General features: G+C 45.2%; 4 protein-coding genes, 1 long non-coding RNA gene and 3 pseudogenes across 6 annotated transcripts; 4 read left to right on the forward strand and 4 right to left on the reverse strand.

The window, feature by feature from the left end:
- The window catches only part of LOC136455002 (transcription factor TCP20-like), a 12,432-nt pseudogene extending 256 nt beyond the window's left edge, over positions 1-12,176 (forward strand).
- A 1,647-nt stretch (positions 12,177-13,823) lies between these two features.
- Positions 13,824-17,231, reverse strand: LOC136450317 (putative D-cysteine desulfhydrase 2, mitochondrial). The gene is made up of 6 exons (XM_066450718.1): positions 16,854-17,231; positions 16,734-16,776; positions 16,161-16,208; positions 15,894-16,069; positions 15,038-15,221; positions 13,824-14,247 (listed from the first exon to the last, which is right to left on the reverse strand). The coding sequence occupies exons 1-6, from the start codon at positions 17,173-17,175 to the stop codon at positions 14,019-14,021; spliced, it is 1,002 nt and encodes a 333-aa protein (XP_066306815.1). The 5' UTR covers positions 17,176-17,231; the 3' UTR covers positions 13,824-14,018.
- Positions 17,232-68,767: 51,536 nt separating this feature from the next.
- Positions 68,768-80,785, forward strand: LOC136450321 (ABC transporter B family member 5-like). Its single transcript, XM_066450720.1, has 12 exons — positions 68,768-69,156; positions 74,891-74,945; positions 75,473-75,648; positions 75,781-76,002; positions 76,091-76,329; positions 76,478-77,003; positions 77,083-77,356; positions 77,490-78,123; positions 78,209-78,437; positions 78,667-78,933; positions 79,013-79,276; positions 79,921-80,785. The coding sequence occupies exons 1-12, from the start codon at positions 68,854-68,856 to the stop codon at positions 80,557-80,559; spliced, it is 3,828 nt and encodes a 1,275-aa protein (XP_066306817.1). The 5' UTR covers positions 68,768-68,853; the 3' UTR covers positions 80,560-80,785.
- On the reverse strand, positions 75,483-81,260 carry LOC136450322 (uncharacterized). The gene is made up of 3 exons (XR_010758311.1): positions 81,006-81,260; positions 75,797-75,931; positions 75,483-75,616 (listed from the first exon to the last, which is right to left on the reverse strand). It is a non-coding gene; the product is annotated as an uncharacterized lncRNA (long non-coding RNA).
- A 7,737-nt stretch (positions 81,261-88,997) lies between these two features.
- On the reverse strand, positions 88,998-94,693 carry LOC136450320 (ABC transporter B family member 11-like). 2 transcript variants are annotated; one of them, XM_066450719.1, is made up of 12 exons: positions 94,280-94,693; positions 94,065-94,119; positions 93,514-93,689; positions 93,043-93,264; positions 92,720-92,958; positions 92,010-92,535; positions 91,643-91,916; positions 90,916-91,549; positions 90,607-90,835; positions 90,237-90,503; positions 89,887-90,150; positions 88,998-89,696 (listed from the first exon to the last, which is right to left on the reverse strand). In XM_066450719.1, exons 1-12 carry the CDS (start codon positions 94,670-94,672, stop codon positions 89,052-89,054), a joined length of 3,924 nt encoding a protein of 1,307 aa, XP_066306816.1. In that variant the 5' UTR covers positions 94,673-94,693; the 3' UTR covers positions 88,998-89,051. The 2 variants fall into 2 exon arrangements, 1 of the variants encoding a protein (XP_066306816.1); XR_010758310.1 differs by having other exon boundaries at positions 89,558-89,696; positions 89,887-90,125.
- A 14,631-nt stretch (positions 94,694-109,324) lies between these two features.
- On the forward strand, positions 109,325-110,493 carry LOC136452766 (transcription repressor MYB5-like; annotated as a pseudogene).
- A 2,480-nt stretch (positions 110,494-112,973) lies between these two features.
- LOC136452768 (uncharacterized) lies at positions 112,974-115,450 on the forward strand (annotated as a pseudogene).
- Positions 115,451-115,498: 48 nt separating this feature from the next.
- Positions 115,499-117,362, reverse strand: LOC136452767 (two-pore potassium channel 2-like). Its single transcript, XM_066453367.1, has 2 exons — positions 116,287-117,362; positions 115,499-115,633 (listed from the first exon to the last, which is right to left on the reverse strand). Exons 1-2 carry the CDS (start codon positions 117,360-117,362, stop codon positions 115,525-115,527), a joined length of 1,185 nt encoding a protein of 394 aa, XP_066309464.1. The 3' UTR covers positions 115,499-115,524.
- Positions 117,363-144,179: the final 26,817 nt, after the last annotated feature.

Consider the following 144,179-nt stretch of genomic DNA (forward strand, 5'->3'; position numbering starts at 1 on the left):
TCAACCTTGGCCTGCTCCTCGCCGACGAACAGCCCGGCCACCTCCCTGGTGACCCCCGACCGCGGCCGTCGTTTCCTGCGTCCAGCGTCCAGAGGAAGAAGAAGAGGGAGTAAATCAGAAATAGAAGCTTTTTCATGTGTTCACTTTGCATAAATGCCAGACACATATATTTACAGATATGGGCTTAGTTCGTTTCTGAGGTCTCCAGGGTTCCGAATGCAAAAGTATTTTTCCTTTTTCGTTTTAATCTTTTCTTTTGCAGATTTCTGTGCTGAACTTTGGAAAATCGTAGTAATTAGTAGAAAAATCGTACAATAGTAAATAAGGACATTTTGGAATCCTTATGAAATTGTCCATGCATGAGATCTATAATGTGGCATGTTTTAGTTTAAATATTTTGCTGTAAAAATAGATCTATGCAGCTAGGTTCTTGATACTTGCCATGTCTTGTCTTTTTCATAACTGCAGTTTTTATGCTCAAATAAATGTGAAATTTTTGTGGAGTGCTACTATGGTGATTGTTGTTGTCTGGTAAAAATTTCAGGAGTTTAGGATTTATAGTTTAAGAGTTATAAAAATAACAAATGCCCTGTATTGCTTTGCTTCTACTCTGAACAGTTCTACATGTTTGAATTAATTGGCTCAATTAAGTTATGAATCATGATTTGATGACAATACATGAGTTTTAGTACTTTTCTTAAGCTTTTCAAAAAGATAAATATCATAAATGTTGGTTAAGTAGATCTTGAGTTATAATTTCTTGAATCTCAGTGGCTGTTTCTGCCCAAACCCCGACAGGGTTTCCTTGTTCTTACTGTGGAGCCTTCTTACTAGTAGAATTAGCTTTAGGTGTTTACAACAAAGTTGTTTAGAAATTGACAATCTTTCTAAAAAGTCTAGAACCACATTTATTGGACATATATAACTCCATTTATATCTGTTTAAAGTGGCATGTCAGTTTCTGTCTATGTTTTGGACAGAGATGCAATTATTGGATTAATTGACCCTTCTAAATGTAGAATCATCTTAATATGAGAATAAGAAAGTTGTAGGTAACTTCCTAAGCTTTTCAAAAAGTTATGGTTCATGTTTGTTGGAGGTCTATAACTCTAGTTATGCTTCTCTGAAGCTGCTATCAGTTTTCTATACCACTGCTGTTGGGCTGGATTTGCAGTTTTACTTGTGCAATTATTTTCGTGGTGTAAATGATGTTTGCTATGGTTGTAGTGAATACAAAAGTTGTAGCAAATTTCATAATCTTGCTTGTGTTCAAATTGTAAGACCATAGGCCTGATAGTTTAGGAGTTACATGACTTTTAAGTCTTCTGTCAAGTTTTGATTGTATTCGGAGCAGATCTGAAAGATGCTAGTGTTTGATCTAGTTAGGATTTGAATCACACCTAGATGACATTAAGAAAGTTGTATATAATTCATGTATCTATCTGCTGTTAAAATGTGGTGTCATTTGTCCAAGTAGTTTAAGAGTTACAGTTGTTTAAAGTTGGGTTATACAATTGATTACTCTCTGTCTTGTTTAGACCAGTTTATGTAAATGGGTATATTTGACTTAGTTAACTTGAGAATCATGCTAAGATGATTAAATATGAATTGTCGAAAATTTCATAAGCTTTCCAGAATGTCTTCTTGCAAGTCATTTGGATTTGTTTAACTCTAGTTATAGCTAAATCTTGTAGCTGCTGTTTGCATGTCCAGAAATTGACAGATTCCAATTATAGTTGTTTGCTTGTATATTGCTAAGTGTGGCTCATACCTTTGATGATGGTTGAGTTAGAGTACCTGAGATCTTGGGAAACTTGTGTCATGCTTGGTGTTGTCATCTTCTTTGCTATCGTGGCATTATAAATTGTGCGATATTTAAAGTAAGCAATGCGAAGTGCTTGTGCATGTTAACGTAACCTTGTGCTTGTCTTACTTACTGCATGCGCTGCATTATCTATTGCACTTCCATGTATTCATACACCTGCATCTTGCATCTCATTTAGGTACGCTAGATAAACCACGTGAAGGATGTGATGTGGAGCCGAACTCGAAGATTGGGTTTGGTGGATCTATCCCGAAGATGGAAGGACTAAGCAAGTGCTAGGACCGGAGATGTCACCAAGTCGGTGCAAGCTAACTGAATTGACTTGTGTCGGATCCCAGGCAAGCCTAGGAGCATTTTAAGTCTCCCAGTATTTTACAAATGATTACTTAAGTACTTATGATTGATGCATTAGGTTATAAGAGTTGAATGGAACCACTTGATACATATAAATTCCTTGTCCAGATATTACACCTTTAACCGGTATAGGTCCAGGATCGAATATATGCTTAGCCATGCTTAGACCGGTAGAAGTCGGGTGATATCCTGTCACCTGCGAGATATAGGTGGATACCGGAGCACGGTTGGCTATATTTGCCATCGTGGAAAAGAACCATGGGGTAAAAGTAAATCAAGGCCGGGCGGAGTCTATGTGTAGGTTGACTCATGTGATTCCGTCTGTGTCGATTAAGGACCATACTGTTGTTGGCGCTTCTGACAAGATTGAACGCATGCCTATCACTTAGCTGGCCGGATAACTCGTTCCGACCGCGAAGCTGAGTAGCTCAACTCAGGCCGGGACCCGTTCTGTTGTGCGCTCCTTGCGGGGGGCGATCAGACTGAGCCCAAGGGCAGGCTAGGCCTAAACGTCCTAGCATCTGGTGTCCCAGACTGTGCGGCGCGGTACGGACCCGTGAAATGTGTACCTGAGTTGTACCAAAGGTGACCTAAGGTGACCGTTGATCTGGTCTGCCTGGGTTTGTGTTAGGAATAAATTCCCGGCTGGTTGAAATCAATTCGAATCGTCGTCTCTCCCGGATAGTGAGAAACTTGGCTAGTCCCAACATCGTAGTAATTGTATTATGGAATGTGATGGTTCGGATAAACATGGAATTACTATACCTGCTATGGTTACTATTGTATGCTCTAAAAAGATATACCACATGTTTGGCACAGGATAGTTGCTAATCTAGAGACGGATAGTTCTAATTAACTTGATGACAGAATTATAATTGTATAATTGAGTTAATCGCTTTTTATGCAAAATATTGTCAAGCTACCTCCACTTATAAAGCCTTGCATACTACTTGGAGTCAATTTTATTTCTGGTTATGACGGGTAAGTCTAGCTGAGTACATTCGAGTACTCAGGGTTTATCCCACCATGTTGCAGGTAAGGTTTTGACCTACTGAGGATGGTGGCTAACCACCGGTGGGCTCGGTGACTCTATATTCACTTCTCATCTACATGCTTTTGTCTGAGGATGTCACTTATGCTAGCAATGTATTTGGAACTTATATCAATGTTATCCTTTGAAAGCAAATATTGTTTTCACTAATCGGTTTTGAAACCCAAACTTGTACTTTTAATTGCGAACTCATTGTAATATTATTTCCGCTGCAACTCTGTGTATGTGATGTGTATTTGCTTAATCACGCGATCTTGGTTGTGATGTTGATTTACCGAGGTCCTGCGTGACACTCGGCGGACTACCGGGTTTATATAAGTGAAAGTATGTGTGTGTCAACGTGTTAGCGAGGACAGCCGTACTTGATCTTGTATAAATTGGGCGGTTCTGTCATTATCATATTTTTAGAGCATGGAGTATTTATTTGTGGGTAATGGAAACGTGCTTTAGCGTATTCCCAGTGTAGGAACAACTGTTTATTTATGGCGTGTACATGAGTTTTGATCTTGAGAGCATGAAACATCTCTCAACAGGGGTCACAAAATTCAATTGAACTCAACACAAAGTAAGATGCATATGTGGGAGGTTTTTGTCATGTATGAACACATGTGGCCTTGGTAGGTATTTGTATGTCATTCAAGGAACATGGTATTTGAAATTTTGTTTTGTAAAATACATCTCAAGTACTTTGCAGGAATAGATAAGTGTCATATCATCCTACTATATCTCATTCGTCAATTACTTAGATAAAGTGGGTTCCCTATGATGAGTGTTCACAAGTTTTTGGAATATTAGTAGGGGATAAAAGGTATACAAACTTTTAATCATAGGAAGATTATGGAGATGGAGCATCACTTTTTATTTTAATTTGTTTGAATTTAGTTTTAGAATTCTTATTAACGAGGTGAGAGAGAGAGAGAGAGTTTCACAGACCGTGATTTTTGCGTGTGCTATTTATCTGTGCAAAGTTGGAGGTGATTGTGATGCCTGCCCCACACTTGTACCTTTCTTCATTTCACAAAGGATCCAAGAGACAAGTGTAGACAGATAATTCTAAAGGGAAACTTTATTTCATCATTAAACTAGTAGGCACATCATTCAACAAAATAATTTGGAATGAAAGAATGAATAATTGAAATATGCGCCTAAGAAAACAGAGCATGCGCTTAAAAATAGAACATGCGCCTATTCAAGGACATGTTCTACATGTGCCACTCTTGGCACCTTGGCCAGACTATGCCTGAAGCTAAAGATGCAAACATTTAACTGGTGCTCAAGGCTTGTCGCTCTAATGTTGCTATCATCTAGCTGTCCTTTGAGGATTCGAACGTCCTCGCGTAGGTTTACGATCTTATTTTTCAGCAAGGTGATTTGAGGATTTTTGGGAGGTGCAGGCTCTTCATCCTCCTCAAAGATGGTGCATGATTTTAAGATAAGCGACTTAGTGGTTCTCTTAAACCTGAGGGGTTGAGATGAGGAGCCGGCTGTCTCTTTCGAGATGGATTTTTGGACAGGGGTTGCCGGCCCCTTGCCTCTCCCTGGTTTGCACACCAGCCCCTTTCCACACTTGCCATTGGGCTTTTGAACCCCTACTATAGTGTAGCTATAGCTATAAACGGTGTTTCTCGAAGGCGTTACACGGACGCTTTTTGTAGCACTTTCTGAAGTCTTGCACTTGAGGCTGTCGGCCTCCGAAGCCAACCTTGATGGGGGCGCCTACCTAGGTTGGGCACCAGCCTGTGGCGCCTTGGTCCTAGCCGTGGACCGCATGCTGGTGCCACTGCTTGCCCCGCTACGGAGTGGAGGCATTGTAACAACCCGTGCTTCCTCTCTCACATAGGTGTTTTCAGGTGTTGGGTTGACGGACCGTGGAATCTCCCCTTGGTTGAAGGTGGAGTTAGAGCCGGTGTACAGAGCGAGCTCTCTGTTGGCCATGGCTCACTAGGATGCTTTGGATCAATGCTAAGTGTAGAGGGAAGGAATGCCTTTGGTGTGGAATGGGAAGTGGTTTAGGGTCCTTTATATAGGCTCAAGTACAGCGTGAGATATAGACATTTTGGTGCTAAACCCTAGAGGATCGCTATGTACTCAGTCAGAAGAAGCTATCCTAGCAGACAGCGCCTGAGAGGAGCCAGGAGGGGGACAGCCATTCCCTGGGGTCACCAACCCCCTAAGGGGCGCTGCCCTAACCACGCTTCCTTCTAGACGCTCTAACATGCATGAAAGTCTGATCCGCGTGGTGTTCCATTTTTATCCTAAAGTTTTAAACACATTTGCCAATTTTATATGTTATTTTCTTAAATAAGACATGAGCAAAGTTTTATTTTCACATAGTGTGTGATTGTGAATGAGAAGTGTATGTGAGTAACAATGCAAGAACATATTGGAGATATTTGAATTTTTCATAGATTTGCAATGAATTCATCAAAAGAGATTAAGTTTATTTTATCAATTTCTTGATTTATATCATGAGAAGGTTCTAAGAAAACTTTCAATCTTTGACCCTTAACTTTAAAAGTGTTACCGTCATTGTCTTGAATGGTGACCGTGCCGTGCATTGATGAGTTGACGACGATGAATGGTCCTTCCCATTTGCTACGTAGCTTACCTTTACCGAAGAGCTTGACTTGGGAGTTGAATAACAAGACCTTGTCTCCCTCCTTGAATTCTTTCTGTTGGATTCGGTGGTCATGCCATCTCTTGGTCCTTTCTTTGAAAAGTCTGGCACTATGGTAGGCTTTCTCATGCCATTCTTCTAGCTCAGAGATTTACATTTGTTGGTTCTTGCCAGCTAGCCTTACATCCATGTTCTAGTTGTTGATTGCCTAGTGAGCTCGGTGCTCAAGCTCAACTGATAAGTGGCAGCTCTTTCCATAAACGAGCTGGAATGGTGACATGCTAATGGGGGTTTTATAAGCTGTCCTGTATGCCCAGAGGGCATCAGGAAGCTTGTTCTTCCATCCCTTCCCCATGTCATTGACCATCTTCTGCAGGATATTTTTGATTTGTTTATTTGAAATTTCTTCTTGGCCACTGGTCTTTGGGTGGTACGGGGTGGCCATGTTGTGCTTGGCTCCAAGTTCCCTTAAGAAGGCTCTGAAGGTCTAGTCGATGAAGTGGGACCCCCATCGCTTATTACCATTCTCGATGTTCCAAAGCGAGAGAAGATCACTTCGTGAAACATTCTCCTGGCACTCTTGGCATCGGCAACTCTGCATGGCAAAGCTTCCACCCATTTTGATACGTAGTCGACGGTGACGAGGATGTACTCACAATCTTGGGACTTTTGGAATGACCCCATGAAGTCAATGCCCCTGTAACACCCTAAAATTTGCAAGATTTCAAAATAGGTTAAAATGATTTAATTATGTAATTTGTGAGCATTTAAACTTAGAAAAAAGAAAAAAATAACTTTGTTAAAATTAAAATCCAATATAAGGTCTAGCTACATGTTTATGCATACATGATGCTGCATATTTATTTTGTGATGATTGGGTTTGATCAAAACTTCAAAAGGATTTAAATTTGAATTGAATTTGGAATTGAAAAATGTGTTTAAGAAAATAAAAAGGAATTTCTTTTCCTCTCCTCTCCCTTCCATGTCATTCGGCCCACTCTTTCTTCTTCTCCTGCGGCGGCCAACTTCTTCCCTTCTCCTCCACAGCCTAGCAAGCCACAGTTTCCATTCAGTTCTCTCGTGCCTCCGCTCGTGGGCTGGCCTAGCAAGCCAGCCGAAAGCAGGCCACCCTCTCCTCTCTCTCCTATCGTTGACGACCTGGGCCTGCATGTCAGCCACGCCGTTGTCTTCCTCCTCCCATCTCTGTGTCGGACTCTGCTTGGGAGTCCACCTCCGTGCCGATTTCTCATGGATTGGCGTGCGCCCTATGCCGCTGTCCCATAAATATCGAGCCCCCATACCATGCTGCCCCCCTACCAAGCCCTAGAGCAAGCCGCATCACCTCCACCCGAGTCGACATGCCGTTTGAATCTCACCGTAAAGAGCTCGCCGCTGCCACGCTTGTCTAGTTGCTCCACCGCCACCATATGCTGCTACCAAGCTTCGTGTCAAGCTTTTGAATCCTTCGAGCCCCTTCTTTCTCCTTTTCTCGCTCTAGCTCACTCGTGCCGTGTCGCCGAACGTTCACCAGAGCTCGCCGTCCGCCACTGTCGACCGCAAGAAGGCCCTAGGTGAGTTTGTCGTCTTCTCCTCTTTCTCCCTGTGCTCTCGGCTCGCCAAACCATGACCTCTAGGGCCCTAACCGAGCGCTTTCGTGAGCTTCTCACCACCGATGATGGAGGATCGCCATGCCGGTGTTCAAATCTGGTCACCGGCGTCTCTCTCTTATCCTCCCATATAATCCAAGCCATCCAACTCAGATCCAACGTCCAGATCTCACCGTACCCCTTCGCCTGGTTTATTTGCAAAAGAGCCCCTATAATTTTTTATGTATAAACCCGCAGTCCATAGCGTAATTCCATAATACGTTTTCTTATTCAGAAAGCGTTGTTTCTTTCTAGTAGATTCAAAATACATTTTCTCTATTTACAGATAAAGCCTACCCGAAGCCCCTCGTCGCCGCCGTGGTGACCTCGTCGGAGCTTCGCCACGTGTTCCATCATGGAGCGGATCCACCGTGGACTTTGGTCACTGGCGCCACCTTCTGTAGCCCAACCGTGAGCCCAATTGCAAGAGCGACCGGGCTTTTCACCTCGGCCACGCTCGCATACAGCACTGTCGCGTCCGCCAGGGCTACCGCCGCCGTAGCCGTCGCTACGAAGCCCCATAGCCGCACTTAGCGCCCTAGTCGGGATCACCAAACCTTAGTGATGCCGACAAAGCCCGGTAGAGTATCCCTGATGCCTTAAAAGGCCTTACCATCGATCCTATGCCATCGCCGCTCGATGTAGAGCTACCGTTGGCCGGAGAGAGAGCCCCAAGGTACCACCTTTAACCCCTTGGTGGGTTCGTCTTGAGCCCACGATGTCCATGAGCCCCTTCGTGGCCTCGTGGATCCATCTTGGTGCGTAGCACCATGAGCTCGCCACCAGCAAGGAGACAACCAAGGAAGAGGAGGGAGCCGTCGCACCTCTGCCTCCTAGTTCATGCGCTTGGTCCACCGTGAGCCATAGAAGGAGTGGGCGCGATCCACCGTGGACCTTGCTTGCGGTCTAGGGACCCTAGCCGCACAGTCCACCATGAACCATGTCTATGAACCCAGCCCAGTGGCGGTCCGCACATGCCACATGGATGATCGTGGAGCCGACACATGTCCGGGCCTGGCCCAGCCCAATATCCGGCCCAACCCGGCCTAATATCTAGCCCGCCAGGCCTAGGCCGAGCCTGGTCAACCATTGACCGTTGACCTTGACTGTTGACCTGGTCCCACCTGTCAGTCTCTGCCGAGCCACAAGCCAATCAGGAAGCGCCATGTGTCAGCCTCTGGATTTTCCTATTTTTTCTTTTTCAAAATATGTTTTAAACTTAGAAAATTCATACGACTTCAGAAAAATGTGAAACCAGAGTCCAAATTTTTCTAAAAATGAGCTCTGCGTCATAGGCTTATGTTTGAGTGCATTTGGATCTTTTGAATTTCTGTTGCTTCTTTGTGATCATCTATAGGAGTCGCTTATTGTGGCTATATGTCTCGTTTGACAGGCCTGGAGGAGCCGCAGACTAAGGAGAATGGCCCTGACTACACTGAGGAGCTTGGAGACAAACTGCCAGGTGCCACATCCCACCCAACCTCGTAGAATCCTATTAGACATGCTATAATGTAGATGTTGGTGCTTTACTTTCATGCAAATGATTTGTGATAGGTTGCATGGTAGATTTGCTTGAGCCATTACCTTGTCGCAACCTATACCCCTGCACACCCGCTGTTAGGCTAGACGCTCGCTTACTTACTTGCTACTGCTTCTACTCCACATTATATCTAGGATGTGATGCTTGGTGGAGGATTGTTGTGAGTGGTTAAGGCACTTGGTGCCGATAATGTGGTAACAACCGGGGAGATCTTAGCGTGCGTCTTGGGTGTGTGGTGAGGGTTGAGTCGATCGGGCAGGATCTTATGATGAGTCGTTGGACAAGTCTTGTCAGGGGGGGTGCGACCTGGGCATCCCCTACGAGAGGTACCTATGGCGGGTGTATGTGAGATGAGGAGATCTTGGGTTGGAGTGTCTTTATGGGATGAAGCCCCGGGATGAAGGTGTCATTGAGGCACGTGGTGTTGGTTATCCCCTTTTTGAAGATATCCTATTCGGTCCCCCTAAGGACTGGTATATCGAGAGAACCGGATCATAGGACCCTACGTACACACCACTCGCTCCTGAATGAGCGAGGGATGGTTACCCGACCAACTAGGACGGTGCCATTACTGCTAGGTTGGAAGTGGATAGTGTAGGGAGGTACGGGTGTATGGCCCACACCCTCCTAAGATATCGTAGTGACCTCTGGGGCCCCAGTACTACGTCTCACAGTCTTAGCGTGTCGGTGGACTCCGGGGTGGCCTAGGGCTATGTGGTAAGATGGTTCCATATCGTTGGGAGGTAGTCGATATCAACCTAGGTGGGGCACCACTGATGATGGTGATCTTATGGTTCCAGGTGTACACGCTCTGCAGAGTTGATCGATCTATACGTGAGTGTAGTCCTTTTTTCTCTCCCCTTGGGTTTGTTGGACTTCGGCTGTTAGCCGATAAGGCAAGGTACGAGAGGGAGTCGTCCTTGCCGCTAGAGAGTGTGAGAGTGGTGAGATGTGTGTGATGGGATGGGAGAACGTGTGGATGAGATGGGTTAAAACATGATGAATTATTATTAAAACTTGACATACCCGCATAGGAAACTACAACCACAAATAGGTCTTTTGCTCTACCCTTGCATTCTACTACCACAAAGCAAACGCAAAGCATAGGGTCGAAGCCAGTGGCCAGTACAAATCGTATTGATAATTGTTTGGCAAGTTCTGAGTCTGAGTACGACTTCTAAGGAGACGGATGGGAGGATTAGAGGTCTTGTTCCTGCGCTCAAGTTTGGTTCGAGAAGATGGTGTCGATGCCCGCTGCCTTTCTACTTGATGTTGTTCTGGATGTTGCATGCTCTGAGTGATTCCGCCAAGTGGCGATGTAATAATGAGTAAACCTTGCTATTTGTACTCTCCTTAAGACATGTATTCGATGTATGACTGTGATATTGATTGATATTTGATAATGTGATGGGATGATTGCCTGGGACTATCACGTTATATTTCGAATCTGTGGATTTTCCTTCAAGGAAATCGGGATCGTTTCACCGGGTCCTTCCAAATCGGAGGCGCTGCGCGTCCTTCCCCTCTTGTCGCTCAGGCGACACGTGCCCCGCGTGGAGCGCGAAACGGAGTGCAACACAGGGGCGTTCGAACGCGGGCGTCCGTCCAAACGTCCGAGCGCTAACACTACCGAAGATAAAATCCAAAGGTAAAAAAGAGATCGAAGCAACCTCAAGACCCAATTCTTTTGTACAGAGCCTTCACTTCTCCTACACAAGCAGAGCCTTCACTTCTGCTACACAAGCACAAGCTGGATCTGATTTCCCATAATTTTCCTGTGAATGGCACACAAATATTAAGATAGTGAGTTCTAATTATATGAAGAAAACTTAGCCAATGGGCCTTACGAATAAGAAGTCCTTTTGCTTGTCATCAGCACGCTGAAATGCTTGAACAAATGCCTAATTTCAGGAACACTTGAAGTCTTCAATGTCAGTTCCATGAAACGCAGAGCACTTTGATGGTATTGGTACCATAGTGAAGCGTAGTAACTTGCCTTGCCGATGACATCCGGATCGCCAAAGCAGTCTAGATAATCATCCTCAAAGGAAAATGTAACTACTAACGTTTTATGTGAAAGCGTACCCAGCAAAAAAAAAGGCTGTTCAAGTCTAAAAAGATCAACTGTACTGCTAAGATGCCTACTATACCTGAATTTGGAAGTAAACACCCATTTCAACTAAAATTTGCTTCACTTGAGTTTGAGCATAAGACTGTCTCCAACAGAAACAACCCAAACACAATACTCATTCAATTCAATAGTATATGTTACCTACAGTGAAAGGGTCACGGACCCAAATCTCGCTTCCTCCGACAGACCCCCGAGTAGCCAAACCCCGCCTCCCCGTATGCGCCGCACCACCTGCAAATCCACCAGCAGCAGGACCACCTACAGCCGGCGCAGCACCAGCAGCAGCAGCCGGCGCAGCACCACCTGCAAACCCAAATCCACCAGCCGCCGCAGCAGGACGGGGGCGGCGGAGGGAAGGAGCAACAACAGTAGCTGCACTTGGTGGCGCAGCCCAGGGAGCGGAGGCAGCAGGCGCTCGCGCCCAAGCGGAGCTCCAACAAGGACCGCCACACCAAGGTCGACGGCAGGGGCCGCCAGATCCGGATGCCCGCGCTATGCGCCGCGCGGATCTTCCAGCTCACGCGGGATCTCGGCCACAAGTCTGACAGTGAGACCGTGCAGTGGCTGCTGCAGCAGGCCGAGCCGGTCATCGTCGCCGCCACCGGCACGGGCACCATACCGGCGTCTGCGCTCTCATCCGTCGCACCCTCGCTCCCATCGCCCACCTCTGGGCTTGCCAGGCCGCATCACCACCACCACCCGCACCACATGTGGGCGCCGTCCGCTGCGTCCGCGGGTTTCTCCTCGCCCTCCTTCCTCAATTCTGCCGCCGCAGGCACGGGAGATGCCACTGGTATTGGCGGCATCATGCAACGGATGGGGATCCCTGCCGGCCTCAAGCTGCCGAGAGGGGGCGCCGCTGGGGCCACCCTCGGCGCTGGCGGCCACATCGGCTTTGCGCCCATGTTCACTGGATGATGCTTTTTTGCCTTCCGACTCGGAGCATGTTTTTGAGGCGCAAAACACTGTGCTAGACGTATTTTGCGTTTGGATCGTCCTTTGGCTGCGTTGTTGGAGACAGTCTAATCGTCCAAACTCTGACAGGATAGTAGCAGTGCGCATGCGACCTTGTAACAGTTTAAAAGAATTTTGCTGCTAGTGAATAACCGCTCCAGAGTAAAGTACAAGAAAATGAATAGACAGATTAAATATTCACTAAAACATGCACATAAACGCATTCTACGGATATAAACCCGGCGATGCTTGCTGCCGCAGGTTCTGGTCAAAAGTGGAAAAAAAGAGAGAAAAGAACTGTTGCTACCAGCATCAAGTTCAAGCTTCAGCACTTCACCTCGAGGCTAAGGGCCTGTTTATTCGATTTATTTGAGGTGCATCTTTTAGGCTTCTGACTCAAACTCTCTCTCTCTCTCTCTCTCTGTTATTAGGCCATGTCCATCGCAAGCATATCACCTTAGAAGAGAGAAGATGACATGTATTCTCAAACCACTAATGAGATAGCAATGCTACAATGCAAACCAACATGGGTAGGTAAAGAAAAAGTAAGCAATGCAACAGGTTTTTGGGTCTGTTCGGCTAGTATTAAAGCTGACTGATAAGTCGGCTGAAGCTGTTTTGTTGTGAGAGAAAAATACTGTACATTCTAACTGATAAGCCGGTTGATAAGTTCAAACGAACATGCTATACCACTGCACGTACTACTGGCAACCTGCAAACTACTATTTTTCCTTCTCTTAGCTCCAAGTCAGATCAATTCCTACGTGGCATGATGGATCCACTATCCTAGTTGGTGCGTTGGGCAAGATGTGTGGGCCCGAGCACAACATGTCACTGTGAGCCAGGTTGAACCGCCACGTCAGCAAAACCGATAGCCAAAACCACTAGAAGAGGTTGAATGCCTGGTTTGGTGAAGTTTGGGGTGCTCTATACGTGGTTTCACTGTTCGGTGGATGAAGTAGACGTCAGGCCTTCCCCAATGCCCCACCCACAGTGGATATATGCCCCCAGCATCCACGTAAGCATAGTGCTTCCATGTCATGCGCGGTAGTAGCTTCGCAGATGTACAGAGCAGCCTGCAGAGGCGTCGTTGGCTTGGTCTGGCGCACACGCTTGCCAGGAGAGATACACTCTGAGAAAGGTGGAGAGAGGAGTTGAAAGCGACATGCATGCTGTAGAGAAGAAAAGAGGCAGCGTTCTTCAGCGATGGGAGCCTGTTATCCTCATCTCACGTATGTCTAGGTGGAGAGCACTTTTTTACCCAGGATCACAAACGTATGCCCCCGTTGGGGCTGTCCTCAGCAGCATAGGTTAGAGGGCTAAGTAGATTTTTCCATTTGAATCCACATCTATATAAACGGCCTTTTCATGATCCGCAGCTAAAACAAAATAACCAGCCAACTTGTCTCCCACCGAAGAGCCTTTTCGCCCTAAGTCCTAGCCAGTTGCTGCTTTTCTGAACACATCGAGCGGCAAAGGGACGACAACACTGCCGACCCAGGGTGGCGAACCACTCCTCGAAGCCGACGTGCCAGCGTGTTTGGTTCGCAGCGTGGCCTGGGGTAGCTGCCTGGCCCAGGCAAGCTTTACCAGGTTCAGAACCAAACTAGTGAGCCAATGTAGAAACGATCGCTATGGGTCATCACTCGTCAGCATAAAAGTGGAAGTAGTGGTCATGACTCATGAACCATAAATGTAGTCGCAAAGGCCCACAGCACAAGGCCATTTTCAACGCAAATCGTGATGTTTGCTTCCAAATCAATATCAAGACCAATATCCCTTTTACAAAGGGAGCGCACCCCGCAAGGGAAAAACAGCTCTTTCTACTTTTGATTATTCAAAGTCAAAGATCACATTCCATACCCACAAACCGTAACATTTGCACACCACGTTGGCCTGCTTAAGATTGTTCGCCTGTGGTGAACTGTGGTGAATACCTTTGTGCCAATCCAAAAAGGCCAAGGGTGCCACCCGTATGGATCATCAAGACTTTGGCTGCACTGTCTCCACAGCATAGATCAACAGCTTTCTCCCAGGCAGCCAAGGTGTACATCGGATCCAGCAGGATACCAGTCTGTTGAGCTACCTGGCGGCACATTGCGATTTCACCATCCAGCACCTTGCCAAATCTGAAGGAAAAAGGTGAAAGGTATTGATAGTTCAGTGCAAGAGTAAGTCCAAGTTATTAGTACCAGTGTCTCAAAGTATCAAAATTACTGTTTTGTTCACTGAAATACGTTTGCATTGTATGTTCATTCCTCTGGAGAGAAGGTGGATGGATATCCTTGATCACAATCGGGATACCACTGAAACAAATTTAGTAGATGGATACCCACAAATCACAAGGTTCTGAATATGTTGAATACTGAATGTTATCCTCTGACATTAGAGTTTGGTTCTGAATATGCTGAATCCTGAATGTTATCCACAAATTACAGAACTACCAAGCATGCCATCAGCAAGCAACCTTTATACTGTAAAGCATACAAGTTTGGAGCTTCGGGAAACTTTATTGCAGCAAAAAAGATTCTTTATCAGTTTTCTGAGAAGTTTCACTGATTTTGAACAAAACAGGTACCAAGTAAAAACTCGGCCGGTGGGGTACAGACCACCCCCATGGTATTAGGCGCCTGCCGGACCTGGGCCGTGCGGCACTCAAGGCGCACACACACGGTCCACAGGCCGGACCAGACTTGACAGGAGAAGATTCCCAGTCCCCGACCGAGAAAACCCCCCGAACCCTGACTTCTGCAGTGAGGTTTTTTTTTTTTTTGACCCCAGCCTGAAATTCGCCCCAGCCGGGGTTCGAACTCAAGACCTGGGGGTGCCTTTGGAGTGACTAGACCAACTGGACTAGCATCCTTTGGCAAACAGGTACCAAGTAATGAAATGCAGTATATGCGCTTTAATAAACCATACCTTCTAGGTGAGAAGCGCTCCACCCATTGAACTAGATTGTCATGAGTAGCATCTTCCACTATTCCATGGTAGATTTCTGGGAAAACCTTCTCAAAATCAGATACAAGAGATCTCTCTCGTTGTTTATATCTTTTATCTTTCAAGTGTGTCAGCAAGCATAACACCGGTAACCCTCCACTGGAGTCTGCATGTAGGAGAATTAGATGAGATGTGATAGGTAGCAAAGATGCATATATGGAGAGAATAACACTAACAACATTAGGTGATTTGGTGATGAAAATCATAACTGACAGTTTCAAATTCCCAACGCAACAGAATGGGGCATTTTCAAATTTATGACTGATTGTTTATTTCCGCAACTTTTGTAATTCAGCATGTGCAGGTATTTGTATCAAACGCACCCTAGACATACCGCACCAAGAGCTAACCCCACAGCTGTTGTGCCTGTTCCAGAATCTAGCACGATATGAACTTTCTCATCCTTTCCAAATAATGTCAAACCAGAAAGATACTCCAGTAGCCGCATGACACCTGAAGAGAGAATAAATCATGTGAAAAGCAGCATGATCACTTTCTCTATCAAGCTTCAGTAAAAGTTTTCCTTTTACAAATCTCAGAATAGACATAAGAAATCAACATATTCTGGTGCAAAGTACTTGATGATACTGATCTTAATGCTCGGAATTTAATTTTTCAGTCCTGATGAAACACAGATTCAATATGATGAAGTGAAACCAGTCAAAGATGTATGAATTAGAATATGAGCCTATCAAATTATTTTATTTTATTGGCAGTAGAAAATCATGTGTAACCATGAATGAAAAATGGAAACTAGCCAAAAAGAATCCCTTCTTACCAAGCAGTGCTTGAACACTACCTGCCCCTTCCTTAACAATCATTACTCTTCTTGAACCATTTCGATCAGTGGTGTCCTCATCTACACCCAAATCCTTTCCTATAACTTCATCTGCCCACGTCACTGTGCCACTACATCCTGCAACCTTTATGGCATGCTCATAAAGCATCTCATCTCTTTGGGCATACAAAGACCGAGAGGCATATGTCACATTGCCAAACATCAATGAGATCAGATTATACCCTGTGGTAACATCCAGTTGCTCACCTCTCAGCAGTATATGTGGCCTGATTCCCCATTCGGCACAATGAACCGCTGATACATAAAGAGAAATAGATTGTTAGGGAAACTAAAAAACATACATAAAAAAGCTCATCCAAAAACAAAATTTGGCATTAAACACGTGTACATTACACAAATCTATATCTATATCTATAACAGATGGAGGCCACTAGCAATCATTAATTGCTATAAAGCTCAATCCTCATGAAGCCACATCACCCAAATTAGCCACCATTTATCTCATATTTCTTTATATTCCATCTCATTTAACCACGTCCAATAGCAATCTACTAAAGCTCAATCCTCATGAAGCAACATCATCTCTTACAGCCACCGTGCAGGCATATACACTTTTTATTCATTCATACACCACACAGATTAGCTTGGTTTTAGCCCCTTCTTTCATAGAGAAATCATTTGAACTACATTTTAATTCCCACAGCAATGCGCGCGGGGAGATCACCTAATCTATATTAAATGGTACGAGCGATTCAAGCATACAATTTGCAGGGATACACTGGAATTCAACAAGTAAATTTAGAGAAGCATGGGACTCACCGACGGCTGCGGCATGGGCGCTCTGGCAACCCCCACATGTAACCTGCAATTGGGAGTTTGGGACAGTGAGAATTACCAATATATCACAAAACTAGATGAAAAATGAGGAAAAGGGCTGACGAGATGGACGGACGATGTCAGTAGCGCCGCAGTGGCGGAGGACGGGCAGGAGGGCGTCGAGCTTGCGCGCCTTGTTGCCATTGGCGAGCGGGTGGAGGAGGTCGTCCCGTACTATCTGGAACTTAGAATTGCCAGTCTCTCCCCCGTTGCCGCCGCCATTCCTGAGCGACGTCGTGAGGTTGGAGAAGGTGAACTCGGGACGAGAGGGAAGGACGGAGATGGTGTGGACTTGGGTGGCCGGAGACGGAAGCATCCATTCCGTGGCGGATAGGAAGCTTGCGACCGTGCGTCCGCCGGCGGCGAGCGCCGGACTCGGCCGCATAGGGTTGAGGGAGGCAGCGGCGTCAGTAGCGTAGTAACACACCTCACAGGACACACCTCACAGCCATAGTACTTCCTCCCTTCCTTGCAAAATAATTGCACATTTCGTATCTTAAAAAGTAACTAATTATAATTTAAATTATCAAATTGATATTAGTTTTCTTCTGAGAATGTAAGATATAGATTTATTTTATTTTGGGACAGAGAGTAGTCTAGATTTACCGTACTAAATTTATACTCTAAACGTAACTATCAAATTTGATATTAGTTGAGTCCTGAAAATATAAGATGTATTTATTTAGGATTTAGCTTCGTTCAATAAATCAATTCCTAAAGTTGTCCTAAATCAAACCTTTCAAGTTTGACTAAATTTATAGCAAATAGCACTAAGATTTATGGCACCAAATTAATATCATTAGATACACTATGAAGTATCTCGTAATTTGTTTATTTGGTGTCGTGAATATTGTTATATTTTTCAATAAACTTGATTAAATTTAAAAATGACTTAAAACAAACTTAGAAATTAATTTATTCAGGGACAAAGTAAGTACATCTGTACACACTTACGACTCAAGAAGGTTAGCTCTCACATAACCATCGTCCAAATACGCTCGACTGCTCGAGGTGGAAACTATACTAGGTTTAGTCCTCGTTTGGATGCGCATGTATTCATCTCAATCCACATGTGTTGAGGTGAATTATAGTAGAATTAAACTAAGTTTCATTCCAATCCACTCCAACACATGTGGATTAAAGTAGATACACGTGCATCAAACAAAACCTGAGTGAGTTCAAATGTAGGCATAGACATGCTATAGAAGGAGTTTTCTTTGACTGCACTTTTTTTTTGCATTTTGATTGCACCTTTTTGTTTCTACGAGGATGGTTCGTAGGTGCTATTCCCCCCTTCTAAATTATAAGACGTTTTGTCTTCTCTAGATATATTGTTTCTTATTATATATCTAGACATATTATATATCTAAGTGCATAGCAAGAGCTACGTGTCCAGAAAATCTAAAACGTTTACAATTTGGAATGGAGGAGTATATCTTAAATCCTTCTCTAAAGGCATCTTTAATGGTTAGTTCTAAGCTAGTATTAGATGCTACACGAAGAAAAGAGAGGTTAAAAACCTTTAAGATAGTGAGAAGAGAAGAGCTCAGCTCTTTCTATGTCGATGCTTGTCTATCTCTCTCGATAGAAGAGAGAATATATAAAAAAACACCTTACATGTGAACATACATGATAATTAAGAGATGACATCTAAGATTCTGTATCTAACTTTTATTATTGGAGGTGCCCTAAAAGAAACTCAAAGAGACTCTTAGAAATGAAGGTATCGTAGGTTGTGTTAAAAAATAGCTACATAAAAAGCAGCCCTCCCACATCTGAAGCCCAATAATCCATCTCAAATTTAAAAAAGCCCTATTGCATTGAAAGATATGTGTAATGGCCATCTACATCAGCCTAAAATTATATTAGAATTAGAATATATTTTTCTAAAGGTCCTTGAATTTTGTATACTTTTTCTGGATGTCCATTTCACCTAATGATATCAACATTGAAAGGGCCGGCTGGCCTCAAAAGTAGGGTTTTGAATTGGGATGTACAGTAAATATTTAAAAGCGATAAATCTTAGCTTATACAATTCTATTTCACCCCTCCGTGTGGTTCTAGTCCAAGAACCAAAAAAAAAAACAAAATCAAGTCCTTAGGGACATCACGCTAAACATATCGTTAGCAAAAGAGCACGCTAAATAAGGTCCATAGTTGTGAAAATAAACTTTATAGCTAAGCACACTCTAGCATAAAAGAAATCCTAATTGTCGCACAAATTTCTTTCATGCAAATAAGAGGACAATACTAATCTTATATGACAAGCAAGTAGTGAAAGAATGAAAGAGAGGGCAAGAAACGATTTTTCTTTCTCATGGTAGTGGTTGCCAAAATGTAACTTCTAGTCCATGTTGTATTTTCACTGAGCTATGCTCTCAGTCACCAAGTCTCGTCATGGTGTTGGGATCGTCACACTGACACTACCAACAGAGACAAGTGCCGGGAATCACTTATCACTGTCCCAACCTTCTAGTCACCTTGGCGCCATTTGGACTACCACTGAGAAAAACATCTTTAGAGGCGGGTAAAATAGGTTTTCAGAATAGGTTTGCCCAACCGCTACAATGTCACCAATTGCAAAGATGGGGCGTCTTCAGTGATGGGCTTTAACCGCCCCTGAAAATGTATTTCTAGGGACAGTTCCATTAGAAAATTCGCCCCTAAAAATGGTATTTTCAGGGGCAATTGCAGTAGGAATATCGCCTCTGAAAATGCATTTTTAGGAGCGGTTCCAATACATGAACCGCCCCTAAAAATACATTATCAGGGGCGGCTAAAATACGAGAACTGCCCCTATAAAATCATTTTCAGTGGCGGTTGTTGCAATGCAACCATTCTAGAAAATGTTTTTTCAAGGACGGCTGTTGCAATGCAATTGTCTCTGAAAATGTATTTTTAGGGGCGGTAAACTGAACCGTCTCTTAAAATCAGTTTCAAATTTTTGAATTTAAAATTTCCCGCCATATTTGAAATCACGTTTTCCAACCAAATTTCAGACCTGATTGCAAATAATTCAAATTAACTTCATAAATACACAGTACTGGACTAGTTAACAAATACACACATGATCAACAAAGTATTTGTAGCACAACTTCAAATACATTACAAATTACAAGTCAACATTAATTATGTTGCTGCCCAAAGAATGAAAAGAAGGGATGCAAGTGAAAAAGCGACATGTCGTTCTCCGCCGTCGAGGGAGCACACATGAAACAAGCTGAGAAAAAACACGTGGAGCAGATCCCGAGCTCTCTTCGGACTTAGGAGTGGACACTGGACCGGATGATCATGACCAGGGACGTGCCAGTTAATTTGACCCTGCAATTGACAAGGAAAGAAAGTTGATCAGTAATTTAAGGTGAAACATACTGGTGTTTGTCCAAACAGTTCCAAATATACTGTCAAATGGCCAGCAACATAAGGCTATCGACTAGAGAGTCGATATCCAGTATGTTCATGATGTAATGTAAACAAAACAAGCATATCGGTAATTATTATTTACTCAGTTACATGGATCTAACTTAGCCGATGATCATGAAAACATGCAAGAGGTGTAAAGATAGGCGTGTAAGCGTACATGTAAGAAAACATACTAGCTTTAACTAAGATATAAACAAATAAAAGGATGTAAATAGCCAGTGCATCCTCGACAAATATGGCTTATCGGCTAAAACAACCAATTCCGGTAATCTTGTCATATAACATGCGATCACTCATCCGTTGAGTATAAATAAACCTACAAACAACTAGACTCAATCTATTGTACCATCAACAGATACAGTCGTCTGATGCAGCATTGACAGTAGGATCCTAGATCAGAGACCAGCAATCGATAGATCTATTTACATCATAAAGAAATCATGAAGGCATGTTATACGCATGGAAGCTCAGTCCATCGGCTAAATAGCCGATGAAGACATAACAGGTGGCTTGACGCCATGCTCTTTTTAATAGATAGATCTATTAACCGACAATGTCCAATCTGACATGCTATCAACAGGTCGAGTCAGCTGATGCAGCATTGATAACGGGGTCATACCGGATACTGGCGATCAACGAATCTATCTGTTAATAGAACACGACTTCAAACACCCACCATGTATGATCAAGATCGAGATAGATTAGTCATCAAACAGGATCTAATGTCAAGAATTGAATTCAATTGTGATAATAATCAGCAGACGATAGATCAAAATAATAAGACCAATAAATCTCAATCTAGATCGGGCAGTTGGTGATATTATATTAAACAGTTAACTATTTAACATAATATCAATAACTTTGATCAATACCAATGTTTACAAGAGATCAATCGTCTGTTATAGCCTTGTAAAGGTTGATTCAAATCGATAACTAATCTATACCGCGATTTGTAAGAGATCAGTCGTCTGTTGTAGCCTTATAAATAACAATATAAATCGATAACTAACTTATACCTTTGGTGTCAACACATGCCTCCCAATTTTGGGATAAAATAATTTTATTCTAAAATTACACCTCATGATCGTTGCATGTGCCATACTTCCAACCATCTGCTCCGATCCCATGCTAACTTCTCTAGCCTCCTTGTAGATCTATCTCATTAGCTCTTCTCAATTGAGGATATGACGTTCGGTCACCCGATGGTGATCATCCTTTTGACCTTTTGAGCCATTCTTCTCCCCTCCCGACTCGTGTCTATAGCCGATCTTTTGTTATTCCTTGAGTTTAGCTGATACCTGTTCTCTCTTCAAACTTGGTCCATCAGCTAACCGATTGATCCTTAGTTGATCGACTTCCAAGGCCTGCTCTTGGACGCGCGTAAAAATGTAAAACTGCAACAGATAACATTTCACGTCCGCATCCCGAATTTGAATGAGACTGTAAATAATCTAGATGAATGAAATTTTCAAATCCACTACTTTTGCAACTGCTGCCCTCTCATTAGGCCACACATGGTTTCCTCGATATTCAAGATGGCCCTCTACCTTCCATAAGTCGAATTTATTTTTTCTTGGCTTAAAAGATCCATTAGTATCCCACTCCGACTATAAACACACCCTTGAAGGATAGCCAAGGGATCACATCTATTCCTACCTCTGCTTTTGTCACCGTACAACTTCTTCCTCTCCATATCTAAACTGTCCCTCCTTTTTTCAAAACCATGGCCGATGGTAAGCGTCCTGCCAGCAATATCCTAGAGGAAGAGCTCCCCATGCGTCAACGCCTCTACCGTCAGGGGTAAGTTAGACCTCGTCTACACCTTTGTTCTTTTCAATGATCATCTTAACTGACTTTTTTTTATCTATAGAGCCATATCCCACGCTGGCGCCCGCCGTCATGTGGTAGGGCCTTCTGGTGCCGCCCGAGATACCGAATCAGCGGCACCGGTAGGATCTTTTGATGACTCCTCCGACTCCTATAATGGAGACGACACTCGCCGTTATCTCCACGAGCGGAACACAGCGATGGACCGCTACTCGGAGGCGACTTGTGAGAGTGGTCATCTAGAGATCGCCTTGAGCGCCTCCTAGGCTGCCCTCGCTGCCGTGGAGGGGGAAACTAATGTTGTCCGGGCACAACTAGAGGCGTCTGATGCCAGAGTTGTAGGTAATTTCTTCAAGATAACTCTGTATCTAATTACTATGTTTTCCTAATCCTCTCCTAACACTCCCTTTCTTCTTGTTGTAGCCCTGATGGAGCAACTAGAGGCACTCTAGTTGGTGGCAAACGATGCGGCCAGCGCCTTGAATGCCCAGGGCAGTGTGTTGGAGGCCTATCTCTAGGATGTCCCTATGCATGCCCGGGAGGAGGCTCTCCACTGATGTTCAACATAGAGCCGTCGTTGCCTTGGCGATTGCTCAAGTGCGCTCAGGGCATGATCTCCGCCCTGCTGTAGCCCAACTTCCCAGACGGCGAGGATCCCGACATCTACCAAGAGTGGGTGGACGACTTTGAGGGAGCTGCCAAAGCCGTAGCACACATAACCCTGGCCGAAGGAATCATCAATCGCGTTTTCCTTGACCCTTAGATTGTAAATTGGGTTATGTCAATGAATAAAAATTTCTCTTCGCACTTGTTCTCCGTGCTTTGGCTTTGATTCATTCCTTTTCATCATCATCGATTTCCTTTTAGTTATAGCCTCTGAATTGATAACGGAGATCCCACTAGAGAACTTAGAACTTAGGTTCTTTAGCCAATCCAAAACAGGTCGATTGAACCGGATCGATTAACTTTCTGGTGCCAGACCGTCTGGGGTCAATAGCAAACACAAAAACGCACTAAACAAATCTCTTCTAAACTCGTTGTCTGGAACCTTGAGTAACAATGCAGTTGCAAAAACCGGCACCACTCGCTTAGATGCTCCGAATGTAACTCATGTGGTTTTGGACAAGTGACTTGCAATTCTTATGCATATCTGTTCTGTGACTTTTGGCGCAAACATTCAGCCGATGCATTTTTCTGTCATTGCTTAGCGATCGACTTTTAATGACCCTTTCATGACTTCAAAACTGGCTCTTCATAACCGTCTTCAACTGATTAACCCTTAGAGCTAATCTTTGGACACGGGTTGTAGCATAAAATCGCATCGGATAATTCTTCAAATCTGTAGCCCAGAACCGAACCAAAAATGTAGAAAATCCTAGCAAAATGAAAATTCCTTGCGTCTGTGATCTCTACAACCGCTGCTTTCTCATTTGGCCATGCATGACCTCTTTGATTCTTAGAACAACTTTTTGCCTTCTACTCTTTACTCTGACACGGCTCGACAAACCTACCCGTGTCAACTTTAGTTATAAATATATACTTCTAGGGGATAGCCAAGAGGTCATATCTGCGCTTGCCTTCGTTCTTGCCACCTGCACAACTCCTTCTTCTTCCATAGACCAGAAAAATCAGTCTTCGCCAAGAACGATGGCGGACGACAAGCGTCCTGCTGGCCCCCGTATCCTAGGGTATGTTTGAATTGCATCCCCGATCTTCTGATAACCATCTGAATTTGGGAATTTTTGTTTCACAGGAACATCACCCTGGGCCGGCGTCCAAAACTTGCTGGCGAGGTTCGAGGCCCAGATAGTGGCACCAGCGTCTTCTTCCATTGATTCCATGGACTCATATAATGGAGATGACATATGGCGTTATTTTTATGAACAGGACGAGATGCTGGGTCATCATTGGGAGGTGACCCAGGAAACCGACCGTCTAGAGGCCGGCTTGGTTGCCTCCCAAACTACTCTCACCGCCGTGGAGGGGGAGAGTAGCACTACCCGAGTGAGGTTAGCAGATTTCGCTGCTAGGGTCACAGGTAGGATTCTCAGAAGAAACCCTATCCCTCTATCATTTTGCTCCCTCATGTTCTTTGTGATGATTCTTTCTCTTTTCTTATCATATCCTTGATGGAGGAATTGGAAGCCCTCCAATTGGCGGCAAACAATGCCGTCGGGGCTCTGAATGCCTAGGGCAATTAGATGGAGAACCGCCTCCAGGACTGTCCCCGTGCGTGCTAGGGAGATCACCCTCCATGGCGTTCGCTACGGGGCCGCCTGTTGCCTTGATGATTGCCCTGGTGAACTTCGGGCACAAACTTCGAGGGCTCTAGCCTAGTTTTGCCAGTGGTGATGACCACCATGAGCTAGGTGGAGGCCTTCGCTGGGCACATAGATGTTGTCGTAGAAGCTTCTTCAGCCTGAAGGAATTGTAAACAAAGTTTTATTCGGCCAGTAGTTTGTATCTAGGGATCCAACTATGACTAAAATAGTTGACTTCCCTTATGTTGATCTCCTGTCTGTCTCTGTAAATGTCATCGATGTTTTTCGTGTATGACTTGTATTTTTCTTCTTTATTTTTTGCACTATAGGCGTTGTGTACTGCACCGGACTTTCACCTTCTTTGGTGGAATCAGGATCAGTTAATTTTTTGTTCTAAAGGCGATACTTTGCTAGTACCGACTGTCAATCCTGGTGATGATCCAAAATCGATTAAACTTGAATAATAACCTTAATCACTAGGGTCAAAATCCCATATCGAGCGATGTTTGTGAAGATAGCCAATGATGATTCAAGTATTAAACAAAAATCATCGGTTGTCAAGCTTCTTAAAAATGTTGCACTACTACATCCAAATTCGACTCCTTGAAACAAAACGGCTACATTCTAGGTGAACTAATCTACGAGAGAAACTTTTAGTCGTTCCATAGCAAAGAACTAGGGGAGTCATTCAAAATAAACTCTCAGAGCTGATTGCTTAGATCGGCTGTTGATGTTCACCATTGATCTTGATGATGCCGCCTTCCTAGTTTCTACCAAAGAAGCATTCACAGTCTTCGAATTCCCAATAGGCTAGGTCAACTGTTGCCACACTTACGGATGTGTCAGCCAGAACCACTTCGACATTATCTCCTTGCCACTAGATGAGATATTGGTGCATTATCGATGAAATGCAATAGTTGGCATGGATCCAGTCATGACCCAAGAGCAGACTATATGTCTCCTTGCCATCGAATGACGAAGAAAGTAGTAGGTAGAGTCTTGCTTCTAATCAGTCAATTCGACGCTAACTACCCCCCTGGTCTTAGATGCATTGCCTCCGAAGTCCTTCAACATAATATTAGTTTCAAGCAGATCTTCTAGGCCCTTCCTAAGCTTACGGAAGGTAGTGTATGGCATACGATTGACTACAGTGCCTCCATTGACTAACATCTTAGTCATCGGCTTTCCATTCGACAAATCCTTTCATGTATAAATCCTTTAAGTGCTGCATGCTGAGATGGTTTATCAAATATAGCTTGTTGGGACTGGAGGGCTAGCTAAGCCACTGCTTCTTCTAGATCTTCTTCATCAGATTCTTCTTGCTCACACTTGGAAGGAGCTTTGAATTCAATAGGCAGGATAAAGACCATATCAATACTAGCCGATGGCTTACCCTTGTCTGCTATTTGCTTGACTGCGCCATGTCCGAGGCCTATTGTACTTCTGAGCTTCTAATTCTTTATTTCTTAAGCGTTGAACCCTTCTCTTTTGGCTCCTTGTTAGACCTCCTAGACACCATTGGTCTTCTTGCAAACATATTCTTTCTCTTCATCACGATTGACCCAATTCTGATTATATGCACGCTTATCTAGCCAATCATGAACTCCTTTATTTTTTATGTGTCGATCCATGTTGTTGGATTGATAACTCAAACGTTCATGGATGGACCAGCGGTTGTCTTGAGATTGCCTGAACTCTGCATATTGATTACTACACTCTGGGCAGTTATGTCTTGTAGGCAATTTCAAACCTTCGTTCCAGCAGTATCTAAAGAAAGGACAGCTCCAATGTAGCTTAGCTTGCTCTCTCTCATACCTTTCTTCTTCGCACCGAATGCTCATATTCTTCTTCCTTAAGCCGGCACTAGGTAGTCCTTCTCCTTCTATCATTGCCACTTGTTCAATAAAATTCTAGAAGTCACACGAAGACACATAGCACCTAGCTCTGAACATTTCACCTTGCTCATATCAACTCTTTTGTTGATAGCGTTGCTTCTTAGCTAATTCATACTCATTAGCCAATATTTGAACCTCGGGGTCAACCGACCGATCTTCTCTGGCCTTAGTCAACATCAAAACTTTTGTCTTTCCTTTGGCCAACTAGAACTCCACCACATGCACCCCTAGGAAAGGATGCTTATCTATGTCTATTATTGGTTTCTTAGCTGGCTCAAACTTGATCTTCCCTTGCTCAATAGCCTTCTGAATGTGAAAGCGGAAGATTCTACACTCATTAGTACTATGGTTGGTGACATTGTGGAACTTGCAGTATTTCTTCCCTTTAATTTTTTAGCCAAAGGAATCACATGGTTTGCAGGTAATCTCAGCTGCTTCTTTTCCAGCAGCAAGTCGAAGATCCTGTCGGCTTTCTTGACATCGAAGTCAGTAGGTGTTCTCTGTTTCCTTCACCCATGGACAAGATACAGGAGCCTTGCCCCATGTCTATTCAGTGATCGCAACTTCTAGATCATCTTCATCAGAGTCTGCATCATAGGAGTCAGTCATAGTAGCAGTACACTTCAAATACTTCTTGTTACATAGGGCTCGATGCTGATTCTCAAAGGCAACACTCTCTGAACTAAATTGGCCAAGCTTTCAAACTCCTAGCCATCAAACTTTTCTCTGATTAATGGAGACATCCCTTGAAAGGGCCAATTCAACCAATTGCCATCATGATAGATTCAATGAGTAGCAATGGCTCCTTACTTCTCTGAATCTTTGAATGAACTCAAAGCCTTATTCATTGTTCCTCTGTCTCATGCTTGTCAAGTCTATAATCTTCTTTTCTCCTGTCCCATTGTAGAAATATGCATGGAACTTGTTCTTAAGATCGGCCCACCCAGTGATTGAGTTTGGTTCTAGTGATGAAAACCAACTAAAGGCCGATCCAAATAGGGACAAGGGGAAGAATCTAACTTTATATGCCTCCTCAATAGATGCTTCTCCAAGCTAGATGAGATAGCGACTGATATGTTCCATGGTTGTCATCTCATCTACCCCTAGTGAATTTGGAGAAATCTAGGACACTATAGCATGGTGGGAGTTGCATAATATCATACCAGGCTGAGTATAGGCGCTAGTAAGAGCCAACCTGTCCTTTAGGTTTTAGACCAAACTAGCTTTGCATCATAGCAGTTATTAGGTTGACAAACTTCTTGTCTCAGGTTGTCCTTGAACCTGAGCTTGAGATTCTTGTACTTGAACTTATTGATTCTGAGCTGGAGACATTTGCCCTTGGGCCTAAAGCTACTGAAGTTGCTATGCATATAGCTATAAGGATTCTTATACCCTAGATGTAGCATGAGCTCGTATGTGCTGGCATCATAAACCAGGTGATACCCTTCCGGATAGTCGATCTCAACATTGTGAGTCATGTATCCTTGTAATCGACTATTAAAATAATTAGGATCATCATTCTTGATGATCCTCTACACTGATGGAGCAATTTTATGGTCCGACTATGGCGTTTGATAGGAAGTACTGAATCTTCCCTAAACCGATTGTTGCACTACCTGCTGAGTGGCAGGAGAGGTTGGCTGCTGGACTGAATAAGCTTGATTTTGTCTAGTAGGCCACTGAACTGCCTGTGTGACAAGGGCACTTGGCAATTATTGTGCTGGTGGTTGCCCCCCTATCATCTGAGCTTGCCCCCTACCATCGATAGGGCTTGACCTTGCCCCCCTACGGCTGTTAGAGCTTGATTTTGCCACCCTGCTATTTGTAGGGTTTGATCTTGAGCCTGTCCTCTAGAAGCTATTGTATTGGTGGTTATTGGAACTGCCCACCATTCGGCTACTGACTAGAGCCAGGTATGTTGCTTCCCATAGCCTGAAGGATTAAAGCCATTAGAGTATGCTGGCCCAACTTGATCAACTGGCTGCTCCAAATAAGATTTCTTTCAAAACATTACCAATCATGTTGGCCAACACCTTATTGTGGTTTGTGAAGGCTTCATGAATAGTCTTATGGACTAAATGAGCAGTAGTCCTTACTTCAACATCTTCACTTTGTCCATGCAGGAGGACTGCTTGGTAGGGGAGTCTTCTAAACGACTAAATCACATGTCCTACTGTAAGACAACAGACACTTCTCTTGAATTATTCTGCTGCTTGCTCAATGAGCGCCTTCTAGTCATCAGATAGGTCTTCAAGGTTGACCTTAAGGATCAGTCTGATTATCCATGTCGACTGATTGTGGTCCCACCGGGCATGCCAAGAGACTCTGGAAGCCAAAAAAGCGACGGGTCATTCTTCACCAGTCAAGGGAGCACACATGAAGCAAGCCGAGATAAACCACGTGGAGCAGATCCTGAGCTCTCTCTGGGCTTAAAGGGTGGTACATCGGACCAGATAGTCATGATCGAGGGCTTGCCAATTAATTTAACCCTACAATTGACAAAGAGAGAAAGTTGATCAGTAATTTAAGGTGAAACATGCCAGTGTTTATCCAGATAGTTCCAAATATACGGCCAAATGGCCAGCATGATAAGGCTATCGACTAGAGAGTTGATATCCAGCATGTTCATGATGTAATGTAAACAAAACAAGCATATCGGCAATTATTATTTACTCAGTTATATGGATCTAACTTAGCTGATGATCATGAAAACATGCAAGAGGTCTAAAGATAGGTGTGTAAGCATACATGTAAGAAAACATACTAGCTTTAACTAAGATATAAACAAATAAAAGGATGTAAATAGCTAGTACATACTAGACAAATAGGGCTTATCAGCTAAAACAGCCGATTCTGATAATCTTGTCATATAACATGCGATCACTCATCCATTGAGTATAAATAAACCTACAAACAACTAGACTCAATCTATTGTACCATCAACAGATCGAGTCGTCTGATGCAACATTAACAGTAGGACCCTAGATCAGAGATCAGCAATTGATAGATCTGTTTACATCACAAAGAAATCAGGAAGGCATGTTATACGTGTGGAAGCTCTAGCCATTGGCTAAATAGCCGATGGGTGGCTTGACAGCCATGCTCTTCTTAATAGATATATCTATTAATTGACAATGTCCAATCTGAATGCTATCAATAGGTTGAGTTGGCTGATGCAGCATTGATAACGGGGTCATACCGGATACTAGCGATCAATGAATCTATCTGTTAATAGAACATGACTTCAAACACCCACCATGTATGATCAAGATCGAGATAGATTAGTCATCAAACAGGATCTAACATCAAGAATTGAATTCAACTATGATAATAATCAGCAGACGATAGATCAAAATAATAAGACCAGTAAATCTCAATATAGATCGGGCAATTGGTGATATTATATTAAACAGTAAACTATTTAACACAATATCGATAACTTTGATTAATACTAATATTTACAAGAGATTAGTCATCTGTTGCAGCCTTGCAAAGGTTGATATGAATCGATAACTAATCTATACCGCAATTTGTAAGAGATCAGTCGTCTGTTGCAGCCTTACAAATAACAATATAAATCGATAATTAACTTATACCGTGACTTGCAAGAGATCAGTCGTCTGTTGCAGCCTCTCAAGTAACAAATATAAGTCATGATGGATACTCACAAACAAGCCAGAGGTCAGGTCATCTGATGCAGCCCTTCTTGCCCAAAGAACTCGTCGAAATCTACTCTACTCCTACTCCTAAGGGGTGGCGTGAGCCAAAAAGTAAAGGTATTTGTTTGGTTGATCGATGAGAGATGTCTATTACAATAGTTGGGGTTCACTATTTATACCCGAGACTTGACTACGAGTCCTGGTCGAACAAGACCGGTCATGAAAACTTAGAAAAGAAAACAAAACTTCCTAATTTAAGATAACTTGAACTCCAATCTTTTATTTCTATGGAGCCCGACATATCTCCTGCTTTGAGTCCTGTTATTTTTGTCAATTGGGTCCATTCTCTTGATATGATGATGTCATTTTACTCGGTTGATGATAACTTGGTTAGCCGATCTCGCTGAATATTTTGGCTTTCCTTTGACAAATTTTGACCTCGGCGTCCTTTCGTTTTGAACCAAATTTTGGTGTTAGCAGACTCAAACTTGGGATGTGTTGCATACTCTGAGGCATGATCATAGAATATGCCCTTCGGATTAAGAACCTCCCATATCATGAACTTGTAGAAATCATCTTGAACAAGTTGAACTTCGGATTGGGTAATTACTTTGTTTGGCCTCATCTGTTCATGCTGCACAAAACAAAAGGGGAACAATTAGCTAGATTCATATTAATGAACATATGCATATGATATGGTTCGATAGATCAACTTACGTCTTCAGGGTTATTGTAGTAAATCTCGTAGGTTCTCAGCCATTGACATACAAAGTAGCCACAAAGCATGCTTCCGAGAGGTTGCTTCGGGCACTGCAGGTCGGTGACATGCAAAAAAAATAATTCAGTGAAACACATTGTTCTATATAAGCAATATGAGAAGCTATTTGAGTTACAAAATGGTTGTACCCATTGATGTAGGGAAACATCCATCTTCTCCTTCTTCGCTGGGTCATGCACCCCAACTTCTTTAACAAACCATCTATAGGCATTATTTAATGAACAAAATAATCACTTTTACTATAACAATAATCAGATGAAAAATTAGTGCCACAAGTAATAAACTACAATGCTTATGTCTGTAACATGTTGATGAAATTGGTACGTTTTTTTATCTTTTCTCATAGAGTCATAGATGGTTATCATACCAACTCTCAAATTAATGGTTGCTAAGATGAAGTGATCACTGCATCAGTACAAAAATGATAATAGTGTCAATGTAAACTATCTACCAAATAGCATGAAAAAAGATAGTAGTTGATCTTACTCGAAATTATACGGGGCTTCTATATATTGGAATCTCTAATGAGCTACGAACGCCTTCCCGATATATAATGCAACTTCATTCCTTGCGCCCTTGTGCGTAGCCTTCCTAACTGCATCTCTCACCTTGCCCTTGGCACCCTTAAATGCAGGATGATCATTTTGCCATGATAGAGGTCCAGCATCATTTTCCCTTACTTCTGATGCATCTGTACCTTCCATGTTGCTTGCTTCTGTACGTCTCTCACCATAATGATCCTAAATCTCGTAGTTCTCCATGAAACCCCTTCTTATCAAGTGTGATCTTATCGTATTTGGATTTCGGCATACTATACGGTTCCGACAAGTCAAAACAGGGACAATATATATCCTTTGTCTGCTTAATTAAAGCGTGCCTTTTAGCTGCTTCAATAAAACCATTCACATCTTATATGTATGAAGCTTCATGTCTTCGTTTCGTGTACATCCATGACCTGTCCATATGTGCCCTTCAAAAATAAAAGGTATATTTGCATCAAGGTATTATTCGCATATAAATATTGAAGCAATTGATGTCTATTTCTTATACAAATATTATATTATTCTAGACCTAAAGCTTAAACAATGATAAATTAAATATAGAAATTAACTAGATTTCATGTGAGCCAAAGTAAGTTGGGCAAAAATCAGTCTAAATTGCTAGGAAAAATAAAAAATCTAACATCATACATGTCTCTCTCTAGATCTCTAAGTGAAAGAAATGAACATGTAAAGTTTGGAAAGAGTTTTGGGATGCTACTATCTCACCTCTCAAACCCAACTCCTTCAAAGGTTCAAAGGGTAAAACCTCCCCCTCTATGTTTGCTATTTCTCGCCCTCCAAGTGGAGCTAATGGTGCTCAGCATGGAGACTGTCCCGAGGAGGAAGAAAGGGTATTTAGGGGGGCATTTTTAGAGGTGGTTGACTAAAGAGAACCGCCTTTGTTAATTCATCTGTAGGGGCGGTTCTCTTAAGGAACCATCTTTGAAAATAGGTCACTTTTAGAGACGGTTTTGTAAAGATGACCACCTCTGAAGATCCATTTTCAAGGGCGGTTCTCTTAAAGCAACCGCCCCTGGAAATGGACCAATTTCAGAGGCGGTTTTCTTAATAGAACCGCCCCTGAAGATGGATCTTTAGAGGCAGTCACGGAGCTACAACGCTCACCGGCGCAGTTGGAGGCGGCGTGCTAGTTGAACCGTCTCTGATAGAAAAGGGTGGCATCACTAAAAATGATTTCTGTACTAGTGTACGTCGTTTCTCCATGATGGTTGATATGCCATATTTTCATTTGTTATTAAATACCTTTAAGGATGATATCATGATTCAGAAAGCATGTTTACCTAATGTTTGGCCCCTCTGCATCCATCATATTATGTAACAGGTGCAGATAATAACCCATGCGAGTACTCCTACACTCATGGTGATGATAATAGGTTTAAGCCTTATGAGTACTCCGATACTCATAATGCTGATAATAAGTTATTGTGATGGTTGCCGGTTTTGTGGCCACTTGCGTATATGCTATGGTGTGGTTGGAGGCATATAGAGTGGATAGGTTGGAATGCAGAGGCTGTATCTATAGAGATTACTAGAGTTAGGTAGTTAGTTTAAGGTGGTTGGTTGAGAGGTCAACACTTAGAATCTCTAGAGATTACAGAGTTAGGTAGTTAGTTTAAAGTGGTTGGTTGAGAGGTCAACACTTAGAATCTATTTGGATAACTAGGGCTAAAGGCTAAAAATTAGCTCGAATTAGCTAGAGTTGGCTAACAATTAGTATGGCTAAACAAATTAGTCTATCTATTAACCCTCTTGTTTAGATAATGGTAGGAATAATTTTTAGCTAGCTAATATCAATTAGTTTTTATATCAAACAAACTTCTTATCTTATTAGGCTAATTAATTTGGACGGGTTGTCACACCGTGTTTTTGTCTTAGGCATGGCAACACGTGCAGCAACCCTAATTATTCTCTCTGCGTGCTCCCTTCCGTCCCAAAATAAATCAATTCCTAGAATCTGTGCAAGTCAAATTATCTTAAGTTTGACTAACTTTACATAAAAAAGTAACAACATCTATGACAGAAAATGAGCACACTATGAAAATATATATTCTCTGGTATATTTAATGATACTAATTGGATATCATAAATCTTGACTGGTCTTTTTTAGAAATTTGATCAAAGTTTAAAAAGTTTGACTTAAGACAACTCTATGAATCTATTTATTCAGGAACAGAGGAGTATATTCCAACTTAAAAGTTGTTTTTTTGGAGATGTGGAGAAAAGTGGAACCTATATACTCCCTCCATTCCATTTTATCCGACGCTAACACTAGTATTCCATATACCAAGAATAATTTAGTCTAGCTTTGTTTATATTTAGTGGAGCCGTTATTAATTGCATGTAGCAAAGGGAGGAGAAGCAGGCCACTGGAACTACAGATCAATTATGCATACATGTATGCATGGAGTGGGGAAAGAGAAAAACACTTGGTATTGGTAACTGCTGCATACCATTTAATAGAAGCCCATGTTATGGTGCTACGGACCATTCTTACACCAGATAAAACAGAACGGAGGGAGTATGGCCTGTTTGGTTCGGTGGCTAAATTCTGGCCTAGCTACAATACTAGCCTGGACATCCTTAGCCTGCTCCCACCTAGCCAACATGGGCCTATTTGGTTGCCTGCCTATCTCTGGCTTAGTTCAGCTATGTTTGTGTTTGGTTGGGTGGCCAAGGTCCAGGCTGCACTAGTGGAGCCAAGTATGGTTTTGTTTTATTGGTTGGTAAGAGTGGGGTGCAACTACTATGTTTTGTGCTTTGGTAACGTTACCACCGACGATCGTACTCGGTTATTTATACCGTGTCGCTCTCCCAATCGTTCAGTCTCACCTCTCGATCAGCACTCATGTCCCTCTCATCTTTCCTCTCCTCCCTCGCTTCCATCGTCGTCGAGGAAGTCGGAGGGTCTCCGATGGCAGTTTCCGGTGAGGGTGGTGGCTCGGGTGGTGGGTGCTACCGTGCTTGCCGGTGCGTGGGTGGCGCCCCATGCCCCTATGTCTCCGACTCCGACGGCCTGCCGCGCTCTCCATCTCCGATGCACTCTATAGAACCCTAATTGGTTCTAAGGACTGGCTGTGACAAGACATGCTACGCCACCCAGATCCACAGCAATCATCGACCAAATCCCTAAAGTTGAGCATAAAATCAAACCATCCGTAACAGAACTATGACAAATCCGTAGCAGAAGAAGGAAACAAGAAAACACGAAGGAGATGGGGATTAGGCCACATACCAGTTGCCCAACTCACTTACCAGATGCGCTGATGGGGATTAGGCGGCACTAGCGCCTTGTAATCGTAGCTTTGCTTACTCCCTTGCAAGCCAACGCACAACAACAAGCATTAGCTTTTGTTTTTTTCTTGATTTTCCCTAACCAGCATCAAATCATCCATCTTCTTATTTATTTTGCTTTTCCTAAATCTATACTCATCTCTGTCTTTTGCTGGATGAATAACCTCAACATGAAGAAAAAATTAAGTTAGCTCGCAAGTCAAACGAGCCAGCTCGAGCTGCCAAGCGAGCCGAGCTATCGGTGTTTTCGGACTACCGATGAGTAAATTTGCATTTGCATGTCTGGCTCGGATGGTGTGCTCAGGAGGACACAAGGGTTTATACTGGTTCAAGGTGGAACGTCCCTATGTCCAGTTCGCTGCTGCTCATGTTACTAGCACATGGTTTGTAGTAGGGGTTACAAATAGGCGAGAGAGGGAGAGGATCCTAGGTCTCTGGTGGAAGGAGTGAACGGGTGCTGAGAGCTCGCTTGCCACTCAGCATGTGCTCGTGTCATGCTCTTCTATCTAGACCCCCCTTTCATGGGGCACACTTGCTTCCCTTTTAATAGGCGAAAGGAAAGCTGTGGATTACAGAGGAGGAAAAGAAGAACGAGAGACAGAAGAAGGCTTCCAGGGTTATCGAGTCCTTCTCCTTCATGTGGGTCCTACCGATCCTATAGATGTCAATAGGGATGGCTCCATGTTCGTGGCCCTATTCGTCACTGGCGCCATGCGCAGACGTCATCTACCGGTCATAGCATTCCACTCTATCCCGGTGGACGTCGTGGTGAACTGACACACCTATCAGCGTCCGTACAAGGATTAGGTAGAATAGCACCGGCACGCCCGACCCTGTTCTTGATGTGAATCTATCGATAGAATATCATTGGTAGTCCTCTGAGGGGTATCCCATGAAGGTAGATTGATCGATAGAGAGGCGTGTAATCAAGAACAAGAAGGCAACAGAGACACACGAGTTAGATAGGTTTAGGCCATCAGTATGATGTAATACCCTACTCCTATGGTCTGTTGGTTTGTATTGACTATTGTATGATATTGCATGAGTTTGGAGGGGGTCCCTGCCCACCTTATATAGTCCCGGGGGGCACGGTTACAAGTCGGTTAGATCTAAGAGATAACCGGAAAGTAATAACAGATTACATGAATCTTAGGATCATCAATATCCTAACAGATCTCATACTATCTTTAGGATATCTTCCCGGTGTCTTGCAGGAGGCACCGAGCAGAGTCGTGCCCCACAAGGCTTCATCTTGTGGGCTGGGCCGCCCCTAGGGGAGCAGCCTGTGTGGTCTGCCTTGGGTATCCAGGGTCGTACCCCCCCCACATCTAGTCCTCGAGCGCCTTGTACCCATTTTGCAACGCCGTCTTGAGCTTGTCTGAGCAGGTGCGAACAAAGCCGACCAGTCAAACTCATGGTCCGACCACTATGATGAGTTGCTGAGCAGTTGTGAGCAGTTGTTGAGCAGCGTGAACCATCGCCGAGCAGCGTGAACCGTTGCTGAGCAGCGTGAACCATAGCCGAGTAGCATGAACTATTGCCAAGCAGTGTAACCCAAGTACGGCTTGCCATAAGGGTGTAAGGAGCTCAAGTTTAGAATTGAAAATTTCTTCGCAGTAGACCAAGTGTGCCCACTTAGAGTCCGACCACAAGAAAGGGAGAAAGTCTTCTTTAGCTTCAAGAGGCGCGGAGTCTTCCAGAATAAAGCAAACACACTCACCACGAGGTGAAGTGTGCTCACTTAGTCCCCGAGCCTGACAGTAGATGACGTAATCATGTGGTGCCAGGATCCAAAGTAGAAAAATAGTAGAAGACTAATCGAGCAGGCAGCCAGTCCCCGAGCGTAGCCTCGAAAGGAGAAAAAGCACATTCACCGCAAGGTGAAGTGTGCCTACTTAGTCCCCAAGCCTGACAGTAGGTGACGTGGTCACGTGGTGCCAGGGTCAGAAACAACAGTCAACTGAAGAAAAATCCCAAATGCGGTGAGGAACTAAGATGTAATGCTGATGCAGTCCCCGAGCCACAAGAGGAAACCTTGGAGAAAACATAATTGTAGAAAAATACCAGAGTAATGGTTGTACAATAGTAATTACTGAGCCGTAACGGTTGGCGGAGATGTCGGCGAATATTCGGCGAGCCATAACAAATTGCGGAGATAAATCGGCGATACGGGCCACGTTTGCGCGAAGGCCTAGGTAACAGCCCACCATGCTGATGTGGAGAATTCAAAGAAGCACGAATCATGGGAACGATTTTCCAAAAACCCTCGAATGCGAAAAGGTGGGAGGAGTGCTTTATAACTGCGCCGCCACACCTCGCGCTCCCACTTTTGCCACTCCATCTTCATCCTAAGCCCTCGCATTTTTAGATTCGCATCCACACTTGCTTCCACCACCAAACCCTAACCAGATCTGAGAGATGGCACCAAAGAAAGGAGCTGCAAAACTGAAGAAGACGAGCCCCCTGAAGTTGAGCGCCAAAATCTAACGTGATGAAGAGTGGGTGCCATCGTGAATGGGAGAGGCAGAGCTCAATAGATTGGTGGAGGCGGGCATTCTGCCTGACCGCGTCATGGCAGGATGGCGGCCGGCCCTCGGTGAGCCCCTCCCCATGCCTCATACCGACGAAGTTGTAGTGTTTGAAGATTTTTTCTAGCGCGGGTTGGGATTTCCTGTTCACCCATTCTTGAGGGATTTGTTGGAATTCTAGAGAGTCAGTCTGTGCAACCTCCACCCAAACATAATATTGCACATATCTATCTTCATCCATTTCTGTGAGGCGTTTCTCAGAATCGTTCCCCACTACAACCTCTTCCACTACCTGTTCTGGCTGAAGAAGAGAGGCGACGGTGGTTCCAAGGTGGTCGGCATAGTGTATCTTCAGCTGCACGATGGAATGGTGGGCGAGTACCTTACTGTACCGCTAAACACATCACCGAAGGGGTAGAATGCTAGGTGATTCTATATGAAGCAAATCCACCCTACTGTCCACTGTGATGCCAACCACATCCCGGAGAGCCAGAAGAGCTGGTTGGAGATGCCAAGCAGCGCTGATATGGAGCAAGTGAGGGAGCTCCTTGGCTTAATAAAGGGTGTGAAGACCAACGGTGGACTGGTGGCGGTGAGCTTCTTAGTGCGTCGCGTCTAGCCCTATAAGGAGAGGGCCCACCTCGCCTTTGAGTTCAAGGGGGAGACCGACGATACCTGGGAGAGGTCGGAGATGCTATCGAGGGACGTTGTGCAATAGCAGGCTATAGAGCTATTCGCTCCAGTTTGCCTCATTCAGCAAGTCAAGGGTATACGAAGCCCCTTAACTATAAGAATCTACCTCCTCAGGTAAATGTCTCAGTTGTGTGTTCCTGATGCTTTTTATCATCTATCGTTGCCGAGCAGTGGACTGATTCACTTATGCTAAGATTCATTCATAGGAAAAAGTGGTGTACTTCTCATGCATGCCGAGGGGCGATTGGCCATAGGTGGTAGATGCCCGGCCACCGACGTAGTCTAGGGAGGAAGCCGTCAGCATCTCATCGGATAGTCCATCCCCGGTGTTAGAGAAAATCTAGGGGAAGAGGGCAGCGGCAGATGAGCCGGCCTGGAAGAAGAGAAAGACGGTGGGTACCAGCTCCCCTCAAGCCGGGTGGCATCTCGCTTGGCGGTGACCAGACCACTTAGACGCGGAGTACCACTGATGTCTAAGTGGTTCGGATGACAACGAAGTTCAAGTTGCTCCTCTATCGAGCACAAAGGCGCCTCCGTGCAATACGCATGTGGAGGTACGATCGAAGAGAGGCGAAGAAGTCCTCAAGCAGCAGGCGAGGAGAGTTTTTGAGCAGTAGGTGACGGGAATCCTCGAGCAGCAGGCGACGGGAGTCCCTAAGCAGCAGGCAAAGGGAATCCCAGAGCGGTGGGTGGAGGAAGTCCTAGAGCGGTGGGTGAAGGAAGTCCTAGAGAGGCAGGTGGAGGAAGTCCCAGAGCGGCAGGAGGAGGAGAGGCCGACGGTGGAGAAGGCAGGACCTCCACCCCAGAGCACGGGAGTCGACCCTATGGCCACGCCTGGGGCCTCGAGTAGGCAATGCCAGTTCAAGAAATTGTAACCAAACCGTAAGTATCCTTGTCTTGGAGTTATTTGGTTGTCATTTCCTTATCCTTTTTCGATGAATGACGAGCTAATCTAATGCAGAGCGAGGCATACGGAGGATCCGGCCCCGCCCATCTAGACTGACGAGCAGCCGAAGGCTAGCCTTAGGGCAGAGGAGATGCTGATGGACCCCATCCCAGAGTCTCTGGGTGCTCGGTAGCCCTATGGAGGAGTCAAACGCCGCTACCAGCAGGACTTGGCGATAGTGAATAGTTGGCGGATGGTTTACGACGATGCCCAGGGCAATTGCAAAAACCGCCGGGTCTTCAGCGGCGAATGCATGAGATATCGGTGCCACGCCTAAGTCTAGGGTGGCAAAACCTGGTGGCGCCTGAGGAGCAGCCAGCGCCTCCCTAGGCAACGTAGGGCATGGTCGGACTGGCTATCTAGCCACGGAGCCCCCCGGATGGTGCCTCCAGTCCATGGTAGGAGGAGGACGAGGTGGAAGAGATCAAACACGAGGAATCTCAGACCCTAGGCTATCCGAATCCTCCGCTAGGCGTGTCAACGAGGTGGTGGTCATTGAGGAGGAGGACACCACCAAGGAGCTGAAGAGACTGGAGTCTGCCCTCTCTAGAGTGATGAGACAAATTAAGGTATGTACTGCATCTATAATGTTCATCTTTGATGTTGGAGATTGTTCTTCTTCATGATCTTGGCGTTTTATGCAGGGGATAACTCGGACTACCGAGTAGCGGCGCTAGCTGATAAAGAGGATGGAGCCCCTCGCCGAGGAGAATGAAAAACTCAAAGAGGCAATGAACCTTATGGAGAGAAACATCCAGAGGGCCCAGCACGAGTGAGACCTTGCGGAGTCCAACACGTAGGACCTAGAATACTAGAAGGGCGTCCTATCTGATCAGCTAGCGACCATGTTTGAGCAGCTGTACGGTAAGTCTGAGCAATTATCGAGTGCTTTCGAGCAGCTGGAGTAGAAATTCGAGCAGCTCAAGAACGTATCCTAGCAGAAGACAGGTATGGTGTATCGGCGAATGTGCTTTGTATAGTTGAGTAGCTATATTTTTGGAGATGACTGTTGTGCTTGTAGATTATGATGCGGAGCTCGGCCAGCTATGCCAAGCCATCGAACAACTCTGAGAGAAGGCAAAGGAGATAGAGCAAGCAGACAAACTGGCTGAGGAGCTGAACGGTGAGTACTTCCTGGTTAGAGTTACTGGTGAAGTAGTTTCCTTGCTTGATTCAACCTTGTAATGCTTGTAGACTACCATCGGAGGGTCAAGGCACAATTTGATGTGCTGGTGCAGGAAGCCAGGACCCAAAGGGATAAGTTCAACGCCGTAGTGGCCAGAGTCAAACCGGTGCTCTACTGCGTCGACCTAGGGGCGGCTCCCTAGCCCAACGGTAGGCCGCCACGTTCGAACACCGTCATCGAGAGGTGCAAAGCGGCATGGGAGAACTTCAAGGGCTTCAACCACGATGCCATTGTTACCGCCATTACTCACGCCCTTGCGGTGGTTCAGTCCGACTATCCATCCATTGACCTTCAGGCGATAGGGGCTGGATTCACCGAAGGGATGGGCGAGGCGGAGACCCAGTAGCTGGAGGATGAGGTGGAGGATGCGGCAAAGATGCTAGCCGATGACATAGACCTGTTCGGCGAGACAGACAGCGATGGTGGAGCTCGGTGATCTGCTCGAAGAGTATTATCTGTAACATCTGGAGAGGATAGTTAGAGCGCGCGAGAGTGTAGAAAACATTTATGTATTTGTATAAATGTTATAAAGTGCATGTTTATGTGGCTTGCTGGTATTTGTGGTGAAAATCGTTGTAGTAATAATCCTAATGCAATTATACATAGTATAAGTAGCGTCCGAGCAATTAGTTCGTTACTAAACTCTTTGGCCTTAGCTAGCCCACAGTCCATAACATCGAGCGCGGAGCCCGTGCACGTGTTGAAGGAATAGGCGTCACCATGGAACCATGGCCGACCACCCATAACACAGAGCGCGGAGCCCGTAGCACGTGTAGAGAGAGATCGGAGACTAGGTCTTCTCCATAGAGCGCAGAGCGGAACGTGTGCTGCTCGGCGATTGGCGAAATAACTTGGAGATAAACGTAGTATAAGTGGCATCCAAGCATTTAGTTCTTTACTAAGCTCTCGGCCTTGGCTAGCCCATAGTCCAAAACATCAAGCATGGAGCTCGTGCACGTGTAGGAGGAACAAGCGTCACCAAGGAACCATAGCCAACCACCCATAACACAGAGCACGGAGCCCATAGCAATGTGTAGGGAGATATCGAAGACTGGGTCTTCTCCATAGAGAATAGAACAGAACGTATGCTGCTCGTTGATCGGCGAAATATCTTGGAGATTTGGAGAAAAGTGTTCGGCGATTTGGAGAAACCTATTCGGCGAAATACGTTGGAGATTTGGAGAAACGTGGTCGGCAATTTGGAGAAACTCATTCGGCGAAATACGTTGGAGGTTTGGAGAAACATGGTCGGCGATTCGGAGAAACTTGTTCAGTGAAAACGTTAGAGATTTGGAGAAACATGGTCGGCGCAGTTATGGCGGTTTCGTATTGGAGTTCATTATGGAGTAGCTTAGAGCTCGGCGACCGTGAGTGGAGATTAAACCATAATGGAGAAATAATGGAGACAAATTATGGTGACAAAAACTTTATTCATCAAGGAGCGGAGAATACATATCTGGAGCATTTCAAGGATAGAAACGTATAAGGTGCTCGATGTGCCATGAGATGGGGACATCGATTTCGTCTAAGTCACACAGGCGATAAGACCCTGGTCGAGTAACCTCTTTGACGACGTAAGGCCCTTCCCAGGGGGAGGAGAGCATCTGCATCCCTTCAGTTTTTTGTTTTCTATGGAGAATGAGGTCGCCAACAGCAAATGAACGACCTTTGATGTAGCGGTTGTAATACATCCGCAAGCCTTCTAGATATTTGGCTATGCGAATGCAGGTGATTAGGCGTTCTTCCTCGGCCCTATCGACATCCTTTGTCCAAACAGCTACGGCTTGCTCTTCATCATAATTTTCCACCCTAGGTGCTCGAAAGGCAATGTCCGCTGGTAGTATGGCTTCTGAGCCATAAACAAAGAAATATGGAGACACACCAGTGCTATGACTAGCTTGAGTACACAGTCCCCAGACCACAGTTGGTAGCTCTTTGAGCCATCTGCCCGGATGCTTTTCTTCTTTCTGATATAGCCTCTTTTTGAGGGCATCAAGGATCATGCTGTTCGCCCATTCAACCTGGCTGTTGGCTCTAGGATGGGCAATGGAGACGTATTTGACAGAGATGCATCGGTCTTCATAGAAGTCCCAAAAGTGATGGCCAATAAACGTAGTTCTGAGGTCGGTGATAATGCTGTTTGGGAGACCAAATCTATGGATGATATATTCGAAGAGCTTGACTGCTTTCTTTGCAGTAGCCAAGACGAGCGGTTTATACTCAATCCACTTGGAGAACTTTTCGATGGCAACATATACGTACCAAAAACCACCTGGTGATGGCTTGAAAGGCCCAATCATATCCAATCCCCAGCATGCGAAGGGCCAGGAAGCTGGGATGATCTGTAGGTCTTATGCCGTCACGTGTATTTGCTTGGCGAAAAATTGCATCCTTCACAACGTTGGACGAGGTCTTCTGCATCGAAGATGGCTATGGGCCAGTAAAAACCAGCTTGGAAAGCTTTGCCGACCAGGTTTCTCGAGGCCGTGTGGTTGCCGCAGGAACCAGAGTGAATTTCGAGAAGTAGCTTCACTCCCTCTTCTTGGGTGATGCATTTCTGTGGTATCCCTTCCTTGGCACTTTTCCTCATCAAGTTGTCATCCACCAGCATGTAATGCTTGCTTCGACGGATTAGGCATTCGGTTTCAGTCTTGTCGGTGGGTACTTCGGTGCTGGCGAGGTACTTGATGAACTATTCCCTCCAATTGGCGGCCGGTGAAGGTACCGTAAGTACCAGCTGCTCGGCGGGGGAACTTCTTGAATTTCCTTATCTTCTTTAAATCTTGAACGAAGACCCCTAGCAGAATCGTGGTGCGAGAGGAGCCTAACTTGGATAGGTGGTCGGTGAGCTAATTTTGATCGCGTACCACGTGGTGGTACTCGATACTGTAGAACTTCCTTTCAAGCTTCCTGATTTTGGCGCAGTATGCATCCATCTTCTCACTAGAGCAGGACCAGTCTTTGTTGAGCTAGTTGATGACTAGCGCGGAGTCCCCGTATACCATGATGCATTTGATGCCGAACTCAACGGCTATATGGAGTTCGTGGAGACATGCTTCATATTCGGCGGCGTTGTTGGAGGCCGAAAAATGTATCCGGAGAACATATCAGAGCTTATCCTTGGTCGGCGTGATGAACAGAATGCCCGCACCAGCACCGTTGATGTTGAGAGCGCCATCAAAGTACATCACCCAGTGCTCGAGGCAAGTAGCGGCGATGGGCTCTTGAATCTTAGTCCACTCAGCGACGAAATCAGCAAGCACCTGAGACTTGATGGTAGGCCCGCTTCTAAATTCGATGAAGTTCTGAGCTCGACAGCCCACTTGATGATGCGGCCATTGGCCTCTTTGTTGCAGAGATGTCCCCCACAGGGAACTCGGTAACCACGGTGATCTTGTAATACTCGAAGTAGTGGCGGAGCTTGCGCGACTTAATCAGGATGGCATATACCAGCTTTTGGACCTAAGGATAATGAGTCTTGGGCTTGTTAAGAACATCGCTGATGAAGTATACTGGATGTTGCACCTTATAGGCGTGCCTGGCCTCCTTGCGTTCGACCACAATGGCTGTGCTGATGACGCGAGAAGTAGCGGAGATGTAGATCAGGAGAGTTTTGTCTGGCCGTGGCACCGTCATGATCGGAGGCTTTGTTAGGAACAACTTGAGCTGCTCGAAAGCTGTGTCTGCCTCCTCCAACTAGGAAAAGCGCTCGGAGACCTTGAGGAGTTTGAAGAACGGTAGCCCTTTTTCGCCGAGGCATGATATGAAGCTGCTTAAAGTAGCCATGTAGCCTATAAGCTTCTGTATATCCTTGATGCATTTTGGCCATTTCATGTTGGTGATGGCGGAAACCTTGTCAGGGTTGGGTTCGATGCCACGTGCGCTGACGATGTAGCCCAGGAGTATACCGAATGGAACTCCAAAGATGCACTTTGAAGGGTTCAGCTTCCATCGGTACCTTTTTAGGTTGGCGAACGTTTCTTCGAGGTCGGCGATAAGATCATCGGCGATCTTGGACTTGATGACCACATCGTCGATGTAAGCTTCGACATTGTGGTCGATCTGTTGATCGAGGCACATCTGGATAGCCCTTTGTTAAGTCGCCCTGGCATTTGTGAGTCCGAAGGACATGGTGGTGTAACAGTATGCACCAAAAGGCATGATGAACGACGTCTTGATCTAGTCTTCTTTCTTGAGGGAGATCTAGTGATAGCTAGAGTAATAATCGAGGAAGGAGAGCAGTTCATAGCCAGCGGTGGAGTCTAAAACCTCATCTAACCGAGGCAAACCGAAGGGGTCTTTAGGGCAGAGTTTGTTAAGATCAGTGTAATCAACACACATTCTCCATTCTTTATTCTTTTTTTGAACGAGAACAGGGTTTGCTAACCACTCAGGATGATACACTTCTTTTATGAATCCGACAGCTAGGAGCCATTTTATTTCTAGCCTAATAGCCTCCTCCTTGTCTGGCACGAATCGGTGGAGTTTCTGCTTGATCAGTTTGGTGATCGGTGAGACATTCAAGGAGTGCTCGATCTTCTCCCGCGGTACCCTCGGCATGTCTACAGGTTTCTAAGCAAACATGTCGGCGTTGGCACATAGAAAGGAGATGAGCGCTCTTTCCTATTTGGGGTCAAGGTGAGCCCTGATCTTCACAGTCTTGCAGGGGTCATCGAGGCCAAGGCCGACCTCCTTGGTTTCCTTAGACTTGGCAGAGGCGCGAGGAGGCTCTAGCGATGGGATCTCCAGGTCATCGGTGGGCACCATCTTGGTGTCGGTGACCACACTAGCCATCTAGATAGAGAGGTCAATGGCTTCAGCGAGAGCAAGACTCTCTGCCTCGTAGGCGTAGGCGATGGAGAGGTTGGCACGCAAGGCCAGGACTCCTACAGGCGAAGGCATCTTTAGCACCAGATCAGTGTAGTGCGGTATGGCCATGAACTTGTCTATAGCTAGCTGACCAAGTACAGTGTGGTAGGCGGTGTTGAAGTCAGCGATGTAAAGTTGATGTGCTCAACATGGTAGTTGCTTGCCATGCCGAACTATACTGGTAGGGTGATCTCTCCAAGAAGTTTCGATGCCCTACCAGGTACCACACCCCCAGAAGGAGGAGTCTGAGGGTGTGAGATCTGTTATACCGAGGCCCAACTCCTTTAGGGCTCCGACGAAGAGGAGATTCAGAGCGCTCCCACCGTCGACGAGCACTTTTCTGAACAGCACTTTCTGGATGGTTGCGTCGAGGATGAGGGGGAAATGCCCTATGTAGGGGATGTCCACCCACTGGTCGGCCCTACTGAAGGTGATGGGGACCTCGGACCATGGGCGATAGCTGGGGTTAGCAGCGGCGTCTTCCATAGTGACGGCGAGCACCCGTCGAGCGGTGAGCTTCCATTCTCTTCTGCTCTCGGTGGAGGCGAGGCCATTGAAGATGGTGGCTACCACCTTGTCGTGGTCCTAGAAGGCATTGTTATTGTCCCCAGGTGGTCGGCAGCCTCCGGCTTCATCGTTGGTGTCATCGTCCAGCTTTTTGTCTTAGAACTCAGCCAAGCTGAGGCAGTCCTTCATCTTATGTCTGGCGTTCTTGTGGAGAGGGCACGGGCCATTGAGGATCTTCTTGTATTGCTCGTTGTAGTTGCGCTTGGCACGGTGTTCATTAACAGCGGCGACGATGTGGTCTGGCCGGCAGCGGTGATTTTGGCCAGACTTGGGTCCTTCTGGCCGATCACAGCCGCTGTCACGATGGTAACTATGGTCATCGTAGCATCGGTCATTGTGGCATCGGTCGTCGAGGCGATCGTTGTAGCGGCATGTTGGGCGATGAGTGCCCACATCCGCGTTGAAGCGCACCTCGGCTTCCTTGGCGTCGGCGTACTGGTTGGCGGTCATGATCATCTCGCCAATCCCTATAGGTGGCTTGCGGCTAAACTTGGAGCGAAGCTCGCGGTAACGGAGTCGTCTGATGCAGGTGGTGATGACCTCCACTTCCATGATGTTGGGAATAGAATTCCTCATCTCAAAAAAGTGTCTGATGTAGCTGCGGAGGAGCTCGGACGGCTTCTGGTTGATGCGGTTGAGTTCATGCTTGGTGCCCGGTCGAGTACACGTAGCCATATAATTGTCGGTGAAGACTTTTTTCAGCTCTTCCCAGGATCCGATGGAGTCTGGGGCAAGGCTCATGAACCAGTTCATGGCGGTTGGCGTGAGCATGATGGGAAGATAGTTCGCCATGAAACTGGTGTCTCTTTCGGTGGTGCGAACAGTAGTGGCGTAAGCCTATAGCCACTATGTTGGGTTCATCCTTCCTTCGTAGGGCTCGACCCCTATGATTTTAAAACCACGAGGCCACTGAAGTTTTTAGAGCACCCTCATGAATGCTGGGGCCCTTTGGGGTTGGCGGCGCCATCGTCTACAGCGTTGCCGACGTTGAGCGGCTCAAGAGCTGAGTCTGGGTTACCGTACTCTTGCTCGTACTCTGGGTGGTGGCGTACTTCTTCTTTAGGGCGACCGAAGTGGCATTCGTCGATATGTCGTCATGCATCTTGGAGATTGGTGAGGTGCACTCGGACATCCTCGTCGACCTCCTGGTCATGTTGGCAGTGATGTTCGATGTGGTTGCCCCTAGCTTCGCCCTGGAGGGGTTGCCTGTCGTCATGGTGCTAGTCGGTGAAGTGACTTTGGTGGCGATCGGTTCTTGTCGCAGCTGATCGATGAATCGAGGTTGTGGAGTATGAAGGTCTCTGATCCTAGCAGATCTCATTGACCTAACAGTGTGCTGCTTTAAGCATAGGGGTGACCTTGGTGACCTCAGGTGTCTGTGGGAGCTAGGCGAGCTCGTTGGTGGCCACTGCGAGAATGGTGCTTGGGGTCTTATTGACGTCGTGGCCGTCAATGCGGACAAACTTGTTGTCGAGGTTATGTTGGAGTGGCCTTCCTTGCGAGTCAAGTTGCTGCTCGGCCATCGCAAGAGCAATCTCGTTTGCTTGGCGCTACGCACGGTTGATGTTCTGATTCTCGCGGCCCAACTAGTTTTACTCAGCATTTGTTTCTATAACCCTTGCTTCTAGATCTTAACATGAGAAAGGGTCAAACATAGAGAATGTCTACTGGATAGATATGCTCTTATCAGCCCCCAAGTGAGGCCTGACCCCTTGTCGCTGCTAGGGTTGGGTGTCACTAAAGATTGAGGAGCTGATAGTGAAACCGATAAGAGAAAGCATGCGTAGATTAAGGGTAAAAGCGACATAGTTGTTCGATGTTCTAGGCATTGATGAAGACTTCGCCATTGATGGTCTTGAGCTTATAGGTGCCTGGTCGGAGCACCTCCACGATGACGTACGGTCCCTCCCACGATGGAGAGAGCTTGTGGCGGTTCTTGTTGCTCTGGATGAGGTGGAGCACCAGGTCCCCGACGTTGAAGGCCCAACCCTACACTCAACGGCTGTGGTACCGGCGCAACGCTTGCTGATACTTGGAAGAGTGGAGGAGGGCTTCATCTAGTTGGTCCATGGCATCCTCGAGGGATGCCTTGGCTCCCTATTCATCGTATGCCCTGACCCTTGGTGCTCCATAATCGAGGTCGGTCGGGAGGATAGCCTCGAAACTGTAGACCATGAAGATCGGTGTGTAGCTGATGGACCGGCTGGGGGTCATCCTAAGGCTCTAGAGCACCACGGGAAGTACCATGACCCATCGTCTGCCAAACTTGTTCAACCGGTTGAAGATCCTAGGCTTGAGGCCTTGTAGGACCATGCCGTTCGCACGCTCGACCTGCTCGTTCGTGTGGGGGTGCGCCACGGCGACCCAATCGATGTAGATGTGGTATTCATCACAGAATCAGAGGAACTTTTCTCGGTGAACTACGTGCCATTGTCCGTGATAATGAAGTTCGGGACTCTAAAGCAATGGACGATGTCAAGGAAGAACAACATGACTTGCTCGGACTTGATCGCGGAGATCGGTCGAGCCTCTATCCACTTTGTAAACTTATCTATGGCGATAAGCAAGTGCGTATAGCCTCTAGGCGCCCTCTTGAGTGGTCCGACCAGATCGAGCCCCTAGACCACAAACGGCCATGTGATGGGGATCATTTGGAGTGCTTGGGCTGGCAGGTGGGTCTGCCGAGCGTAGTATTACACCCTTCATAGGTGCGCATAATCTGTTCAACATCAGCTACTGTGGTCGGCTAGTAGAAGCCTTATCGGAACATGTTTTCGACTAGGGTCCTAGGTGTGGCATGGTGCCCATAGACCCCCACCATGGATATCACTCAGCAACTACTTTCCTTGTTCAATGGGGATGCAGCGTTGTAGGATCCTAGTGTGGCTTCACCTATAGAGCTTGCCCTCAATAACGACAAAGGATGACTTGGCGCGACGTGTGAGCCATCGAGCCTCCATTTTGTCCATCGGTAGCGCCTCACAGAGTAGGTAGTTGAGGTAAGGTGTCCTCTAGTTGGCCAAAGGGTCAGGCTCTATCGCTGGATCCTCGTCAAGGTCCATGACTTCAGGGTCAGATGGAGCCATCGGCTAGTTAGCCCCCGAGCCCAGGGCAGCCGGCCCATCATCGGTCTATTCTGGCTCCTCTTAGCAGACCAAGGGCTTATACTGATCGCTGGCGAAGACATCCATCGGCATCGGCTCTCGGGCAGACACCATTTTTACTAGTGTGTCGGTCGCCTCGTTGAGATGCCTTAGGATGTGATTGAGCTCGAGACCATCGAACTTGTCCTCCGGCTGGCGGACTTCTTGGCAATATGCAACCATCTTGGCATTTTGGCAGCTTGATTCCTTCATGACTTGGTCGATGACTAGCTAGGAGTCGCCCCAGACATCAAGCCATTGGATACCCAACTCAATAATGATGCGCAGCCCTCGCGCCGCTGCTTGTTCTTCTTCTTGTTGGAGTAGTTCGAGGCGCCTTCGCCGGTGTCCTTGCCCTTAGGGCGGTCGAAAATCACCCTGACCGCCTGCTCACCCGAGGCATGGCTTGTGGTGATGTCGAGGAGCTCCTTGGTGGTTCACGGGCCATTACATCCTAGCTTGTGAACCAGGGACTCATAGGTGGTCTCGGACAGGAAAGATCCTATGACGTCGGCGTCGGCGACTTCGGGCAGCTCATTGCACTACCGGGAGAAGCACTAGATGTACCCATGAAGAGTTTCCCTAGACTTCTGTCGGTAGTTTCTGAGATCCCATGGGTTTTGAGGATGCTCATACGTGCCTTGGAAGTTTCCCACGAAGATCTATTTTAGGTCCGCCCAACTTTGGATTCGGTTGGGCGGAAGGTGTTCCAACCACATTCGAGCTGAATCGGCCAGGAACAATGGAAGGCTGTGGATAATGAAATTATCACTATCCGCTCCACCAGCTTGGCAAGCAAGCCGATAATCCTCAAGTCACAGTCTGGGGTTTGTTTCCTTGGAGTATTTTAGGATGTTGGTCGGCGGTCGGTACTGCGGTGGGAAGATGACATTAGGATGTGTCGACCAAAGGCCTGAGGTCTCGGCAAGTTAGGGCTTGGGCTTCGATACTCGCCGCTATCATAGCGTCCGCCACGACAAGGGTGGTAGCCATGGCTAGCCTCCTTCCTCTCATCGCCGTGGGCACACATGCGGGCATCCATGGTGTTGCGAGCGTCATGGTGGAGGCTGAGACACTCAAGTACCAGGGCCATGGGGCGTGGCCTACCGCCTCGCTGTGCCTGGTGGACTAACACATCCCTGTCGGGTCGCTCTGAGGGCGCATGCTGGCTGAGGTCGAGCTCGTGTCATCGGGATAGCGAGTCTTGGCCTGCTGCGCCACCGTACGCTCGAGTATCATGCAAATCTCATGATGGGCCCAATGATCCTCGGGTGTCATGGGCTCCGGAAGCCCCCAGAGCAAGGTCGTCACGGCAGCGATGTTCTGGATTGCCCAAGTAAAGTGTGGAAGGGCTTCGTCGTCCTCGATGATCCTTCGATTCACGCCGTGGGCCACGGCATGCGCACGCTCACCATCTCTGTGGTGCTCGATCTCTCACTCGAGCTCCGTGCGTTCCTACTTGAGCTGGAGTCGTGCTTCTTCGACCTCTTAGTGTCGCACCCTTAGCTGCTCTACCCGCAGGCAAGGTAGGGCCCCTGCAACCCCCTCGACCTCGTCGTCAAGGTCATCTGTTGGGGTATCCCCTCCCTCGTGGATGCTTTTGTTGTATCCCTCGGGGGTACATACCATAAAACATTCTCGCGAGGGTGATGGCTCCTCATGCTGGAGTTAGAGTTGAAGGGCGACTCTAATTCTCCCACGAGAAGGTCGTGGTAAGATTCCATGATGTATTCGGTCATCCCCACGAACAAGGTGGCCAACGGTCTCTACAACATTGCGCAGACCAAACGGAAGCGCTGTCGGGGCGCTCCGGATGAGGTATTCCGAGGAGAGCGGCTCTCCTCCGGCAGGCTACGTCATGACGTTGGTGAACGAGAAGGTGAGGCGGCGTAGGTCTTCCCGAGACAATCGGATCCCAGGAAGGCGCCGAGCTGGCGCTCTAGCCTCCCGTAATCAAAGTCGAGGAGCTAATCGCTCTCTGGGGCGTGGGCCTCTGGTGCGTGCAGCTACAGCTCCTTAAGTGCCTTGGCGATCGCATCGAGGCTGGACGGTGGCGGAAACCTAGGGATGAAAATGGTATGGATATTTTTCGACCGTATTTGAAACCGAATCCGTTTAGAGGGGTTGAAATATGTCCGTATCCGAGTCCGGATATCCAACATCCGATACCGTATCCGTATCCGAATACTCAAATCGCATATTTATGATGTCGATATCCAATCGCATCCTATCCGACATAGTTGACACTATCCGTATTCGAATCCAAATCCGGACAGAAATATGAAAACAAATGTAATATCGGTGATATCCGTCCGTATCCGATCCGTTTTCATCCCTACGGAAACCTATGCCAACTCTCCCTCTATCGTAACGATGAAGTCTAAGATCCCGAATCGCACGTGAACGCCCGGGACCCGGCTGACGTCGTGACTAGCCATCCGAGGCCTGATGTGGACATCGAGATGCGTAAAAAGCCCCTACCTGGCACGCCAACTGTCGGTGTTTTTGAACCACCGACGAGTAAATTTATATTTCCGTGTCTGACTTGGATGGTGTGCTCGGAGGACACAAGGGTTTATACTGGTTCGGGCGGAATGTCCCTACGTCTAGTTCACTGCTGCTCATATTATAGGCACTTGGTTTGCAGTAGGGGTTACAAACAGGCGAGAGAGGGAGAGGATCCTAGGTCTCTGGTGGAAGGAGTGAACGGGTGCTGAGAGCTCACTTGCCGCTCAGCCATGTGCTCATGTCGTGCTCTTCTGTCCAGATCCCCCCTTTCATGGGGCGTCCTGCTTCTCCTTTTATAGGCGAAGGAAAAGCATGGGTTATAGAAGAGGAAAATGAGAAGAATAGGAGACAGAAGAAGGCTTCCAGGGTTGCCGGGTCCTTCTTCTCCTTCATGCGGGTCCCGCCGATCCTGTAGATATCAACAGGGACGGCTCCATGTCGCGGCCCTGTTCATCACTGGCGACATGCGCAAGCGTCATCTGCCGGTCATGGCGTTCCACTCCGTCCCGACGAACGTCGTGGTAAACTGACGCGCCTGTCAGCGTCCGTACGAGGATTAGGCAAAATAGCACCGACACGCCCGACACTGTCTCGCCTCTTCCCTGGCGTCAGAGTTTTGACCTAGGCCCATACGCTTGGACCTAGGGTGGTTGGCGGCGGTATGGGTCCCCGTTGGACGAGACGGAACCCGCGTCCTCGAGGTCGGGCGAGACAGAGACCGTGACCTCGGACGAGACGGAAACTACGTCCTTGGGGTCAGGCGAGATGGAGCCCGTGGCCTCGAGGTCGGGCAAGATGGAGCCCGCGGCCTCGAGGTCGGGCGAGACAGAGGCCACGGCCTTTTGCGAGATGGAACCAGCGTCCATGGGGTCGGACGAGACGGAGCCCGCACCCAAGGGGTCGGGCGAGACAGAGCTCGTGGCCTCGAGGTCGGGCGAGACGCAGCGCGCGGCCTTGGGGTCGGGCCAAACCTTTTAATACGTCTCGAGCCATCCGGGTAAGTCAGCGTGGTCGCTAACTTCCGTGCTTTGGGTATCCCTAATATCAATACCCGACACGAGCCGAGCTGAGCTTCTAGCTTGTTAATATAACGAGACGAGCCGAGCTATAACAAGCTGAGCCATAACGAGTCAAGCTATAACGAGCCGAGTTGGCTCGATATCTAGCCCTAGGCGGCACCTTGAGGAAGGCGAAGACGGAAGGGGGCGAGAGCGAGAGCGAGAGAGAGAATGGAGACGCAGAGAGAGTGAGTGAACAGTACCCAGGAACCCTTAGGGGGCGGTGAGGCGCGGCTTATATTCGATGGCTAGCGAGAGCCACCCGGACCCACTGGACGGAGCGAGCGCGCGGCTTGGCCAAGCCAGACCCTAAAAAACGGATGGCGCTGGCGTTCTTTGGGAGCCAGGCCACGGCGGCCAGCGGTAGCCTGGCTAAGGTCCAAGAACAGGCAACCAAACATCCACAATTTAGCTCCAACAGGCCTGGCCAAGGATTGGCCACCAACCAAACAGGTCCTATATTGCTATAAGTTATGGTGAGATGATAGGGAAAAGACGAAGAAACTTGTGGAGAGATGGTAGGGAAAAGATGAAGATGCTTGTGGAGACGTCATTCGTACGACATTCGTAACTACCCGGCCTATCTGTTGAACCGCTTATATAAAAGATTAGAAGTGACGTTGAACGGGCGTCATAGAGCGTCATAGAGCGTCTTCATCATAAATATCTCCCTTGGATGTAATACCACCGCGCAGTGACGTTGAACGGACGTCATAGAGCGTCTTCAGTGGCAAGCCGCGTGCCGCGACAATCCCGTAACCTCGACAGGTCCTGAACAACTGACGTACAGGCGCATAATACTCTAGGAAGTAGGAGTACGTGAAGTACTAGTAGACCAGTACTCCTTGGTGCTATTGGAACGGTTGATGCCGCAGCACTATGTTGTGATTGATGTCACGGTTCCGCCCGCTGCAGAAGATGTTTGGTCTGGTCAGGTCTCCAGGACATGCGTGGACTCCTGCGGTGAAGGCTCAGTTCGCTTCAGCTTATAAGCCAGAACTGGTCATAATTTTTTTTTTGTTATGAAATAGTATTTTTTTCTCTCAATAAATCAGCTCTATAAATCAGTCGCAGTAATAAGTCCTACCGCCAAAACCTTTTCTCCATTGGCCTTTGGCCTTTCACACACTCTCAGATGTGCCAATCAATTATGGTTTTCGCTGGGGCCCTGGGGTTAGCTTTACTCCTAGTCCTGTAGTACGTCGGAAGAAAAGCTAGTAGAAGCTCTGATGCATCGACAGCAAGCCAAACGAGAAGAGACTAGGAAGATAGATATGATGTAGACCAGCGGCGTGCAATCCATCGCAAAGCTAGTAGAAGCTCTGATGCATCGACAGCAAGCCAAACGAGAAGAGACTAGGAAGATAGATATGATGTAGACCAGCGGCGTGCAATCCATCGCAAAGACCAAAACTGTTTTGCCGCGTGATGAGACTCAAATTTCAAAAAATAGAAAACCCTTCAATACGATGTCGGATGAAGATAATTTTTATATGTAAATTGTAGACCTCGATGAGATCTACAACTTTATAGTTTTAATTTGTTTCATTTGAGGACAGTAAGATGCTCGAAAAAATAATATAAAATTTCAGCACCATATTTTGTCGCGTGATGAGACTCAAATTTCAAAAAATAGAAAACCCTTCGATACGATGTCGGATGAAGATAATTTTTATATGTAAATTGTAGATCTCAATGAGATCTACAACTTTATAGTTTTGAGTTTTTTCATTTGAGGACGTTAAGAGGCTCAAAAAATAATTTAAAATTTCGGCGCCTCCCAAAAATAGAAAACCGCTTTTGAAACCGGCCGAGGACCAAATTCGTCCGGTTTTGATAGTTGGAGGGTGTTTCTTGACCGGTTTCATAGTTGAAGGTTGAAAATCGAACTTTGGTGCAAGTTGAGGGTGGTAAAGTGTACTTTACCCTTTTATCTAACAACAAATTAGCGAACAATACTTTTAAGTCTGACTTATCAGCGAAACGAATAGGACCGTATCATCGAGCACTATGTAGTAGTACGAAATTGTGGAGGCGAACAACGGCAATTACTATCGTCTTTGACAAATGATGCAACTACTACCATCGTCTCTCACAAATGATGATGAAAATTGGTATATAATCATATATATTGTGACGCACTACTTGTAGTGAAATATATAGGATGTGTTTAGTTCCAGGAAGTTGGAATTTGGGGTTACTGTAGCACGTTCATTTTTATTTGACAAATAGTGTTCAAACATGGATTAATTAGGCTCAAAACGTTCGTCTCGTAATTTCCCACCAAATTGTGCAATTAGTTTTTTTTCGTCTACATTTAATGCTCTATGCACGGGCCGCAAACATTCGATGTGACAAGTACTGTAGCACTTTTTAGAATATTAGGGTAAAACTAAACAAGGGCATAATGGTCGAGGAGAAAGAGAAACCGACCGGCGGACGGCAGAATTCAACTGTACGGGTCACGGCGCGTTGTCGTTGCCGCGGGTACGTCTTTCCTCTCCGCTGGATCCTCTTCCTCGCCGACCACAGATGACAGATGCATGCATATCCATGTTACCAACAACCGCCGGATCCACAGAGGAGATTTTGATCGATGACGCATGCAAGTTTCATTGCATTACCTACTACTCCCCCGTCCTAAGATATAAGACATAACTACCTCTATTTAAAAATCAAGAAACACATTTAATTTTCTCTTAAAACACCAGTAATACTACATCGATATACGTGTTTTTAGAGAGAGTATGCCTTACATTATAGGTATGAAATATAAATAAAAAGTACGTAATTATGCCTTATATAATAAGACGGAGAGAGTACCTACCTTAGCTTTAAGCCTAGCAGCTCTTTTACTCGGTCTCAGCCTCTCTCACGTGTCCTTGTGGCCGCTAGCCAGTTTAGCTTGTGTTTTTTCCTGCTAAAAAAGAAAAGCTTAGCTTGTGTTTCACATGAATCGTTACATAAGCGAATGCGATGCGAGCAGATATCGAGCACCGACTCCGACTCCGACTCCGACTCCGACTCCGACTTCGACTCCGAGTCTCCGAGCCCTGGCCTACCAGACCAACCATCAACCGCGCGTGTTGCCTATGCTGGGCAAACACCTATCGGAATCATCAGAGTAGGACTCGACATGACCACCGTACAAGGAGTGTATGATCGACCTGGCCACATCCATCGTGACGGCCAAACGAGTGAACCAGAGTGAAATATCGGACTCCATCGGCTTCAACGTTACTGTATTCTAGTACCATACGAAAACATCTATGTCCCTGGTTAGGTTTCGGTAATTAATAACGACATAATATTACTATGAGTAACGTGTGTTTTTCAGAGGCAATTTGAATTAGGTCATGGTAATAGAAATTGATTGGGCAATCATAGTTGTCATGCCTCTGTCGATGAAAAACGTTTCGGTTTTCAAATAATGGACGACAAGGCTAAGGACGGACTAGTTCTAATTGCCGTTTAGTGTTGGAGAGACACTTAGAGTAGTTTAGGATCTTGTTTTTCCTTTGGCCGTACTATTAAGGGGGTATAGACTAGTAGCTTGACCTAGGTAAGTCTAGTGGGTTATGTGTGGTGCACACTTGTCAAACCTAGCACAAGGTAGCTCAGAAATAGCCCTAAGATCAATTGGAGTAAACTTCATTCACATAAGATTTTGAGTTGGAAGTGAATGGAGGGCCAAATGATTGACCGGACGCTGGTCTGGTTGTGACCGGACGCTGGAGGGTGAGTTCGGTCAGTTCATTTGATCAACTGAAGTCGTCTGGTACTGACCAGACGCTGAGTGAAGGTGGACCGGATGCTGGGTACCTGCGTCCGGTCAACTCCAGAGTGGTTCCAGAGAGACTTTTTTCCTGACCGGACGCGTCTGGTAGGTGCTGACCGGACTCTGGGTGCCAGCGTTCGGTCAACAACAGTAAGGTTCTAGAGAGTGTTTTTCTTGACCGGACGCGTCCGGTCAGTGCTGACCGGACGCAAGTCAAAGTTCGGTCAAAGCTTAACGGCTCTTTTCTGACACAGTGACGGGTATAACTGATCGTAGCGTTCGGTCACCCCGCAGAGTGATGTCTCAGTCTCCAAACGTTATGTTTTGAATGATGGGGTATAAATACTTACTCCACTCGTTCGAGGAAGGTCTCTTACCCATTTGTTCAGCTGAGAAACACATTTGAAGTGCAAGGGAGAGTAAGAGCCTAGTGAGGTGATTGAGATTTGAGAATCCAAGATTAAGGACCTCATTAGTGCATAGAGAGTAGCAAGTGTGCATCAACCCTTCTCATTAGGCTTATCTTGGTCAAGTGAGAGTTTGTGCTTGTTACTCTTGGTGATCGCCATCACCTAGACGGCTCGGTGGTGATTGGGAGCTTGGTGATCATCTGGCGGAGCTCGTGGATGACCCAAGTCAAGTGGTAAGCGGTTGTGGGCGATTCACTGCGACGGAGTGTCAAAGAATCAGCCCGTAAAGAGAACTTGATCATTGCGCGGATCAAGGAGGAGCTACACCCTTGTGCGGGTGCTCCAACGAGGACTAGTAGGGAGTGGCGACTCTTCGATACCTCGAGAAAACATCACCGCGTTTCTTTTCCTCTCTTTACTTTGAGCATTTACATTTGAGCAATTCATTTCATGTCTTTATATTCCTAGATTTACCATACTAGAGTAGGATTAGAACCTAGAGTGCAAAACTTTTGTGCGGTAGAAAAATAGAAACACATTCTAGGCATAAGGGGTGAAGTGGGCTAAGTGTAGGGTTTAATTATTGCAAAGAATTTTGAATTTATCCAATTCACCCCCCCCCCTCTTGGGCATCTTGATCCTTTCAATTGGTATCAGAGCCTCGTGCTCGCTAAATTAGGCTTAACCGCCTTGAGCAAGATGTCCCACGGGGATGGACCCCCTCCTATCTTTGAGGGAGATGATTTTTCTTATTGGAAAATTCGTATGGAGGCTTATCTAGAAGCTTTAGATATTGGAGTTCTTAGAGCTGCCTCATAAGGTTTTCCAAAACCTAAGGATCCCACGAAACCTTCAAGGTGATGAGGTTAATTATGAGAAGTGGAATGCAAAGGCTAGAAACACCCTCTTTAGAGGTCGTTGCAAAGATATTTTTAACCGTGTGTGGAACCACAAAGACACTCATGCACTATGGTCGAACATTTGTGTGCTCCATTAGGAAACAAAGAGTGAGTGTGAGGAACGCTACCACCTTGTTATGAAAAAGCTTAATTCATTTGAGATGCTTCCTAAAGAAAGTGCTAATAAGATGTATTCATGCTTGAATGTTCCTGTAGAGGAAGTCAATGGGCTTGGACTCACACAAATGCAACCCTCCGATGTTGTAAGAAAGATCTTGAGTGTCCTCCCCATTGATAAATATGGGTATATTGTGACGGTGCTTCATTAAGGTGATCTTTCCACCGCTACACCAACTCAAATATTGGGGAAGATCAATACACATGCACATCATACCACAAGATGTCTCTTCTTCCACCAAGAAGAAAGATTTGGCATTCAAGGCTAGCCAAGAGAAGAAGGGCAAAGTAAGAGTTGATCATGATAGCTCAAGTGATGATAAAATTGATGATGCAAGTCTTGCTCTCATGGTGAGAAGAACCGCCAAGATGCTCAAGAAACTTAACAAGAATGGTATCAAGATTGATGGCAAAAGAAATTCTTCACTAGCAATAGAAGAAAGCCCATCTCCAAAATGGATTGCTATAATTGTGGAGAAATTAGTCATCTAGCTCATCAATGCCCCAAACCCAAGAAAGACAAGTACAAGAAGAAGTACAAGGGCAAGAAAGATGACTCAAGTGATGAAGAAGATGAGAAAAAAGAACAAGCCATACAAGAAGAAGGATGGCAAGAAGAAGGAATTCTACAAGAAGAAGAATGGCAAAGCATATATTGTTGGTGATTGGCTCATGGATATTTATTCATCAAGTGGCTCGTCCGATGATGAAAGTGAGAATGAGAACGAGAAGGTGGATGCTATTGTAATTGATTCTTCACTATCTTCACCGACACCGCCGCTGTCATTCTCTACACACCTATGCCTTATGGCCAAGGGTGAACGAAAGGTACAAAATGATGATGATAGTAGTGGTGATGATAGTTCTAGCAATGATGAAAGTGGTAGTGATAGTGATGAAGAATTTGAATCACCTTCTTATGATGATCTTGTCAAGTTGCTAAATCAATACACTAAAATCATTAGAAAGACAAGAGCTAAAAATAAAAAGCTAGAACTTGAGAAGGACTCATTCTTAGCAAAATATGACATAGTCAAAAAAGCTAGTGTTGAGTTTAGAGAAGAAAATAAAATTATGTCATCCAAACTCAAGGAGCTCAAATGCTCTAAAAAGGAGCTTAGAGAAAAATATGATAAACTTGAGGGGATACATAATGAGCTCACCACTAGCTACAATTTGCTAAAAGAAGAGTACACCAATCTCAAGGTTAATCATGATAATCTTGTTCTTTCTAATGAGTCATTATACAATGAGCCACATGATGCTACTAACAATGTTGTTAAGATTGATATAGCTACATCATGTGATGACTTGAGTGTTGAGAGCATTGAGCAAGGTTCTAGTAGCAAAGGCAAGAAAGTGGTTGAGTTCGACAACTATGATGAGTATGTCAAGCTCAAGAACGAGAATAAAAAGCTCAAGAAAGATCTTGAAAAGCTATCAACCACCAACACAATTGTGATAGAGAATCTTGACCATGATTGTGATATAGCTCTTGAGAATGAGAAGATTAAAGAAGAGAATAAGAGACTCAAGATGGAGAAAAATCATGATGAATTGAGAGAAGAAAACAAGAAGCTCAAGTTGGAGAAAGAACATCTCAAGACCGGGTTGAGCAAATTCACAAGAGGCCAATATCTCCAAAGTGAGCTACTCATGAACACCGTGATGAAGATGGATAGAAGTGGTATTGGGTACTTAGCAAATCAAGAGAAGAAAGTTCAAGCTCAACATCAACAACAACTCAAGTCAAAGCCTAAGCCAAAGAGATATTTTGAGTGTGGACAAGATGGTCACTTTGCCCATGAGTGTCAAACTCCACCACCACAACCCTTGTCCAAGCATGCTAGACCCTTTGCCTTCAATGCTCATTACATGCTTAGAAAGGATTCTAGTAGAAAAATGAAAGTCATATTCTTAGGTTCTCCCAACAAGAATAGGCCTAAGAAAATTTGGGTTGTAAAGTCACTAGTTAAGAAAGTCAAGGGCCCCCATCAAGTTTGGGTCCCTAAACAACAAGCTTGATCTATTGTGTGTAGGTGAACTACAAGACTAGTGGAAGTCATTGGGTTATTGATAGTGGTTGCACTCAACATATGACCGGTGATCCTCGTATGTTCACCTCACTAGATGAAGAAGTAGATGGTCAAGAAATGATTACATTTGGTGACAATTCAAAGGGCAAAGTTGCAATATCAAATGATCATTCAATATCAAATGTGCTATATGTTGCTTCATTGAGCTTCAACTTGCTATCCGTTGGTCAATTGTGTGATCTTGGCTTTCAATGCTTGTTTACCGAGAAAGAAGTGGTTGTATCAAAGAAAGCTAATGATCAAGTTATATTCAAGGGTTTTAGATACAACAACCTATATCTAGTGGATTTCACCTCCGAAGATGCCAACTTGAAGACGTGCTTATTCACCAAAATATCACTTGGGTGGCTATGGCATAGAAGACTTGCTCATGTTGGGATGAGCTCACTCAAGAAGCTAATGAAGAATGAATTGGTGAGAGGTTTGAAGGATGTGAAATTTGAGAAGGACAAACTTTGTAGTGCATGTCAAGATGGCAAGCAAGTTGCAAACACTCATCCTACAAAAGCTTACATGTCAACAACAAGAGTGCTAGAGCTTCTTCACATGGATCTATTTGGACCAACAACTTACAAGAGTTTGGGAGAAAATCTCTATTGTCTTGTGATAGTTGATGACTACTCTAGATATACTTGGGTGTTCTTCCTTCATGACAAGACCGAAGTAGCCTCATGTTTCAAGAAGTTTGCCAAGAGAGCACAAAATGAATTTAAAGTGAAACTCAAGAAGATAAGAAGTGACAATGGAAAAGAATTTGACAACACAAACATTGAAGCATATTGTGATAAAGTTGGAATCAAGCATGAGGTCTCCGCAACATATACTCCTCAACAAAATGGTGTAGTAGAGAGAAAGAATCGGACACTTATCACACTTGCAAGAACAATGCTTGATGAGTACAATACACCTAAAGCTCTATAGGCGGAAGCTATCAACACCGCATGTTATGCATCCAATCGCCTATTTCTTAAAAAGTTTCTTGACAAGACCCCTTATGACTTGCTCAATGGGAAGAAGCCGGATGTATCATTCTTTCGAGTGTTTTGTTGCAAATGCTACATCTACAAGAAGTGGCAACACCTAGGAAAGTTTTAAAGACGTTGTGATATTGGCTTTCTTGTTGGTTACTCATCAAAGTCCAAAGCATATCAAGTATTTAATCATGCCACCGGCTTGGTTGAAGAAACATATGATGTGGAATTTGATGAATCTAACGGCTCCCAAGGAGCACATGAGAATCTTGATGATGTAGGTGATGAATCATTGAGGGAGGCCATGAAGAACATTCTGGTTGAAGACATCAAGCCCAAAGATGATGAAGATGATGTACAAGTGATTGATCCACCGTCTTCATCAAATGTGCCACAAGATGATGATAAAGATGGGAGAGTAGAAAATGAAGATACTCATGTCTCTCATGATCAAATGGTGGCACAAGCTCAAGATGTTGATGCTCCACAACCTCCCCCTCAAGTGGTTGATAGAAGGAATTTACCCCTACTACAAGCACATCCACAAGATCTCATCATAGGGAGTCCTTTAAATGGTGTAATGACTCGCTCTCAAAAACTTGCTTCATTTATTGAACATCACTCATTTATTTCTTGCATTGAGCCTAAAAAGATAGAAGAAGCTCTTCAAGATCCGGATTGGATAAATGCCATGCATGAAGAGTTGAACAACTTCACCCGCAATAAAGTTTGGACACTTGAAGAACGACCACAAGGTGCAAGAGTCATTGGGACAAAGTGGGTGTTCCGCAACAAGCAAGATGATCAAGACATTGTTGTGAGGAACAAGGCAAGACTAGATGCAAAGGGGTTCTCTCAAGTTGAAGGGTTGGATTTTGGAGAGACCTTTGCACCAGTTGCAAGACTTGAAGCCATTCGTATCCTCCTTGCATATGCATCACATCATGAAATAAAATTATATCAAATGGATGTTAAAAGTGTATTTTTAAATAGTTTCATAAATGAACTAGTCTATGTTGATCAACCTCCCGGATTTGAAGACCCTAGATATCCTAATCATATTTATAAGTTGTTCAAGGCGCTATATGGGCTTAAGTAAGCCCTAAGAGCTTGGTATGAGCGCCTTCAGGATTTCCTCATTGAGAAGGGCTTCACCATTGGGAAGATCGATACTACACTATTCACCAAGAAGCTTGATGGAGAGATCTTCGTTTGTCAAGTATATGTTGATGGTATCATAATTGGCTCATCAAATGAAGACTATTGCAAAGAGTTTGGTGAATTGATGTCAAAGGAGTTCGAGATGTCTATGATTGGAGAGCTTATATTCTTTCTTGGTTTTCAAGTCAAGCAAATGAGAGAAGAGATTTTCATCTCTCAAGAAAAATACATCAAGGACCTTCTCAAGAGGTTCAAAATGGATGAATGTAAGCCAGTCAAGACACCAATGACATCTAATGGACATCTCGATCTAGATGAGGGAAGTAAATCGGTTGATCAAACTCTCTACCGTTCTATGATTGGTAGTTTATTATACTTGACCGCATCTAGGCCCGACATCATGTTTAGTGTGTGTATGTGTGCTAGATTTAAAGCTAATTCTAAGGAGGCCCGACATCATGTTTACCGTTAAAAGAATTTTTAGGTACCTTAAGCACACACACCAAGCATTGGTCTTTGATATCCCAAAGGAGCTAGATTCCAATTAGTTGGCTAATTCGATTCTGATTATGCCGGTTGCAAAATTGATATAAAAAGCACATCCGGAGGGTGCCATTTGCTTGGTAGATCACTAGTGTCTTGGACCTCCAAGAAGCAAAATAGTGTGTCTTTGTCCACCGTCGAGGCGGAATACATTGTCGCGGGTGCTTGTTGTGCACAAATTCTTTATATGAAGCAAACTTTGCTAGACTATGGTGTAGTTCTAGAAAAAGTACCTCTTTTGTGTGACAATGAGAGCACGGTAAAGCTTGCTAATAATCTAGTTCAAAACTCTCACACCAAGCACATAGATATCCGCCATCACTTTCTTAGAGATTATGTTGCTAAAAATGATATATCACTAGAAGGTGTAAGGATCGAGGATCAATTGGCAGATATCTTCACTAAACCGCTAGTTGAGGCTACATTTTGTCGGTTGAGGAATGAGCTCAATGTGCTTGACTTTAGTAACTTCACTAAAAATAAGCTTGTGTTGTCCCTTGCATTGCATTGTAATATAAAACATGTTTAATTTTTGGTAATGCACTTAGGGCTTGTCTAACATGGTTAAGATAACCACCGAAAGGCGTGTGAAGAAGCTTAACCTTGGATCAAACTTGACAAGCAACTAGATGTACTTTCAAGTATTGCATTACATGTGCATGCGTGTTGCTTTGTCATTTTTTTGGTTATCTTTTGAGTACCCGCTGTGTTTGTTCACAAATAGGGAGAGCATTTGAAGCTCCTATTGATCATAAAACCCTCTTGTGTGGTCACATGATGCTCCTCGCCTCTTTTATTGCATATTTTCTTAAAAAGAATTATAGCCTAAGGCAAAATACTTTGGAAAATTTGAGGGTTTGAGAGAGGTCTCTCACATCAGTCCTAATTGATGTTTATTTGCGTCTTATTAAAGTTGGGACTTGATTGGGAACAGGCAGCGCGAAGGAACATTGAAGATTTGCTGAAAAATGGTGATTGGACGCTGCATAGTGTTTTCTAGCGTCCGGTGTGAAGGTGATCCTGCGTCCGGTCAAACGAAGAAGATGATGTCAGGATCGACCGGACTCTGTGGTGCGTCCAATCATGAGGCACCTAATGCGTCTGGTCGTGACCTGAGGGGTTTTGGACCTCTCAGTTGTCGATCGGACTCTGAGTGGTTGTGTCCGGTGTGAAGTTGGCCCTACGACTGGTCCAACGAAGAAGATGTTAGGGTCGATCGGACTCTGTTGAGCGTCCAATCACGAAGGACCAGACACGTCCGATCGTGATTTGAGGGATTTTGGACCTCTCTGTTGTCGACCGGACTCAGGGTGGTAGCGTCCGGTCCTTGTCACCGGTGCGTTCGGTCAGTTGAATCCACATGGATCCAGATTCCTTTTCTTTCCTTATCTGTCATGCGGGGGCCACTATTTATCTTCCCTCATCACGCACCCACGCCCGCGATTGCTTCACGCTGCCATGCCACCGCACCCGCGCCCATGATTGCCTCTCGCCGCCGTGGCACCTCGCCGTGCCTACGCTTGCCCTAGCCGCATCCACACCCGCGCCAACCTCGTGCCGCCATGTCCGCATCTACACTGCCCCGCCGTGCCTTCCTAGCTGCACCACCACCGTGCCTACGCTTCCATAGTCTCCGTCATAGAGCCGCCACGCCCATGCCTAGCTCGCGCTACACCGCCGCTTCAGCTAGCAGAGCCTACATTGCACTGCCACGCCCTCTCGACAGCCGCGCCGCTTCGTGACGCCTAACCCTAGCCCTAGGCGTATCCTTGTCAATTCCAATGGTGCCCCATGATCCTTACCTTTGCTTGTCGATCACCGGATCATCAGATTTCATCAGGTAGCAAGCCATCGTTTTCAATTTCTCATCTACTGCTTGCTTCTTAGGGTTACTCACCTCTAGATGAATATATTGATTATTTATATTTCCTATCTATTACATCGTGCAACGAGTCGGTGCCCTTGTGGTTGATTTGGCAGTTGTCAGTAAACTCGGGGCTAGGCCTGCGAGTACGGATTGAGGCCAAGCCTCACGAGTGTCAGTCGGCTGTTGTTTCCTGCCAGTGGCAGTAATTCTTGTCAGCTTCAGCAATGGCACGTTGCAAGAATGCCGAAGGTGGTCCCGGCGATGAGGATCCAAGGCCTCCGTCTCGCCTGACTGCTTAGGAAAAAGGAAAGGTGAAAAGACTACAATGAAGAAGCTCAAGTTCACTGATGTCGAGATAGAGAGAGTAGTAGTAGTGGCAGCCGCTGTAGATCGAGCCGAGAGGGGTGGAGCTAGGAGTGGCGTTCGTATAGATGATCAGTTGTCACCAACTCAGAGGGCCGCCATCGAGAGGTTTGAGACTAGTCTTGGTGGTCCACCTAGGACTATCATGCTTGGAGGACAGCGTGTCTCTTTAGAGGAGAGTCAGGCTCGGGGGGAGACTGAGCAGCAGACACAGTCATCAGAGCAGATAGAGGGTACTCAGCAGGCAGCACAACCATAGCTTCGACGCTCTGGTCATACACACTCAGGTGTCACCGAGGCCTGAGACACAGAGGAGGGGCTCTCGTCCACCTCCTAGACCACAGGGTCCGCCTCCGGTGATTCACCTTGACCTGAGGGTAGCCACAGCCAGACAGGTGCAATAGCTACAGTTATGCAGTTTGAGGACTGGTTTACGCCGAGGCAGGATGAGCGTGCCTCATAGAACTTCTACACTGTGTTGCGGGAGGATTTATATAATGCATCTCTTAACAGTGGAGTTGCCTTCAGATCTTAGAGAGTCTGCTCCTTAGAGTCTCTTGTTGCAGCTGCAGGCGAGTAGATCCGTCCTCACCTTTCTTATCTATTAGGCTTGATAGATCTTCTTGGACGGACTGGTCGCTATGTCCCATCATGGGTTCGTGAGTTCTACTCTTCTCTATGGATTGACCTGAGGCATAGATTTATACACTTTGCTTTCAGAGGCCGTGACTACAGGCTCCAGAGCTCAAGGATCAAAGAGATTCTGAGGATTCCAGAGTCCCTTATTCGCCTTCATGAGGTATGCTATGGATAGACAGAGCCTCTTAGACGCCCTCACGGCGGACTTGTGTCACCTACAGACCTTGTCAGACCATGCTTCACAGAGCCATTTGGCGAGGGGTCGAGCAGGACACCATGTGATCTTACACCTACAGCTTGACTCCTTGATGCAATTATGAGGAGGACTCTGCTTCCGAGGATGGGCTACCGCGAGGGTCTAGCTCACATTCAGTTGTGACTAGTGTATCACCTTGTGTCTCAGACTGCTTTTGATATTTGGGATGTGATGCTTTCAGAGATGGAGGACACACTAGCAGAGGGCTTCAAAGGTCACCGTCAGCTGCCTTATGCTTATTGGATCACGTTCCTAATCAGGAAGGCAGTTACATAGAAGTCCCCAGAGATGTTGGTAGAGTGGACAGGTGCTACCACTGAGTTTCCATAGTATGACATGAGCCAGATGCTACGTCATAGTCATGCGAGGACACCTCACCAGCCGAGTCGTCGCCTAGAGGTACCAGAGACAGCAGCTCAACAATATGAGATCATCAGGGGCATCGCTGTGGTAGAGGAGGAGGAGCTCGATGCACAGCAGGGGATGAGGTCGAGAGCGACCCGAGTGATAGCTCAGATGATGATTATGAGCCAATACCGCAGATGGAACCTCGTCCACACAATGGAGAGGCTGGTAGCTCTAGCTCAGCTCCACCACAACCAACACAGACAGACCCGACACTCATAGTTGTACTTGAGATGATGAGACAGGACTAGGCACATCAGGCATAGGAGACCGCCGCTGCACTTGCTCAGGTTCAGGCACGACAGGATGAGTTTCAGCGGCAGCAGCAGGCCATGCAGCAGAAGTAGCTCATGATTCAGCAGTAGTTACTTGGCTTTATGCAGCACGTATTCACTACTATCGAGGCTGATCCTCAATAGTCTACTTTCCAAATAGGCCAGCCTGCTACCACCACTATAGTGACTCCAGCTGTACATCCTAGTGGGCCTCCGAGTCAGAGACAGCCAGCTTCTTAGTTTGCCTCACCCACAGAGCAGGTGTCTCAGTGGTTTGCTTCACTAGGGACAACTCAGGGTCCACACTTTACTCCGATTGTTACGGGCTTCACTTCGACTTAGACCTCTTCGGCGTTAGTGGCGGACACCCTAGTCTCCAGGAGTCTCAGCGCTACCTTCAGTGAGCTTACAGGGCAGCCTACACCTCTAGTATTCCGAGTCCCTATCCCTACCACAGCTGCTCCAGTTACCGGGACTACTAAGATAATCCTGTCGTCTGTTGCATCATCCGAGCCACATTAGACAGTCACTCCTACACTTGAGGTTTCAGCGACAGTGATAGGGGCAGATGTGGCTCCACTTCCTATAGTGATACCTCCAGAGTCACAAGTCGCGCTAGTTACTGAGCAGACCCAGACCGCTTCACCTTCACTTCCAACGATAGAGGGTCAGATCGCTCAAAGTTCAGGGTCAGAGGATGATGCTGCTTAGTTCCAGATCTCTCACCGCACCTCAGCGCCCGACTCGACTACTCCTGTCCCGCCGTCCAACCCTTAGGTTTTGGTGCTTGACGCCAAAGGGGGAGGGGAGCGAGTATGTTAGATCTAGGGGGAGCGTTAGATCTAGGGGGAGCGTGTGATTTGTTTCTTTTGGTCCTCTATGTGTGATACTTTGTGCATTCACGTTTACCTTCATGCATTGCATTACATACATGTGATGATGAGACTTATATGACGTGTGCTCTCTACATTGATACTTATATAGATGTCATGTCACTTGGTTATGCTCATTTGCTTTGCTTCTGCATTTTTACTCCGATTCAAATGAGCTTTACTTCATGTACTCATGCTTAATTAATATCTATTGAGTACACCATGTTGGCTTGGGTCATATAAGCATGTCTAACCGCTTTGTTCTTATTGTCAAAAGCTTATATGAACCAAGCATGTTGAAAACCTCACTCATCTCTTCTACATACTCGAGGTTGTGTTGTCATCAATCACCAAAAAGGGAGAGATTGAAAGCATCTAGGCCCCTAGTTGGGTTTCGATGATTAACGACGACACAATATTACTATGACTAACGTGTGTTTTGCAGAGGCAATTTGAGTTAGGTCATGGTAATGGAAATTGATTGGGCAATCATGGTTGGCATGCTCCTGTCGATGGAAATCGTTTCGGTTCTCAAAGGATGGACGACAAGGTTAAGGACGGACTAGTTCTAAGTGTCGTTTGGTGTTGGAGAGACACTTAGAGTAGTTTAGGATCTTGTTTTTCCTTTGGTCGTACTATTAAGGGGGGTATGGACTAGTAGCTTGACCTAGGTGAGTCTAGTGGGTTAGGTGTGGTACACACTTGTCAAACTTAGCACTAGGTAGCTCAGGAATAGCCCTAAGATCAATTGGAGTAAGCTTCATTCACATAGTATTTCGAGTTGGAAGTGAATGGAGGGGCAAATGATTGACCGGACGCTGGTCTAGTTGTGACCGGACGCTGGAGGGTGAGTCCGATCAGTTCATTTGATCAACTGAAGTCGTCTGGTACTGACCGGACGCTGAGTGAAGGTGGACCGGACACTGGGTACATGTGTCCGGTCAACTCTAGAGAGGTTCCAGAGAAACTTTTTTCCTGACCGGACGCGTCCGGTAGGTGTTGACCGGACACTGGTCAGAATTCGATAACTGACCGGACGCTGAACAGTGAAGTGACCGGACTCTGGGTGCCAGCGTCCGATCAACATCAGTAAGGTTCCAGAGAGCGTTTTTCTTGACCGGACGCAGGTCAGAGTCCGGTCAGAGCTTAATGGCTCTTTCTGACACAGTGGCGGGTATAACTGACCGGAGCATCCGATCACCCTAACCGGTGCGTCCGGTCACGCCGCAGATTGATGACTCAGCCTCCAAACGTTATGTTTTGAATGAGGGGGGTATAAATACTTACTCCACTCGTCCAAGGGAGGTCTCTTGACTATTTGTTCAGCTGAGAAATACCTTTGGAGTGCAAGGGAGAGCAAGAGCCTAGTGAGGTGATTGAGATTTGAGAATCCAAGATTAAGGACCTCATTAGTGCATAGAGAGTAGTAAGTGTGCATCAACCCTTCTCATTAGGCTTGTCTTGGTCAAGTGAGAGTTTGTGTTTGTTACTCTTGGTGATCGCCATCACTTAGACGGCTCGGTGGTGATTGGGAGCTTGATGATCATCCGGCAGAGCTTGTGGATGACCCAAGTCAAGTTGTAAGCGGTTGTGGACGATTCACCGCGACAGAGTGTCAAAGAATCAACCCATAGAGAGCACTTGATCCTTGCGCGGATCAAGGGGAGCTACACTCTTGCGCTGGTGCTCCAACGAGGATTAGTGGGGAGTGGCGACTCTCCGATACCTCGGAAAAACATCGCCGCGTTCCTTTCCCTCTCTTTACTTTGAGCATTTACATTTGAGCAATTCATTTCATGTATTTACATTCCTAGAATTGACATGCTAGAGTAGGATTAGAACCTAGGATGCAAAACTTTTGTGCGGTAGAAAAATAGAAATGCATTCTAGAAACAAGGAGTGAAGTGGGTTAAGTGTAGAGATTAATTGTTACAAAAAATTTAGAATTAGCCTAATTCATCCTTCCTTTTGGGCATCTTGATTCTTTCACCATCAAAAGGGAAACCTCCTGGCTAATGCTCCACCTTATATATCTAGGTACAAAGAGCTGCCACAGGCCAGCAAGCAGAGGCACCGTACCAGTAGTGCCAACAAAAGAGAGCTATTCTTCAGCCAGAAAGAGAGAGAGGGCCTGAGGGCCGGAGGTGCTTTCGTTCATGGCTGGGGGAGCGAGAGACGGTGGTGGCGAGGAGGATGCCGAGATGACAACGAACGAGGGACGCGGCGGCGGCAGCGACCACGCAGCGGCCGGGGCCACGACGAATTCGAACAAGCAACTGGTGCCGTTCCTTGGCATGTTCCGGTACGCCGACCGCACCGACGCCGCGCTTATGGCGGTCGGCACGGTGGCGGCGGTGGCCAACGGCATGACGGAGCCGCTCATGACCGTCGTCTTCGCCGCCATCATCGAGTGCTTCGGCGCCGGCGACGACGCCACCATCCTCCACCGGGTCAGCAAGGTACGTTGTTACTACGTGCCTACGTGTGTGTACGTGTACAGGTTTAATCGGTTTTTGCTTGGTACGTATATATGTTTGTTCCATGCACGCGCGCGGCGCACCAGCTAGCTACCACTAGTGACTAGTGATGGTGGGGATCGGCCAGGGCGCTCATCGGCTCATGACGTGCGCGGTGGTTACCGACTTACCGGTGATGGGCGAGAGGCTGGCGTGGAACCGGCCCGGCGCTGAGCCGCTGACCCCGCCGTTCTCTTTTTGTTCATAATTGCCCCGGCCGCGTAGGTACGAAGGTCCAGCAGTACTGGATATATGCACGCTCCATGTATGCAGCGCATGTGTGCATGTGCGTATATTTAATGGCGGTTCTCTAGTTAATTGGCATGATATATTGATAAAAACTACACATGTATGCCATCCAAGGCAACTTTGCATAGTAAAGATTCTCTACTGTAGCATTTCGTTTGTATTTGTGAATTATTGTCCAAACATTGACTAATTAGGCTCAAAAGATTCGTCTCGCAAAGTTAAAGCAAACTGTGCAATTAGTTTTTGATTTCGTCTACATTTAGTACTCCATGCATGTACCGCATGTTTGATGTGATGGGGAATCTTCTTTTTGCATAGTGCACTTTTCAGGAGTTTGAAGAAACTAAACAAGGGCCAAGTATTATAGATTAGGAGCTTTCTTTCGATAGACGGTTATGTCATATATTTTATACTAAAATTGTAGCTTTACTTTGTTGTAATTTACGTAGACATAATCTGTAATTTTTAATTATGAGAATAAAAAACCTGTTACACAAAACCACAAACTCGATAAAATTAGATCTATACTGGCATAAAGATAATTAACAATTTACAATTGTTTCTATAGTTAGACAATGACAAAAAATTGATATGTTATGATACAAAGACAAATAATAAATCACAAAAATAACAATTTACTTGTACTAGTTAGTTGTACAATAGTGTTTGCCTAAAATATAGGAGAAGTGCTATAGATTCAATAAGAGCAATTGTCTTCTCTCTCTAAAAAATCTCTCCACCATATTTCAAACCAAACTTATATATGTTAACCTACAGCAATCTACTTACAAAAAACAGAGAAAATGAGGCAGGCACAACTGAAAGTCCTTTTCAAAAAAAACAGGCTTAGTGGGCCACATTATTCTTCCACCATACATTCACCATGTTCGTGGTTTGAGCCAGGGCTTATCAGCCAACCAACAGTATTTTTCTCTCACAACAAACCAGCATCAACCAGGCTATCAGCCCAGAAACCAACCAGGCCGATGGTCTGAAAATCCCTCATCATATTCTTTTCACATGTTGATATATAATCCCTTTCCTTGGTAGGTCATATTAAAACGATCCGACGTTAGTTAGTCGAACGTAATCAAATCAAACCGTCTGCAGTTACGTACGTCCAACACTAGTAGTACAACACAAGAGGTTACGACGTGCGATATATAGCTGACGGCGTTTCGGTTTGATGTCGGCTCACCTGAAAAATAAATCTATGGGTGATGATATCATATTCTGAACTCTATAAACAACGACGACGTTTCGACAAGTACTAAGTGCTACCTCTTCCTCCTTTAGCCATTGTATATACAGTTAATCCAGACATGCTATTTTCTGGAGCTGAGGGCGAGCCTACATGTGTATGTGGACATGTTTGGACAGAGCGGCTAGAGCTAGAGATAACGTTACTGACCCATGTGTCGAAAGCCGTTGCGGATCTGGTTGTCGTAACTCGGGGCGCGTTGAGCCCCCGAGCGCTTGCTTGCGATGAGGTCGTCGTAGCCCCCAGGTCGTGAGTCGACGGGGACGCCCCGTCACCGCTCGGAATAGTCGTAGCTGGCGTGGATCGGCTTCTTGGGCTGCCTCAGGCCGGTCCCTGCTGGCTTGACGTCCTCGAAGGACTCGCGAGCCCCCGGGGATGACTTCTTCGTGTCTAGCTTGTTGTAGCTTCTGGCCAAGAGCGCTTGTGCGTTCCTGAGCTCGAATCCTTCTAGCGCGACGACGTTGTTGCCGCCGCATCTCCGCCTCTAGGTGTGGTTTTCGCTTTCAACGGGGAGCCGTCATGACCTGTCACTGTGGGAGCTGGCTTTGAGTGCATCGCGGTTCGATCTGCTCGTTGCGGCGCGCGGTGTGCTTGCGGGGCCTGCTTCCTCGGGTGCACGTGCATCCAAGCGACGACTGACAGTTTGCGGAAATGTTTCGCGCGACTTGTCCGTTACGCAGGATCAGACCTAGGCTCCGGGCCTGGCCTTGTGTGGCGTGGCGCCGGCTAGCCCCCCGATCACCTGTGACGTCGCCATGCGGCGGCAGTTGATTCTGCAGCTCGTGCGCGCCACGGCTCGTTGCGTCCCGCTGACGGTGGAGGCGTTGTCCAAGGCATGGTTCGATCGTCGAGTCCAGTTTCCCCACGTGGTGAGTCTGAACTGGGCAGTAGCCGAAGACGAGCGTTGACCCATCGGTTCGAGCGATCTTGTGATTCCTTAGAAGGATGCGGCCACCGCGGGCCGTTCATCGGGTGAGCTTGCCATGAGCCATGGGCCTCAGGCTTCCGGGGTGGAAGTCTTGGCCGTGGCCGGTGATGAGAGAGGGCGCTAGTCCCCCTACGCAGGTGAACTCCGGGATGCAGCCCCCGTGGGGAGTTCCAAGAGTATGTCCGTCATGGGTCACGGGACACAGACCTCCAGGGCGAGGGACCGGGCTGCAACCGAAGGTGGAAGTGGGCGTTGGCCCTCGAAGGTGGTCAACCACGTGGTTCTCCAAAGGGATGTGGCCGGACGAGGCCATTTCCCGAGTGAGTTCGTTGTGAGTCGTGGACCTTTGGTTTCCTGGACGGGAGACCTGGCCGCGGCCGGTGATGAGTAAGGGTACTGGCCCCTCTGGATAGGTGAACTCTAGGATGCAGCCCCCGAGGGGAGTTCCAAGAGTGTGCCCGCTGTGGGCCACAGGATCCAGATTTCTAGGGTGGAGGTCTGAGCCGCGACTGTAGGCGGACACGGGCGCTGGCCCTTTGACGCCGACGGGCTCGTAGTTTTTGTGGTGGATGTGGCCGCCGTTGGCCATTCCACGAGCGAGTCCACTGGCGGTGCGAGGAGCCATCGCTTCCTTCAACAATCGAGAGTGCGCGACTGTCCCCTACCTGGCGCGGCAACTATATGTGTTTTGTAAATCGGACTAGTAAACTTAATCGATTGTCGCGCTGCTATAAGAAGACGATGATAGCATCCAGTAGACATGAGGATTTATACTAGTTCAGGCCGGAGCCCTACGTCCAGTCTCAGAGATGATCGAGTGCGTGTTCCTCGCTTGAATGCTCTGAAGTTCTTATAATGGGGGGTGCGAGAATGATGGAAGAGATGGAAGGTCCTATGCTAGGCAAAGGGCTGCCCGAAAGGAAGCTCCGGGAGCCCTACTACAATGGTGGATGAATGAAATGGTAGAGGATTCAGAATGTCTGGAGAGGGTGCCCTGACTGCCCTTATATAGAGTTCGGGGCCAGGGCGCATACAAAGCAGGAGGTTCTCCCGACCGAAGGGTCGAGAGCCTGAGGGAGGTCCTAAATAATTTTCCATGCAAGCTACGCCATCTTCTGGTGCATGTCCGGTCGTGGCTATCATCATGGTCTTCTGGCCGCGTTGCGACAGGGGTGTGGCGTGGCGCTACTGTGCAACCATGGCGGCATTGTAGCCTCGATGATGATTCGTCAGCCATCCTGTGCAACGCGGTGTCCGTCGTGCCCTCCGTCATCGCTCCTGGTCCCCAGGGGCGCCGTACCCAAAGTAGGTAACTGCCCCGCGCCGTCGTTCGCCTGGTGGCTTTACGGGACTGAGAGCCATGACCCCGATCGTCGAGGTCAGGGTGCTCTATCGGTCTGGATGGCCTCTTCATCGAGTCCCTTGTTATGGTGAATGGGATCGTACAAGCATCTAGTTGGTTCGTATTTGGACAGTGACTGTCGTACCCGTTGCCACCGTGGTGCGGTATGGCACAGGGATGGAGTCTGACCGGGCCGAGATGACTGCTGTCCCCTCGGTACTTGCGGGGTCAGTGCGGCATGCTTGCTCTTGTCAGAGCAGGCGCGCCTAGCTACGCTCGACCTCCCCCATCCCTTCCGGGGGTCGTGACGGGGAGAGGTCGTGGGTTTTGCGAGTATCGTGTGACTAAGGCAGGAGGAAGGGGTCAGAGATGACTCTGGCCTCATTTTGATTTTTCTAGATAATATACACTATGTTTATCACTACATACATAGTTTAAACAATGTATCTAGAAAAGCTAAAACCGTCTTATAATTTGAAACGAATGAAGTAGTAACAAAAAGAATTCATCTTTCGATTTTCAGGCTAGAAATCTCCTATAGGTCGTGGCATGGGTTTCACTGGAATTTATAATTGTCGTTTTTAGTTCCAAAGTAGAACCAAACAGGCTGCAAAAACAACCCAATTCGAAAGATGCAGACGGGAAGAAACAACGGGATCTGAGCAAGGCCATCCAAGAGAGATTTATTAAGAAATTATATGTAGTTTAAAATATAAGGTTTATTCTAACCGATGGCGCTTGCCCCACTCCACTCCACACGCCTCATTGTTTCACGGCTTCTCAAAAAAAAAAAAGAATAGCGCCACTCGCTTTCTCTATAGCAGGGGTGCCCGCCGCGGCCTTCTCTAGCGCGGCGGTGCCACACCTGGCCCCTTCCCACGCTGCTTTTGCGCGCCCGTGCCGCGCCACCATTCAGACCGCGCCACCATCCACCTACCCATCGTAGAAGAGGAGGCAGGGGTGGCATGCGCCTGCACCCCCATCTACCTCGCGCCATCGGCGGGAAGGGGAGGCTTGCATGACCGCAGTTTCCCATAAGGTAGGTCGTGGCCGCCGCCGACGCTATGTTTTGTTTCAGGCGTTTTCAGACATGGTGTAAGCCTATATTTCAAGTGCTTCAGTTCCCAGCATACAGATGTTGCAAAAATAGATCGGGATAATGCATATGTTGCAATGGTGGTACACGTATGTTGCAAACTTCTGTTCCCAATGTTTCATCAGCTTTTCAGACATATGCTGCAAGTGTGTTTATCTGGATGTTGCATATGTTTCACATATATGTTGCAAGTGTTTTATCTAGATGTTGCATATGTTTACAATGGTTTCAAGTGTTTTTACCAATGTATCAGACACATGTTTCAAGTGTTTAATCTATCTTTTTTTTTTTGTATGTTGTAAGTGTTGCATTTGAACATTTTCAAAACTAGATTGGGGTGTTGCATATGGGATTTGTGTAGAAAGCGGGAGAGGGCACGAACGATCCCCACGCGCGGTCTGGCGGCACGTGCTTGCTGCTGGGGCGCTCGCTTGCTCGCTGCGTGGGCAGCATCCGACACTAGCACCCCGGTGGCGCTAGCAAGTCCATATACAAAAATCATCCAATATATATAACTGCTGCATAAATTTAGGAATAATATATAGTTGGAATGGAAATACAGCTTCCTTTGTTTCTGTTTGTTTGTTTTGCAACGAACATGCACAAAAGCTTCTTTTTGTGTGTGTTGAGGCAAGTCCCACACTCCACAGACTCACTCTATTATAACTGATTATGGCAACTAAACACTACACAAGTATGTGCCCATCTCCTTAAGTATCAAACAAGCCCGCACTATTTGAATTTTCTTTTTTGAAGCTTCACTATTTGAAATGTAATACATAACAAGGTGCTTTTCTCCAGGTTATCATGTACTACATCTACCTGGGAATCGGAACAGCAGTTTCTTCCTTCCTCCGTGAGTATATAAATAAATATATACTATATATATTGGACTTGGACTACACGTGCACGTAACTATAATGAATAAATGATGTCCAATAGCTAAAGAATAGGAATTGAAATAGCTGGCGTTCCTGATGAGTCACATATATATGGTAGTAAAACCTCAAACAAAGAAAACGGCATGTTTCGTTATGGTAGCCCATTCACAAATATCCCACGAGCACAAAATGGTCACTGCCAAGTGGCACCAATGGAATGCTTGGCTATTCCCACTGTCACAACTTGAAGTATTTGCTAAGGTTCCGATATTTTTCAGTTATTCACATTAGTATCAAATCATAGACACTACAACTTCGATGGTTTCAAGCATGAAAAGATGGCAAGGGGTTTGCTACAATCAGAAACAAACAAACTGTGGCTAATTCAGCTTACTTCTTCAGCCAGGAAGAGAATGAACTTTGTAGCAGCTAAAAATGAGAACTCTGTTTAGTTGGATTAGCAGAATCCCCAACGATTGGCTGAAACATTTACCTGCTCCAGAGGTGTCATGCTGGACGGTGGCTGGAGAAAGGCAGTCAACACGGCTGCGATCGTTATACCTTGAAGCTGTTCTGAGGCAAGACATTGCATTCTTTGACGTGGAGATGACAACTGCAGAAGCAACTTCAAGAATGTCCGCGGACACTGTACTCATCCAAGACGCCCTCGGTGAGAAGGTAACAATTCATTATTACTTTGACAAAAGAAGCAAAAAGTATGTCTAATTTCCAGTAAAGGGTCTTTTATGTCTAGAACATAAGGAAAAAGGCCTTATGTAGAACACTAAAGAACTGACTTCTCATGTTAAGGTAGGGAAGTACATACAGCTTTTGACGACTTTCATCAGTGGCTTTATCATTGGATTCATTAGAGGCTGGATGCTGGCCCTTGTTGTGCTCGCGTGCATACCTCCAAGCATTTTATCCTTTGCGACAGTCTCCCGATTGCGAGCTCAAATATCTCGAAAGAGGCAAGAATCATATGATGATGCAGGGAATATTGTCGAGCAAACCATTGGAGCAATAAGAACAGTGGGTGATTCTAATATTTTTTAAATACAAATTAATGCTGACAATAGGTGTTTGTAACTATTCAATATCAATAACATCTCAAAAACAGGTTGTATCTTTCAATGGTGAGAAGAAAGCAATTGCAATGTACAATAATCACATAAAAAAGGCATACAAGGCTACTCTCATGGAAGGGATCGTCACTGGTCTTGGAGTAGGTTGCATATTTTTTGTTGTCTTCTGCAATTACTCTCTAGCTTTCTGGTATGGCGCCAAGTTAATCATCGGCAAAGGATATACTGGAGGGCAAGTCCTCAATATCGTATTTGCAATTTTAACTGGCTCAATGTGAGTTTTCTAACTGTGAACTACATATGTAATAAATGATAGTAAAAAAGTACTGTTAGACTCTTTGATTGAAAATGAATTGATATTTGAAAAAAATAACATAATCATTTTTGGATTTTGACATTAAGGTTTGATTATTTGGGAACAGGGCTATAGGTAATGCATCACCATCTATTTCTGCAATTGCAGAAGGGCAGTCTGCAGCACAAAGATTGTTTGAAATTATCAACAGAAAACCAAATATTGACATTACCGACACTTCTGGAATAGTATTAGAAGATATCGAAGGAGATGTTGAGCTCAAGGATGTGTTCTTTAGGTACCCTGCAAGGCCTGAGCAGTTGATACTTGATGGCCTGTGCCTGCAAGTACCTAATGGTACCACAATGGCTATAGTCGGGGAGAGTGGAAGTGGTAAATCAACAGTGATTAGTGTGGTGGAGAGATTTTATGACCCACAGGCTGGTGAAGTGTTGGTAGATGGAGTGAACATCAAAAGTCTGCAGCTCCAATGGTTAAGAGGAAAGATAAGTCTTGTCAGCCAAGAACCATTGCTTTTTATGACCTCCATCAAGGATAACATAACCTATGGTAAAGCGGATGCTACAATCGAAGAGATCAAGAAAGCAGCTGAGCTTGCAAATGCAGCAACCTTCATTGAAAAGCTGCCTGATGTACTTTGAGAAACACTACTTATTTATGTATCTTACTCAAGTTTCTGGCAATTAATATCTTGTCTTCCACCTCATACAGGCATACGAGACAATGGTTGGTCAACGTGGTTCTCAGCTTTCTGGGGGGCAAAAGCAAAGGATTGCCATCGCAAGAGCAATCCTCAAAAATCCAAAAATCCTTCTTTTGGACGAAGCTACAAGTGCTTTAGATGTAGAGTCTGAAAGGGTAGTTCAAGAAGCACTAAATAGGATCATGGTAGGGAGAACTACACTCATTGTTGCCCACCGCCTGAGCACCATCAGGAGTGCAGACTGCATAGCAGTAGTTCATCAAGGGAAAGTAGTTGAACGAGGTAAGTGACTCTTCGACACCAGTTACTTTGGTTTTTTTAATCTTTATTTAGAAGCAATCAATCAGTGTGAAAAAAGTAGAGGTAGTTCAATTCAGTTTTTTGGAACCAGTTAATCAATTGACATGTCATACAGGTGTCCATGACAAGCTGATTAAGGATCCTGATGGAGCTTATTCTCAGCTTATTAGGTTACAACAGGCACATGCTAAAGAAAGGCATGAGGTTCCAAATACTGATGTGTCAGGTTCAATATATAAAAGTAGAAGTTTATCTTTGGAACAATCAATAGACAGAGATTCTCCCAGGAACAAAGGACATCATTCCTCCACAAAATCCACTGGGCTGTCTGAAGAATTGAACAAGCAAGTTTCTATAGACAGACAGGAACACCAGGAATCTAGTGATAGTAAGGCTCCTAAGAAAGCACCAATTGGACGACTATTCAAACTTAATAAGCCAGAAGCACCAGTTCTCCTATTAGCTGCTATAGCTGCCTTTGTGCATGGTCTTATGTTCCCATCGTTCAGTATAATGATGTCTGGTGGTATAAGAAGTTTCTACTATCCACCACACCAACTTCGAAAAGATTCTCGGTTTTGGGCACTGATGTGCCTTCTGTTCGCAGTCATTGCCCTGATTTCAATCCAACTGGAATACTTTCTATTTGGGGTCGCTGGTGGGAAACTTATACAACGTGTCCGCTCTTTGTCTTTCCAGAGCATAGTGCATCAAGAAGTTGCTTGGTTTGATGACCCTTCAAATTCTAGGTTTGGCTACTTAAACATTTTTTTCCAAATTTCTTAATTTTTTCTACAACTGTTTGGACATCAATTTTACTGTTTCGTTTTATAGTGGGGCACTTGGCGCGAGACTCTATATTGATGCTTTGAACATCCGACGCCTCGTCGGAGATAACTTGGCCATACTAGTGCAGTGTATAGTAACACTAGTAGCTGGTTTTTCCATAGCATTTGCTTCTGACTGGAAGCTCACGCTGATCGTCATATGTGTGATTCCTGTAATGGGCTCACAAAATTATATTCAAGTGAAATTCTTGAAAGGGTTCAGTGAAGATGCTAAGGTGAAAATATTGAATTTCCTGCAGTGAACCTAATCGTCTTTATGTTTAAAAAAGCAAAGCACACCTGATACTTTTCAAAATAGATGAATATGTGCAATCTTTTTAGACATCATACAGTTTTTCATATAATATTAATAACTCTAGATATATTTTAAAGTTTACAGTTAACAAAACTCAAGTAAGATTTAATGTCTTATCAAAAGTTTCACCTAACAACTAATTGGAACAGGTGATGTATGAAGATGCAAGTCAAGTCGTAACTGAGGCAATTAGTAGTATTCGAACTGTAGCATCTTTCTGTGCAGAGAAGAGGGTAATTACATCATACATCCAAAAATGCCAAGCTTCAATGAAACAGGGCATTAGAAGTGGAATGGTTGGAGGCCTTGGTTTCAGTTTCTCAAACTTAATGATGTATCTCACATATGCTCTTTGTTTCTATGTTGGTGCACTGTTCGTACATGAAGGAAAATCAACTTTTAAAGACGTTTTTAGGGTAAGGGATACACATTTGGGATCATTTAAATAACGACATTTTGTTCAGTGACTAACTAACTTAATCTGGTAACTGGCAGGTCTATTTTGCTTTGATTTTCACAGCTTTTGGAATTTCCCAAACAAGTGCAATGGCAACAGATTCAACAAAAGCCCAGGAATCCACAACTTCCATACTAGCTATTATAGACAGGAGGTCTAAAATCAACTCGACTAGTGATGAAGGCGTAATTCTAGAAAAAGTTGATGGCAACATAGATTTCAGCCATGTAAGCTTCAAATACCCATCCCGCCCAGACGTCCAAGTGCTCAGCGACATTACTTTGGCCATTCCAGCCAGAAAGGTATTGTTTGCTTGATGCTTGTCATAGTTACTTCATAAGTTGTTTGACTAGAGGGGGTAGTTGATCTTGCTAGGTTAGTACCAAGTTAGACCATGCGAGACACTTAACAGTTCACAAAAGCGTCATGGCAATTCTTGAGCAGCTTAATTTCAACAACAGTATAAATGTATAATAGGAAAATATCAGATATTGGCTACAAATACAATAACTGTTTGCTACTTTGCTCAGGTAATGAGTGTTCAATTCATCTTAATCCTTAAGATAAGTTTCACAAAAGTTGTGTACAGGTGGTACAAAATTCATTTAGCACTCTGCAAAATTTCAAGGTCAAACTCCAATTTCACAAGGAGTACAAAAGGCAGACAATATGAGATGAAAGTAACAAAAAAGATTTACTATGAATTAAGGGTTTTTTCCATGCTCTTCTATCTCTTTAGAATGCTCGATTGCCCGCAATACCTGCTTCTTACTCTTTGAATTTATTTTATTGATGTACATGTCATTCAATGGGACAAGAACAACTGGAGTGCTGGATACTTCCGGTCAATGAAAATGAGCCTAAAAAAGAATGGGAATTAATTCTAGTTTTCACATTTTCCTCTATGATCTGTACTGATGAATTTAAAATCAATTATCATATGCAGACTGTTGCACTTGTTGGAGAGAGTGGTAGTGGTAAGTCAACAATAATTGCTTTGCTCGAGCGATTCTATGACCCAGATTCTGGCACAATCTCACTAGATGGAACAGAACTTAAAAAACTAAGGCTGAGTTGGTTAAGAGACCAAATGGGATTAGTGAGCCAAGAACCTGTACTTTTCAACGACACAATTCATGCCAACATAGCATATGGAAAACAAGAAGTAAGAGAGGCCGAGATTGTTGCTGCTGCCAAGGCAGCTAATGCTCATGAGCTTATATCTAGCTTGCCTCAAGGATATAGCACTATTGTCGGCGAGAGAGGAACACAGCTCTCAGGAGGGCAAAAACAACGGGTTGCTATTGCAAGGGCCATCTTGAAGGGCCCAAGAATACTTCTACTCGATGAGGCAACAAGTGCCCTGGATGCTGAAGCTGAGCGTACTGTTCAAGATGCGTTAGACCAAGTGATGGTCAGCAGGACCACCGTTGTTGTGGCGCACCGACTGTCTACAATCAAAGGGGCAGATATGATTGTAGTCATCAAAGATGGTAAAGTTGCTGAGAAGGGAAAGCATGAATACCTCGTGGGCAAGGGTGGAGTTTATGCATCGCTGGTAGAACTGCACTCGAAGTCAGCATAAGGATATAGGGGGCTTTGATGGATTATTTGGTATTACAAGGGGAGCATTTGCAGTAGTAGGTAGTCATGCAACGGAAACAAATCCATGTAAAACTTATCAATTCGTACTTCTGGTTTGTAATAGGTCAGGGTCTCAAACTCCATACAAAGATAGCATTGGCATCACGTATTTCATATGCTGTAGTGCACTGGATTATCAATAAATTAATGGTGAAAAGGAAAACAAATCGACCTAATCACTGAACTATTAATATTTAGTCGACGAGCAGAAGCATTTCTGCTATTCCAGATCCCCAAATTCACGCGAGGCGCCTGAGCATATGGCTACATGCCAAATGCAGTACAGCTTTGCACGCATTGGAAAGAATAAGTTCGGATCAAATGAAGCTACCCGTCAGCGAATTTGTTCAAACCAAAAATTCAGGTCCAGAACTTAAACCGGCATACCTTTCGTGCACCGAGGTCCCATTTTGGTCGTCACGATCCAACCGACGCTAGCCTAGATGGGACGGCCGTACGCCCGCTGGCGCGGCCGCCATACCTGGCTGCTGGCTTCAGGGAGCCGCCTCGCTTCCTTTCCGCTCCCCACCAGCGAAGACACAACCGCCGCCGCCGTTCCATAGCGACGGCGCCGCGTGCCTTTCCCATTCTACCGTCCGAAAACAAAATCAACGGCTTATATTACCTGGTCCCATCTCTCGCTTGGCGGGTTACGGCCCAGAGGAGGCCCAAATGGCCGAACAAAGCGCAAGGGGCAGGCGCGGCCGAACGCCTGAGCGACTGAACGGGGCAACGGGGTGAGCAGGCACGGTCGCACGAACTGACGAGCGGCGGCAGTGCGGCACGGAGGGTCGGGTGCAGGGAGCTGTCGCCGGCCTACGGCGCTGCGCTGTGCTACATGCGGCATGCCTGCACAGCAGAGGGCAGAGGCGCATGGATGCGCCTGGATTGGACAGGCAAGCATCACCGTCCCGTCCAAGTTATAATCTAGGTGTGTGATAATTAAATATTTGGATGCTTTTGCAATTGCGTCATTAATTATTGGTTTGGTTAAATTAAGCATAAAGTGCTGCCAGTCTGCTACTCAAGAAACATCACCTATTTGCTTGCTAATAGTTATGGTGATCGGTGACTGATGCCAGGCGCCTAGGCTTAGTATGGCATGTGCCATCACAGTTCCTGTCTTTCATGTGTTAGATTGATCTCTAATCTAACTGGACCCAACGATCAGTTGGGCCTTTGATTCGCGCTCTGATCGGGGGCGTCCAGCCCACCATGGTTGGAGGGCTCCTGTCACCCTACGCTATAAAAATAGATGGGGGCCGACGGCTCTTATCACGAGGTTGGCCTAAGCCGAGCTCCCCACCGACATCTAAACCCTAATCCGATCAGAGAGGGGCGCAGCCAGTGACGGGAAGCCACTAGCCGCGTCGCCCGCTCCATCGACGTCGATGTCTTCACCGTCCTCTTCACCGATCGTCACTGCCCGTGCGCAGACATCACCAACGAACCTGATGACGTCCGCTGAACCTTCTCCCTCTGCGGTGTCAGGTTCAGCACACTCTCCCTTCCATCCCTGTCTCTCTAGTTCTACATGCATTAGGATGTACTACGTTCTTTATCCCGTATAGAACCACTGTACCCAGCTAGATCTATACTCCTAGTGATTCTATAAGTATAACAATGGTACCAACGCAAGGTTTAGGTATAGATCTAGCTTATCAGTTTAGATCCGTTCGGATCTGAGAAAAGAACAGAGGGTTCGGTTGAACCCTAACCCTAACTGGGTGAAAGAAAGAAGAAGGAGGGCTCGGCTTCACATCTAAATCGAACCCTAAAACCCGCAATCAATTCGGGAAAAGAACAACAGTGCAACCCTAACAATGTACCCTAACCCTAACCCTACTTTGATCCTCATCCCTAACCCTGAAATCGGATAGATCTGAAAAGAAAAGATAGAAATCGGATAGATCCGAAAAGAAAAGGTACAAATCGGATAGATCCGAGAAGAAAAGACGAAAACAATCAATGAGAAAAGGGGAAGGGGAAATGGAAAACCTCACCACTGTACCGCTGCCGGGCGCGTGCTCGTGAGGCTGAGAGAAAGAAGGTGGAGAAGAGGACGGGTGATCTAGGGTTTTGGGGTTTCGGGAACTCCTCACCGAGGGGAAGAGGGTGCTGCTGCTAGTCCGCTCGACGGCGGCGCGCTCACCCACGTGGGGAGCGCGCGCACCGGCGAAGGGGCCGGCAACGGCGCCAGTCGCTCGGTCGCCGCCGCTGCTTGCTACACTGGCTGCTGCCTGCGCTGAGAAGAGAGCGGAGCGAGGCGAAGAGAGAGAGAACAATAGAAAATGAATTAGGGTTTACCCTGGGGCGCGCGGCGTCGGTTTATTCCGTCCGAAGTCGACGCGCGACCGTCCGATGCTAGATGAACGGTCGAGCGTGATCGGGCCAGTGATCGGCCCAGGCGAGCGTGTGCGGCCGCGCGGCTTTGGCGGCCCAGGCCCATGTTGCGGCCTGGGAAGCACAGCGCGCGCGCAAGCAGAGCTGGGCCGGGCCGAATTCATGGTCGGGCCGAAGGAACAGTAAAGAAATGCATATTTTTTGTTTTTTTTCCCAGTAAAAGTTTTATTTCCTAGAAATTGATTAATGGCTTAAAGAAAATAGAAAAAAAGAATTTTCCTGTGGGTAAAATTCACTAAATTGAATTATTTTTCGCTGCGTATTTAAATATGTTATTTTCATTATTAAATTCGAACCAACGGGAGAATTTAATTTTGAAGATGGATATGTTTTAATTGATTATAATATTGTTATTATTCTGACCAACGTTGATTAATGGCAATATTATAATAATTTTTGCCATGCATTAATTCTATTTCTGTCCAACGGTGATGTAGAATTAGTGTAGAGAACAATTGTATGTTTTAATTTTGACCAACGTTGAAACTAAGGCATGCAATTGTTATTGTTATTATTTATGTTCTCACTCTATTTGAATTGTGTTTTCAGACGTATACAACTTGATGAGTTATATCAAAGAAATCTCCACTCTCAAAGGTGATAACTATATTGAGTGGAAGAAAAAGATCAACCTGGCCTTCATCTTAGCTGAGGTGGACTGAGTAGTCACCACACCGTGTCCCACAGAGCCTGTGGCACCAGTAAGGAAGACAAACGAGGTTGATGCCGCTTGGGCAACCAGAGAGAGGGATTTTGCATCTTAAAGAATGTCCTATAACCTTGAGCATAGGAAGTGGGTCACTACCAACAAGAAGTGTTTTGCTGTGATAAAAAACATGATTGAGCTTGTAATTGTGGGCTCAATCCCAGAGTGTGACACCATCACCGAGTATCTCGAAAGAATAAAGAATTAGTTCACTAGCTCTTTAAAGACATATGCTACCCAATTGATAAAGTAGCTGGTGACAGAGTGGTACTCAGGTAATGGTGGCATACGAGAGCATATACTAAGGATGAGCAATTTGGCATTAGTGAGAAGGGATTTATTACAATGAAACCTTTTTATCCAGTCTTATGTAAGGATTCTTTCAGAATTATAATGGCATTAGTGGCACATTACGATTTATAATTACATCAGATGGATGTAAAGATGGCATTTCTCAACGGGGACTTGGAGGAAAGTGTTTACATGGCACAACCGAAAGGTTTTGTCATGGAAGGAAAAGAATGAATAGGATGCCACCTAAAGAAATCTATTTATGGATTAAAACAAGCTTCAAGACAGTGGTACTTGAAGTTTGATCAGACAATAAGGAATTTTGGGTTTAAAGAGAATGTAGAGGACAATTATGTCTATACAAAGTTTAAGAATGGGAAGTTCATCTTCCTTGTCCTGTATGTGGATGATATCTTACTTGCTAGTAGTGATGTCAGTCTACTACTAGAGACAAAGAAGTTTTTGTCCTTAAAATTTGATATGAAAGATCTTGGTGAAGCTTCGTTCATTCTAGGGATCGAGATTCACCGAGATAGAAGTAAAGGGGTATTAGGACTGTCATAAAAGGCATACATAGAGAAAATCTTAAAGAAATTCAGTATGCACAAATATAGTCCATCACCTGCTCCTATAGTCAAGGGCGACAGATATGGGGATTTTCAATGCCCTAGGAACCAATATGAGATCGATCAAATGAAAGTGGTTCCATATGTTTCAGCTATCGAAAGCTTGCAATATGCTCAAGTATGTACGCGCCCTGACTTGGCATTTGTTACCGGGTTACTTGGCAGATTCCAGAGCAATCCTGGAATAGAACAGTGGAAATTAATAAAGAAAGTCTTACGTTATTTGCAAGGAACAAAAGGCCTCATGATGACGTATAGAAGATCTAATTCACTCCATATAGTGGGGTATTCAGATTCTGATTATGCGGGAGATGATAGAAAATCTACGTCTGGATATGTATTCAGTCTCGCAGGGGGAGCTATTTCATGGAAAAGTTCAAAACAAACCGTCACTATATCATCCACAATGTATGCCAAGTTTGTAGCGTGTTATGAGGCAACGGGGCAGGTGAACTGGTGAAGGGTCGAGATGGCAGACTAGAGGGGGGTGAATAGTCCTTTCTAAAATTAATTGCGTCGGCTAACCGAAACAAGTACGGAATTAAGACTATCGGTCTAGCCAAGACTACACCCCTCTATCTATGTTCTCTAGCACCTTCCAAAGATACTAATTAAGCAACAAAGGTGCCGGGCTAAATAAAGCTCACATAACGAATCCTAGGAGCAAGGTCACACAAACCTATGCCACTAGTATTTCAAGCAATGAGGGAGCTCCTACACATACTAGTAAGCAAAAGCACAAAGCCAACTAAGCTCACTAGCAGTGCTCTATAACAAGGCAACCAATGCCAAATTAGAGAGCGTAAATACTTAGCTACACAAACTAAGCAAAGTGACTAACAAGGTTACACAAACCAAATTAGCCACGCAAGGGAGCTACTTCTATGCTACACAAGCAAGAAGGTAACTAGTGAGCTACACAAGCCAACTAATTACAAGAGCAACTACACAAGCACAATGTATATAAAAGTAATCACAAGCTTATGTAAGGGGATTGCAAACCAACAGGAAGAACTAGGTTGACACGGTGATTTTCTCCTGAGGTTCACGTGCTTGCCAACACACTACGTCCCCGTTGTGTCGACTGCTCACTTGGTGGTTCGGCGGCTAATTGGCATCACCCACCAAGCCCGCACGTCGGGCACCGCAAGAACCTACCCCGAAAGTGAGGGTAGCTCAATGACACGCTCAACTAGAGTTGCTCTTCGCGGCTCCCGCGGGGCGAGCACAATGCCCCTTACAAAGCACTTCTTCGGAGCGCCGCACAAGCTTCTTGCGGGCTTCGATGGAGACCACCATCAAGCCATCTAGGAGGTCGCAACCTCCAAGAGTAACAAGCACCACCGGCTTGCAATTCGATCACCTAGTACCACTTGATGCAACCTCACGATGCAATCGCACTAGAATCGCTCTCTCACACAATCGAATGATCACTATCAAGTGTATGTGAGATGGAGGGCTCCCAAGCACTACTACACAAGCCACCAAGGCTCTAGTGTGCTCAGCTTATGGCCAAAGGCCGACCACCATTTCTATTTATAGCCCCATGGGCTAAACTAGCCGTTACCCCTTCACTGGGCGTTTTTCGGGTCGACCGGACACGGCACCGGACACTGCACCGGACGCACCGATCGTGAATATCGAACGTGTCCGGTCGCTATACCAGACGTGTCCGGTAGCTGCCAGACAGCCACGTGTCCCACTGTTGCCTCCAACGGCTCTCTAACAAGACGACTGGACGCACAGTTCGAAATGACCGGACGCTCAGCCGCTGTGTCCGGTCGAGTCCAGTAAGCCTCCAGGGCCGATTAGACGCGTCAGTTAGAAACTGACTGAACGCTGAGTCTCAACGTCCAGTCGAGTACAGTAAGCACCCACGGATGACCGGACGCGCCCGGTCACACCGGACCGGACGCTGCCAGCGTTCGATCAACTGTTCCACCGAACACCGATTTTGTTGATTCACACCGGACGCGTCCGGTGTGGCGACCAGACGTGTCCGGTCGCTGAGTACGTCGCCAAATACCAGACGTGTCCGGTAGCTCTGTAACCAGCGCGACTAACTCATTTTCAACTCGATCTTCTTCATCCTTGCTCAAATGTGCCAACCACCAAGTGTATCACCTTGTGCACATGTGTTAGCATATTTTCACAAACATTTTCAAGAGTGTTAGCCACTCAACTTGCCATGCCACTCGATCCTAGCGACGATGCAAAGTTAGATCACTCGAGTAGCACTAGATGACCGATATGCAAACAAGTTTGCCCCTCTTGATAGTACGGCCATCTATCCTAAACTCGGTCATAAACTTCTCTACACACCTATGACCGGTGAAATAAAATGCCCTAGGTTGTACCTTTGCCTTACGCATTCCATTCCATCTCCTCCAATGTCGATGCAACACATGCACCAACACGATCAACAATGATATGATCCACTTCATATCATCACGTGATCATATTGGTTCATCGATCTTGACTTCACTTGCTTTTCACCGTTGCCTTCGTCCATCGGCGTCAAGTCTTGCTCAAGCTTCACCGCCACGCGATCCATCGCTCCAAAGCCTCCGACTTGCCCTTCACGCTTACAACTGGTCCATCAAGCCAAGTCATGTCTTGATCTTGTCCACCTTTGATCACATGACTCAATGTCATGTCTCATGTGCAATGAGCTCCTTCATCATCACATGTGTGAGCTTTGCAACATCTCTAAGCCATTTTCACCTTCATGGCATATGTTGCTCACACACATGTATCTATGGACTAATCACCTGTGTATCTCACATAAACACAATTAGTCCACCTAGGTTGTCACTCAATTACCAAAACCACACAAGGAGCTTTCAACTGGCTAAAGAAGTTCATACCTGGTTTGAAGGTGGTTGACGACATCTATAGACCACTTAAGTTATATTGCGATAATATTTCAGCAGTACAGTATGCTCGCAACAATAAGTCAAGTGGTGCTGCCAAACACATTGACATAAAGTATTATGTTGTGAAAGATAAAGTCCGGGATCATGTTATAAGTCTTGAGCATATAAGAACAGAAAAGATGCTCGTGGATCCGCATACAAAAGGCTTACCACCCAACGTGTTCAGAGAACATGTAGCCGGTATGGGTTTAAGGGAAAGCCTATAATTCCTAGACAAAAAAGGCTCAAAGATAAGTATCTATTTCAGAACAGAGTAGTGTGTTGTAGCTGTTAAATCTATCGGCAATAGACCGTGACGATGAGACATGCTCTATGCGCTAATCTGTAATGGAATGAACAAAAGTAAATGATATGAAAGTGAAAGATGGAAAGAGATTAAGGGGGAGATTGTTAGATTGATCTCTAACCTAACTGGACCGAACGCCCCAGTTGGGCCTTTGATTCGCGCCCTGATCGGGGGCGCCCAGCCCGTCATGGCTGGAGGGCCCCTGTCACCCTGCGCTATAAAAAGAGGTGGGGCCGGCGGCTCTTATCACGAGGTTGACCTGAGCCGAGCTCCCCACCGACATCTAAACCCTAATCCGATCAGAGAGGGGCGTAGCCAGTGATGGGAAGCCACCAGCAGCGCCGCCCGCTCCATCGACGTCGACGTCTTCACCGCCCTCTTCACTGCCCGTCGCTGCCCGTGCGCAGACATCACCAACGAACCTGATGGCGTCCGCTGAACCTTCCCTCTCTGCGGTGTCAGGTTCAGCACCCTCTCCCTGCCATCCCTGTCTCTCTAGTTCTACATGCATTAGGATGTACTACGTTCTTTATCCCGTATAGAACCACTGTACCCGGCTAGATTTATGGTCCCAGTGATACAACAGTTCTAACATCATGTATTCGACGAAATGCGTCTCCGGCGAAGCGAGTAGTTGCATCCTCTCCTTGGATTTGAAAAATGTCTACACTATATATGCATCCTTTTTCTATCTAGTTAATTACTAATTTGAGTAGTCTTGATTGCTTTAGAGTCTTATATTTTTTCCACTGAAAATATGGAATGAAAATGAAATTTGGACCATGTCATATATAGTTGTTCGTTGCATATATACATATTGCTGTTTGTTACTACAGTTGAAAACCATGTTTAACTTTAGGGGCACAGATACTGACTTTCGTATTATCGAAAGCACAGCTTCATGTTTTCACCATGGTTTGAACTTGAGGCCCCCCTAGACATTTATCCTGGATCCGCCACTACTCATTAGCAATGCGCTTTTGCATTTGAGTTCAATAGAGAATATATACTGTTGAGGCTTGTTTTTATATTTTTATATGGTTTATTATTCACTTAGTGACGCATTTGAATATGGTCCCTTCACTTACCACATAATTTTAGTTTTGACTTCTAAAATTAAGAACAATTGAATTCTGACCAAATAGTACTTGGATAAATGCACAAACGATATAAAGATACATCATTCTATTCAGATTTCGAGCGGAGCTCTACTAGGGAAGCATAGGCTCCACCGTTGATGCGCATCAGGGCTTCATGTCTTCCTTTCTCTACAATCTTGCCTTCCTTGAGGACAGCAATCATGTCAGCCCCTTTGATCGTGGAGAGGCGGTGTGCTACCACAATGGTGGTGCGGCTGACCATGACTCGGTCCAATGCGTCTTGAACAATGCGCTCTGATTCAGCATCGAGGGCACTGGTTGCCTCATCAAGGAGTAGTATCTTTGGATCCTTGATTATGGCCCTTGCAATAGCTACCCGTTGTTTCTGGCCACCAGACAGCTGAATTCCTTTCTCGCCTACCACAGTGTCATATCCTTCAGGCAGGCTTGATATGAACTCATGGGCATTGGCTGCCTTGGCTGCAGCCATGACCTCTTCCTCTGTTACATCACCATGTTTCCCATATGTTATGTTGGCATGAATTGTGTCATTGAACAGCAGTGGCTCCTGGCCTACTAGCCCCATTTGATCCCTTAGCCAGCTTACTTTTAAGCTCTTAATTTCAACGCCATCTAGTGTAATTCTACCGGAATCAGGATCATAGAAACGCTCCAGTAAAGCAATTATTGTGGACTTGCCACTACCGCTCTCTCCAACAAGTGCCACTGTCTGCAAAAGGAAGGAAAATATTGCATTACAACTGTTCCAGTGCTGGGGTAACGCTAGGTGTGAAATAAAGAACCTGAAAGTTGCATATATTACGTCACTAGAACTAGATAGATTGCATCCAATTATTTGGGGCAATACTACTTCAAGGAAATGAACAGGGGACTATGAGTGGTTGCAAGTTCAACTATACCTTTCCGGAAGAAATCTGCAAGGTAAAGTCACTGAATATCTGGACATCAGGGCGTGAAGGGTATTTGAAACTGACATTGTTGAAATTGATGTTGCCAGTGACATTCTCCAGTGTCATCCCATCGTCACTGCTTGAGTCAGTTTTTGACTTCCTATCCAGAATACTGAAAATGGAAATAGCTGAATCCCTTGCCTTGGTTGCATCTGAGGCCAGTGCACTCGCCTGTGAAACCCCAACAGCTGCCAAAACCAAGGCAAAGAAAACCTGGAAAACATCATCAGTGTGTGAATAATTTATAATAGCAATATTTTTTGCACCAAATGGTGACTTGAAATTAGTAGAATTTTTACCCTAAAAACATCTGGGAATGTAGTTTTTCCTTGACGTACAAATTGTGCACCAACATAGAAACAAAGGCCATACGTGAAATACAAAATTAAGAACGAGAAGCCATAGCCAAGTCCTCCAACAATTCCACTTCGAATTCCCTGTTTCCTAAGAGCTTCACATTTCTCATTGTATGTTGTGACTACTCTTTTCTCGGCACAGAAAGATGCTACAGTTCTGATACTACCGACAGCATCTGTTGCAACTTGACTTGCATCTTCATACATCTCCTGCATAATAAGATCACATTGTCATGATAGGCAACTCAAGTATCATTAGGAAATATAATACTCGATAAAACAGAAAATTATTTCTACAGTTGTCATTCATCACCTTAGCATCTTCACTAAACCCCTTCAAGAACTTCACTTGAGCATAACCCTGTGCACCCACCAAAGGAATCACACATGTGATGATCAGTGCAAGCCTCCAGTCTGCCGCAAAAGCTATGACAAATCCAGTTGTTAATGAAGCTATAGACTGCACTATAAGGGCCAAGTTATCTCCTGCTAAGCGCCGGACATTTAATGCATCAACTGAGAGCCTTGTACCAAGTGCCCCACTGCAATTGATAAACATTAGTATTGGTGTAGACTATATTGCTTTAGAAAAGATAAGAATAAAAATCAAATGTTAAAATACCTGGAATTTGAGGCATTATCAAACCAAGCAACTTCTTGGTGCACAATGCTTTGAAATGACAAAGTACGAATACGCTCTATAAGCTTTCCTCCAGCAACCGCGAACAAAAAATATTCTGCTGGAATTGAAATCAAACTTGCAACTCCCAGAACGACAGATATCAATGCCCAAAAGCTAGTATCCTTTCTGAGCTTATCTGGTGGTTCATAGAACGATTTTATAACACCAGACATTAATATACCGAATAATGGGAAAATAACTCCATGCACTGTTGCTGCTATAGAGCCTAACAGAAGAATTGGCACTTCTGGCACATTAAGCTTAAAAAGACGCCCAATTGGTGCTTTCTTAAGCACCACAACATCAGAGAGCTCTTCTGTTTTCTGTTCACCTGTGATCTGATCTTCATGCAACTCAACTGACAATCCTATGGGGTTCTTGAAGGAATATCTGTAGCTATTACCAAAAGAATCTTTATTGATTGACCGTCTAAGTGACAAACTGGTGCTTTTTGATCTAGAATCTGACACCCCAGAGTCTGCTATTTTATTCCTTCCATCGGCATGAGTCTCTTGTAACCTTATAAGCTGGGAGTAAGCCCCATTAGGATCCTTCACCAGTGCGTCATGAGGACCTGAAGATATAATATGTTTGTGAGACAAATGAATTATCTGAAATTGAGAAAGGAGACGTTCAGAAAGAAAAATAGTAATTACAAGAACCAAACCTTGTTCAACTATTTTCCCATGTCGAACGACAGTTATGCAGTCAACATTCCTTACGGTGCTCAGACGATGAGCAACAACGAGTGTGGTTCTTTCCACCATTATCCTATTCAGTGCCTCTTGAACTATCCGCTCAGATTCCATGTCCAGTGCACTTGTTGCTTCATCAAGCAATAGTATTTTTGGATCTTTAAGGATGGCTCTTGCAATTGCAATCCTTTGCTTTTGTCCTCCAGAAAGCTGTGCACCACGTTGCCCAACCAATGTATCGTAGCCCTGGTATGCCATGAAAACATCGTTAGCTGCTTATTACCATAACTTAAAGTGTCAAGAAATTATTGAAAATATTCATAAAAAAATCTCCCGTACATTTGGTAACTTATCAACGAAATTTGCTGCATTTGCAAGCTCAGCTGCTCTCTTGATCTCTTCAAGTGTCGCGTCTTCTTTACCATACATTATGTTATCTTTAATGGAGGTCATGAAGAGCAATGGTTCTTGACTGACGAGACCGATCTTTTCTCTTATCCAACTAAGCCTTAGATTCTTGATATTAATGCCGTCTATCAAAACTTCACCAGCCTGTGGATCGTAGAATCGTTCAACTAGGCTGATGACAGTTGACTTGCCACTTCCACTCTCTCCAACTATGGCCATTGTGGTCCCACTGGCTACTTGCAATGACAATCCATCTAATATCAATTGATCAGGTCTTGCAGGGTAGCGAAAGTGAACATCTTTTAGTTCAACATCACCCTTCATATCTTCTAAAACCACACCACTGGTATCACCTGAATCTATCACTGGCTTCCTCTCAATTGTTTCAAACAATCTGTATGCTGCAGATTGACCCTCCGCAATTGCAGAAACAGAGGGTGTTGCATTACCTAAAGAACTGTTGCAAGAATTTAATTGTGGAATGTTCATGGCTTATTATACAATATACAATGATCAACTTAAATTAAATGTATCTCGGTATGTGTGCATTCTTGAGGATATCATGAAAGTAGAATTTGCGTGAAGAATTAAGTACAGATCTAGTTGTTTGTGTTCGTTATGTTAGGGTTTCAGACACTCACGTTGCGCCGGTTAACACTGCGAACAAAACTGTGATAATTTTCCCACCAGTGTAGCCTTTGTCAATAATTAGCTTTCCACCGTACCAAAAAGCTAGGCCATAGCTAGAGAACAAGATGCAGAAGACAGATCCCATGCCAAAACCATTGATAAGGCCTTCCAAAATATCAGTCCTGTATGCTTTCTTTATGAATTTTTTGTACATTGCAATGGCTTTGTTCTCTCCGTTGAAGGAAACTACCTATTAAAACAAGACAACTTACTAACTTAATTTCTTGGAAAGTAACTGATATACTTTGAAGTAGTTGGAATAATTTGGACTCACTGTTCGTATAGCCCCGATGGTCTGTTCAACTAAGTCCCCAGCATCTCCGTAGGATGTCAGTTTCTTGCTGGAAACCTTTGTTAGAAACTGAGCAGAAACTGCACCGGCGATAGCAATTAGTGGTAGTGATGTTAGCATGACAAGGGTGAGGAGCCAGCCTCTTGTGAATGCTATTACAAAACCACCAAAAAAGGCAGAAGAGAGTTGTACAAGCTTTCCTGCCTGTAAATGATGAGTTAATTTATTCATGAATAGAAGCATCGGTAGCACAAGGTGAGACTTTTTTTTGTGAGACTTGATGCAGAGTATGAAAATAGACTGTTAGCTAACACAACAAAAACTAATGTCCTTCGTCCATTTTTGATAAAATTGTAACATACATAATAAAATTGGCTGCTGCATCTCATGCTTTTGCAGATCTGGGCATTTTTGTTTGCAATATGTGATGGGGAAATAGATGTCATGTAATACCTTCTCTCCAAGGGCATCCTGGATCACAAGGGTATCGCTGGACATCCTAGAAACTGCTTGGCCTGTTGTCAACTCTGTATCGAAGAATGCAATGTCTTGTCTCAGGACTGCATTAAGGTATAAGGAACGGATTCGAGCTGACTGCCTTTGTCCTGCCATTGTCCAACATGACACCTCTGGGACAAGCGAAAATTGAGCCTTTTAATTCAACATTAAGCATGAATATATTTGAATGTTGTAAAGTTAAGTTTCATTTACAAATGTTATATACTCCCTCCGTTCAGAAGATGTTTTGGTTTCTCTAGATCCATTGTTTTAACTATGTATCTAGATACAGTGCGTATCTAGGTGCATAAGAAAAAACATGTACTGTATCTAGAAAGCCAAAATATCTTGCAATTTGGAATGGAGGGAGTATTTCATATGAATAATTCTTACTGTTCTATTGTTCATATGACTACTCTTTCCATGCAGCATTCATTTCCCCACATTTGTAGTTTCAGTGACAAAGCTTTGAGTGAATCCGAAAACAGAGTAAAAACTCCACTTACGAAGGAATGAAACAACAGCTGCTCCAATGCCCAAATATACGAAATCCAGAACAACCTGAAGAAAAATTAGTGTTAGATTTGGTTGATCGTCAATGGCCTTTTCAAAATAACGAGTGTTCATCAGTGGTCTTCCCAAAAAAAAGGATTTCGGCGGTTCAGGCTGACGTGTGAGCGTGACTCCCCGGTGCAGAACAGAGTCGCAGAGGTGCACTCACCTTGCTGACGCTGCGGAGGATGCTCTGCGTGGTGCTGTCGCCGAAGGAGTCGATGACTTTGCCGAATAGGAGGGTCACGAGTGGCTCCGCCACGCCGTTGCCCACGGCCGCCACCGTGCCCACCACCATCAGCAGCACGTCCAGGCGGTCCGCGTACCTGAACATGCCGAGCAGCGACACCTTCTTCACCTGGGCCGCATCCTTCTTCTCCTCCCCGTCTCTGCCATTCTGATCACCGGCTCTGCTAGCCGTCGCGTCCATGAAGCTCAGCTTGCTGGTGCGCGCGTGCTGAAATCTCTGTGCGCGCGCTTGTGGAGTACACAAATACTGAACAGGTTCAGTGCTCTCCAGCGGTCCAGCCACGGCGTAGTGGGGGGCGCTATATATGCGCATTAGTTTTGGTGCGAGGGTGCAGGCGCTCGATTTGTCGCCGGTGATGAGGGCCCGGAAGCGACCCGGAACGATCATCGATCACGGATAGATAGCGACGGAGGAAAAACACAGACCGGTCATACAGGTCAGGCAACAGGCATAGGCAAGGTGCGGTTTGTTTGCGAGAAGCATCAGTATCAATTCCACAACACAGGCGCAAGCTGCAAACTAGAATAGTGCTTCTTTCTTCTGAGGTTTCGGCTGACGTGTGGTAATAACTTGTTGCTTCCTTTTTGTCATGAACTCACATGATACTTTCTTTGTTTGTATACACAGTCAGAGTCAGCTTAGACGAAGACACGGTGGTAGAAACGTTATTTGGAGAGAGTTCACTGGGGAACATATTAGGTACGGACGTACGGTGAAGTTATGCGATCATCCGCATCTTTCCGAGAAGGTGCAGCGTTGCATGTCGGCCCGGCCGTCGGGGTTTACCGATCTACCGGCCTGCGTGACTTTTGGACTTGTGGTATACAAGCTAATTCCTGTTACAACCACATCGCAATTCCCATTCTGACTTTACATGACTTACGCTGAACAAATTTTTTTTTTGGTATATAGAAGAGAACTGAATGTAGCCATGTAGGCTGATTATGTGAAATTAAATAATGGATTAAGAGCTGATAACCCCACCCGTGCATATTCTTTCTTTCAATAAAGTTCATCTTGGAGAATAATAGAGAATCACTTTATAAGTTACAAAATCACTTCTCAGGAAATTACCAGAAACAAGAGAAGTTCTATCAAATTGTCCGCTAGGATCCCAACTACAACAAATTGGCCTATCATCATTTGCTTAAAATTTTAGTTTACTTTATTAGTTTCATCCTAAGTCAAACTTATTTCGATAATGATACGTCATGGGTGTCTGTCCCATTCGGACGAACCGCTCCAAGCACCCCTCCCACGTCGCCCACGCTGCTGGGCCGTGCGCCCCACGTCATTGCTTGCTCCCGCCCGCGCCCTCATCCACCTCGCCCGTCGCGGAAGGGGAGGTGGTGGAGGCCTGTGCCTGCACCTGCGCCCCCATCCACCTCACGCCATCGGCAGGAGAGAGAGGCCTGCGCCACCATAGTTCCCCACTAGGTAAGCCGTGACCCTCGGCGATACTGCGTTTCAAGTGTTTTAGATGTTTTCAGACATGTTGTAAGCCTATGTTTTAAGTGTTTCAATTGTTTCAGACATATGTTTCAAGTGTTTCATCTGGATGTTGCATATGTTGCTACACGCATGTTTCAAACATATGTTTCAAATGTTTCAGATGTTTTTAGATTTATGTTGCAAGTGTTTCATCTGGATGTTGCAAAAGTAGACCTGGATGTTGCATATGTTGCTATGGTATATGTTTTCAGACATCTGTTGTAAGTGTTTCATCTGGATGTTGCATATGTTACAAATGACTATGTGGTAAGTGTATGTTCCGAATGTTCCATCGGTAGGGATGAAAACGGATCAGATACGGACGGATATCACCGACATTACATTTGTTTTTATATTTCTGTCCGGATTCGGATTCGAATATGGATAGTGTCAACTATGTCGGATAGGATACGATTGGATATCGACATCATAAATATGCGATTTGAGTATTTGGATACGGATACAGTATCGGATGTTGGATATCTGGACTCGGATACGGACAAATCTCAACCCCTCTAAACAGATTCGGTTTCGAATACGGTCGGAAAATATCCGTACCGTTTTCATCCCTATCCATCGGTTTAAGACGTGTGTTGCAGTGGCTTTACTTGAGTGTTGCAAAAGTAGATCGTAGGTGTGGAGGAAGTCTAAGCGCTCGGTGGTCTAGCCGCCGCTGCTCCCTGGTGTGGAGAAGATGGAGGCCGCGGACACGAGAGCAACGGGGACAAGATGTCACGGCGGATCAGCCGGGATATGGAGCGAGATGGGTGCAGGTGCGGTGCATCTGGCGGGATGGGACGCGGGCCTCCATGCTGCGTGCGTCGGTCGTAGGCGCGGGAAGCTCCGGACAGACGGACGCTGCCTCCGAAGCGGGGATGGGCGCGGGGCGTGCGTCAGGCTCAGGTCTGAGCGTGCGTCGAATGCGGGCGCAGGAGCAGCGTCCGGATGAACGCCGCGTTCGATGTCCGGGCGCGCTAGTCACAGCTCTAACCAATTGAATACTTGAGTTCTTTGGGATTCCATCACCCCGGTCTATAGGCGAACTTATTTAATGTCCGGTGAACATTGATGTCCGTTCGCCTGTGGTGCCTGGGCTGGGGCTTGCCAGCTCACTCCACTTGGCACTGTTCACATGAACATGTTTTTTCAGCGGAACAATATTTTTTCTCTGCACAACCCCGCTGGATTGTACTTGGCGGTTAATGATTCACGCACGGCCATTGACCCCGCGGGTAACTAAAAAAATCAAAACAAAACGGTGAGCATCGATGCTCAAGCCGCCTGTGAGCCGTACGTGGCCCACTACCGGCACGACTGGATGCCCACGCGCCGAGATAGAGGGAGAGAAGTGTTGTACCTACCTCCACGCGCCGCGCCGCCGTGGATCCCCGCCGGAGCAGGTGCCGCCGCCATGGATCTGGCCCCAGCCGTCGTGGATCTGGCCCCAGTCACCGATGTCGTCGTGGATGCCCTAGCCGCCGCCGCGAGGAGGGAGGGGGAAGGCCGCCGTCGTGGATCCGCGCCGTGTCGATCCACGCCATGGAGAGGGAGGGAGGAAGGCCGCCGCCGTGGTGAGGTCAGATCTGTCGGGGACGTCGTGGTAGACGCCGCCGCCACCTTGCTGTGGCGGTCCTTGCCGCCGGGAGATGCAGGTCGCGCCTCCTCTAGAAGCAGCTCACCGGCTTGAGGGGAGGGGGCATCCCGTGGCCGCTCGTGGAGGTGCAGCTCGCCGTCAGCCTTCGTGGAGAGCTCACCGGTGCGGCCGCGTCGGAGGGAGCAGGGCAGGCGGGGACGGCACGCCGGTGGGGGCCGTCGCGCCGGGGGCAGGGCCGGCCGCCACGCTGGTGCTGGCCTTTGCGTCAGAGGCAGAGAGTGGGGAGGAAGAGAGGCCGTCGGGGCGGCCTGACCTGGAGCGCGTGGGGAGGAAGAGTGTGGGGAGGAAGAGAGGCCGACTGCGCCTAAGTATACCTATATATACGTGTAGACGAATATCGGGCCATCCTTTTCCGTGGCGGGCTTTTAACGTTGTCCGCCATGGTAAATTGATTTACCATGGCGGACACCTTACGATGTCCGCCACGGTAAATAGGGTATTTACCATGGCGGACATCTTAATATGTCCGCCACGGTAAATCGATTTACCGTGGCGGACACCTTACGATGTCCGCCACGGTAAATAGGGTATTTACCGTGGCGGACATATTAAGATGCCCGCCACGGTAAATCGATTTACCGTGGCGGGCAAAAGTGCCCGCTGCGGTAAATAAAAAATGCCCGCCGCGGTAAATCGTGGGATTTACCGCAGCGGGCAAAAATAGGTGCCCGCCATGGAGTGCAAAAGTGCAGCGCTGCGCATATTCGTTTGTGTAGTAGTGGGTGCGTCAACGACATCACACGACATCACGAATCAAGTGGGTTTGGACTGTTGGTGATTGGTTTTCACTGTGCCTTCATCTCCAAGAAGCTGTCCTGTAGTACCAAGCGGTAGACTGGTAGTACTTGTCAACCTTTGGCTACCCCCGAGAGGAGAAATCCAAGAACGGGGGACGGGTTGGTGGAGCCTTTCTTTGACTTCTCTGTTCCCTTTGGTGGACACGGACGGATGGACAGGAGCAAAGCAATTTGACGTTTATTGCATGCCAAGCATGCGCTAGTGAAAGGATCTAAATAATGTCTAGAGAAAGGGTGAATAGACGTATCTAAAAATTTCTACACAATCTCAAAGTCAAATGTCAGTAACAGTCAAAAGTCCTGACAGTTTGGGCTGGAACTTCCAATAGCCGGAAGTTCCGACGCAAATAGCCGGGAGTTCCGGCACCTACGTGAAATTCGCTACAAGTGCGGAAATGAACTTTGAGTGCGAGATATCTTACAATCCCACTTCCAAGTGGTTAGGTAGACACGTAGGATCACTCTCTTGACGCCAAAACGCTCCCACTCGGTAGATCGAGTCCACTCCGTAGATCGAGTCCAAACCTTAACCGCGTGTTTAGTTCCCATCCAAATTTCCTCCCAAAAAAGTGCTACAGTAACTATCATCGAATTACTACGATACGTGCATGGAGCATTAAATGTAGACGAAAAAAAACTAATTGGACAGTTTGGTTGGAAATTACGAGACGAACGTTTTGAGCTTAATTAGTCCATGATTAAACACTAATTACCAAATAAAAACGAAAGTGCTACAATAGCCCAAAATCCAAACTTCACGCAACTAAACACGCGCTAAGAAGAGAGTTAGGGAGAAAGAGGAAACTAACAAGAACAAATATGATAGCCTATAGGCAAGGCACGGTTTGTTTTGCGAGAAGCATCAGTATCAATTCCGCAACGCAGGATCCACAAACCTGCAAACTAGATCGTGCTTCCTTCTTTCTTCTGCAGTTTCAGGCTTTCAGATCAGAATCACCCGAGCATAATCTCTTTTCCCCCCCAATAAAATTCATCTTGAGATTACAGAATCACTTCTCTTAGAAAATTAATTTCTATGTAGAATTAGAACATAAAGAGGAGCTCTGTCAAATTAATCCTACTAACTCTCGGAGGCGGGCCGTGAGCGCCAAGCCCTGTACAGTAGCACTGCTATCCCCCATAGGCATTTATTTTAGATGAAACTAGTACTTTTTTTTCTTTCTAAAATTCTCTACTTGTTTATGGTCTATATATAGGTATTTGGAATTGGTTTATTTATGTTCCTACTGCTTTTATTGCTCGTTGTCACACTTTTTATTTATTTAAAACAAGTAAGATCTAAACAATTTTAAATATAACATCAACATATATATATATATACCATTTTTAGAAGAAAAAATGAACTAGTTTCATATTTTTATAATTTAAAATAAATTAATTACAAACTTCTAGAGATCAAACCGGATTTTTATTATTATTAGAAAATAGAAAACCGCTTTTGAAACCGGTTGATGACCAAATTTGTCCAGTTTTGATGGTTGGAGGGTGTCTGTTACCATCCGTTTTCATAGTTGAAGGTTGAAAATCGAACTTCAATGCGAGTTGGAGGTTGAAAAATGTACTTTACCCTAAACAAATTGGTGTCAATGTTAAGATCTGGTGATTTGATTGTTATAAGGCTGAGAGGTTTCCATGGATAGAAAAAAGTCTCTAGAACTATCAGACCAGCAAAAGGAGGCGGGATGTGATTGCGTCACCATCCCCAATGGGGAAGCCCGCCAATAAACAAGATCCAGGATGGATTTACAAAAATAGAATGGTTAGTGTGTGGCCATAGGCAGCAGGTGGAAATCTGGAGATCGAAACCACAGGATGTTGCCCGTGAAAGAACAGGAAGACAGTGGTAGTTGGGAGGAATAGAAACCAATTTACATTCAATTGAGATCCATTAGTCATGAATATTGTCAACTGAATACTGTCATTTTTTTTTACTTTTTCAGGCTTTAGCACCAAATCATCTACAAACTGCTTTTTATTTTATTGCGAAGCTATAAATGCTTTTTAAATAAAGTACAAACATAAACACTTACATACTTATACATATACTCACATCTATGAATACTTATAGAAAATAGAGTTGGACACTCCACATATGTCTCACTGGTGAAGTACACATCATACCGTCAATTATTGATAAGTAAGGTGTAAAAACATCTCTGAACTTAGTCAATAAAATAGGGTTTGTCAATTGAATATTTGAGTTCTTTGGGCTTTGCATCACCCAACCCATAGGCAAAATCCATATTTGAGTTCTTTGGGCTTTGCATCACCCAACCCATAGGCAAAATCCTAGCAAATGGGTGAGACATGATTGTCAACGACCACACGGCATCACGAAACCAGGCCCCGTTCGCTGGTCTGAAACTTGGTTGAAACTGACTAAAAAACATTGTTCTGGCTGAATTGTTGTGAGAGAAAAGCACTGTTCCGGCTGAAAAAATAAGCCGAACAAGCCGAATATGGAGTAAGCCGAGCATGGGCCATGTGGATTTGGACTGTTGGTGATTGGTTTTCCTGTGCCTTCATCTCCAAGAAGCTGTACTGCAGGACTACCAAGTGGTGGTTGTACTTGTCAACCTTGACTACCCAGAGGAGAGGAGAAATTCAAGAACGGGAAACGGATTGGTGGAGCGCCTTTCTTTGACTTCTCTCTGGCTGGACGGATGGACAGGAGCAGTTGACGTTCCTTGCATGCCAAGCAGGCAAGCATGCACTAGCCTGGCAGCACAGGTGCATATGTGACGAGAGACTATGCATGAAATCGAATATGCACAGGTGTCCAACGGAGGTGTCCGCTGCTGTTGGTTTGCCACCTACGAAGTACTTGCTCCATCCACGAGGGCATGTTTGTTTGGGTTATGAGCCGTGCTGAACAGTGATTTCGTAGCGAACAGTAAAATTCCATTCTCGCATCACGAGGAGTCAAACATTTTAAAACTTTGACCAAATATATACAAGAAAATATCACTATTTATTTTCATAATAAACTTATTTAGGATACAAATGTTTCTAATATTTTTTACAAATCTTTATGTGTCATTATTAATATTAAACTAATACTAAAATTTATTTATAGATATATACTATTAAATAGTTTCAATTATTAGTAATATTAAAATTAAACAATTAATCACTAGTCATGATGAGAAAACTTTTAAATAGATTCATTATACATTGTTCTTCGCGGATACGAATAAATGTTAGATATCTCATTTTTTGTCGAATACAAATCTGAAAATTGGATAGAAACAAATACTAAAAATGAATTCAGATTCATTAATTTAGTATCTGCATTAGAAATAGATACGAATACGAATATTCATATTATAAGTTTTAGCGGATACCGAATCATTCGGATATTGATTTTCATTTTCCATCCCTACTCAATATGCACTTTGTACCTCTCTATGTCCATGTCTCTATGTTTACATTTTAGCAATGAAAAAACTAGGAAATGAAACAGCTACGAAGAAATAATGTCCCTGCCAAAAATAATAACCTCTCAAAAAAAATGAACCAGGCAGCAAAAAGGAACTTAGCAGTTGAGACTTGAGCATAAAAATTAAACGGGAGCAAAAGTCCTAAAGGCCCTGTTCGTTTCTCTTATAATCCGTACTTTTCAGCTCGTTTTTTTAGTCAGAAGAGTTTTTTTCTCTCACAACAAATCAGCCGAAATAGTGTCTTTGCTTGTTTTTTCAGCGAAGCGAACGGGGCCAAACTAACGATGGTGTCGAATCAAGCACGAAATATAAAAATTGGTGTCAAATAGATAAGACTGGAATTTCTAGTGTCAAATAAGAAAGTAGCATATTTTTTCAGTGTTAAATAGAAGATTAAGTCCTTTTACAATGGTTGAAAACGCTTCTTGACGTTTCCTTATGCCTACCCAAAATAGCTATTTTTATTGATTTTATTCGTCCAATGGCATTATGGTCATTTCACAAAGCCAACACACCACCCCCGCCGGCCCACCTCCCGGCCCGCCCACGCACCCGAGCTCCTACGCGACACCAACGCTGGCCTGCCCAACATCCACCTCCCCGCAACACTGGTGCCCATTCCTCGCGCTAACCCTAGACGTCGCTGGCCTGCCCTCACCCTGAAACGGCGGCGGGGGGAAGATGCAAGGTTGCTTGTCGCATTGTCTGTGCCCCAAAGGAGTATGGAGGTCACAGCTTCCCTGATCTCCATATCCTGGGTTTCGCGCTCAGACTCCGCTGGAGTAGTGGAGTGGATCAAGAGGACTCGACCTTCTGCGACTTTTGCTACACTGCCAGACAAGTCGGAGAGCGCAACAATCGGGTATTCGACAGGACCTCCCAAACGGCGAATCAGCTCACAGAGCGGATCATTGCTGAGGGGGAATCATGGATTGCCGCCGGCTTCAACGCCATGTCAACGCTGATTGCAAGGGCTACGGCCTGAACCTCTGCTCTAACCCGGTCGTTAAACTGTCAAAAATGTAATACGCTGCAATTCCTTACTGCAATTAGTGATAGGTCCTCTCTGTAATCATGCGAAACCAGCATCTTGCCAGGGGTTTACACGGTGTTGTAAAAACTATCCCTCTCAGTTGGTTAGGTTACTTGTGGTGGAATCTGTCTATCCGGGTTTAAGTCTTTGACTTGGCACGGGTGCTCGTATTTTTTTGGATTTATTTAGGATTTAACGGCATTATGCTTTCAGTGTTAGGCGACGTCCCCATCGACAGCGAGGCGTCTATGGTGACTTCATGAATCTCGAAATCTACCGGCTCAGTCCTTCGGAGGTGCTCATAGGGATAGGGTTTGCGTACGTGTATTCATAGGGGTAAGTGTGCGTGTGTGTAGACGTCTACATTGTACTGTGTAAATCTAAAAAAATAATAAAACATGTGACATGCACGTTTAAAAAAAACAACTACGAATACTTATAGAAAATAGAGTTGGACACTCAACGTATGCCTCACCGGTGAAGTACACATCATACCGTCAATTATTGATAAGTGCCCTGTTTACTTGGCTGATAAATCATGGCTAAAAGTACTATTGACTGATTTGTTGTGAGAGAAAAATATTGTTCGTTAGCTGAAAAAATACGGCTTATAAATCAAATGAACAGGGCAAAGGTGTAAAAGCATCTCTGCTGACTATCAAAGCAACCAGTGGTATTCACCTAATATTAAATCAACTTATGCCTTGCTTAGATGTACATGTATTCATCTCAATCCACATGTATTGAAGTGGAATTAATACATGTGGATTGAAGTAAGTATATATATATATATATATATATATATATATATATATATATATATATATATATATATATATCTCGAGACCTTAGTTAATAAAATATGGTTTGACAATTGAATACTTGAGTTCTTTGGACTTTATTTGCATCACCGAACCCATAGGCAAAAACCTAGCAAACGGGTGAGCATGGATGTTGCGGCCTGTGGCTACTAGGAAACATATGGTGCGTCAACGACCACACGGCATCACCAATCCGTTCTTCATTGCGCCTTCATCTCCAAGCAACTGTACTGGACGGATTGGTGGAACCTTTCTTTGACTTCTCTCTGGCTGGACGGATGGACATAGTCACATAGGAGGAGTTGGCGTTCCTTGCATGCCAAGCAGGCAAGCATGCACTTGCCTAGCGAGCTAGCCAGAAGTGGGAATGAGTGGCATTTATCAACTAATATTAAATTAACTTAGTTAATGAAATACTTCATCGGTCCCAAAATAAATGATGTTTTTTATTTTTAGATATCGTGTTTGATCATATGTCTTATTCATTTTTTTGCAAATTATATGAAATAAATAAGAGGGTGTCTATTTATCTGTCGATAGATTTTTATGTGGCCAAATCTTGAAGCACAATCTGACAGATTTAGTACAAAGAAAATCTGTCAACACATAAATAGCAAAAATCAATAAATAAATCATTATTAACCTATCTCTATTGTTAAAATAAGTCATAATGAAATAGATAATATTTATTTAAATTTTTTAATAAGACGAATGGTCAAACAAGATATCTAAAAGTGAAAAACGTCACTTATTTGGGACCGAGGGAGTATGGTTTGCCAATTGAATACTTGAGTTTTTTGGACTTTGAATCACCTAACCGATAGGCAAAAATCTAGAAAACGTTGAGCATACGGATGCCTCGGACTGTGGCTACTAGGAGACATGGCGCGTCCACGACCGCACATGACGTCACGAACCTTATGTATTTGGAATGTTACAGCGTGTTTGGTTCATAGATCGATCTCGTCCGTCAAGAGTCAGATCTGGCATGAGTTCATCCGTCGTTTTCCTCGGCATAGACCCGTCTTGAGAATCACCTAGACGTTGGCTTTGCAAAAGTGCTGCTTGGAATGTCCTCGTGACGGATCAGTGAACAAACCAAACGCCACTGGTAGGTTTGGTTTTAGGTTCGGATGATCCCGGATGCACTGAACCCGCAAACCCATCACCATGATATATAGTGATCCGGCCCTGCCCCATCTCAATCCTAAATATTTTAGGAACGACAGTTCTCCCCCTTCAGTGGTGGCGGTGGTCTCGACTGGATACCGGTAGAAGACATGACCCTCTACCTCATCGACTCCGACGAGGAGGTGAAGCCTTCGGTGATGCATCTCGCCCTAAAGGGCGTGGGGGAGTCCTCTACCGCCGCCGGGTGGGGAAATGGCGCGGCGTCGAGGATCCGTTCCACCGGGCGGTGCAACAGATCTACGACGCCGGTGACCACTGCCGCCGGGTGGGGCAACGGATCTACGGCGCCGGTGACCCCTACCGCTGGGCGGGGACAGAGGAGTGGTGTTGGCGATACCAGGCAGGAAAAAAGGAGTGGCGTTAGCGACCCCTGCTACCGGGCGAGACAGAGGAGCGGTGACGCCGACCCAGACCGGGCAGGGCAAAGGCGCGAACAAAGAAACTACTGCCGTCGCTCAAGAAGACGACTTCTTTGACCGCTAGAGTGAAAAGGCCAGCGACAATGAGAAAACCCAATTGCAAGAAGAAGGTATAGCTTATTTCAACGGTTAGGGTTAGGGCCGGTCTGATTAGATTCAACTGTTAGGGTTAGGGTTATTCAACTAGCTATGACTTAACTGAAATTTGATGATAACTAGCTATGACTTGACTGAAATTTGTTGATAACTAGCTATGGCTTGACTAACATTTGATGATAACTAGCTACAGAGTGCCTGAGCCTCTATCCTTTTTACCCTTTGGACTTAAACAGTGTTAGTTCATAGATGAATATACTACTAAAGTGCTTACTTGCTTACAACCAAATAATTATATGAAATAATTACATCAGCCTTCTTAAGTATTACATAAACTATAATAAAAATATAGAAAAACAAAAGGCCTTTGAATTAAGCTCAAAGTTTCTTGCCTCCTAAGCTCCAATTCTGAATCTGCAAAAAAGGGAAATAAACAAATAAGAAATGTGCAACAGTAAACACTAGGCACCCTCTAAGTGGTTTTGCTCTGCATTTCCTACAGTTTCTTGACTTGAAATTGGTTATTGAATGTCTAACAGGAGCATTCAGTTTAACTTGCACAAAAAACTCGTGATTTTGACAATTGTGCAGTTTGCAGGAACGAGAAAGATTTCAGTTTCAGTAGCTTTCAATGTTCTTTTCCCTTGTGATGACAATGATGATCAGAGAAGCAAGTGAGAATCATACAATAATAGCATCATTGAACAATGTCACCATAAGTAATATTTTTTATGAGAATGGAAACAATAAAAAGGACATTCTAAAAAAACAATTAGTAAAGACGGAGGGAATAATTACTAATTAGCCGGAGAATACTTGTCAACCTTTGACTACCAGAGAATAATTTATAATTAGCCGGATTGGTGGAGCCTTTCTTTCTTCTTTGACTTGTCTCCTACTGGAGGGACGGAGGGATGATCCTTGCATGCCAAGCATGCACTAACTGGAAGTTGAAAAGCCTGGCCGCACAGGTGTTCACACGTGAGTACGTCACGTAAACGTGTCAAACTTCGCGGGAACGACCGAAGAACTATCGAGTTACTGTAGCGAAGGTGGAGTGATGCGATAGCCGAGGTCGCTGTAGGGCGTGTTGGGTCCGGTCCGATCCGATCCGACTGGCTTTCTGTGCGCGCATGCATGACCGATGACCCGAATGAAATGAAATAAGTTAATCCATTACCACGTCATTCCTCACATGCTAAAAATCAATACTAGCATGGAGAATGAGATGATTCTACTAAATTTAAAGAATAGATCGATCGGACTCATGATGTATCACTCATCTAAAATGGGTTGATTACCTAAACCAAACACACCATAATACTTGGTGTAATGGTGACTGCATGATCAATAAGTTAGAAAAAGTAAGTCTCATACATGAAACAAAAAAAAAACATAGTTATCTAAACACATCTAAATTAAATTGGTCCTTCAACTATCACACAAGGCTCATTTTGTCCCTAAACTTTTAAAATGGCCGCTTTAGTCCTCAAATTTTTCTTTTGAGCTCAGTTACATCACTAAATTATCAAACTGGCCAGTTTAATCCTTAAACTTTATATTTTAGGCACAATTTCATCCATGAATTATCAAAATGGATTTTAGTCCTTAAACTTTTTTTTTGGCTCAACTTTGTCCTTTGTCAAGCACCACCCGCAATTTGAGATGGATGGTCATCGTTAGGTACTCCCCTGACGTAGTCCTAGCTACCGGAATTAGATAGCACACTTTCAACATTATATCCATATTCTAAACGAATATAAATATAGATATGAATACTCTTAAATATGAATTATTTTTTAACATGTGGATACAAAAAAAATATTTAATACATAGTTGGTTATTAGTTGAGCCTAACGCTAGAAGTAGCCAAGGAAAAAATTATATATTTATCGTTGTTTCAATATATCCATGTATTCTTAAGGTAATAAATAGCGTTCAAAGCAACTGTATTTTTTTTAGAATTACACTGTACCCACAAAAATCATTTAGTCGGATATATATAAACGACACCCTTATAAGGTAACAATAAAAATAACAGGTTGAAATTATTAAAGGCCACTAAAGAGTTTTTGGATGAATATTAATTTTATATCTCCAATCATTGGTGGTGCTAGAGCTGACCAGTCGTAACAGTGCAACATTTCACATAGGACGATGGACAAAGTTGAGTTGACAATAAAAGTTTGAAGATTTAAATGCACTTTGATAGTCCATAGATGAAATTGAACCCAAAATGTAAAGTTTTTTAGGGCTGAAACAATCATCTTAATAGTCTTGGGATGAAATTGAGTCTAAAAATAGAGTTTGAGTAATAAAACGACTATTTTGAACACTCCGGGATAAAACTGAGCCTCGAGTAATAGTTCAGGGACCAAAACGGCTATTCCACCTATTAAATTCCAACTATAAATTACGTGTCTCACAACAAATCCTTTCAAATAAGACCCACTTTGAGATATTAAATAATATTTTGTTAAACAATATTTTCTCATGAAGATAATGTTCTAGGTTCAAGAAATAATGTTCCATCTTCATAAGAAAGATGTTCTAAGATAAGAAAAATAACATCTTCGGAATCAAGGAGGAAGAGCTAAGGGCCTGTGTTTGGGAGAGCTTTAGATCTGCAAACACGAATCGGAGCACCAACTCCACCATGGAGTAGCTCCATGATGGATCTGGTGGTGCTAAGAAAATGTGTTTGGCTTACAACGCAGCTCCACATCCATGAACAGAGATTTTGGTTGGAATTGCCTCTTGTACCCTTGGACTCATATGCTATATATAAATATTTTTAGGGACTTATACAAAAGATATACAACAAAAACTAGAAATGTATAATTAGAATATTTTTAGGGACAACAAGAAAAAAGCAAGAACACCGACGGGGCACGCCCATGGCGGAGTGAGGGCGGGCACAGCGGGGTGTGGTAGGGTGCGGTTGAGGGCGGGCACAGCGGGGTGGGGTCATGGCCGGGCACGCCCAGGAGAGGCATCAGTTGGAGACCATGATGGTGAGGCAGTGGCACATGGTCGTGAGAGGCGGCGGCGCACAACTATGCTCGAGAGAGAGGAAATTTAGTCAGTTTGCTGTGTAGTGTCAATAGTTTTTAATGCACCCATTGAAAGAGCTCCATGAAATCTATAAATCTGACCATTAGATTCATAATTTTTGCCGATCTAGATTTTGTGGAGCTGAAGTGTTTGGCTGAGATTTTGTGGGGTGAAGCTGTGTGTTTTTTTTAGATTTGGAGCTGATAGAGTTCTACCAAACAAGCTCTAAATCTATGTATTTTCTTCTAAATTTTGTTGCTCCCTTGTTTCTGGCTTTTCCCTTTACTAAGCAAAGGAACACCAGTTGTTGTACGAACATGCAAGGTTACATATCAGTATTTGTATACAGGCGTCCGATCAAAATCTCAAGTGAAATATGTGGAGCCTCAAGCCTGATTGTGCTGAAGCTGAACCTAGTTCATGTACCCACGAGGGCACCCTACCAATCACGCTCATAGCAGTCGATTTGTTTCATCACCTGGACACTGTTGGCCCGGTCCGCTAGGCTGGGCCCATGGGATTAGCGAGGTGAGCATGGCCCAGACCAACAGGACGTAGCTTAGCATCGACATTCGCCAGAAGCCCAGGAGAGAGGCAAGCAGGCAAAGCAAGCGACCAGGGGCTGCGCATGAAGCGAACCCGACGGTCACGAGCCCGTGACACGAACACGATGCGACGGCGACGGCAGGAACGCGGCTGATCCAACCCAACGCGATCTGATTGCCGCGGAATCCCTCCGTTTCCCGAAACGCAGCAGACCGCCGCGCCCAAGGAACGAACCACCCCAACGACCCTTGCCGATCTGGGTTGGCGTCCCGCGTCGCGGTGCACGGCGCGCACGCTTCCTGGCTACGCGTGAGCGATCGAGCGGCTGAGCAGCCAGCAGCCAGGCTCTCTCGGCTAGTACGTAGTAGGAGTAGCCACACGAGCAGGCAGGAGGAGGGATCATGACGCGGAAGCCGGCGGCAGCAGCAGCGGGGCGTGGGCGTGGGCAGCGCGGGCGCGGGGGTGATGAGGACGCTCAAGCGGGGAGCATGGACGCCGGAGGAGGACGAGCTGCTGTCGCGGGCCGTGGCGAAGGAGGGGGAGGGGCGGTGGCGCACGCTGCCGCGGCGCGCGGGGCTGCTGCGCTGCGGCAAGAGCTGCAGGCTCCGCTGGATGAACTACCTCAGGCCAGACATCAAGCGCGGGCCCATCGCCGCCGACGAGGAGGACCTCATCCTCCGCCTCCACCGCCTGCTCGGCAACCGGTGTGTGTAGGTGTAGCGTACACCGTGCACTGCACGTGGTTTTCTTCTCCCCTGCAACTACAAATGTGCAATACTTACATCCTAAGTGTGCGTGCGTGCGTGCGTGCAGGTGGTCGCTGATCGCCGGGCGGCTGCCTGGGCGCACGGACAACGAGATCAAGAACTACTGGAACTCGCACCTCAGCAAGAAGCTCATCGCGCGGGGCATCGACCCGCGGACGCACACGCCTCTGCCCGGAGCAGCAGCAAGCCTCCACTCCCACCGCGCCGACGCAGCAGCAGCGGCGGCCGGTTCAGCCGACAAGACGCCGCCACTGCCGGAAATCGAGCCACGGTTTGCGCCGCCGCCGCCAGCGCACCCGAGCTCGTCGTCCGGCGAAGGTGTTGGCGGCGACTTCGCCACCAGCATGGTGGGTTTCGGCGTCGAGGGCTTCGAGGGATTCGGTGATCCGTTCTGTGTACCAGATGTTGCAGCTCGTGGCGGGTTCGGCTTGGACTGCCCCATCGTGGACGATGCCACCTTCTCCTCGTTCCTCGACTCGTTGATGAACGAGGAGCGCATCGCCGATTACTTTGGCGATCACAAGGATGCTGATGGTGAGAACGATCAGGGTGGAGCTTATTAGTTTATTCGCGGTTCCCCCCAAGGACACAATAACTTCATCTGCATTTTAGTCGTGAATGTACTCCTACTATTGAGTGCATCATTAGGCTAATCACCATTCGTGAATGAACAGGTATATAGGAGCAGTATACATAGAAGGACTGAACCTATCTGTTTGCGTGGTTGGTGTTTTATGTGTGATTGTGTGTGATAGTTTGATCAAGCATGGGGGAAACATGAGTAATGAGGATCTATTCATGGATTGATTGAAATAGAACTAGTGCTGCATTGGTAATTTGGTATTGTAAGGTCTGGCTTAATGTCTGCACCTACTGCTCATGCGTGCGCATTATGCCACGCGAGCAGTTTGAGTACTAACGGGGCCACAAACCTGCAGCTCTCCCCATCTATATATATGCACGCACAGCTCAAAGCTCATTCAACAGCGCTACCAATTGCCATGAACAGCCGCCACTCGAATTGCTTGTTTTCGTTACGTCCGTGCTGATACTGGACTGTCTGAAACCGCACGCTTGTCGACTGAGCTGGCTATAGACACCTATCACTTCATTTTAAACTTACAATCCTGCACGTTGACAAGAAAAGGAAGAAGTCTGAGGAGAGGATTCTCTCATGTACAGGACGCGAACACCACGGCGGGCCAACATCTGAATGACTGAAAGTCTGAAACGTCAACGACTCAAAGTACAAGCGAGAACAGAGTAATCTAAGAAGTATATAAGAGGCCAATGCGAAAGTATTTCAACAACTAGAGACGACGACCTGTAGCCTGAGTTGCAAGCCAGCCTCCAGGCGTGCTCAACCGCTGATGCTGCGCTGCATTGCTTCCCCACTCCAGCCTCCATGCACACAAGGCTACTACTCCTGGTCCCAAGTCTGGAGAAGAAGCACCGGGGGGCCGGCGCGGTAGAGAACCCGAAGTGCTTGCCGATATATAGAGCGACGCTGATTGTGCACCGTGCGAGATGGACTGTCAGGTTGGACTGATCCAGCAGGAAACAAAACGCGCCCGTGTGCTCCAGCCCCAGGTGTGTGTATTCTACCTAGCAAATTGACTGGTAGATGCAAATGGAGTTGAAAGTCAGATTGTTCAGTACGTACACTCGTACCTAGGATGAAAACGGATCGGATATGGACGGATATCACCGATATTACATTTATTTTCATATTTCTGTCTGGATTCGGATTCGAATACGGATAGTGTCAACTACGTCGGATATAATACGATTGGATATCGACATCATAAATATGCGATTTGAGTATTCGGATACGGATATGGTATCGGATGTTGATATCCGGACTTGGATACGGACAGATCTTAACCTCTCTAAACAGATTCGGTTTCGAATACGGTCGGAAAATATCCATACCGTTTTCATCCCTACTCGTACCCCTGTAAAATGTTAGGGCGTCCCCATCAACGCAGCCAAATCGCCAGCCTACGTGGAGCTCAGAGAAAATAAAAAAAAGGAAAAATAACAAAGATACTCTAGGCCATGTTTAGTTCTCCTAATTTCCTGAATTTGGCACTATACAAAAAGAAGATTCCCCGTCAGATCAAACTTGCGGTACATGCATGAAGTACTAAATGTAGACGAAATAAAAAACTAATTACACAGTTTGATTGTACTTTGCGAGATGAACGTTTTGAGCCTAATTAGTCAATGTTTGGACAATTATTACCAAATACAAACAAAATGCTACAGTACACTACAGTGCAGCTGGAAATCCGGCGGCGCCAACTTTGGCCGGAACTAAACGAGGCCCTAATATGTAGAACGTGGGAGCAAGAGTCAGAGAGTAAAATCATCGGATGGCGTGCGAGCTTAGCGCTTGCCGGGTCTGTTTGGTTTGTGCAGGAACTTTTAAAATTCCTGTCACATCAAATATTTAGACACATGCATGGAGTATTAAATATAGACTAATTACGAACTAATTGCACTACTTATGACTAATTTACGAGATGAATTTTTTAAGTCTAATTAGTCCATGATTTAACAACGTGACGCTACAGTAAACAAGTGCTAATGATGGATTAATTAGTCTTAAAAAATTATCTCACAAATTAGCCTTCATCTATATAATTGGTTTATAATTAATCTATATTTAATATTTTTTATTAGTATCTAAATATTCAATGCGACGTGAATTTTATGAGCGACTAAAGAAACAAACAGCTCCACCCTTCATTTCTCTCATTCTCTCTCCGTATGATTGGCTAACTGGCCCTCCTAGCTATCAATGTGTCAGCCGTTGGGTACGCCCTTACAGTAGCGAGCGTGGATGAGGCCAAGCGACCGAACGGTCCAAACTCCAAAACTAGCACGCGAGAGATACACCGTATATACGTATTGTACATGCACCGCATCCATCGTTCTGGTCTTGCAATTGCACCTACCTGCATGCTACGCTGTGACTCCATCACTCCAACTCCAAGCTAGAATTTCCATAGATGCAACGTGCTCGTCTATTATAGAGTCATACGGTCTGTTTGCTAGTTGGTTTCTAGGCTAATAAGCTCGATTGATACTGATTTATTATAAAAGAAAATTACTATACCATAACTGATAAACCCTGGTTAAAACCTACTAGTGAACAGGAGGGAGAACTGCAGGATTAGACGCGAACACCTATGTTTACGTCTTCAAGAGAACATTACGTAATGCGCCTTTTCCGCTTCCAGGCCGTACCCTTTGACTCCCAGGTGCCACTGTGCCAGGATTCGCACACCTTGCGGCCTGCGTGCGCTGCAGCCCACCACCGCGGTCGGAGAGGCCTCTGCCGCAACGAGGGTGCGCTGCTGGGAGTGTGCAGGAGATGGCCTTCGCCGTCACGCCGCTTCGGGCGCCTGCTGCCCTGCCCGGATGGAGGCGGCGCTCAGGGGCAACTCCTCCGCGGTTCGCCGTCGTTCTGGCGACGTCTAGCGGAGTCGGCGGCGGAACGGACCCCGCCGACGTTCGCGCGCCTAAGGGAGGAGCTCCTCCAGCTCCATGCCGACGCCGACCTCACCCAATCCAAAGGTAACAGTGTCTATCACTGGAACGCTCAATGTTGTGTTCATGGGACCGGAGCGTGCTCCTGTTTCACTGTCCAAATTTTCTGATACTTCCTACTACAGCAAGCGTGGCTCCCAGAGGGTGCAGTTTGATTTATCTCCGGTAACTTGTGTTTCTGCCTAGCCATCTTAGATTCACCTGAAGTAGCCATGTGCAACAGAAGGACATTAGGATGAGCCGATGAGACTTGACAATTTGCGATGTGGATATGAATATGTTACGAACTGGATAGGTTTGATAAAGAATTTGGGGAAGTAGCAATAGGAATTGGAGTTTTAGGCAGGGAAGCAAAGCAGCAGGCGGGGATCAGACGAAGCTTGCAGAAGGGGCAAGTTTGTTACAATGTTTATCATAGATGATTCTCTCCCTCACGCCTATTACATATATGTAGGCAGCGCTGAGCTGGTCAATCACACCGCTACCCAGTCTTCGCCTGTCACACGCTTGCTCTGCGTTCGCGCTCTGGTGGACCTTCTCGGTGGCATCAGTCCAGGCCCAGGAATGGTGGACCTTCTCGGTGGCATCAGTCCAGGCCCAGGAATGATGTCTTGTGTTGCCATTGTCGGATGCTGAACAGTGTCCCATGCCGTAACATAATACAATCCTCGTAACAATTTCTTTTCTTTTCTTTTTCCCAGCAAATAGCGCGAGGGTAAGGCTTGTGCGGTTGACTGAGGCTGCTGAGAATCTTAAGAAACGAGCCGCAACCAGTGTCCGAATGGGCAAAGAGAACGAGGCTGTGGATTTACTTGTTCAGAAGAAGAAATTGACCAAAGCCCTGGAGAACATTAAAGAGCGCATTGAGGTGCTTGACAGGCTTTCCGCAAAGATCAGTGAGGTGATGACATGGTTTTTTAGTATCATGTAAAATGGTACGACTAATGCCTTTTTTTCTAGAAGGTTGTGTATTCTTTAACTTCATTCCAGTTGCTCAAAATTACTGCATAAGCCATTGTTTGCATTTGTATGTCACACTGTTTCATGCAGTGACTCAGCTTATCACAATCTGAAATTTAAAAGTATTTGCTTCAACTGTGGCATATAAGTGCAGAACTCAGGGAACTGATTGTTGTGAATTTCTGTTCATAAATCTTATGGTATATGCAACCCTGAATGAGCAATTTTGTTGGATTCAGGTAATTTCGATGAAGCAAAACATGTTAATTGAGCATGCGTTGCGTCCAGGGACATCTAATGGTGATAACTCTGATGAGAAGATAAGGGTTTTCTCCAGTACAGTCAATGATGGAACCAATGGGGCTGAGAGTAGCGATTCTCGTCCAAAATCAGTTGAAAAGGAATCTTTTGAGTTGAGAAATGAGGCACATGCAACTGCAAGCATGGTTAGCCACCCTGAGCAAAATGCACTTCAGATGTCCGATAGCTTCTCATTTATAAACAATCCTGACCCAGCAAACAACATAAAGAATCATTCTGCATATGATGGCCTTATAGAGCATATTAATTTACAGATGAAATCATTGGAATATGAAATTGAACAGTTCATCAGTTCCCAATCAGTAGAAGAGGTGGGCAGTGAGAAGCAGAGAAGTGACAAGTGGCAAAGGTTATCTGACATACATATGCTTGTAAAGGAAACTAGAGAAAAGTGAGTCTTTGATGCCAAGTCAGATAAATTCATACCATCTAAACTTTTCCATTCTAATGACAGTCATTTCATCATTTCACAAGATATCCTTGATCTTCATTACAGTAACTAACTGTTTCAGGATTGCAAGGATTTTGGGTATGACAGTGGAAGAGACTGAATCTGGGGACTTAAGATGATAGCAAACCACAGAACAGTGAATTGGTGGCATCCATCCCCCATCTGTTTCATGGGTAAGTTTGCCTCTCCATTGCTTAAGGAAACCTCAGGAATCCAATACCTGTATGAATGCATTGAATATCGTCTTTTGGTTCATTGTGTTTCTTCCTGTATTTGCTTTTCCCCATATGTTTAAGACATTCTGGAGATGAATGCAGTCTTTAGTTCAACCACAATACACAACTTTCAGGTTTGAGTTAAACTGCAACGGATAATGTTGAACACTCATGACATGCAAGGGTATTAAATATGTCACACATACATGTGCATGCTACTTAACAAAGCATACAAGGGTCTAAGAGGATGTCTATCACCGTGATATGGGATATTCCTAAGTTACAGATACCAAATTCATAATTTCCAAATTATATCTGCAAGAGGGATCCTTTCACATTTTCCAAACTCTATCTGATCGAACTGGTCGGAGATCATTTTGACTGTCTTTCTCATCAATCTTCCCCATCTCCTTGAGCTTGTAGATCACAAAATCTGATTTGCTGTTGCATAGGAGCAAGAAGATTATTAACCAATGGCCATTGACAACAATATACATGGAATATGACTTACATTCAAATTAATCTAATAAGAAATATACAAGATGTGAGCAAAGTAAATATATGTCACTTTCATGACAGTCATGTAATCTTGCCCTGTCTTTCTATTTATAGAATGTTAGTGTCTCTACTGCAGACATTTTTTTTTAGAAATTAGGACTTTGGGCCTAGTTTCATCAGAAACTCCAAAAGAAAAGTTAGTTTGTACAGGTGGCTATGAGGACGTATAGTTTTGTATCAAGATTCTTTTGTTTACAAATGCATTCAGGATTTTAAACCTATATTTTCAGCGCATGAACTACCTTTACAGTAATTTATTTTTAATTCAAAAAGGATAAATTCAGCGCCTAAAAGAAATGACAATTTTTTTGTCTCTTTTCATGTAAGGAATTAATAAAGTCCATGTCTTCAAAAAGATCATGAATGTAATCATTGAATTAAATATAAGCAACTTATTAGAAGTATAGTTTCTCTGAAAAGTTGCTTCCTTTTTGGGTATTAATTATTTTTTAGAACTTCCAGGTATTAATTGTTGAAAGGCAACTTCAAAACATAAATTTACATGAAATAATCTTTCATGGAAAACTGTACCGTACCTTACAGCAGGATCGTTGTCTAGGTCTCCAACAAGTGGCTCATTGTCCATTTTCTTCTGGAGGATCCATTTTGTAGTCCGCCGGTTTCTTTTGTCCATCCTTAAGTCTGTTAGGAACAAGAAGGCCTTTGCAACTGCTAAAGTGCTTACTAACAGGCACACAGTGGCAGTGAGCCTTCCTGCTGTTGTTGAGAAGCTTTTGTCTCCATATCCAACTGTTGTAACAGAAATGACTGATAAATAAAAACTATCGATCCAGTTTAAGCCCTCAACTTCATGTACTATGATTGTGCAAATTGAGATAGTGCCTGCTACAACCGCTAATGCAAGTATTACTTTCATCCTCCCTCTTGACCTTTTCTTTCTAGCATCTATCATGTAGGTGTCAAACACCTTGTTAAGCTTGTTATCATCCATTGTGCTAAGTAGAACTGTTCTCTGCTTGTCCAGTACATTTGTCAACAGCCCATTTAGCATAAGGTCGATGAAATGAACACCAACTAGTAGGAACAAGCATGTGAACACCTTTGTGAAGGTAGTACAGGGGACTATGTCACCGTATCCTATTGTGCACAAACTAATGATGGTGAAGTAAAGGGCATCCACTAACTTGAATGTGGATTTCCCCTTGAAGCCTTCAACATTTGTCATGTACACAAGTACCCCTATTGAGATGTATAAGATGACACTGACAATAGCCTGCCTTGCAATTGATGGTGTATATTGTGCAGCGGCAGCATGGCTTTGGCCATCACGCTCATCCACACAGGGTGCTTCTTTGCTTGATGTGAATATAGAAGGTGAAGAGTGCAGCCGCTGGATATTTGGTGAGGATACCATATTGGTACTTTCATCAGTGCACGGCAGATGATTGAGAGCACTGAAGTTAGCTTTGAGATAATTGTTTGGGGAAAAGGAAGTTGCACACCTGCTTGGAACATCACTGGATCTTTTTCTTTCTTTCTTGGAAATGTATTTGTGGTCACGCTGTACCAAAGGTAACAGAGGCTCTTCCATGGAAGACATATTGGAGGTTGGATTGCTTAGTTGCAGCTTGCAGTTCTCAGGCTGGATCATCAATTTATATCCATGGTGGTTCTGCTGAGACCATGACGATGGAAGTGGTGGCCATTACGCACATGGATGGACACTTCCCTGGCGTTTCTGGGATGAATGGACTGGTTTACATCATATCTTGAAACATATCTTTCTTATTTATTGCAACATCTATATCGTGCAGTTTCTAGTATCCTGCATCGTAGCTGAAGCAAGAGGCAACTGATGAAAGAGAAAGAATGGTGGGCATATTCTTTTGTCTGATGTCTGAAACAGAACCATAGTTTTATACTTTTATCTTCGCAATCCCTGTGTTGTGGCAGGAATATCACGCACTGAATCACTCTTTGTTCACTGCACGTGCACGAATTATGTGTTTCTGAGTTACACTTCGATGCAGGTACCCAAGAAGACCCAAGTTGAGAATGGCTTATGAGTAGTTGGATCTTGCAAGTTGTTTCCGTGCTTGGGATGGTCCATTGGATCTTAGGCAGTGCCATATTCTGCAGGACGACTACGCCTAACAACTAGAGTGAATGCGGGGTTACCTTCATCTCTGGATGGAAACATATCGATTTGTTGCTGTGCTGAGATCTCATTGTCGGCGATGGATATACTGATATACAGTACAGATAGCACGTACTGAAAGCTTATCAAGCTGAAAAATCTTGACCGGAGATAGCACCTACATCCGTATCTGTGAGTGCTCGTTATCTCTATGTGGACTTAATTGAAGGGAGCCTGTTCCAGGTCATCCCTCTGCGTGCATTTGCATGCAGAGAAGGCTGCAGTCAAGTTGTACAAGCCATGTCTAGATATTTCCCGAAGACTTGAGAATTCCAATTCCAAGCACTGCTTCAAGCTTTCTGACATGAGTGCAGGTGATGATAAATTTCAAGATCTCTGTACCCAGTAGTAAATAACAGAACAATCCATGGAGTACTAAATGAGAATGTGAGATTGTTGTTGTTTCGTTTGTGGGAGATCTAGGGGAATCCAGTCTGAGAAGGGGGATTGGAACTATTCCCCCGTTCCGAATGACAGCCACACAGGAGCTCTGCTCGTTAAACATTTTTCTGTTTCAGTTTTGTTTCCTGAACCTTGCGTAACGCATATATTGTGTTACTAGAGTAGAGGTAGAACACGTCCATCAGTATACAACAGGCAGCAGCTCCCTTTCACGGGATTTTCTGTGTCGCCTAATCATCGGATAAGGGAAGCACAGCACTACTGTAAACCTTCAAACAAGGCTTACAATGTCCACAGCGAAATTACCATTCGGTTCATATGTGATGGCTGTTACAGTACTTGTTTATACTGTTTCTGTGATACGCTGAAGAAACTAGCAACTCCTGGTTGGTTTAATAAAAGGAACTTCGTTTAATAATGGGATCTTGTGAGCGTGCGGCGTGCGCACCTCGGTCTCCGGGCCTCGTCACTCGTCAGCCCAACCAATTCGAGCAGTTCTGGGCTCCCACTCCAAGTCGGCCCAGTAGGCACCAGCGAGCTGCTGCTACCCAATCAACAACAAGGCCGAGCAGGAATATAGGATGGTGCAAAGCAGCAAAGGTTAGTAGATGGGCTTTGAGCCACCCACAGACTTGTTGGGCTCTCCACATAATTTTTTTATCATAAAGTTTTGGAAGCAAATAAAAAAAAACTCTAATAGACTGTGAACTACTTTTCATAAGTTTTGGAGAGGCTACATGACTCTCTAAAATTCAATATACGGTAGTTTTCTTATGAATTTTTCACACGAGTAAATTTATGCTAGGGTTTTGAAGTGTATAGAACAAAAAAAATGGAGAGTATGTTGGAGATAAATATGAGAGGGAAAAAGTCTACTTAACCCCCTCAACTATTAGTGGTTGTTTACTTCACCCCCTCAACTATAAAACTAGGTATTCTACCATTCAAACTATTGAAAACCGTCTAAATAACCCACTGAGACGGTTTTGAAAGTGGTTTTGCTGACGTGGCATATTAAAAAGTCTATATAACCTCCTAACATATCAAGAATTGACTGCATGACCCCCTCAACTATAAAATATGATATTGTAGCCCTTAAAGCATCTAATAATGTTCAAATAATGGTCATGTAGGGTCGTTTGGACACCGAATCCCACCACAATGGCCTAAGCACACATGCTTGCACACAGTCCTATCGGCCGCCTCCCTCTCTGAACTCTTTCTAGGCTTGTGCTACCGTCCGGTGAGCACCATCTTGTTTCCTACTCCACCTCATGCACTCCTCGATAACATAGAGCACATGCGACGCTTGTGCCCTTTTTGTCATCTAGCTCCTCCCACTCCCACATCCTCGCCCCCTCTCGCTTTCTCCTCTGATTGCTACCTAAAAACTGAAGGACAATCGGATAGAGGATGTGGGAGGGGCTGAACGACGACGATGTAGGCATGGCGTGCTTGAGCTCAATGCCATCGACGAGTGATGGGAGGTGAAGCAGGAGACAAGATGGCCTGCCTAAAAAGAGTAGGGAGGTGGAGGCAACAAATGGCCTGCGTGCAAGCATGTGTGTTTAGGCGTGTGGCGGGATACGGTGTCCAAACAACCCTAAAGACCATCCGATGAGTCATTTGAATATTATTTGATGCTTTGCGGGCTATAATATCATGTTTTATAGTTGAGGGGGTCATACAGTCAATTCTTAATATGTGAGGAGGTTATATAGACTTTTTAATATGTCATGTCAGCAAAACCACTTTCAAAACCGTCTCAGGGGGTTATTTAGACGCTTTTCAATAGTTTGAGGGGTGGAATACCTGGTTTTATAGGTGGGGTGAAGTAGACAACTAACAATAGTTGAGGGGGTTAAGTAGACTTTTTTCCTATATGAGAGATATACAAAGAGAATATTCATTAAATGGATCTTCAAATAGGGATATAGAGATGAAAATATAAAGAGACACTTAGAGTTGCTTTATAAAAGGATATAAGCGGATTACAGAAGGTTCGTACTGCCGTATCAAATTTATATGGAGGCAGAGAACGAAGGAGAAAAGGCAGAAGAGAAACAAGCTATGAAAAAAATAGTGTGAGAGAATGAGATTAGTCAGCTACTAATGGTGTAGCATGTATGTACAAGAACAACTAACTTTTATATGCATGGATTTTTAAATGGTTTGTGTAAATAATATGACAATGCTGTGAGGGAGCGTGATGAACGCCCTGTTCGTTTGGGCTTGTTTGGCTTATAAGCCATGACTGAAAGTATGGTTGAATGATTTGGTGTGAAAGAAAAATACTATTCGTTGACTGATAAGCCATGGCTTATAAGCCAAATACGACGGAGCGAATGGCTGAAAACCCGTTGCAAATGAAGGACGATCCGAGGCGGCGACGACGGCGACAGAGAAGAGACAAGACCGTGGGTGGGTCCGATGAATTTACTTCAGCTCAGTTGGATCTCAATCTATACGTACGTGGTGGCAGTTGGCACCTCGGTCTGGAGAGAAAATTTTGAAACGTGACATCTCATAAGCCACGGTCTGTTCAGCTGATATTAAAATCGACTGATAAATTGACTGAAGATATTTTATTATAAGAGAAAAATACTATAAATTCTAATTGATAAACCGACTCCAGCGAATATGCTTGTGCCGTCGAGATCGACGGATGCCTCCCCGTTGATCTCTGTCAGTCTTTCCAGTTCGTGGGTCCCATGGAACCGCTGGATCGATCCGATCCATAGGTGCGCGCACAAATTCCATGTGTTTCTTGTGGCTCTGCGCTCTTCGCGCGCATCTACTCCGTACTTGTACCAGCGGCTTGTGACGTGCGCTCGTTTCGTTTCCCAACCAGCTTTTAAAAAGGGTTCATTTACTTCATTACCAACGACCACGATAGCGCCAGGCGCGTAGTTGCACGAACCCAGCGCAGACACGCGACCTTGCAGGGCTTGTTTAGACTGCGGTTAGGAATCAGTATCCGACACTGCAGCACTTTTGTTTATATTTGATAATTATTGTTTAATCATGGTTTAACTAGGTTTAAAAAATTCGTCTCGTAATTTACAATCAAACTATATAATTAGTTATTTTTTTTATCTATATTTAATACTCCATACATGTGTCAAAGATTTGATGTGATGAAGAGAGAGTGAAAAAACTTACAATCTAAACAAGGCCCAGAAGCCGATGGTGTCAGGTCAACAGCTCTGCTGTACACTGTACCTGTACTGGTCAAAAACGACGACCCTCGAGAGATGCCCTCAATCAGCGCGATCGTTAGCAGACAAAATTATGAAAAGATTCGTACAAGTGCCGGATCATGGCGGGGCTCAAGAAATTCTAATGCTCTCCATTCACGGCATTTTGGAGCTGTCTGAATCCAACAATTTGTGAACTTTGATTGGATGTTACGTGTATGTGTGTTTTTCTAATTGTTTTGGGGGGATATTTCAAATTGCTTACGAGTAAACTCGTATTGAAAAGTAGCTTTACAAATAATAATCTTTTGCTTTGTACTATTATATTATATAGATATAGTATCATACTTGGTTGTTAAATCTTAATCGAATATGATGCGTTTTATGACTTTGCCATCCTAGTTTATCGAGTTTGGTTCTACGATTCTATAGTAGAGTATATGATTTTTACAATTTTAATTGTTATTATGATTCTATGATTTGTGATCCTAGCATTCAAGGTTCCAGTCTGATTTAAGATCATGAAATTTTTTGACAACCTTGGTCAAAATGTGTTTAGGGGACTATATTGATGTCTATAAATGTATACTCGCTCTGTTCCAAAATAGAAGTCGTTCTCGCTTCCCGATAAGTCGGGTTTTTTTTTTAACTTTGACCAATTATATATAAAAAAATATTAATATTTGTAATACATAATTAATATCATTAGATAGATTATGGAATATATTTTTATAATAAACTTATTTGGAGATATAAATGTTGCACGTATTTTCTACAAACTTAGTCAAAGTTGAGAAAGTTCGACCTGCACGTATCCCATAACGACTTCTACTGTAGGAGGGAGGGAGTATATATAACCACTTGTTTCTGGGAATCAAACCCACTGGTTAATAGCACTGCTAGACTAGAAAATGTCCTGGTTAGTTGAAAGTTTTAAAGGTTCTAGATTTCTAGTTGAAAGTTTTATTATTGTTCAATTAACCGGTGCATTAAACAATGGGAATGGATGCTGATCGAACGGTAATATAAGGCTGTGTTTAGTTCAAGAAAGTTAGAATTTGGGTTACTGTAGCACGTTCGTTTTTATTTGGCAAATAGTGTTCAAATATGGATTAATTAGGCTCAAAACGTTCGTCTCGTAATTTCCTACCAAACTGTGCAATTAGTTTTTTTTCGTCTACATTAATGCTCTATGCACGGGCCGTAAACATTTGATGTGACAGGTACTATAGCACTTTTTGAAATATTGAGATGGAAGTAAACAAGGGCTAAAGATCTTGTCGGGGCCGCAGGCCCCTGGCAGTCTAGCACTGCAAGACTAGCAGCTAGCAGTCTCTAGTTTTTATAGTCGAGTTGACCTGCTGGCCAGTAGCAGCTAGCAGCCTTGAGAGCGAAGCATATGAGCCCAGAGCCTTGACGACCAAGCTCAGATGCCCAGCTCGGAGCCCCGGACTGATCAATAACGAAAGCGGACAAAATCAATCAGCTGATCTTCGTTTCCCTGAAGAAAATTAGGGGATTATATACACGATTTGGCGGCTACCTTGACACTAAGCTAGCTACGCACTTTAGTGTTTGACCAGAGCATGAACATGGAGATCCTTGGATGCCAAGGAAAGATTTCCAATATAATAATGACAACAAATAAAATAGGAGGTTCTGCCTAACACATAAGCAACGGCCGGACGTCTCTCTATCTGCATATCTATGCACGTGGCATATACCCATGCATCTTTTTTTTGCGGCGCATAAAATCTGTACTCCCCTGAAATATTTGTTTTTTTTGGTAACTTACTTTTATGATACAAAATAAGTGCTATTAAATATTTATTGAAATTGAAAGTAGTTTCTTATGATTAAAAGATCAATTTTAATAAATATATTAATAAACCGATAGTTGGTCAAAATCCTATCATTCTAAAAAATAAAATTGGCCTTATTTAGTTCCTCCCCTAAAGTTTACTCCCTATCATATCAGATGTTTGGAAAACATATATGGAATATTAAATATAGACTAAAAAATAACAAATTGCACAGATTGTGACTAATTTACGAGATGGATTTTTTAAGCCTAATTAGTCTACGATTTGACAACGTGGTGCTACAGTAAACATATGCTGATAATGGATTAATTAGGCTTAATAAATTTGTCTCGCAGATTACTGAGGACTTCTATAATTTATTTTATTATTACTATCCGAATATTCATATATAACATCTCGACGTGACACTCGATGTGACATCCTAAACTTTGCCCTTGTTTAGTTCCACCCAACTTCCAAAAAGTTGCTACAGTACCTGTCACATCGAATGTTTGCGACCCGTGCATGGAGCATTAAATGTAGACGAAAAGAAAAACTAATTGCACAGTTTGGTGGGAAATTGCGAGACGAACGTTTTGAGCCTAATTAGTCCATGTTTGAATACTATTTATCAAATAAAAACGAACGTGCTACAATAGCCCTAAAATCCAAATTCCTACCACTAAACACAGCCTTTATCCTCCCTCGATTTAAACACGAGTACTGCATCCTAAACTCGTAGGAGAGGAAGTACGGAGCATATATATGGATGTTACCTGACGCTGACGACATCCATGGTCATCTATCGCCACGAAATTGCTATATCAATGAGTACAAGTACTAGTACACTACTGTCCATTTGGAAAAAGCATACGTCCTCAATTCTGAAAAAAATAAATTTCAAATGATATCGAATAAAGTTATTTTAAATTTAATAAAATTTATTAAAAAATAATATTTGTAATATTAAATAGGTGTTATTATATTCATCATAGAACATTTTTACATAGTATACGTATTGACTATCATAATAGTATTAAATACCATTTCTTTATTAGCAAATTCTAGATGGTGTGACTAAAAATAAAATTAGATTTGCATCTTTTCAAGACAGTTAATAGCAATTAGTTGGTGTTGAAGGGAGGTACCCCGGCACCACTCCTCCCCTAACCCTCGACCTGGCGCTGCCTCGACTAATCCGTCCTCGTCCTGGGCACCACCCCCGCGACAAGGGTGCCCTCGATCGTTTTTTTCATCTGTGCGTTCAGGGGGCACGATCGAAAGTCAGTTGCGCCGGAAGAGCGTGGCGAGAAGGTGCAAGACGGTGACGACGAACAAACTCTCGCTGGGGGCGCACAAAGGTCGTCACCTGTCGCGAAAAGGAACCGTCCCGTCAGCAATTGGACTCGGAAGTGGTTGAAAGGTCCTAATGGCTAAAGAGGGGTGAATAGCCTATTAAAAAAATTCTACAACAACATTAAGGCAAGTGATTAGTAAATAAGATGGTGAAGCGAATTTTGCGCTAGCACTACATTTGTGTTGCAAGCCACCTACCCAATTCTAAAATCTATGATCTTAAGTATATCACAACAAGGCTAAGTCACTAATTTATACCTAGGTGAGCAAGCTAGCAAGAGAACTACAACTAAGAGCTACACTAACTAGTTTCAATTACCACAAGGTCTACACAAGTAAAGGCACAATGTAATACAAGAGAGTGATAGAGAGGTATACCGCTGTGGCAAGTGATCAATCAATGAATACCAATGAATTCCAAGGAGACCATCAAGACACAATGATTTTTCCTCCGAGGTTCACTTGCTTGCCGGCAAGCTAGTCCCTGTTGTGGCGATTCACTCACTTAGAGGTTCACGCGCTAATTGGCATCACACACCAAATCCGCAACCGGGTGCCGCACAATCAACACAAGATGAGGATCACACAAGCCACGAGCAATCCACTAGAGTACCTTTTGGATCTCTACCGGGAAAAGGTCCAGAACCCCTCACAATCACCATGATCAGAGCCGGAGACAAGCACCTTCCTTCGCTCGACGATCCTTGCTGCTCCAAGCCATCTAGGCGGCGGCACCCACCAAGAGTAACAAGCGAATCCTGCAGCGAAACATGAACACCAAGTGCCTCTAGATACAATCACTCAAGCAATGCACTTGGATTCACTCCTCACAAAGATGATGAATCAATGATGGAGATAAGTGAGAGGGCTTTGGCTAAGCTCATAAGGTTGCTATGTCAATGCAAATGGCCACGAGAATGAGCTAGAGCCGTCCAAACGCCTTATATAGGTGTCCCCTCGAAATAGAACCATTGGCTCTCTATTGTCAGCTTCCACGACACGATCGGACGCGCCGATCAGTTTGATCGGATGTACCACCTCAGAGTCCGATCGCTGATCCGCTATCACGTGTCACCACGGTTCAATGAGCACCGCACGATCCCAACAGTCAACTTGATCACTCGTGCGGTTAAGTCAAGACCGGACGCACTACGGAGATGACCGGACACACCCTCGCCTAGAGTTCGGTCATTTCTAGTAAGCATCCAGAGAGGCAAAATCACGACTGGACACGTCAGGTCACGCATGACCGGACACGTCGGTGAGTCCGGTCACCACTGCCTCGCTCTGATGCTTGTGTCAGCGTACGTCATAGCTTGACAGGACGCATGCCCTGTGCGTCCGGTCACTTTCACTATTTGGTGTATGGTCAAAGGACCGAGGGCGGCCTTCGCTGCGTGCCACTAACTGGACATGGCTGCTGAGTCTGGTCGCTGCTAGAACAGCGTCCGATCACCTCGAGACAACCCCTTCTCAACTCTAACTTTGTCATCCTTGATCAAATGTGCCAACCACCAAGTGTATCACCTTGTGCGCGTGTGTTAGCATATTTTCACAAACATTTTTAAGGGTGTTAGCACTCACTAGAATCTAAATGCATATGCAATGAGTTAGAACATCTAGTGGCACTTTGATAACCACATTTCGATACGAGTTTCACTCTTAATAGTACGGCTATCGATCATAAATGTGATCACACTCGCTAAGTGTCTCGATCACCAAACCAAAAGAAGCTCCTATCAAGTTTCACCTTTGCCTTGAGCTTTTTGTTTTTCTCTTTCTTCTTTTCCAAGCCGAGCACTTGATCATCACCATGGTCACACCATCATCATGATCTTCACCACTTGCTCCATTACTTGGAATGTGCGACCTATCTCATGATCACTTTGATAAACTAGGTTAGCACTTAGGGTTTCATCAATTCACCAAAACCAAACTAGAGCTTTCAATCTCTCCCTTTTTGGTAATTGATGACAACCCTTTCATAAAGATATAAATTGAAATTCATTTGAATCCATGTTGTTTGCCCAACATATTTACTATATGTAAAAGAATATGGACAAGTTTCATGAACCCCCATTGGTAGCATTTGCTCCCCCTACATATGTGCTAAGAGTTTGGATTGAAACTTGCACATATGCATGGATTTGAGTTGTGGGAGAATAATGTCTTCCAAATAATGCTAAGATATAAGAGATGGACCTTTGAAGCGTGATACCAATCAGAGTGCACCAATATACTATCTTTAGCACCATTAGTAACTAGACATACACAAAAACTAGAATACCCCGTGAGATCAACATTAGAAGCAAGGGTCTAGTTTTCACAATATAAACACAAATCTAGTTACTCAACCTATGCATGCTAGTTTTTTATTTAATCATTTAAACCTACAACTAGCATACACCACACAAGCATGTAATTTTATATTTTTTAAAAAAACTTGTGCCATGCAAGCAAACATATGAAATGCACATTCTTGTGTGCTCAAATTTTAATTGATCCCCTTACTTTCTCATATCTCTTCCCCTATGTTAAAGTTCTCCCCCTTTGTCATCTTTTATCTTTTCACTATCTTTGTGCAATTTCTCCCCCTTTGTCATCGATGACCACAAAGGTTCAATTTTAGATACGTTAAGATTATCAATGTCAATCAATGGGGTGAGGATCATTTTCCCATATTTGGTCCAATCTAGAACACTTGCCAAAGATATTTAACTCGGTTTGATCCAAAGACAAGCTTCTTCACACCTCATTTCAAGGGTTATCTTGTACAATGTTGAGTTAAACACTTATAGCTCATTTTCTAGATTAAACACTAGGATCACAAGCCCACAAATATGTCATATGCTACCACTAGATCAAATCAAGCATAGAAGCAATTGTGGTACCATACAAGCATCAAATTCATTTTATTTTCACAAATGAGCCTAAGACATGTGAGGAATGACTAGATGCACTAAACAAGTCCTTAGCAAAGGATGTATGCATGCCAATCAACTTTTACATTGGATTGTTTGAAGAAGAGGCATGTCATACAAGTGGGGGTGTATCAACACAAATTTGAGAAATCCAATATGTTCAACTCATTACTTAGCTTGCAAAACCTTTTCTCATCCAACGACTTGGGGAATATCTTGGCAAGTTGGTCTTCGGTTCCCACACTCTCATTGCAAATGTCCCCTTTTTGTTGGTGATCTCTAATGAAATGGTGATGGACATCAATGTGCTTTGTTCTTGCATGTTGAACCGAATTGTTGGTTAGCTTGATTGCACTCTCATTGTCACAAAGCAATGGCACTTTCTTGAACTTGATTCCTAAGTCATTCAAGGTAGCCTTCATCCAAAGTATTTGTGCACAACAACTACTAGCGGATATGTATTCGGCTTCGGTGGTTGATAATGCAACACTATTTTGCTTCTTTGATGACCATGAAATAAGTGATCTTCCCAATAATTGGCATGTGCCTGACGTGCTCTTCCTTTCAATCTTGCAGCCCGCATTGTCAGGGGCCAATATTAGGGTACCCGAAGAGGAGGAGCTAATGACCGTCAACATTGATTCATCCACGCGATCGAGAGCGCGACTACACTGCTTGCCGAGTCACTCCTCGTTCGTCGACCGAGACCATGTGCCCTGCCTCAAGCTAGCCCTCGAGGACTGGCTTCACCTCGCCTGATGTCTGAGGGTAGACTTCGTCTCGCTCGACCCCCAAGGGTAGGCTCCCCCTCGCCCTATGTCTGAGGGCAGACTCCACCTTGCCTGACATCAGGGGGCTGGCTCCGCCTCACCTGATGTCTAAGGGCAGACTCTGTCTCGCCCGACCCCCGAGGGCTGGCTTCGCCTCGCCCAACGTTCGAGGGTTGGCTCCGCCTCGCCTGATGTTCGAGGGCTGGCTCCACCTCGCTCGACATCCGGGGGCTGACTCTGGCTCGCCTGACATCCGAGGGCTGGCTCCGCCTCGCCCAACGTCTGCGCACTGCTCCTTTATGACTACACGCGTGGATAAGGCAGGGCACTCAAGTCAACTGCAATACCGAGAACCATACCCTACACTCCTATAGAAAAGTACTGTCAGGATATGATAGGACATGTGCTTTAAGCCCTTCCAGGCATGTTAGAGCACCGAACAGTATTGTAGGCGCCGACATTTATTTTACAGTGTTGTGGGCACCACCATTTGCCCTCGGACATGGATCCTAACGGAAGCATATGACAACCACTACGGTCTAGGATGAAAACTTGCATTATCTATAGTACTGACATGCGGTCACTGTGTTGTCTGTTCCGGTAAGGTTGCGGTTCATTACCCTGGTCCGTCGCGCCGCCCGCCGAGGCGGGATAGGACATGACCACTTGCTGACAAAGCCTGAACATGGCACATTAGCAGGCATGCACCCAACATGGAGCTATCTCTGGCACCATCTGCCATGTCAGGAGGGCTCACTCAAGAGGAAAAGGAAGACCCGATATCTTTGAAGGACCTCCTTTGCCTCTGATTTCTCTTCTTTCTCCCATCTATAAATCATGCTTCCCCTTGGCCTATAAAAGGGAAGGCAGGGCACCCCACTAGAGGGATAGATCGATTGAACACACCACGGATCACATCACATAGAGTTGAGCAGCAACCAAGCTCTCAGCACCCATTCGACCTTTCCATCAGAGACTTAGGATCTTTCCCTCTCTCACTTATTTGTAACCTCTACTATGAACTTTTCAGTGCAAATAACACGAGCAGCAGCCACGAACTAGACGTAGGGACATTCTACCTGAACCATTATAAACCTTGTATCTTTTTAGCACACCATCCGGGCCAAACGCACAATAATACAAATTTACTAGTTGGTGTTTACTCAAAACACCGACAATTGGCGCGCCAGGTAGGGGGCCTTTGCGCGTTCTGACATTAAAATCAGGCCACGGATGGCTAGCCATAGTATCAGCTAGGTCCTGGGCGCACACATGCGCTTCAGGGACCTGGACTTCATCATCATGGTGGGGGGAGAGTTGGCATTGGCTCACGCCGCCATCCAACCTCTCCCCTCCATCGGCCTCAACTATGGGAGGCTTGAGCGCCAGCTCGGTGTCTCCCTAGGACCCTAGCCATCTAGGGAGGACCCGCGCCACCTCCCCTTCTCTAATGCCAACATCATGGTGCGGCTCACCGGAGGGGAACCCCTCTCTTCGGAACACCTTATACAAAGCGCCCCGACAGTGCTTCCGTTCGGTCTCTGCAACGCCACGGCGACCGTTAGCCACCTTGTGGCACAACACATGGTCCCGCCGCCCACGAACGATGAATTCATGGAGGTGATCAAACACGTCGTGGAATCTCTCCATGACCTCCTGGCAGAAGAGCCAGAGTCACCCTCTAGCTCTGACTCCAACAGGGGAAGCCACCACCCCTCTCGTGAATGCTTCATGATGGGTACCCCCGAGGGGCACGTCAAAAGCATCCATGAGGGGGAGGCTACCCCAACAAATGGCCTCGACAACGAGGCCGAGATGGAGACAGCAGCCCCGCCATGCATGCCGGTGGAGCAGCTGAAAGCCCGACACCAAGAGATCGAGGAAGCACGACTCTAGCTCGAGCAGGAATGTGCAGAGCTCGATCGGGAGATCGAGCGCTGCAGAGACGATGGGCGCGCAAGCGCCATGGCCCGCGACGTGAACCAGAGGATCATCGCCGACGATGAAGCCCTCCCTCCCTTTGCCTGGGTGAGCCATAACATCGCCGCTGCGGCGGCCTTGCTCCATGGCCTTCCAGAGGCCGCGACGCCCGAGGATCATCGGGCCCACCACGAGATTCGCACACTGCTCGAGCGTGCGGTAGCGCAGCAGGCCAAAAGCTCATTGTCTCAGCGACGCGAGCTCGATGTTAACCAGCGCACGCCCTTGGAGCATCCCATCAACAATAATTAGTTCATGCTAAGCTAATGACTGCAAGTAACCAAACCCCTTTTATGTAAAAGAAACAGCTCATCATCATTCAACCATTTAATAAAGATAAATCTAATGAACATATTAGATCTCGTCTATCGCTATGACTAGTGGGGCATGAAGCAGAATCATGCAGGCCGTAGAAACAACAATAGACTCGACGACCCTAACTTATTACTAATATCAGTGGGGCATGAGGCAGAATCATGCAGGCCGTAATACAATAATAAGATCATGGGGCTAACACATCTTTCAACCTATCTCTACTTCAACGATCTCATGATGTGAACTATTTGAGAAAGCACTCGATATCGGCTAAAACAACCGATTCAGGCATAGCTCACAGTTAAGGTCATGCCCTCTCAGGAATAGATATACCAAATAACGATCCTCACTCCACGGCGCTAATAGTGGGGTGTGAGGCAGAATCATATAGGCCATGATAACGGGCCATGGAACAGTTTTCGCTAGCCAATAGATCTACTCAAGATCAGATACGTCTTAACCGCACGCTATGCACGATTAAGATTGATATAAAATAGCCGATAAAACATAACTCATCATTTAAAATGCAGATTAGATCAAATTTAGATTAACAAACAATGGGTTAAACAAGATATAAGGTCGATCTAGATCAATCTCAATCTAACGAAGTGATATTGCTGTAATTAAAGAGATAATGGAAGCAATAAGCAATATCGGTAACTTAATGAATCTATCCGAAGGAACGCCACCCTTAGATAGAGCCGATAACTTGACCTTAATCTAGTTCGAGCAGTGGAGGTCGACCGGATCGATGCAACCTTACTTGAACTAGACAAGAGTCGATAACCAACTTATACCAGAGTCACAGTGGAGGTCGACCGGATCGATGCAGCCGTACGAACAGAGGTATAAGTCATGACGGTACTTATAGACAAGCAGTGGAGGTCGACCGGATTGATACAGCCGTACTTGCTGAAGAACTCGCCGAGATCTACTCTACTCCTACTCCTAAGGGGTGGCTGGAGCCGAAAAAGTAAATAACTTGTATTGGATTGATTGTGTGTCTTTTACAATAGCCGGGGTTTGATATTTATACCCAGAGCCTAAAAACGAAGCCTACTCGAGTACGACTCAGTACAATCTTTGGTACGAAGAAAACATTCCTATTTTAAGATAACATGGACTCTAATCTTTCCCCTTTTGTAGAGTCTGATATGTATCTTTTCGATGCCAATCATATCTCATCATCGTTATCTGCTGACGTCATTCAGAGAGAACCGATCCCAGTGTCGCATCCGAACCGGCAGATATCAATCCTCACACAATAGACTCCTTGATTGGCACAATCTTGGAAGCCTACGAGTCCCCATGCTCTTCTCCCAAATTTTGGTGTAAACAATTACTACTATCCCATTTTGATCTTGCTTGTTTCTATAGACCCATTTGGTTCCAATCACATTGTGGTTCTTTGGCCTCTCAACTAATTCCCATACTTGATTTCTTGTGAAGTTGTTCAATTCTTCATGCATAGCTTTCACCCAATCAACATCCTTCAATGCTTTATCTATCTTCTTTGGTTCAATGGATGACATAAATGAGAAATGCTCACAAAATGAAGCCAATCTTGATCTAGTTTGTACACCTTTAGAAATATCTCCAATGATAGTGTCCAATGGATGATCCCTTGCAATATTAGTTTTTGGATAATAGGAACTTGATTGCTTGCACTAGCTTGATCATTGGGTTGAGATGATGTACTAGCCACTTGATCTTACACATTATCATGAGAGCCACTTGTACTTGCTTGATTAGTGTCAACTTGTACATTTGAGTTAGAGAGCATTTGCGCTTGATCATCTTCTTCATCATTCACTTGCCTAGGCCTCAAGCCACCAACATCCATGTTCTTCATGGCATTGGAAAGTTGAATGCCTCTAACATCTTCCAAGTTCTCATTCTCATCTTGGGAACCCTTGGTTTCATCAAATTCAACATCATGCACCTCTTCAAGAGTACCACTTACCAAATTCCAAACTCTATATGCTTTGCTTGTAGTGGAATATTCAAGTAAGAATCTTTCATCACATTTCTTGTCAAACTTGTCCAACCTAGTGCCTTTCTTCAAGATATAGCATTTGTAACCAAAGACCAAAAAATATGCAATGTTAGAATTTCTACCATTCAAGATCTCATATGGTGTCTTCTCTTTAATGGGTGACAATATAGGCGGTTGCTACAATAGCAAGCCATGTTGATAGCTTCGGCCCAAAAAGATTGACTCACATTGTACTCACTAAGCATAGACTTTGCCATATCAATGAGTGTTCTATTCTTCCTCTTAACAAGACCATTTGATTGTGGAGTATACTTGGCCGAGAATTGATGTATAATTCCAAACTCATCACATAACTCATCAATTCTAGTATTCTTGAACTCACTACCATTGTCACTTCTAACTCTCTTGATGGTTGTTTCAAACTCATTATGAATGCCCTTGACAAATAATTTGAATGTTGCAAATACATCACTCTTGTCCACTAGAAAGAATACCCAAATGTATCTTGTATAGTCATCTACTATCACAAACACATATTTGTTTCTACTGATGCTAGTGTATTGTGTTGGCTCAAACAAATCCATGTGCACTAACTCAAATGCTTTACTAGTGCTCATCATGCTTTTCTTAGGATGGGTGTTTCCAACTTGTTTGCTGGCTTGACATGAGCTACAAAGTTTATCCTTCTCAAACACAATAACTTTCAAGCCTCTAACCAAGTCATGCTTAACCAATCTATTCAATTGTTTCATTCCAACATGACCAAGCTTTCTATGCCATAACCAACCCATACTAGACTTAGTGAACAAGCATGTTGACAATTGAGCTTCACTAGCATTGAAATCAACCAAATATAGATTCTCATATCTAAAACCTTTGAAGATAAAGTTAGAGCCATCTACACTTATGATCTCTACATCATCTACCCTAAATATGCTTTTGAATTCAAGATCACACAATTGAGCCACATATAGCAAATTGAAGTTCAAGCTCTCAACTAGCAACACATTGGCAATGCTCATGTTATTGATATTGCAATCTTACCAAGCCCTTTGACCTTGCCTTTGTCATTATCACCAAATGTGATACTACCCTAACCATCATTGCCATTGGTGTTGATTGAGTTGAACATTCTTACATCACTGGTAATGTGTTGAGTGCATCCACTATCAAGAACCCAATGCCTTCTTTCGGCTTTGTAATTGACCTACAAAAAAAGATCAATTCTTTTTAGGTAACTAAACTTGCTTGGGTCCTTGAAGGTTAGTGACCAAGCTCTTTGGCACCCAAATGGCTTTCTTCTTTGAGACCATCCATGGTGCACCAATAAACTTAGCCTTCACACCATTTGTACCCTTAGTAAGCACATAGAAGGAATCAAGCTTAATAGAGGATACATTGGCTTGAGGCCTCTTTTTCATGCACTTTTGCTCTACATGGCCAACTTGCTTGCAACTAGTGTCAAACCAACCATTGTTCTTCACAAAACTAGTCTTGTGAGGAGCAAAGGCCGCCTTGCCTTTCTTGGGGGTATAGCCCAATCCCTCTTTGTAGAGAGAAGCTCTTTGGCTACCCGAGCACATAAGAAAGTGGTCCTCACCACCATAGGCCTTAGCCAAGGTGTGATTAAGCTCTTTTATCTCCTTCTTGAGTGTCTCATTCTCAACCATTAGTGAAGCATCACAAGTGAAACCATCACCACTAGATGAGCTAGAAGTGGATGTGCTACAAGAAGGGTTAGTGGGAGCAACAATGATAGGCTTATATAATGATTCATCAATTATATCACAAGTTAAGCCTTTGTCACATGTTATAACATGCTCCTTCTCATTTTGCTCATTAAGTAGGGAGGAATGAGCTTTTTCAAGCTTCTTATGAGCCTTGCCAAGCTTCTCATGGGCTTTCTCTAGCCTCTCATGAGATGCATTGAGCTCATCAAATGCTTGCTTAAGGGCTTTTAGTTCCTTTCGCAAGACTTTGCATTCCCTTCTCTTAATGTCAAAATGTTCCTTAGCATCATCTAACATGTTAATTAACTTATCTTTAGTGGGTTCATCATCATCATCACTTTCATTTTTATCATGTTCCTCATCATCACACTCATCATCGGATTGTACCTTAGTGGCCTTAGCCATGAAGCATGATGGAGTGTCGAAGAGAGAAGGCTTCTCATTAATAGCAAATCTTGCAAGAGCCTTCTTCTTGGTGGTCTTGTCATCATCATCACTTGAGGAAGCATCACTATCCCAAGTGACCACATATGAACCACCCTTCTTTGTCTTCTTGAAGGTCATCTTGTCCTTCTTCTCCTTCTTGTCTTTCTTCTTGCTCTTCTTGTCATCATCATCATTGTCGCTATTGTATGGGCATTGAGCAACAAGATGATCCTTGCTTCCACACTTGAAGCATCTTCTTGACTCTTCCTTGTTCTTGGATGAAGACTTCTTCCTTCTAGCACGGTAGCCCTTCTTCACCATGAACTTGCCAAATCTCTTGATAAAGAGAGCCATCTTCTCATCATCATCATCATCATCATCATCATCATCCCATCTTCACTTGATGTATCTTGCTTAGCCTTGCCCTTGGATGATGAACTGGCTTTGAATGCCACACTCTTCTTCTCATTCTTCTTCTCTTTGTTCTTTTCATCCTTCTCATCATCATCTCTATAAGCATCATCCGTCATGATATCTCCCAAGATTTGGTTTGGTGTCATTGTATCCAAACCGGTCCTCACTAGCAAGGTGACCAACATGCCAAATCTTATGGGTAAGCATCTTAAGAACTTATGGGAGAAGTCCTTGTCTTCCACCTTCTCACCAAGTGCTTTGAGATCATTGACAAGCACTTCCATCCGATGAAATATGTCTGGCACACTCTCATCATCCTTCATCTTAAAGCTAGCAAATTTCTCCTTGAGAATGTATGCCTTTGCACCCTTTATTGTCTTGGTGCCCTCAAATGATTCTTCCAACTTCTTTCAAGCTTCATGAGCCATCTCAATGTTCTTGATTTGTTCAAATGTTCTCTCATCAATAGCATCATGAATAGCACTAAGAGCAATGTCATTGTTTTGGAGAAGCACTTCTTCGGCCGCGTTGGGATTCTTCGGATCGGCTATCTCAATTTTGGTCTCCACCACCTTACACACTCTTCTATTAATTGACCTGATATGAGTGGTCAACTTTGACTTCCAATAAGGATAATTTGTGCCATCAAATTGGGGTGGCTTCTTGGTGTTGTTGATTTGAGTCATTTTAACACCGAAGGCTATTAAGCCTCAAATCATGGTGAACACGGCTGTGGGGGATATGACCTCCGGTATCCATAAGACAAGACATGGGCCACACCATCAGAGGTGGCCCAACCCATAAGATCAAGGCGTGCATGGCACTGGTCAACATTCACCACAAGATATTATATAGTGCCAAATAGGATACTTTCCTTGTAACCCTACCCCTCCAGAGTATATAAGGAGAGGCAGGGGTCCCCTAGTCGACATCTACATATATCCCATATTCAATACAATACAACAAAGACACAGGACGTAGGGTATTACATTGATCAGATGACCCAAACCTGTCTAAATCGTCGTCTCTGCGCCTTATGTCACCATCCGGTTCCTGATTATACGCACCCCCACCAACAAATCTACCATCGTGGGATACCCCTTGGTGGACTGCCGAGCATCTTTTGTTGATAGTTGGCACGCTAGGTATGGGTGTGTGTGCTTTTTCCATGTCAAACAAGAAGGTATGTTTTGTAGGCTCTTCGTCCCTCCCAAAGCCTGGCTAGATCTTCACAGTCGTATCGATCTCGTGGATCATCAACGCTGACAGAGTCAGAGAACTCATCGAGCTAGTGCAGACCAATACTACGCCGACCACCCCAACACCTATGACTATAGATCCGATCTCGAAACCACCTCTGAGGTCACTTTCACCAACAATTTGCCGCCCGCTCCCCCGCTACCCAAGGAGGCAAATCAACAATGACGATCTGATCGCATCCATCGATCAGGTTGGCCAGAAGCTCACCGATTGCCTCTCCATCGCAAAATTAGCTCTGACCACTCTGGTCTAGCGCCGACCACCCTCCGATTCAGATCTATCGGAGACAGATCAGGAAACTCCAGGGGTTACGACCCTACCCTTTGGGCTCACCAATGTCGCCATCGCCTATCAAGATACCCTAAGGGGCAAATTCACCGACCAGGTTGGAGATATCCATCCTCTCGCTACCCAGATCGCCGACCAGCTCTTGTCGGCCGTCAACATGCTACACATCGGCCGATGCCCCGAAGCATCCCTCCAAACCATCCTAGAGGAGAATCCAGACTCCGAGTCCTAGGGCTCTATGGAGACTATCGTTGAAACCACCGCCGAACAACCTCCTTTCCCTCCCTTCCGTGGAGGCACAATCTTCAACGTCAGCGTCGATAGCCCCCCGCGGGAAGGGGAAACCGAGGAGGACCGCGCTGCCCATGTCACCAGGAATGTCAACCACGCGTAGCACCGAGCAAACAAAGTTACCCTTGTGCTAGCCAAAGCTGCTCGCAATGATCAGCTTGACTTGCAAGGAAGGCCACGCCAACTCCAACACAACCTCGATAACAAATTTGTCCATGTTGAAGGCCACGACGTCTACAAGACTCCAAGCGCCAACTTGGTCATGGCTGCCAACGAGCTCGCCTAGCTCCCGCAGACACCAAAGGTCGCCAAGGTCATCGCCATGCTTAAAGCGGTGCACTACCAGGTCAACGAGATCCACCAGGATTAGAGACCTTCCTACTCGATGAGCTCGATTCACCGATCAACCGCACCAAGATCTAATTGCCTCCCTAGCCAAAGTCATTTTGCCAACCAGCACCATGATGATGTACAACCACTCCAGGGGGGAGCCAGGGGCAACCGTGTCAACCACCCTTGCCAACATGACTAGGAAGTCAACCAGGGCATCCGAGCACACCTTAACAATCTTCGAGACGCGCGACGATGTATCGACGAGCGCATTTTTTCTCGCCATGAAGAAGAAGTACGCCACCATCAAGAGTATGAGCAAGAGTTCGGTAATCTTGGACTTATCCCTCTAGCCGCTCAACATCGGCAACACTGACGGCGACGATCCTAAAGGGCCCAAAGTATTCACAAGGGCACTCCAGATACTCTAGTGGTCCCGTGGTTTCAAAATCACTGGGGTCGAGCCCTACAAAGGACGGATGAACCCCACACAGTGGATACAAGCTTATGCCACTGCTGTGCGTGCCGTCGGGGGGGATACCAGTGTCATGGTGACCAATCTTCCCGTCATGCACATGCCAACTATGAACTGGTTCACAAGCCTTGCCCCGGATTCCATCGAATCCTGGGAAGAGCTAAAGAAGGTCTTCACCAACAACTACATAGCCACGTGTACTCGGTCGGGCACCAAGCATGATCTAAACCTACTTGAAAGGTCCTAATGGCTAGAGGGGGGTGAATAGCCTATTAAAAATATTCTACAACAACACTAAGGCAAGTGATTAGTAAATAAGATGACGAAGCAAATTTTGCGCTAGCACTATACTTGTGTTGCAAGCCACCTACCCAATTCTAAAATATATGATCTCTAGTATATCACAACAAGGCTAAGTCACTAATTTACACCTAGGTGAGCAAGCTAGCAAGAGAACTACAACTAAGAGCTACACTAACTAGTTTCAATTACCACAAGGTCTACACAAGTAAAGGCACAATGTAATACAAGAGAGTGGTAGAGAGGTATACCGCCATGGCAAGTGATCAATCAATGAATACCAATGAATTCCAAGGAGACAATCAAGACACAATGATTTTTCCTTCTAGGTTCACATGCTTGCTAGGAAGCTAGTCCCCGTTGTGGCGATTCACTCACTTATAGGTTCATGCGCTAATTGGCATCACACACCAAATTCACAACCGGGTGCCGCACAACCAACACAAGATGAGGATCACACAAGCCACGAGCAATCCACTAGAGTACCTTTTGGCTCTCCACCAGGGAAATGTCAAGAACCCCTCACAATCACCACGATCGGAGCCAAAGACAAGCACCTTCCTCCGCTCGATGATCCTTGCTGCTCTAAGCCATCTAGGTGGCGGCACCCACCAAGAGTAACAAGCAAATCCTGCAGTGAAACACGAACACCAAGTGCCTCTAGATGCAATCACTCAAGCAATGCACTTGGATTCACTCCCAATCTCACAAAGATGATGAATCAATGATGGAGATGAGTGGGAGGGCTTTGGCTAAGCTCACAAGGTTGCTATGTCAATGCAAATGGCCAAGAGAATGAGCTAGAGCTGGACAAATGCCTTATATAGGCGTCCCCTCAAAATAGAGCCATTGGCTCTCTGCTGTCAGCTTCCACGACATGACCGGACACGCCGGCCGGTTTGATTGGATGCACCACCTTAGAGTCCGGTCACTGATGCGCTGCCACGTGTCATCACAGTTCAACGAACACCGCATGATCCCAATGGTCAACTTGATCACTCGCGCGGTTAAGTCAAGACCGGACACACTATGGAGATGACCGAACACACCCTCGCCTAGAGTCTAGTCACTTCTAGTAAGCATCCAGAGAGGCAAAATTGCCACTGGACGCGTTAGGTCACGCATGACCGGACGTGTCAATGAGTCTGGTCACCACTGCCTAGCTCTGATGCTTGCATCAGCATATGTCATAGCCTGATAGGACGCAAGCCCTGCGCATCCAGTCACTTTCACTGTTTAGCGTCCGGTCAAAGGACTAAGGATGACCTTCACTGCATGCCACTGACTGGACACGACTACTGAGTTTGGCCGGAGCTAGAACAATGTTCGGTCACCTCGAGATAGCCACTTCTCAACTCCAACTTTGCCACCCTTGATCAAATGTGCCAACCACCAAGTGTATCACCTTGTGCATATGTGTTAGCATATTTTCATAAACATTTTCAAGGGTATTAGCACTCACTAGAATCTAAATGCATATGCACTGAGTTAGAACATCTTGTGGCACTTTGATAACTGCATTTCAATATGAGTTTCACCCCTCTTAATAATACGGCTATCGATCCTAAATGTGATCACACTCGCTAAGTGTCTCAATCACCAAACCAAAAAAGCTCCTATCAAGTTTCACCTTTGCCTTGAGCTTTTTGTTTTTCTCTTTCTTCTTTTCCAAGCTGAGCATTTGATCATCACCATGGTCACACCATCATCATGATCTTCACCACTTGCTCCACTACTTGTAATATGCTACCTATCTCATGATCACTTTGATAAACTAGGTTAGGACTTAGGGTTTTTCATCAATTCACCCAAACCAAACTAGAGCTTTTAGTGGTTGGCTGAGGAAAGGAGATTACCGCCGTACCCCTAGCTCTTGTATAGCATTTACCAGCTAGTGTCTGACCCTAATGTAATTCCACCGCATCTCCGGGTATGGCCAATAAATGCCTAGAGTGCTCGTGTAAGAAGGGAGCTGCACTTTTTTGGACAAATCAATGGACATTTAATTCGCTATTTTTCATCTCCTCGGTATCCTGTACCCTCGCCCATCCCTTCATGTTAGTCTAGTCACTCACCTGTGGGAACCCTTAGCCTCTCCCCCGTGTCCTTCAATGAGGGTGAGAGGCTAGGAGTGACCCCACAGTTGGCATCATCTGGGGGGACCCTAGTCCGCCACTCCTCGAAAACAATGGCAACAACTAGAACAAACACCCAAAAGGCACACCGTGAGGGTCGGACCCGGTAGTAGGAACCTCTGCAAGCAGGGCCAGTGGGACTCTGGTACTCCAACCTATCGCTCAACCGATGAGAACATAGCTCGAGTCAGATGGGCCGAGGCTTTCGAAGCTGGAGCCAACCGCGAACCCGAACCATCCAGAACAGAAGAAACTAGCCACGTACCAAAAGATGATGATGAAGATGTAGAGGCAAGAGGCCTCGAGGCCCTAAACCAAATGCATGAGGAGCTCCAGGAGAAAAGGCATCGAGTTGAAGCCCACCAGAGGTAGGCACGCCTGCAAGTGATAAGGTAGATGAAGCCAGGGAGCAACTCAGGCAAATGAATGAGTACCTAGCTTCGATCAAAGCTAACCCAAACTATCTACCCAAACAGCATGACTTGCCACCTCCGCCCCACCCAAATCCACCTCTGCTCCACCTGAACCCACCCCCTCCACCACCACCACCTTGTTTTCACCAAATCTACCCAAAATACATTCCCCCAGCCGTACAACAACACCATAGAAACCAACCTCCGCCAATGCCATACGACCCAAAATCCCCAATGACCCAGTTACTCCAAACCAGAAACTAGCCACTTGAGTACAAACCACAAAACCTACCAAGGTATGACGGAAGCAAAGACCCTCGCCAATTCATAATGAGCTACGAAGCGGCAGTGGCAGCAGCAGGCGGGGATGAGTATACCATGGTGAAGTCCTTCGTGATTATAGCAAGGGACATTGCCCAAAGCTGGTACAACAACCTCCCACTAGGCTCGATAGATTCCTAGGGGAGCCTCCACGAAAAACTATGCAACAATTTCAAAGGTATCAGCCCTTCGGCAACCAATCCCATAGAATTATTCACCTGCACTCAAGCCAAAAAAGAACCCCTCCGAGACTTCTGGCAAAGATTCATCTAGCTCAGAGCGAGGACACCAAACATAACAGATGATGTAGTGATCCTAGTAGCAGTCAATGGGGTAAGACTAGGGCCATGTTCCCCGAGGCTAGCACGGAAGCCACCAAAAACCATTGTAGAGTTACACGAGGTCATGGATAAGTACATCAGATCAGACACTATCTTCCATTCGAAGACCAAGGCTTTGAAACCTCAAACATGCCAGCCTCCGAGGCCACCATGGCTCAACCAGTACCCTTGCAATGAACCAATCAACATGAATACCATAAAGTCCACACCTCTACAATGCCAAAGACAGCAACCAAGTCCAACATCTCAACAGACCTCCGCCAATAGCCAGAATGACAACAGAGACAATACCCAAAGCAGACCAAACCTGAGAGATCCAGCGAAGCTATACTACCATTTCTATGGACTAGGCAAAGGCCACTCGATAATGCAATGTGCATGTTTCGTAAAGGGAAGAGAATATCAAGAAGCACAGCAAGCCGTCGCTTTAGGCCCACCAAAACATGTTAACTACACAAGGAGACAACCCACCCCCACAACTGCCCCATACCAATACACACTGTAAACTACTGCATCCTCTTGCAACAACATCCTTAGCAATACCCAACCTTCGCCGGCTACAATCCCTCCTATCACCATTACAACACCTACGACAACCCCCAGCCATCGTACGGCTACAACAATCGCTCCAACAGCCAACCATACATGGTTACTCACCCACCCACCCCACCACAAATACAAAGCCAACACCTAGCATTACCACTACCACCCCCACCACCACCAATCTAGCCACAACAATAGCAAGTAAAACCAAAACCCGTGAGCCAACCCATTCAAACAACAATCAACAACCCAGCCTCAACCTTCGGTGTGATACTTGCAATCACCGAAGGATCCAACGACGATCATAGCAACAAGAGATAGCACAAAGAGCATATGAGGCGAGTACACCACCTAGCCAACAAAGGGCCACACAAGAACTCGCAATGGTCTCACATCCCAATAACCTTCGACGGCACGTATCTCCAACTAAAAGGCTACCCTCACACCGATGCCATGGTCATCGAGACAAACCTAGCTAGTTGGGTAGTAATAAGGATTTTGGTCAACACTGGTAGCTCTGCCGACATCCTATTTGATTCAACCTTTGACAACATGAAATTAGACAGAAATCTTCTCCAGCCGGCTGGACGCCCGCTATACGGATTCGGGGGCAAACAAGTGAAAGCCATAGGCAAAATCAAACTCCCAGTAACCTTCGATGAGAAAAGCAACAGCAGGATAGAGTACATAACCTTCAATGTGGTTGACATGCTATACAACTACAATGCAATTTTCAGCCGAGGGGTCACAAACATTTTTAGTGTAGTCCTCCACCCAGGCTATCTTTGTATGAAGTTGCCCTCCGCCAGAGGCGTCATTGCCGTATACGGCAACCAAGACCTTGCTAGAATAGCAGAACAAACAGTCACCCTAGGGTAGAAAAATGTACACAACCTGGGCAAAGAAAACCCAAAAGTCAAGATACCCTTACCAAACGAACCAAAACAACAAGTCAGGGCGAAGCTAGTAGAAGAAACCAAGAAAGTACCACTATTTGAAGGTAACACTAGCAAGCAGGTCATCATCTCCGCTATGTTGGATGGCAAAACCAAGGCTGACCTCATCCATTTCCTATGCGATGACAAAGACATCTTGGCATGGTCCGCAGAGGATCTCCGAGGGGTAGACAGGTCCATCATTGAGCACACCCTTGACATTGACAAAAATCAACCACCGATCAAGCAAAAACTTCACAAAATGTCTAAAGAAAGAAAACAGATAGCCAAGGCGGAGGTCCAAAGATTGCTCGACGCGGGGGTCATCCGACCAGTTAAATACCCAACTTGGCTATCAAATGTCATGCTAGTCAAAAAGAAAAATGGCAAGTGGAGAATGTGCGTTGATTTCACAAGCCTAAACAAAGTCTGCCCTAAGGATGATTTCCCATTACCAAGAATAAGCACCCTCGTAGATTCAGCAGTCGATTGCCAGCTCCTGTCACTCCTGGACTATTTTTTAGGTTACCTTCAAATTTGGATGAAACAGAAAGACGAGGAAAAAACTAGCTTCATCACTCCTTTTGGAACGTACTGCTTTAGAAGAATGGCAGAGGGGTTACGCAACACAGGGTCAACCTTAGCCCGCATGATAGCAAAAGTATTCAAAGAGGACAAAGCAATCTCAACATATGTCGACGATATCGTTGTACAAAGCAAGCTCAAACAAGAACACATCGAGGACCTCCGTAGAGCTTTCAACAACCTTCACAACGCGGGGCTCAAATTGAATCTAGAGAAATGCATATTTGGCATAAGCAAGGGAAAGTTGCTCGGTTGCCTCGTCTCAGCAAGAGGAATCAAGTCCAATCCAGAGAAAATTGACGCAATCCTCAACATGGAACCCCCGACCTCAAGAAAGCTAGCATAGAGGCTTGCAGGAAGACTAGCGGCATTAAATAGCTTCATTTCAAGGTCCACGGAGCAAGGGTCTCCCCTTCTTTGAAGTACTAAAAAACACAGATCCGTACAGCTAGGGACCCCAACAACAAAAGGCCTTAGAGGATTTGAAGGTCTATCTGCACAACCTAACAACCCTCGCCAGCCCCTAACCAGGTGAATCGCTCCTCCTATATGTCGTAGCCTTGCCACATGCCGTTAGTACAATACTAGTAAAAGAAAATCAATAAGAGCATCAGAAGAAGCAGCCACCGGTGTATTATGTATCCAAAATCCTCGATGGAGCAAAAAAGTTATATACATAAATGGAGAAGGTAGCATACGTAGTCATCATGGCCTCTAGAAAACTGAAGCACTATTTCTAGGCGCA

Source organism: Miscanthus floridulus, chromosome 5 (genome assembly GCF_019320115.1).
Source record: "Miscanthus floridulus cultivar M001 chromosome 5, ASM1932011v1, whole genome shotgun sequence".
Taxonomy (NCBI): Eukaryota; Viridiplantae; Streptophyta; class Magnoliopsida; order Poales; family Poaceae; genus Miscanthus; species Miscanthus floridulus.

What these genes read in the sequence shown, in the direction of transcription:
- LOC136450320 (XM_066450719.1), bottom strand. Translation starts at nt 94,672, where the DNA reads ATGCGCATATATAGCGCCCCCCACTACGCCGTGGCTGGACCGCTGGAG. An exon ending in AGGATGCCCTTGGAGAGAAG is followed by an intron (nt 93,265 to 93,513) that starts GTATTACATGAC and finishes CATCATTTACAG; the next exon opens with GCAGGAAAGCTTGTACAACT. An exon ending in GCAGTGTTAACCGGCGCAAC is followed by an intron (nt 92,536 to 92,719) that starts GTGAGTGTCTGA and finishes TTCTTGCAACAG; the next exon opens with TTCTTTAGGTAATGCAACAC.
- LOC136450321 (XM_066450720.1), top strand. Translation starts at nt 68,854, where the DNA reads ATGGCTGGGGGAGCGAGAGACGGTGGTGGCGAGGAGGATGCCGAGATG. An exon ending in AGGGAAAGTAGTTGAACGAG is followed by an intron (nt 77,357 to 77,489) that starts GTAAGTGACTCT and finishes CATGTCATACAG; the next exon opens with GTGTCCATGACAAGCTGATT. An exon ending in CTTTTAAAGACGTTTTTAGG is followed by an intron (nt 78,934 to 79,012) that starts GTAAGGGATACA and finishes GGTAACTGGCAG; the next exon opens with GTCTATTTTGCTTTGATTTT.
- LOC136450317 (XM_066450718.1), bottom strand. Translation starts at nt 17,175, where the DNA reads ATGCGGCCGAGTCCGGCGCTCGCCGCCGGCGGACGCACGGTCGCAAGC. An exon ending in TAGTGTTCAAGCACTGCTTG is followed by an intron (nt 15,222 to 15,893) that starts GTAAGAAGGGAT and finishes TCCTACATGCAG; the next exon opens with ACTCCAGTGGAGGGTTACCG. An exon ending in GAGCGCTTCTCACCTAGAAG is followed by an intron (nt 14,248 to 15,037) that starts GTATGGTTTATT and finishes TTTTTCCTTCAG; the next exon opens with ATTTGGCAAGGTGCTGGATG.
- LOC136452767 (XM_066453367.1), bottom strand. Translation starts at nt 117,362, where the DNA reads ATGATCCAGCCTGAGAACTGCAAGCTGCAACTAAGCAATCCAACCTCC. An exon ending in GACAACGATCCTGCTGTAAG is followed by an intron (nt 115,634 to 116,286) that starts GTACGGTACAGT and finishes CCTATGCAACAG; the next exon opens with CAAATCAGATTTTGTGATCT.